The sequence below is a fragment of the Dendrobates tinctorius genome, unplaced genomic scaffold (genome assembly GCF_039654945.1).
Source record: "Dendrobates tinctorius isolate UK_male_01 unplaced genomic scaffold, ASM3965494v1 ptg000120l, whole genome shotgun sequence".
NCBI classification, from domain to species: Eukaryota; Metazoa; Chordata; class Amphibia; order Anura; family Dendrobatidae; genus Dendrobates; species Dendrobates tinctorius.
In genome coordinates this window covers 46,140,701-46,262,596 of record NW_027361788.1, presented here as the reverse complement: position 1 = coordinate 46,262,596, position 121,896 = coordinate 46,140,701, and the positions used below count along the sequence as shown (strand labels likewise).

Genomic DNA, 121,896 nt, shown 5'->3' with positions numbered 1-121,896 from the left:
TCGTGATGTGAGGTGGAATGATAATTGGTGGGCCACACACTGATGGGGTAAACAGCAGCACAGGGTATTTCAGGAGAGGAGTGTGCTCATCCTGAGGTTAGTATTCTCAGCGTTTGTTAGTGAGGAGCAGGTAAGTATCCAGATGTGAGGAGAGGAATGGGAGGTCACGCATTGATGAGCTGTGTCTCTGCAGCACAGAGTATTTCAGGAGGAGCGTGCTGACCTTGAGGCAGGCAGTGATCTAATGTCTTAATTCTGAGTGCGGGTAGGGTGGCACATGAAAAGGCGTATATCATCGTATAAAGGCCAGGGGTATGACGCTGCTTGTTACTGGAAACAGTCAGCAGCACAGAGTATTTCAGTGACCCGTCCACTCGTGATGATCTTTTGTCTGCGAAGAAACAGCTGCATATGACCAAGAGAACGTCATGATGGAGACAAGAATGAGGCCATACGTTAATGGTGGAAGCAGTGGCCTCCCCAGCAGCACAGAGTATTTCAGTGCATTAGCGTGCTGATACCAGGTAGGGGCGGTCACTTGTCCACTCGTGATGATAGCAATGAGGACAGGGCTGCGATTTTGGGGGAGAATGGAGATTGACCGATAGTTGTAGGAGCTGGGTCCTCTTGCAGAACAGAGTGTTTTAGAGGAGGAGATTATCTGAAGACAGAAACCGGAGCAGCACAGAGTATTTCAGGCTCATTGCTGTGACGGTGGTCTCGGCTGATGGACGCCGCTCCCCCACACATCCGACACCAGACACACATTTGTTTTGCTCTCAGAGAATAGTTTAATTTGGACACATCACATTTTCTTGCCCCTTTTCTGGGTTTTTTTGCACATCTGCACACAAACGCTGACACACGTTACACACACGTCATTGGCGGCCGCTCTGCGAGGGGCCGTATAGAATAAGTTCTGGGGGGAAGGGGGGATATAGTCATGATATAAGAGATTACTCTGAATAATTACAACAATCATATCACGATAGTAACCACACGGCAAGAAGCTGCAGAGCACACACATCACAACAGTGTTACCGGAGGGTGACGGGGAGACCAAATCAGGAAGGCTACCATGGAGGGAGGAGGACAGGGGCAACAGAAGATTCAGGATGGGGAGGAGAAAAAACACCGCAACACACCACGATTCAAAAGAAGTGACGGATCCGGGAGGGATAGATACTGAGAGGGGCTGGAAGAAAAGACGAACATACAACATATACACGGGCTCCGAGAGGGAGCGGGACCCCCATGGGTGTGCGTATGTATACACATATATGTACATGGAGGACGAGCACACCTACGGCCCCGCCAGGACACAGGCGCGTGCACGCTCGTATCATGCATGTTCTATCAAGTCCCTATGGGTTCTACCATTGCCGGAGCACTCGGTTCTGCTATTCCGGTATTTCTAGGTGTTGGGGTGTCGCCTCTTCCTCCCGTTTTCCGACTCCTCTCCATATCTACCTCTTCGTCAGCACATTTTTAGTTTTTTTTAAATTTGTATTTTTTCCAAGGAGCAAAGCCGTGCACACAGGTGAAGGGAGCGGGAGAACACACAGAGCCGCGATGGGGAGAGATGTGACGGGTGGGGGGAGAGAAATGGATCCCCTCAGTCTGAGAAGAGACTGGCGAAGGATTTCCTCAGGTTGCGGATGGTTTCGGCTTTCACCTCGTCGTGACTAAGACTGGAGCGTGGAGCTGGTGAGTCTGCAAGGGTGAAGGAGTTGGTGAGGGACTGGGACTTACTGGAGGACGATGTGAGGCGATGGCCGATGATGGGGGGAGATGGCGGTGGAAAGGGGTTGGGGTGGGGAGTAGGTAGGTGGAGCAGAAGTTTGTTTTTAAAGGGAATGTTCATAATGGCATCAGGGGAGGACACAAGAGACGGAGGAGGGATGTTATATATAATGGAGGTAGGAGAAGGAGGAAAGAAAAATAATGATCAGTTAACGTCATGCAATATTAGTCGCTCACACTAAGCTAGCCACCACCTTCTACACTGGGCACTGCCAGGGGGCTGACCAACCCACCAAACCCAAAAACAAAAAGCCAGGGTGACTCCAGTCTCTGCCAAAGCTGTGCCTACCTTACCTAAGCGGCATGCAAAAAAGGGATGCAATAGGTAGTATAGGAAGCTGAAACCTGTGTGGCCCACCCAGAACCTCGGAGGCTCTTACTTCAGCTGCGGCTGGGGTGGGGGCAGCTCTTGGCCCGGCTTCTGAGCCAACTGAGGCTTTTGGGGACCGCCAGGACGTGAACCCTGCCCAGGTCCTTGAGGGTTAGGCCTGGGCTGCTGGGTCATGGGTCGCTGTTGTGGCGGCTGTTGTGGTTGGGGTGGCTGCTGGGGTGGCTGTTGCTGCGGTCCACCTGGAGCTGATTGCCGTTGTTGTGGTGGAGGCTGCTGTCCCGGTTGACGGATGCCATGTTGTTGTTGATGGACGGGAGGTGGAGGCTTCTGCTGGGGTCCTGCAGGAACTGGCTGCCTTGGAGGTCCAGGTTGCCGAGCCTGAGGGGGCTGGACACCCATTGGCTTTGGGCCGGCTGGCATAGGGGGAGCTTGCTGCTGCCGTTGGGGAGACTGTGGGCTTGGCTGCCTTTGAGGTGACTGAGATTGGCGGGGTGATGGCTGTTGTTGGGGCCTCATCTGCTGGGGCGACCCTTGTGGCTGTGGATGTTGCGGCGGGATCATTTGCCGCTGCTGTGCCCCGGGGCTGGGGAGATTGGGTGGATGTGACGATGGCTGAGGACCTAAACCTTGAAGCTGTTGTCCTTGTGGTGGAGGCCTCTGCTGAGAAGGAGGTCCCTGTCGCTGAGGAGCCTGTGCTGCAGGAGGACCCCCTGTAAGAGTCGAGAGATATTGGGGACCATTAATTGTACCTAACGTCATTACCTCTGCTGCAATTAATATTTACTGTAATACGCCTTCATCTACTTAAACATATGGAGGGGATCTACCTTGTGGAGAAGGTCTCTGCTGCTGCTGGACAGGGGTGCCAGACCGGGAGTGAACAGGTTGGACCTGCAATTAAAAGCAAAGCACCAATGAGGGGTTCTCTGCTACCAATCAGTTCTGCATTGAAACATGTGATACCACAGATTGTGCACATGTCCTGTGAAATTTTTGCAGGCACAAAATCATCGTTATTGCTCATCATCCCAGTTCAAAGGTGAGAAACCCCATAAAATCCCTTTAATTGCTGACTGTTTCCAAGGGAAATCAACAGTATCTGTATTGTCATGCGTACAGCCATCTTACCTGGGGCTGCTGCACATGCAGGGAGCGGCTTGGGGAGGAGCTGCACTGGAGAGACTGCGCCATCTTACTGACGACCAGATCGGCTATCAGGTGCCGGTCCTCTTCCTGCTGGTCCCCAATCAAAGGCATAGAGGAGCCGACAACCTGGTGGAAAAAGGAGGACACTTAAGTGACATTCTAGCCTCCAGGTGGTGCTGCATCGTGTCCCATGTGTGGCGGAGAGGGCGTTCGCTTTCTCCTGCTCTGTGGCAGAACCCTCACCTCTATGATGTGGTCCTTGCCGTCTTTCCCGTGCAGGGCTTCCACAGCACAGATTTCCAGACCCCCAAATATTTCCGAGCAGGAATCCACCCAGAGCCTGTACCTGCAGAGAAACGATTGGCCGCGTGTCAACCTTTAATCCTTTCTAGATTCATTTTCTGGAGTAGCGGACATTCTGCAGAGCCAGACCGCAGGGGTTTTAATCGTCAATATGCCATGTGCCCTTTCTGTGCCAGTTCTGCCTTGAGCTGAAGACCTGACACATAAAGGGATTAGTTGCCTGAAAACTCTAATAAAAGGAATGTGGTTGTCAGGCAGTGTCTCGATATCAACTGCACTGTCAGACATTACTCAATGTTCAGTGCTGGGGAGGAGCGGCCGTACTAGTCAGATTCTTCTAAAAGTGAATATAGGTGATACATTTATAAGCGATGTTCCATTACGGGGGTCTGACTGCTGTGACCCAGCTCTTGACATCAAACACGTACACATGTATGCAGTACCTGTCCGACACGGCGATCTGCTCCAGCATGGCCGACCCCGTATTGGTTTTCCAGTTGCCAGAAATGGATGTTCTCCTGAAATACAGAACACAATCTGGTAAGACTCTTCCCATTGCTCTGCCATAGACAGTCGGTGGGTACAGTGCAGTCACACTTTGTAATAACCTATAGATTGGACAGGCTGCAGTACCACTTTCCATCATCGCTTATGCAGCAAACGTTCCATAGACTCCAATGCAACAGCGCCCCGATCAGAGACTCTGACATTACACTTGGACCTGTAGTCACTCGTGCAGTGTGTGATCAGAGACTCATCACGTGTCTATACTGGAAGCCGTCCTGTATATTGCATCAGTCTGCGCTCCCTAATGCACCGCCATCTAGTTGCCATGGTCAGTAAGACAGGATCTGAATACACACAATATATATACATACATATATATATATGTGTATATATATATATATATATATATATATATATATATATATATAGACTATAAACTTAACAACCTTGTTGTTCACGGCCCCCTGACTGATGTCTCCCACCTGGCCGCCTGCCATGTCTTGTCATGACTGAGTCAGGGCTGAGTAGTTGGAAGTTGATGGCAAAACTTAACGACCCCTTGTTGCAGTGCAAAGTCTGTAGCTGGACCCCATATTGGGGCCCTTGTGGGTTAGCACTGACCTGGCCCTCAGCATCAGTACCCGTGCATCAGAGTACAGTCAGCTCATCATCTGATCACTGCTCATCTCTGTGATGAAATGACCTCATGACGTGACATCAGTATTTCTCTCCTCTCCTTCTTATGTCAGAACTCTCTAGGGAAAATAACGAGTTGATATTTATCTCGTCATTAACCCCTTATTACCTGAGCTATATCAGGCCATTCACTTGTATGGGGCGGGCTGCAGATCACTGCACAGCTGGTTGGTCGGGGTAAGAGGACTCGGTGATAATTCTGAACTGCGGCCCCTTCATTCTCAGAACCGGTAAAGGGAACAGAGGGCGGACCCCCTAGCGGTCCCTTTAATGAACAGTTAGGCCAGTAAGTGCTGGGTCTACATAGATCTGTGATCATTACAAGGTCAAATGGGCAACCAAAATCCTGAGGTCATAACAGCACAAGAGCCATGTGTCTGTGTCTCTTCTCCACTTGGAAAAGCGATGGGGGGGCAAGCAAGCAACAAGTTCTGCAGTCCAGCACGATTAATCTCCATCAGAAGAGGTTGCTACTTTAGTTTTGCAATAGCACCCCCTCATCTGACCAGGCTGATAACAGAAAGCAAGATTGTATCCATCTAAAGAAATGAAGATAAGGCAGATTGCAGGTGTACCGTCCCTTTAAGAAATAGAGAACAATTCCACCCACACTCCATACTGCCTCAGTTCTCTTGGCCCTCATACAACACGAGCAGAAGGCAGCCACCCACTCTGCTCATATTGTACCGGAAACAATGGGAAAGTCAGGCCTGGCCCAGGGCGATAAGCCCATCTCAGGAACTTCATGTGCAAGCTGCCGACAGGTTCATGTCTTGGACTGATCCTAGCACTCACTTATCCTGTAAGCGACATATACAGGGTAGCGCAATGAGTGTATGATTACTGGGGGTCCAGCTGCTTAGACCCCATTAATCCTGAGAACAGACTGAGCATGTGAGACCGCAGCTCCATTCACTGTCCATAGAAGCAATGGTTGCACATGCTCAGTACCGCTCCAGTCACAGAGGACTTTGGTACCCCTGAGGCAAACCCCTGAGCAATTGCATATTTATCATCTATCCTGTGGGTAGCGGTTCTCCAGTAAGTCCTGGTGACTGCTCTTCGGGCTGGTTCCTTCACGACCCCTTGTCTTTGCAGGCTCCCGGACATGCACATAAGGCATCAGACCACATATAGAGCAAGAAAGCTGCCTAAAAGCTAGGTGCCTGAACAACAGTTTCAAGGGTGCTTAGTCCAGATGGTCCTGAGCCAACCAACGGTGCTATATACTGGAACTGAGTCACACAGCAAATGTCCAGTCACATCTGCTATGTACAGTCATGTATGAAAATGAAGTATTTCTCCCATAAAATTATTGCAATTACGAGTTTTGTTATACACATGTTTATTTCCTTTGTGTGTATTGGAACAACACAAAAAAAAGTGAGAAAAAAACGCAAATTGAACATAATTTCACACAAAACCCAAAAAATGGTCTGGACAAAATTGTTGGCACCCTCAACTTAATATGTGGTTGCACACCCTTTGGAATAAATAAACTGTCGCTTCCTAAAACCATCAACAAGTCTTTTACACCTCTCATCTGGAGTTTTGCACCCCTCTTCTTTTGCAAACTGCTCCAGGTCTCTCATATGTGAAGGTGCCTTTTCCCAACAGCAATTTTAAGATCTCTCTATGGGTGCTCAATGGGATTTAGATCTGGACTCACTTCTGACCACTTCAGAACTCTCTAGCACTTAGTTTCCATCCATTTATGGGTGCTTCTTGAAGTATGTTTGGGGCGTTTGTCCTGCTGGAAGACCCATGACCTAGGACAGATACCCAGCTTTCTGACACTGATGAAGCCCTGCTTGCCAGGGCGATACGCGTGGGGCCACGGTCTCTTTCTACTCAGAGCCCGTATTCGGGGGGGTCGGCCCTTTCATATATGCTGCATATCTGGTAAACTAAACCATCCATCTCTCTCAGGCTCTTATGGGGAATTTACTTCTGTTATCCCTCTAGAATTTCCAGCTGTTGTACTGGTATGTTTTCTTTTTGTGGGGGGGGGGGTTCCCATCATGAGGGGTGTCCCTCTCGATCATGTGGGTTAACTCATGCTTCCATTTATCCCCTTTTTTAGGGTATACTATATGCCTCATGAGCCAATAGGTTTAGGATTGACTTCATTGAGTATATGCTATACATCTTGTGTGTATTGGGCCCTGTGGCTACTATTCTGAGTAGATATGGTCTTTTGGTTTTAATTATGTTTTAATTTATACTGTTTGTGCCAATATTATTATATGTTTATACCAAAATATCCTTGTGGTGTGCATTAATTACAGTGGTGCCTTTTCTTCAGTGCTACTATGTTTCACTACTGATATTGCACCCCTATATTTATTTATACAGTTGTGCACTTGGTGTTCTTATTGTACAAGCTTTCTGACACTGGGCACTACATTGCGACCCAAATCCTTTGGTAATCATCAGATTTCATCATGCCTTGCACACAGTCAAGGCACCCAGTGCCAGAGTTAGCAAAACAACCTCAAAACGTCTTTGAACCTCCACCATATTTGACTGTAGGTACTGTGTTCTTTTCTTTGTAGGCCTCATTCCGTTTTCACTAAACAGTAGAATGATATGCTTTACCAAAATGCTCTATATTGGTCTCATCTGTCCACGAGAAGGATTTTGGCTTACACACATTTTGGCAAATGGCAGTCTAGCTTTTTTATGTACCTGTGTCAGCAGTGGGGTCTGCCTGGAGCTCCTGCCATAGTGTTTCATTTCATTCCAATGTTGACAGATAGTTCGCTCTAACACCTGAGGATTCAGGACAGCAGGAATTTCTTTGGAACTTGATTGGGGCTGCTTATCCACCATCCAGACTACCCTGCATTGCAATTTTTCATTAGTTTTTCTCTGCCGTCTACGTCCATGGAGATTAGTTACGGTGCCATGGGTTGTAAACTTCTTGATTATGTTGCGCACCAAAGAAAAAAGAAGAACAAGATCTTTGGAGATGGACTTGTAATCTTAGATGTAAATACTTATGTCCCCCCAAAAAATTGAGAAAAGTATTCAAGGTGTGATACCTTTATTGGCTAACCAGAGAAATTATATTTGTAATCAAGCTTTCACGGCTCAGAAGGCCCCTTCATCAGGTTGGATTACAAGTCTTACGACTTGTAATCTTGAAATGATTGATATTTTTCAACAATTTTGGTTCTCAAGTCCTCAGACAGTTCTCTTCTCTTTCTGTTTAGTGTGGCACATACAGACATACAATGTAAAGATTGAGTCAATGTCTCACCTTTTCATCAGGTGTGATTTTCATACAGGCGTGTTTGAATGAGCATCACATGCTTGAAACAAAGTTGTTTACCCACATTTTTGGAAAATTGCCAACAATTCTGTCTTGCCCATTTTTGTTTTTTGTGAAATAATGTCCAATTTGCCTTTATTTCTCTGATTTTTTTCTATTGCTTCAGTACGCACTAAGGAAATAAACGTGTATAACAAAACATGTGTAAGTGCAATAATTTTCTAGGAAAAATACTTCATTTTCTAGAACAATTTCAAGGGTGCTAACATTTTCAGCCATGACCGCACCTCTCCGAGGACTTATGTTCTGGTCCATGATTGGCATACAGAACACTTATGGCTGCCCATACACCTGAGATAACGGTGGGTCAAATGCTCACCTACTGAAGGCTATCTCTTCGGATCCTCCTATGCACATTTACGCTCAACCTCTGATAACACATTAGCTCTTATGAAGTCTGCATTGGGCATGTTGAAATGCAACTTCCCAGTGTTTCCTCTTCTATGACATCAGAAAGCTCCAGAGATGATGGTCACATGCACAGAACAACCATTGTTCTGTACGCTACATGCACGAATGATGGGGAGATGTGTGAACACACAGGATTTCAGCAGAGACACCTCTGGCGCAGGTGAGGTCAGCATTGTGAATTAAGAAAGCGGAGGCAGAGATGGACAGCCTCACTGGAGAGAGGACCTCATCAGCCATATTTACACCCTACATATACCCTGCTTCTTATAGAATTCTTCATGTCCATGATTGGTCCAACTCTAGGACTCATGATCCTGCTGACTAAGGAGATAACACGGGAGCAAAAGAGACAGAACAGATATTTATTTTCTGCTGTCTATCATCTATATTTTTCTTGTTCTAGGCGACAACTTCTGCACCTGTTCTGGAAGCTAGTTTTTGTCTGTGACTGGTCTACCATCTGCTTGTGGCATCAGCTCCTTCTAGAATAGACCTCTCTCTTGGTGAAGACCCTTTGGTCCTGTTCCTGACTACACTACCAGCTTAGTCTTGGGCCTGGTGAATCCTGACTGCTCCCCTGATAACGACCCTTGCCTCCGTCCTGGCTATAATACCACCTCATTCACAAGGTCTGTTGTGTTGGATCCTGACCGCTCTCCTAGTGAACATCCTTTTTCTTATATCATCCTCAAGCCTGGATGTTCTTTTGCTGAAGACCTTTGGTTCTCTTCCTAACTACACTACCTGCTCATTCTTGGGTCTGTTGGATCCTGACTGCTTTCCTGGTGAAAACCCTTGTTCTCGTCTCATCCTCAGTCTTGGTGGATAGTGACCCCCCTTCTGGTGAAAACCATTGGCTCTGTTCCTGACTTCACTACCACCACGTTCTCGGGTCTGTTTGATCTCCCGACTGTTCTCGGCGTGAATGCACTTAGCTCCGTTCCTGACAAAACCACCACCTCTCTCCAGTTGGTTGGATCCTCACCTCTCTGTTGGTGAAAACCTTTGATTCTACTTCTGACTAAACCACCACCTCGTTGTCAAGTCGGTTGCATCCTGACTGCTCTCCTAGTGAAAATCCTTGTTCCCATCTCATCCATGAGTCTGTTGGATTTTGACTGCCCTCCTGATGAAGACCCATGGCTCAGTTCCTGACTACACTACTGCATAATGTGCGTTACTGTTACCAATCCATTACTATTCTCGGGATCACAACCTGGAGATGTCATCCATAAAGTCAACACCACATTGCAGGGACTAAGGAAGAAGAAGGAGGAGAGTTCTCAGACTTTGAAGCCAGTCTACCGTGTGTCAAACCTTAGAAAACTCACATCTCCGATAAATGTCATTACATTGGGTCTCTACCTTACCAAGTTTTCAGACTCACAATGTACAGGTACAGCAGATAATTGACTCCAGATGATTTTACATTCTTGTGGATGTGGTATTTTTTAAGGAATTTCAGCAGAGATCTAACTTTCTGGGAATTTTCCTTTTTCTCAGACATCTGATGGTGATAAAATCCTTCCTGCTGCACGGCAGCTCCTTCAAAGGATATCATCGTTATGGGCAGCTGCCCACAGTCGTGACCACTAACAACCCCTTAATGTCTGCTGGTAGGGCATAATGAGATTACCCACACATTACATTCCCAGACTAGAGCTTGGATCTGAATGTCTTTGTAGATGAGCTGATCAGGCTCTAGGTGTATCAAAGCCTCGTGCCAGCTCATGTCAGAGAGGAAAGGGAGAGGCCGATATTATGTACGGAACCAGAAAAACCCGCATGGCAGACAGGGTGGGAGAGAGACCCGGGACAAGTATGACGGAGCCTGAGACACAGGGATATTTATATCTTAAGGTAAACTGGGAAATCTGACTAAAGCAAAGGAGGAAAAAAAAACCTGGAGCAAACATAAAATAACCTGCGTATCCCGCATGATTATCCTGCACTCTGAGTAGCAGTGCCGTCATAGTGTACCCCGAGTGTCAGCAGCATTATCCTTTATCCCGAGTGTCAGTGTCATTATCCTGTACCCCGAGTGTCAGCATCATTATCCTTTACCCAGAGTGTCAGTGTCATTATCCTGTACCCCGAGTGTCAGTATCATTATACTGTACCCTGAGTGTCAGCGTTATTATCCTGCACCCCAAGTGTCAGCGTCATTATCCTGTACCCCGAGTGTCAGCGTCATTATCCTGTACCCCGAGTGTCAGTGTCATTATCCTGTACCCCGAGTGTCAGTGTCATTTTTTTTTTTCTTTTTAACATATTTATTAATGACCTTGTAGGGGGCATAGAGAGTAGAATTTCAATATTTGCAGATGACACTAAACTCTGCAGGGTAATTAATACAGAGGAGGACAATTTTATATTACAGGAGGATTTATGTAAACTAGAAGCTTGGGCTGATAAATGGCAAATGAGCTTTAATGGGGATAAATGTAAGGTCATGCACTTGGGTAGAACGAACAAGTTGTATAATTATGTGCTTAATTGTAAAACACTGGGCAAAACAGTCACTGAAAAAGACCTGGGTGTATGGGTGGACGACAAACTCACATTTAGTGGCCAGAGTCAAGCAGCTGCCGCAAAGGCAAATAAAATAATGGGATGCATTAAAAGAGGCATAGATGCTCATGAGGAGAACATAATTTTACCTCTATATAAGTCACTAGTGCGACCACACTTAGAATACTGTGTACAGTTCTGGTCTCCGGTGTATAAGAAAGACATAGCTGAACTGGAGCGGGTGCAGAGAAGAGCGACCAAGGTTATTAGGGAACTAGGGGGTCTGCAATACCAAGACAGGTTATTACACTTGGGGTTATTTAGTTTGGAGAATCGAAGGCTTAGGGGTGATCTTATTACAATGTATAAATATATGTGGGGACAATACAAAGACCTTTCTAATGATCTTTTTACTCTTAGACCTGTGACGGGGACAAGGGGGCATCCTCTACGTCTGGAGGAAAGAAGGTTTAAGCATACTCACAGACGCGGATTCTTTACTGTAAGAGCAGTGAGACTATGGAACTCTCTGCCATATGATGTTGTAATGAGTGATTCACTACTAAAATTTAAGAAGGGACTGGATGCCTTTCTTGAAAAGTATAATATTACAGGGTATATACACTAGTCTCCTTAATATTGCGTTGATCCAGGGAGCTAGTCTGATTGCCGTATGTGGAGTCGGGAAGGAATTTTTTTCCCCAATGTGAAGCTTACTGTTGCCACATGGGTTTTTTTTGCCTTCCTCTGGATCAACATGTTAGGGCAAGTTAGGATAGGATATGGGTTGAACTAGATGGACTTAAAGTCTCCCTTCAACCTTAATAACTATGTTACTATGTTACTATGTATTATACTGTACCCCGAGTGTCAGCATCATTATCCTGTACCCTGAGTGTCAGTGTCATTATCCTGTAGCCCGAGTGTCAGTGTCATTATACTGTACCCTGAGTGTCAGCGTTATTATCCTGCACCTCAAGTGTCAGCGTCATTAGCCTATACCCCAAGTGTCAGCGTCATTAGCCTGTACCCCAAGTGTCAGCGTCATTATCCTGTACCCCAAGTGTCAGTGTAATTACCCTGATGTGGGGTCCATATTGATATTTTGTATACTTACATATACGCTTTGTAGTTGTTCCCGATTTTCTGGATGCGCACATCATATTTGGCATCGATAAATGGCTCAGAAGTAGCATAGGTTTTGGTTAGGGCAACCACGCTGGCGATGTCCTGGAAGTCGTACTGATTATCCACCTTCACCTGGATTAAGAAATGAGAAATCACAGACAGCGCAGTGACCGTCCGGCTGCTGGCATCAGCGTCCTTCATCCATTATGGTGTTCGAGACGTCTTTTGGATGGAACATTGTACCGCTCTACTATGTAAATGTCGTCCCTTTGCATCTTTCTGTGACCTACACTCATCCCCATGAGCTGGATGCCACTACATACTATACAGACAGTGAATGACGTGTATAACTACTCATTGCTCCCCATCTACATCACTCACAACAAGGTGCAAATGAAAATTAAGCAGCCGGATTCGTTACCCCGAGCTTTCTTTAGCAACTTACAGGAAACAGGAGAGGAGAACAAAGGTGAAAAGCACAGAGAGGAAGCAAGCCACGGTGGATGGTGTCACCTCCGGGGTCCACGAGAACGCGTTACATTGTGCAATGTAGGACCGGGCGGTGACCCGTGCTTCCCTCCTGCCCTGGGCCTGAACTGCTGACCTGTACTCACCTTCCCCATCCCGGAGTGAGCGTGGCCCATCTTTATCACCACCGGGAACTTGGAGGCGGTCAGCTGTAAGAGAAAAGAGAGAGCGGTCATTGCCCCTGATCACTGTACCCATCTTTCTATATACTCTATTTCAATGCACTCTATTGCTCCCTGTTATCTGTTGCTGCAAACTGGTGTTATATTACAGCAGGTACAATGAGGTATATCAGGCTGAGTGCCCACAGTCTACACTCAGGCTGGACTCCTATTACTCTCCATCTCGGGGCCCCACTGTAGGATATCATATCTGTGGGTGTGCCTGGTGGACAAGGGCATAAACGGAGGCCGTTAAATATTATAAAGATTATTTACCACCTGCGCCAATAAGGTATAATTTAATATGATGCCATGAGACAACGAAAGGGAGAAAACTGCATTATAAGTCATGCCCTAATCTCCTAGCAGGACGCCAACATGGCTGCCAAGATAGAGGTCACCGATAATACAGCCAGAGCCATACATGACGTCCAACTCTGCCCACGAGGCCACAGCCAGGGGTCTTACTCTGGAAGTTTGTGCTTGCGCCAGAAGACAAAGGAGTGAGATGACCCAGACAGAACAATGAACCGTGTGACGTCCGGCTCGGGTCTTCCCCTCCCTCACTTCCCCTAATTTGTGCCCATAAAGAGGGGTGAAGAAGTTCAATGTAAGCTGGCATAAGCGAGTGTGGAAACACAGGAAGGCAGAGGAGGGAGCGTGCGTGGTCCTGGCAGCGCCCCCTCCTCCCCGTGCGTCTCTCTGGCTCCTGCGGTTTTACACTCTCTCTTCTCTTGTGGTCACGGGGAGGGCAGTAACACCATGTGCCTCAAACCCGGGATGTTTAACCCAAAACTGAAGGGTCCGGTGACAAAGGTGAAAAGCACATAGCTCACGGGATCTCATTTGCTGTGCATTTGGTATCTATTGTTTTCTGTTATCAGCCATGTCAGGCTAAATGTAGGGTTCTCTATATGAGGACTAGTCCAGAAGCAGAAACATACATTTGTGATCAAATACCCCTGTAGAATTTTTGCTTTCTTGGCCTTTTATCAGAGAATATGAATGATAACACCAAAATTTTTTCTCCACTCATGGTTAGTGGTTGGGTGAAGCCATTTATTGTCAAACTACTGCATTTTCTCTTTTTAAATCATAATGACAACCCAAAACATCCAAATGACCCTGATCAAAAGTTTACATACCCTGGTGATTTTGGCCTGATATCATGCACAGAAGTTGACACAAATGGGTTTGAATGGCTACTAAAGGTGACATCCTCACCCGTGACCTGTGACAAATGCCAGGAAAATTATTTGGGATGCAAAAAAACCCCCCACAAATAACATCAGCTGAACTACTGTACTCTCTGAAAACTAGCGGTGTGGCTGTTTCAAGATGCAAAATAAGGACGTACTTGAAGAAAAATGGGCTGCATGGTCACCAGTAGAAAGCCAAATGACCCTGATCAAAAGTTCACGTACCCCATTTCTTAATACCGTGTATTGCCCCCTCTAACATTAATGACAGCTTGAAGTCTTTTGTGGTAGTTGTGGATGAGGTTCTTTATTTTCTCAGATGGTAAAGCTGCCCACTCTTCTTGGCAAAAAGCCTCCAGTTCCTGTAAATTCCTGGGCTGTCTAGCATGAATTGTATGCTTGAGATCTGAGTGGCTCAATGATATTGAGTTCAGGAGACTGAGATGGCCACTCCAGAACCTTCACTTTGTTCTGCTGTAGCCAACGACAGGTCGACTTGGCCTTGTGTTTTTTGGATCGTTGTCATTTTGGAACGTCCAAGTACATCCCATGTGCAGCTTGCGGGCTGATGATTGCAAATTTGCCTCCAGTATTTGCTGATAACATGTTTCATTTATCTTTCCTTCAACTTTGATCAAGTTTCCTGTGCCTTTGTAGCTCACACATCCCCAAAACATCAGCAATCCACCTCCGTGCTTTACAGTAGGAATGGTGTTCCTTTCATTATAGGCCTTGTTGACCTCTCTCCAAATGTAACGTTTATGTTTGCGGCCAAGAAGTTCAATTTTGGTCTCATCACTCCAAATTACCTTATTCCAGAATTTTTGAGGCTTGTCTCTGTGCTCTTTTGCATATTGTAGGCGAGATACTTTGTGGCATTTGGCAGTAATGGCTTTCTTCTGGCGACTCTACCATGCAGCCCATTTTTCTTCAAGTGCCTCCTTATTGTGCATCTTGAAACAGCCACACCACTAGTTTTCAGACAGTCCAGTACTTCAGCTGAAGTATGTAAGAAAGCCAAAATTCTGCCGGGGTATGTAAACTTTTGAGCGCAACTGTACATGCAGGTGACAGTTATCAGCTGCAAGTCTTAAGGAGGCAATACAGCTATTCTTTCAGACAACCACATGGATACTCAGCTCGGCTGATTGTGCGTAAGTGCTTTTTAGATGAAGGGTTGTAGGTGGCTGCTGGACATCTCTGGTGGCAGCTTATCTCCCTTGAGAACAAAAGGATCGAACATACTGAAATCTGACATGCCCATCTCCACCAACTGACCCATTAGATGGTCAGCTGCATTTATCTAAGGCTAGTGTCCTCCTTTATCACGCTGTTGCTGTGCTGGTACACAATGTCCTGGTCGCTGAAATGCCGTGCCAATTTCGGACGACACAAGGTCATGCTCACAATAACATCTGCTTTCACAATTCATCTGGCTGCTCTTGGAAACAGTCAGCAACTTATCCCCTTCCAGCTGAGTGTAGCTCTGATTCTGTATCTGCCATCCCAGGTCTGGGCATTTCATGGCACGCTTAAACAGGCAGGTCCACTTTAAGTAAATGCTTGAATTCTTCATGAAATAATGAGTCTACAGTGTCCTTTATTGCAACTCTGCGTTGTGCCACTCCTCCTGAAAAAAACGTGTACCTACACTCTGTGTAGTTATCCAGTCAGAGCTGATAGTGACAGTGTGTAGGGAATCGCACCCAGCTGCCAATTTATTCAAATATTTACAAGAGGAATAACAAAATAATAGAGTATTGGTAAAAAAAAGCTTCAGAATTGGTATTTTGTGGGGAATACAAACATTTAATAAATTTAGCACAAAAAAGCGGACACTTTAACATGGCCACACATATTATAGGACTGTTGGCCGTACCCATGGCAGGACAGGTCGACTCTCTTGATGGGATTTTGTTGACTCTTCCCAAACATGAGATGTTGGGGAAAAAGAAGAATTGGGCATGTTGGATTTCAACAGGAGACATGAGCCACCACTAGAGGAGTAGTAGTGGCCTACTTCCATCTCCCTATTGGAAACATAGAAATGCTCGGCCAAAACAAGCATGTGTGTGCCTGAAATGGGGTTGGAAAGAATTGTAATTGACCACGTACTTGACAGACAACTAAACTATTTGCATTTTTTTGCCATGATGACAAGGCTGATCAAGTGATCACAGGTGATCCTCCATGGACAGCACATATAGACCAATGAAGTCATCAGTTGTCAGTATTTTCTTGGTGTAGTATGTCTTGCTTCTCAAGACAAATGAGTCACGAGATATACATTTCAAAGCCAGATTTCCCGTCTCCCTGAGCTACCACCTATAGATTTCTCCGGTGACGCCGCGTCCGTAGCTTCTCCTTTCCCTCGTCAGTCCGTGACTTTCACCTAAATTCCTCAAACCTGACCTAATCCTTGGGATAATGGATTTCCTCCTGCTCTAATGTCCTGACGGAGATTAACCGATTCGGTGATGCAACGCCAACATTGACGTGTGCACTCAGTGTCAGGCTGCAGCCGAAAGCTTCCAGCCTTACGCTAAGTAAACACTTTCCCCCCTCGCCCCAGAGAGTGGTCCCAGATATTGCGGTCGGGCTGCAGTCACCTCACTTTTGTTTGAATCGGATTACAGAAGCCCTGAGGGTCTGCGGTCAGAAATGGGGGGGTTACAACCCACGCACAGCCTCTTCCTGCCCAACAACTATAATTATTTCATTACCTGGTATTTTATTTTTAGCAGACGTGGTCTCAAGGGGGTGGGGTGGAGATTGGGGGATCTTAGTCCTGCGGTCTACACAATGGAAAAATGGAAAGTATAGGTCCTGGGAAGGTTTGTATGGAAAAGTCGCGCCCAATTGTTTGGTCGGCGAGTTGTGGTTTACGTCCCCCGTCCTGTCTCTTCTGGGAAAGCTGGGTGATAGCCTGGCTGCCATACTGGGTGAATACAAGCACTTGTGTATTATGTGCCTCGGCGGGCGGTAGGAAAACATGTGAAGTCCAGACAGAGAGCGTCTGTGCTAGCGCTGGGTGCGTGCCAGCAGCACGGAGGCGTTTATCAGCAGTGAACGGCAGATACACACGGGACAGAGACAGCAGATAGTGAGGGGAAACCCCAGGAAATGACGGCAGGCTCTTCACTGCTGGTAAGAATGCCATGGACGTCACCGGGCCGTGCACTTGTCGTGAACATTTCACTTTCTCCTTCCACATATGACCTCAGCCTGCAAAAAATAAACCAGCACTCTTACTGTAAACTGGATTTGACTGGTTGTATATGACACAAGCCGGTGGCGGGGATAACATGGAAATTTGCAAATCGAAATGAGCAGATCTCAGCGGGTTCAGCCGACCATGCGATGTCCAGGACGTTATCAGTGATCTCGCCTTCAGATCAGTGGGGGTCCGGTACCTGTCACAGAACAAATCAGTTTACTACTGCTGCTCAGCTCACATTTATGTCAATGCACCCGAAAATGGCAGTACGCGGAGTACAGAGTTGTGCCACCGCCGGACCTGCCTACAAGTGATCGTGGGGGTGCCAGGTGTCGGACCCTGACTCATCCTAGGTCACCATTAGTCCTGGACAACCTCTTTATTAGATATGGCAGTCTCCCGACTGCAAGTGTAGAGAAGGATCGGGCATGTCCAATCACTCCAATCCTTTCTTTTCTCCTTATCATATGGACGCTTAGCCAAGATGAGCATGCATGTGACTGGAGGACACTTCTTCAGTGTATCGCCCTTTCATCTTGATTCAGAGTACGATCTGATTTCTATACCAGTCCCCATTGGCCGAGGTCCCACTTCTTCCCATTTTTGAAATGGTCTTCCCTGTATGCAGATCCTCTTTCCGGACCCCAATGTGCACACACCTAGGGCAATGAAGGGACTGTCTCCTTATCACTATACTCAGACCCGCTATGTTACAGACAAATTTTCTGGCTCAGACAAGGGAGGAGAGCAGCACTGCTCTGTCACAAGTTGGAGTGGAGCCAGGGGTCCGCGCACCGACAGGTATCGTACATTAAGACCATAAGGCTTTCATACAATAGGGGTTTTTCAATTCAAATATTAAGTCTAATGGCTTCGGCTCTAAGAGGGCCGCTGAAACTGCCATTTATAGTACTGGTGTCATTGGGGCCAAGGCACCAGCCTCCAAGTGCAACCGACACCTCAGCACACCCCCTATAAGTACAGCTACTTGTGGGTAATAGTGACTCTTCATACTAATTGTCAACAGCTGGCGTGGACCTCGTGTGGTGTCTCTCTCAGACGTCCCATCTTTTGCTGAGTTTTCAATATTCTTATAGGCGTATTCCCATCTTGTACGTCTCTAATAGATGTGGGTCCCCTACTGCTGGGAACGTTAAAGCAGCTGCGCTTGTGCGGCCCTCTCCTTTCAATTGTTTTGGAGTTATGAAAGTTGCCCGAACTCTCATACAAGGTAACAGAGATCCACGCATGCTCCGCCAGAGCACAATATTCTCCAGATATGCAAGGAATCAGCTGCCGGGAAATGGAGAGACCTCTGTGCATGCGCGGCTTTCTCATCTGACTTGTATTTGATTTCCGAAGATTACATCCTGTGATGCAGTGACCCCTGTGACAGCTAGGAGGCGCTATATGGGACATGCAAGCAGGCGTTCCTTCATTGTAATAAGGAAAATGGTGAGATGGGTGGGACCAGTCACCTACAAACCCACCCAGGGGTTTGTGTCTGAACACCCAGGATAAAGCCTGTGTGTGTGTGTGTGTGTGTGTGGCTGTGTGAAGTAGGACCATTAGTGAGGTCATAACCATGTGATCCATACCTCACCTGTGAGTGTGGTTATGGACCAAATAATGTGCCTAAGGTCTGGTCACAGGGGGAGAGTGTATGGACCTGATTAGTTCATGTGGAAGGTCCTGGAAGGCCTATGTCTTGGAAGGTGTACTACCTCCCTGAAGAGCACATGGAGGCTTTGGACCTGGTGGCCTGTGTGTTGGACAGTTCCAAGTGGGGACAGAAGTCCTGAACAGCACACAGAGAGGCCGTGTTTCCAGAGTCAGTGACGGCTCTGCATTGGGAAGCTACCGCCCGGCTGAGGATCTGAAACTGTTAGGCGGCCTAGTGAGCAAGGCGTTGTCTGGGATGGTGATCCCAGTTCGGCAGCTTCCCTGACAAATGTGAGTGATACTGACCGAGGTAAAAAAGAGACTGGGTACAGACTATGGAGCCGGCATCTGGAGCAGGAGCTCCTAAGAGGTAACCCCGGACAGGGGGAAATAACTATGTTGAGGCTATAGAGCCTGTTTACTGGACATGGCACAGCCTGTGTGGCCACAGGTCTGAGACAGCGGAGCCCTAATATGAACACTGACCTGTCTAATGTAAGACTGTTGCGTTTTATGGTTTATGCTGTAAAATAAACCACATAGACTGTTTAAATGGAAAGTGTTCCTGTGTGCCGTGAATCCGCTGCAAGTGAGCGTTCCCCAACACTAACAATAAGAGCTACCTTACAATCCATACAAAACTGAATAGCGAGATCAGCGGATGCCCTGCCACCTCGTTATTCCTGGTGTTGTGCAAAAGGGCCCCGATCTCGGCAGATTCACCGCTGCTACAAATGGAGACTTAGCTGTGCATCAGTATCTCCCTCCATTCACTTATGCATCTGAGTTCCGATAATTTCTAGAACTCCCCTACAAGTGATTGCAGAGCATTGTGCCTCCGTGACCACATCTCCATCCCCGGGACAAGACCGCTTCTCATGACAGTAGCGGGTCTGAGTGGTGGAATTTCATGGCATATCCTATGGTTATCTGCCACAGATGTATGAGATGACACATCCATTTTAATGTCAGCTTCATGACCACTGTGACCATCCATCTTGTAGCTGCTTATCCTCATCTACTCCTTTGACCAGAACGGTCTTCTCCATGGAGCTTCTCTTACCATGTCCAGGATGAGAGGCTATGTCTGTCTACGTGTTGTCCTTCATGCGTTAGTTTGGACGTAGACATTAGACTTCTGCAGACCCAGCAGATTTCAGTGGGATCCGCAACAGTCTACGACGTGACACGTCCATGGGGGCCTCCATCCGGCAAGACAAGATCGATTTTTCTTGCTCCAAACCCAAAGAAGTTTTGTCGGGCGGCCGCATGTCTTGGCTGATTATCGGGCCTACCAACCCATAGTGGAAAGGCTCCCAGCTTAAAAAGTTTAAAGCCCATATCCAAGACGGCCGTGGGCCATTATCAAGCTATACACGAGTCTCATGGCGCCACCGAAGCCTAGATCTCCATCTCTGAACATGCATCAGAGAATCGGGAGTTTTTCCCAGCACATTCCCCCCATATACAGGACCCCTTAACCATTCCCACTGCTGTCAATAACCGAGCTTGATGTGATCACTGGGCAGAGCAGAACTACATATTACCGAGGTAGCCTGATGTGGCTCTCCATGTGTGCACGACTGAACGCCCCACTGTGCCCGAGACTAAAGTGTACCCCAAAACTACTGCACAAGAGCCGATCTGGTCACCCTAATCCCGGAGTGCCAGGCCCAGGTCACCAGAATAATAATTTCCCAGCTCTCCGAATGATCTTTTCCTGTTTTGAAATCTCTGACTAATGGGGAAGGCGTCTGGTGCTGGGCTCTTGGCCAATCGTATTGCGGGAGGGAGGGGGACGGCAACGCTTTAAATTCCAGAGGTGGAATGGAGAGAGATGCAGAGCTGAGCTTCAGACCCCGCTGACAACTCTGAGACCCGGTAAGTGGCCGCTTTCAGCACTCTGCCTGTCATCGCACCCATCTTCGGCTGATTCCTGTTTGCTGAACCCTTTCCACCCTGGGACTCTGAACAGCCAGGACTAACCCTTTATCTTCCCACCTTGACAACTTGCAGTTGTAGCAGCAAAGTGCCAATTTACCCCTCATTTCCCCTAACCCTGCATTGTCGCATCAGCCATTACTACCCAGCCCCCTGTGCAGTGACTTAGCCCACCATCTGCTCCCCCTTAGTCCGCAGCTTTGCACAGCCCAGGAGCAAGGTTTCCTGTAGTCCAAGAAGTTTGCATCTCCATCATCTACCACCTCCAGGCACATCATCAACTACAGCCCTGTGCCCATAATGATGCCAACAGCCTGCAAGACAACTAAACCCATTATCCCACTGGACCCTGCAAAACTCCTTAACTCATTGTCTGCCAGAACTCTGCGCAGCCCCTCATTCCTCCGATCCCCTATTTTTATCTCAAAACAAACCCTCTGCTGCCAGAACCGAAAATAGCACAACATGCAGCTCCACCACGTCAAGGCGCTAACCCATTTCCTGCCCAAACTGCACAGACTATAATTTATCTTATCTCCTGCAAGATCCTCACCACATCTCCAGTCTTCACCGTGCAGCCCTCTGCCCATCCCCTGCCAGCTGTGTACATGTGTTAATGCATTGCTTCCTATTTCTACAGATATCTACAGTCTCCAGATTGCACAATGTTATCCCTGGTGGCGCTGGTGATTTTGGGGTGTCTGAGCAAAGATGCCTGGTCCTGTTCATGTGGCCCCCGCCACCCCCAGACGGTCTACTGTGACTCACATGTGGGTAAGGACATGATACATTCTGCACAAAGGGGTCTCTGAGAAGGAGAAGTATTCTGTGTACTGACACTGGGTGTGGACAGGGGGGAACAGGGCCGCTCATTCACATCTCCAAAAGAAATCTGGAGACCCAGTGATACCACATCACAGGGTCCTGGCAATGGTTTAGTCTGCCCACACACAGTGCCCCCAACATGAACATAATGTATGTACACAGTGACTCCACCAGCAAAATAGTGAGTGCAGCTCTGGAGTAAAATACAGGATGTAACTCAGGATCAGTACAGGATTAGTAATGTAATGTATGTACACAGTGACTGCACCAGCAGAATAGTGAGTGCAGCTCTGGGGTATAATACAGGATATAACTCAGGATCAGTAATGTATGTACACAGTGACTGCACCAGCAGAATAGTGAGTGCAGCTCTGGGGTATAATACAGGATGTAACTCAGGATCAGTAATGTAATGTAAGTACACAGTGACTGCACCTGCAGAATAGTGAGTGCAGCTCTGCAGTATAATACAGGATGTAACTCAGGATCAGTACAGGGTCAGTAATGTAATGTATGTACACAGTGACTGCTCCAGCAGAATAGTGAGTGCAGCTCTGGAGTATAATACAGGATGTAACTCAGGATCAGTACAGGATCAGTAATGTAATGTATGTACACAGTGACTGCACCTGCAGAATAGTGAGTGCAGCTCTGGAGTATAATACAGGATGTAACTCAGGATCAGTAATGTAATGTATGTACACAGTGACTGCACCAGCAGAATAGTGAGTGCAGATCTGGAGTATAATACAGGATGTAACTCAGGAGCAGTACAGGATGAGTAATGTAATGTATGTACACAGTGACTGCACCAGCAGAATAGTGAGTGCAGATCTGGGGTATAATACAGGATGTAACTCAGGATCAGTAATGTAATGTATGTACACAGTGACTGCACCAGCAGAATAGTGAGTGCAGCTCTGGAGTATAATGCAGGATGTGACTCAGGATCAGTACAGGATCAGTAATGTAATGTATGTACACAGTGACTGCACCAGCAGAATAGTGAGTGCAGCTCTGAAGTATAATACAGGATGTAACTCAGGATCAGTAATGTAGTGTATGTACACAGTGACCGCACCAGCAGAATAGTGAGTGCAGCTCTGGAGTATAATGCAGGATGTGACTCAGGATCAGTACAGGATCAGTAATGTAATGTATGTACACAGTGACTGCACCAGCAGAATAGTGAGTGCAGCTCTGGAGTATAATACAGGATGTAACTCAGGATCAGTAATGTAGTGTATGTACACAGGGACCGCACCAGCAGAATAGTGGGTGCAGCTCTGGAGTATAATGCAGGATGTAACTCAGGATCAGTAATGTAATGTATGTACACAGTGACTGCACCAGCAGAATAGTGAGTGCAGCTCTGGAGTATAATACAGGATGTAACTCAGGATCAGTAATGTAATGTATGTACACAGTGACCGCACCAGCAGAATAGTGGGTGCAGCTCTGGAGTATAATGCAGGATGTAACTCAGGATCAGTAATGTAATGTATGTACACAGTGACTGCACCAGCAGAATAGTGAGTGCAGCTCTGGAGTATAATACAGTATGTAACTCAGGAGCAGTAGAGAATCAGTAATGTAAGTGTAAGTACACAGGGACTGCACCAGTAGAATAGAGAGTGCAGCTCTGGGACATGGTAAATCCGCACCCTCACGCTTCACGGTATAGAAGACCAGCCCACAATGCTGATGAAAGGCAGTATTATCTGCCTAGGACATGAGCAGTCTCTCGTGGTACTAGTGTGACACTTCTACAGGTGAACATTATATGATCAATGACCTGTTATGAAACTACAAATCCCAGCAGGCTCTGCCAGCTTGGGCAATATGCTGGGAGTTATGGTACCATAATGGATTTAACTTTATCTCACATTACAGCATTATCTAACCTGCCATTATATATCCGCAGTTTTCCGGGCAAAATTCATTGCGCAGAAAGACAGTGTGGAGAGGGAACAATGGACGGAGTACAAGGTGAAAGCCATTAAGGTAAGACCCTCTCACTCCCGATCTCCAATTAACCAGTGATGTGCTGCACTGAGGTCTTCTCCGTGAGACAAAACAGGGTTAGAGAAGAAGGTCCAAGACTGCGGCAAATATATCAGACATGGCACACCTGCGCTATGCGCTGTACTGAGAACTTATATATATTCTTTATCATCAGATTTTAAAGGCTCCTAAAGAAGTCGACGACATCCAGTTTGTGTACAGCCCCAAGATAGAGAGCATGTGTGGCTACCAACACCCCTCTGGTAACAAGAGCGAGGAGTTCCTGGTCGCCGGTCAGTATCATTGCCACGCTGTCTCCTACTGTCCATAATAGTCCAATATCCTGCTATAAAAGCCACCTGCACCCATCATTCATATATAATAACCCCCATTATCTACAAACCTACTAAGTAGGACAACAACCCCCATCATCCCTCCCCAGCTATTCTCAGTCTCCTCATCGTTAACCTTCAGTTGCTTCTCTCGGCAGGGACCTTGGTGGACAATAAGGTGTACATCACCTTCTGTAGCTTTGTGGTACCATGGGCTGCACTGACCATGGGCCAGAAGAGGGGATTCCTGCAGGTGTATGCCAAGCACTGTGACTGTCAGGTGAGTGCTACCATCTACACACTGGGAGGTAAATTACATGTCAACTCACTATACTGCCAGGCTAAAACTTCTGCTTTACCTTCCCCCATACTTTACACTGCAGCAGTGCTCCATTACTAAATAGTCATCTATCATCAGTGACTGTAGCTCAACTCCAGTGTCTATTGGAGTCTGAGATAGCACAGGAGGTGGATTTCTGACTATCAGATGCTCAGGTCGCAGCTTCATGCTTTCCCCATAGTTTACACTGCAGCTACGCTCTATTTGGGCAAAGCTATCAATGTCAGAAATCCAACTCCTAACTAATCCGATCCACAGATTTCACATTTATCCTTTCTCCATACTTTAAACTGCAGTAGCTCCAGCTTAACAGCACTGTCTATCGGAGTCTGAGGTAGTCCTACCTTAAACGCCACGTATGCCCCCTTTGGGGACAGCGATGAATGGAGTTTGAAGTAAAATTCCCTTCTTGCCCCATTAAAGGAAGAGTTTGCTCCTCTGTCCCCATGCTTTACACTTCATTTTTGCTTGCTCAGATTGCTGCTGTGAATAGGCACTAGCCCACCAAAACCACAAAATACTTTCCTGACTGCAATCCTATCTACCACTGTGTTACATTCCAGATTAAGCAGTGCTTCACCATGCCCTGTGAGGTGGACAGCGGCCTGCAGTGTCTCTGGACCGACCCCCTGATGAGCAGAAAGTCTCCATACGCCAATCACCAGGCTGTGAACCTGGCCTGCATCATCCAGAGCAAGGACCTGTGCACCTGGAGCAGCCTAAAGTCTCGTATCTACGCCACCACCACTGCCAGCACCAGCAGCAAAGCGCAATGATCTGTGGGGCGCTGGGCACCATGTACCACTGCTGACCCCAGAAATGACACCTGACATCTCTGCAGCTCACCGATCACAGCCCAGGCCCAGGGTACAGAACCCAGAAGTGCTGTGTCCTCCGCTATCAGTGAGCTTCATTCTGTACCCACCAATGCTGACGTCACAGAATCTGTATTGCTATATACATATATCGGACTCTGATTAATAAATGTTTATAGGATTTTTTTGTACAAAAATCTGGTATTATTCCATCATATATCCGAAACCATGATGAACTGGGAAATACAACTTCCTGTACTAAAAAGAGCAGCATTATAGCAGTTATATTCCTGTACATAGGCGGCAGTATTATAGTAATTCTATTCTTGTACATAGGAGGGAGTATTATAATAGTCATATTCCTGTACATAGGGGCAGTATTATAGTAGTTATATTCTTGTACATAGGGGCAGTATTATAATAGTCATATTCCTTGTACATAGGGGCAGTATTATATAGCAGTTATATTCTTGTACATAGGGAGCAGTATTATAGTAGTTATATTCTTGTACATAGGAGCAGTATTATAGTAGGTATATTCTTGTACATAGCGGGCAGTATTATAGTAGTTATATTCTTGTACATAGGGGCAGTATTGTAGTAGTTATATTCCTGTACATAGGCGGCAGTATTATAGTAATTCTATTCTTGTACATAGGGGCAGTATTATAGTAGTTATATTCTTGTACATAGGAGCAGTATTATAGTAGTTATATTCTTGTACATAGGAGCAGTATTATAGCAGTTATATTATTGTACATAGGGAGCAGTATTATAGTAGTTATATTCTTGTACATAGCGGGCAGTATTATAGTAGTTATATTCTTGTACATAGGGGCAGTATTATAGCAGTTATATTCCTGTACATAGGCGGCAGTATTATAGTAATTCTATTCTTGTACATAGGGGCAGTATTATAGTAGTTATATTCTTGTACATAGGGGCAGTATTATAGTAGTCATATTCTTGTACATAGGGTCAGTATTATAACAGTTATATTCTTGTACATAGAAGGCAGTATTATAGTAGTTACGGTATATTCTTGTACATAGGAGCAGTATTATAGCAGTTATATTCCTGTACATAGGGGCAGTATTATAGTAGTTATATTCTTGTACATAGGAGGCAGTATTAAAGTAGTTATATTCTTGAACATAGGGAGCAGTATTATAGCAGATATATTCCTGTTCATAGGGGACAGTATTATAGTAGTTATATTTTTGTACATAGGAAGCAGTATTATAGTAGTTATTTTCTTGTACATAGTGACAGTATTATAGTAGTTATATTCTTGTACATAGGAGCAGTATTATAGTAGTTATATTCTTGTACATAGGAGCAGTATTATAGTAGTTATATTCTTGTACATAGGGGGCAGTATTATAGTAGTTATATTCTTGTACATAGGAGGCAGTATTATAGTAGTTATATTCTTGTACATAGTGACAGTATTATAGTAGTTATATTCTTGTATATAGGAGCAGTATTATAGTAGTTATATTCTTGTGCATAGAGGGCAGTATTAGAGTAGTTATATTCTTGTACATAGGAGCAGTATTATAGTAGTTATATTCTTGTACAAAGGGGGCAGTATTATAGTAGTTATATTCTTGTGCATAGAGGGCAGTATTAGAGTAGTTATATTCTTGTACATAGGAGCAGTATTATAGTAGTTATATTCTTGTACATAGAAGGCAGTATTATAGTAGTTATATTCTTGTACACAGGAGGCAGTATTATAGTAGTTATTTTATTGCACATAGGTGCAATATTATAGCAGTTATATTCTTGTACATAGGCGGCAGTATTATAGTAAGTCTATTCTTGTACATAGGAGGCAGTACTATAGTAGTTATATTCTTGAACATAGGGAGCAGTATTATAGCAGTTACAGTCATGGCCAAAAGTATTGACACCCCTGCAATTCTATCAGATAATATTCAGTTTCTTCCTGAAAATGATTGCAAACACAAATTCTTTGGTATTATTATCTTCATTTAATTTGTCTTAAATGAAAAAACACAAAAGAGAACGAAGCAAAAAGCAAAACATTGATCATTTCACACAAAACTCCAAAAATGGGCCGGACAAAAGTATTGGCACCCTCAGCCTAATACTTGGTTGCACAACCTTTAGCCAAAATAACTGCGACCAACCGCTTCCGGTAACCATCAATAAGTTTCTTACAATGCTCTGCTGGAATTTTAGACCATTCTTCTTTGGCAAACTACTCCAGGTCCCTGATATTTGAAGGGTGCCTTCTCCAAACTGCCATTTTTACATCTCTCCACAGGGGTTCTATGGGATTCAGGTCTGGACTCATTGCTGGCCACCTTAGAAGTCTCCAGTGCTTTCTCTCAAACCATTTTCTAGTGCTTTTTGAAGTGTGTTTTGGGTTATTGTCCTGCTGGAAGACCCATGACCTCTGAGGTAGACCCAGCTTTCTCACACTGGGCCCTAAATTATGCTGCAAAATTTGTTGGTAGTCTTCTGACTTCATAATGCCATGCACACGGTCAAGCAGTCCAGTGCCAGAGGCAGCAAAGCAACCCCAAAACATCAGGGAACCTCCGCCATGTTTGACTGTAGGGACCGTGTACTTTTCTTTGAATGCCTCTTTTTTCTCCTGTAAACTCTATGTTGATGCTTTTGCCCTAAAAGCTCTACTTTTGTCTCATCTGACCAAAGAACATTCTTCCAAAATGTTTTAGGCTTTTTCAGGTAAGTTTTGGCAAACTCCAGCCTGGCTTTTTTATGTCTCGGGGTAAGAAGTGGAGTCTTCCTGGGTCTCCTACCATACAGTCCCTTTTCATTCAGATGCCGACGGATAGTACGGGTTGACACCGTTGTACCCTCGGACTGCAGGGCAGCTTGAACTTGTTTGGATGTTAGTGGAGGTTCTTCATCCAACATCTGCACAATCTTGCGTTGAAATCTCTTGTCAATTTTTCTTTTCTGGCCACATCTAGGGAGGTTAGCCACAGTGCCGTGGGCTTTAAACTTCTTGATGACACTGCGCACGGTAGACACAGGGACATTCAGGTCTTTAGAGATGGACTTGTAGCCTTGAGAATGCTCATGCTTCCTCACAATTTGGTTTCTCAAGTCCTCAGACAGTTCTTTGGTCTTCTTTCTTTTCTCCATGCTCAATGTGGTACACACAAGGACACAGGACAGAGGTTGAGTCAACTTTAATCCATGTCAACTGGCTGCAAGTGTGATTTAGTTATTGCCAACACCTGTTAGGTGCCACAGGTAAGTTACAGGTGCTGATAATTACACAAATTAGAGAAGCATCACATGATTTTTCGCACAGTGCTAATACTTTTGTCCACCCTCTTTTTTATGTTTGGTGTGGAATTATATTCAGTTTGGCTTTAGGACAATTCTTTTTGTGTTTTTTCATTTAAGACAAATTAAATGAAGATAATAATACCAAAGAATTTGTGTTTGCAATCATTTTCAGGAAGAAACTGAGTATTATCTGACAGAATTGCAGGGGTGTCAATACTTTTGGCCATGACTGTATATTCCTGTACATAGGAGCAGTATTATAGTAGTTATATTCTTGTACATAGAGGGCAGTTTTATAGTAGTTATAATCTTGTACATAGGCGGCAGTATTATAGTAATTCTATTCTTGTACATAGGAGGCAGTATTATAGTAATTCTATTCTTGTACATAGGGAGCAGTATTATAGCAGTTATATTCTTGCACATAGGAGCAGTATTATAGTAGTTATATTCTTGTACATAGAGGGCAGTTTTATAGTAGTTATATTCTTGTACATAGGAGCAGTATTATAGTAGTTACAAGCTTTTACAAAGGAGGCAGTATTATAGTAGCTATATTCTTGTACATAGGAGTAGTATTATAGTATTTATATTCCTGTTCATAGGCAGTATTATTGTAGCTATATTCTTGTACATAGAGGCAGTATTATAGTAGTTATATTCTTGTACATACTGTAGAGGGCAATATTACAATAGTTATATTCTTGTACATAGGGGGCAGTGTTATAGTAGTTATATTCCTGTACATAGGTGCAGTATTGTAGTTATATTCCTGTATATAGGAGCAGCATTATAGCAGTTATATTCCTGTACATAGGAGCAGTATTATAGTAGTTATATTCTTGTACATCGGCGCCAGTATTATAGTAATTCTATTCTTGTACATAGGAGGCAGTATTATAGTAGTTATATTCTTGAACATAGGGAGCAGTATTATAGCAGTTATATTCCTGTACATGGGGGCAGTATTATAGCAGTTATATTTTTGTACATAGAAGCAGTATTATAGTAGTTATATTCTTGTACATAGTGGGCAGTATTATAGTAGTTATATTCTTGTACATAGAGGGCAGTATTATGGTAGTTATATCCTTGTACATAGGAGCAGTATTATAGTAGTTATATTCTTGTACATAGTGACAGGATTATAGTAGTTATATTCTTGTATATAGGAGCAGTATTATAGTAGTTATATTCTTGTGCATAGAGGGCAGTATTATAGTAGTTATATTCTTGTACATAGGAGCAGTATTATAGTAGTTATATTCTTGTACATAGGGTCAGTATTATAACAGTTATATTCTTGTACATAGAAGGCAGTATTATAGTAGTTATATTCTTGTACATAGGAGTAGTATTATAGTATTTATATTCCTGTTAATAGGCAGTATTATTGTAGCTATATTCTTGTACATAGAGGCAGTATTATAGTAGTTATATTCTTGTACATACTGTAGAGGGCAATATTACAGTAGTTATATTCTTGCACATAGGGGGCAGTGTTATAGTAGTTATATTCCTGTACATAGGTGCAGTATTATAGTAATTATATTCCTGTATATAGGAGCAGCATTATAGTAGTTATATTCCTGAACATAGGCGCCAGTATTATAGTAATTCTATTCTTGTACATAGGAGGCAGTATTATAGTAGTTATATTCTTGTACATAGGAGGCAGCATTATAGTAGTTATATTCTTGAACATAGGGAGCAGTATTATAGCAGTTATATTCCTGATCATGGGGGCAGTATTATAGCAGTTATATTTTTGTACATAGAAGCAGTATTATAGTAGTTATATTCTTGTACATAGGGGGCAGTATTATAGTAGTTATATTCTTGTACATAGAGGGCAGTATTATGGTAGTTATATCCTTGTACATAGGAGCAGTATTATAGTAGTTACATGCTTTTACAAAGGAGGCAGTATTATAGTAGTTATATTCTTGTACATAGGGGCAGTATTATAGTAGCTATATTCTTGTACATAGAGGGCAGTGTTATAGTAGTTATATCCTTGTACATAGGAGCAGTATTATAGTAGTTACATGCTTTTACAAAGGAGGCAGTATTATAGTAGCAATATTCTTGTACATAGGAGTAGTATTATAGTATTTATATTCCTGTTCATAGGCAGTATTATTGTAGCTACACGGTGGGAACCAGGCATGTAGAGCCCATCCGTTCACCTTTTCTGCGTTGCACAAAGACACGGTGGTTGGAACCAAAGATCTCAAATTTGAACTCATCAGACCAAAGCACAGATTTCCACTGGTCTAATGTCCATTTCTTGTGTTCTTTAACCCAAACAAGTCTCTTCTGCTTATTGCCTGTCCTTAGCAGCTATTAGAAGCTATTTTACCATGAAGGTGATGAAGGAGTTGTACAAAACCCTGCAAATCACACAACTCCAGACCTTAGTCTACCATTCACAGACGGATGTCTTGGTAGAAATGTTCAATAAAACCTTGAAGGTCATGTTGAAGAAGGTCGTAGAGAAAGACGGAATTGACTGAGACTGTTTACTACAGTACCTTCTATTCTCCATCCAAGAAGTACCGCCTCTACTGGGTTCTCCCCTTTTGAACTGCTGTATGGCCAACACTCTCGTGGACTCCTCGACGTAGCAAAAGAGATGTAGGAGGCGGAGCCTACACCCTACTGGAGTGTAATCGAGCATGTCGCTCAGAAGCAAGAGAGGATTGCCAAGGTGGTGCCCTTCATGAGAGAACACCTCCTCAACACACAGGAGGCGCAGTCAAGGGTCTACAATAGGTCGTCAAGGGTGAGACACTTCAACCCTGGCAATTGAGTACTGGTGCTGGTACCCACGGTAGAGACCAAATTCCTGACCATGTGGCAGGGTCCCTATGAGGTAGTGGAGACAGTTGGGGAGGTCAACAATAAAATCCACCAACCGGGGAGGCGGAAGCCCTACCTGGTGTACCACGTGAACCTAATCATACAGTGGCAGAACAGAGTACCTGAGGAAGCCACTTGCCTGCTGGCCAAGTCCAATGTCAGTGCAGAGGATGTCAAGGTGGCAGACACCTTTTCCCCCTCGCAGAAACAGCAGTGCCGGGAGTTGTTGCAAAGGAACAGAGACCTGTTCTCAGAACCTCTGGGGTGCATATCGGATTCCAGAAGCTCGTCGAGAGGTAATCTCGAAGGAAGTAAGGCGGAGTCCAAGAGTGGCTGGTCCAGTCCAATAGTCTTGGCGCCGAAGACCGATGGGGAAAGGCGGTTTTGTGACTATAGGAAGCTGAACAAAGTCTCCAAGTGCGATGCTTACCCAATGCCCCGGGTCGATGAACTGAGAGGCTAGGGCCGGCTCGGTACGTTACTACCCTTGATCTCACAAAAGGGTACTAGCAAATTTCTGTGTCCCAAGATGCCAAGGAGAAGACTGCCTTTTCAACGCCAAATGGGTAAGCATTTGGCGTTCCATTACACAAGGATGCCATTTGGGTTACAAGGCGCTCCAGCTACATTCCAGTGAGCCATGTACCGGATCCTGGCCCCCCACAAATACCTGGACAACATTGTAATCTTCAGCCAGGATTGGGGGAGCCATCTGAGCAAAGTCCAGGCCATATTTGATGCTCTACGGTGGGCAGGGTTTTAAATAAACCTGAAAAAATGTGCCTTAGGAATGGGGGAAGCAAGATACTTGGGCTATGTTGTAGGCAGGAGTGAAATAAATCTCCAGATAAACAAAGTTGAGGCGATCCAGGGATGGCCACAACCCCTCTCAAAAAAACAGGCGAGGGTATTTCTGGGCATTGTGGGCTATTACTTCTGGTTTATTCCAAACTTCAGCATGGTCGCTGCCTCTCTGACAGATCGCCTTAAAGGGACAAAGTCGGCTATGGCAAAGTGGTCTCCAGAAGCTGAGGCAGCCTTCAAGGAACTGAAGTTGGCCCTGTGCAAACAGCCGGTGCTGGTAGTACCCGATTTCTCCAAGGAGTTTGTGGTCCAGACGGATGTGTCAGATGTAGGCCTGGGAGCTGTCTTGTCCCAAGAGGTGAACGGGGAACAGCACCCGATAATGTATCTCAGCCGAAAGTTGTCATCCAGTGAAAATAAATCCATTGTTGGCAGAAGGTGCAAAGCCCCCTCGGCTTTGGGCAGAGGGAGAAGGGAAGGTATGTAAGATGGCCGCCGGACAAGTCCTTGAGGGGAGATGTGTCATCGCTGCTATTAGCTGCCGTGATGTGAGCTCGGAAGTATGCTCCAGCACATACAGTGCTGAGAGAATTGTTTGGGCCGCTCCAGGGCCAGGTTTTACGAGCGGTCATAAGAGAAGGGTGGGAATGACAGCTCACATATCCCCACCCCAGGGGAGTGGTTTGGTGAATAAAATGGAGGCCAATTGCCTCATTCAGTGTCTGTGGCTGGAGGTGTGGAGACCTCCATTGAGTGTGTGCTAAAGACACTGACCTGTGCGGGTGGACCCGCTGTACTTTATGAACTGTATATTTTTCTTTTTAATACTTTGTGCCGGAAAAGGTTGTTCATTTGTTTTTGCAACCTGAGCAGCTTATGCCGTTTGAATAAACTTGCTTGGACATTCCAGTGATACTGCTTCCTGTGCCTACCTCAACTGCAGCCGAGGGAGTACAGATCCCTACAGTAGCTATAATCTTGAAGATAGGAGCAGTATTACAGTCATTATATTCTTGTATATAGGAGCAGTATTATAGTAGTTATATTCTTGTACATAGGAGCAGTATTATAGTAGTTATATTCTTGTACATAGGAGCAGTATTATAGTAGTTATTTTCTTATAAATAGGAGCAGTATTATAGTAGTTACATTCTTGTACATAGGGACAGTATTATAGTAGCTATATTCTTATACATAGGATCATTATTATAGTAGTTATATTCTTGTACATAGGAGCAGTATTATAGTAGTTATATTTTTGTACATAGGAACAGTACTATAGTAGTTATATGCTTTTACAAAGGAGGCAGTATTATAGTAGTTATATTCTTGTACATAGGGGGCAGTATTACAGTAGTTATGTTATTGTACATAGGGACAGTGTTATAGTAGTTATATTTTTGTACATAGGAGCAGTATTATAGTTACATTCTTGTACATAGAGGCAGTATTATATTAGTTATATTCTTGTACATAGGGGCAGTATTATAGTAGTTATGTTATTGTACATAGGGGCAGTATTATAGTAGTTATATGCTTGTACATAGGAGCAGTATTATAGTAGTTACATTCTTGTACATAGGGGCAGTATTATAGTAGTTATATTCTTGTACATAGGGGGCAGTATTATAGTAGTTATATTCTTGTATATAGGAGCAGTATTATAGTAGTTATATTCTTGTACATAGGAGGCAGTATTATAGTAGTTATATGCTTGTACATAGGAGCAGTATTATAGTAGTTACATTCTTGTACATAGGGGCAGTATTATAGTAGTTATATTCTTGTACATAGGGGGCAGTATTATAGTAGTTATATTCTTGTACATAGGAGCAGTATTATAGTAGTTATATTCTTGTACATAGGAGGCAGTATTATAGTAGTTATATTATTGTACATAGGGGGCAGTATTATAGTAGTTATATTCTTGTACATAGGGGGCAGTATTATAGTAGTTATATTCTTGTACATAGGAGCCAGTATTATAGTAATTCTATTCTTGTACATAGGGGCAGTATTATAGTAGTTATATTCTTGTACATAGGGGCAGTATTATAGTAGTCATATTCTTGTACATAGGGTCAGTATTATAACAGTTATATTCTTGTACATAGAAGGCAGTATTATAGTAGTTACCGTATATTTTCCAGTGGAAAAACTAGCGTTTTGCAAGCGTGATTAGCTTGCAGAATGCTAGCGTTTTCCAAGCGATCTGTAGCATCGCTTGGAGAACTGATTGACAGGTTGGTCACACTCGTCAAACATAGTGTTTGACGAGTGTGACCAACTTTTTACTATTGAGGCTGCCTATGCAGCATCAGTAGTAAAAAGATCTAATGTTAAAAATAATTTAAAAAAAATTAAAAATCGTGTTTTTCTCACCTTCTGACGTCCCGCGCAGCGTCCCCAGGCTTCCGCGATGCTCCAAAAGGTCCCATTCCCAGTGATGCATTACGGCAATGACCTTTGATGACGTCGCTATCTCGTGAGACCGCTACAGCATTGCGAGACCTGACGTCAGCATAGGTCATTATCGCAATGCATCACTGATAAAGGGAGCTGCCGCGTGTATCGCTGAAGCCTGAGGACGCTGCGCGGGACATCGGAAGGTGAATATAACCCGATTTTTTTATTTTAATTCTATTTTTTAAAGGGATATGGTACCCAGAGCCCGGAGGACGGTCTCCTCTCCTCCGGACAGTGGGTACCATTCGCAAATGTTCTGCCTACTTTTCGCATGGTGGGAACAGCCACATGCAGAAAGTAACCAGAACAATGCATTCCTATGTGGGCGGAATCGGCGCACGTTGCGGTTTTTGCTGCAGATCCGCAGTGGATTTGGTCCTGCGGATCCGCAGCAGTTTCCATGCAGTTTACAGTACCATGTAAACCTTGGAAAACCAAATCCGCCGTGCACATGCTGCGGAAAATTCCGCGCAGATTTGCCTCGGTTTAATTTCCGCAGCATGTTACTTCTTTTTTGTGTAACCGCAGCTGCAGTGTACGTTCCGGAACATACAAATCAATCTCTCTCATCCGCACTGCCAAACCGCACTAGAACCTGCATCAAATCCGCTGTACATATGCTAGGAATCCGCAGGAAAAATGCATGTGTTTTACCCTGCGGTTTCTGCCAAGAGATATGGATTCTCTGCAGAAAAAGCCGCAGACTAATCCGCAATGTGTGCACACATCCTAACAGATCACCATACAGTATCATGTTATCAGCAGCACATCTACAGTTTACACCCCATAGTCCTCCATATAATATAATCTGCCCCATAGTCCTCCATATAGTATAATACACTCCTCATAGCCCTCCATATATTAAAATACACTGCTCAGTCCTCAATATAGTATAATACACTCCTCATAGTTCTCCATATAGTATAATGCACCGGCATAGTCACCCATGTAGTACAATTCACTTCCCATAGCATAATGCACCCCGTAGTTCTTCATATAATGTATTCCCCATAGTCCTCGATACAGTATAATGCAGCCCACATATAGCATAATGCAGCCACTCCATAGAGCATAATGCAGCCACCCACAGAGTATAATGCAGCCCCGCCGTACAATATAATGTAACCCCCATAGAATATAATGCAGCCCCCCTCTTATAGTATAATGCAGCCACCCCTTAGAGAATAATGCAGCTACCCCAGAGTATAATGCAGCCACTCCACAAAATATAATGTAACCCCCACATAGAATATAATGCAGCCCCACCCCCCATATTGTATAATGCAGCCCCTCCATAGAATATATGGCAACCCCCTCATAGGATATAATGCAGCCCCTTATATAGTAAAATGTAGCCCCTCCATAGAATACAATGTAGCCCTCCTCATATAGTATAATGCAGCCCCCATCGAATATAAGAAATATGATACGGCCCCCATAAAATATAACGTAGCCCCAAATAGAATTTAATACAGCCCACCTCCCCATAGAATATAATGTAGCCCCCCATATTATATAACACAGCCTCGCCCTATAGAATATAATGTAAAATGTACCCCCATGGTATATAACACAGCCACATAGTATATAGCCCAGCACCACATGGTATATAGCTCAGCACCACATGGTATATACCCCAGCACCACATGGTATACAGCCCAGCCCACCATAGTATACAGCACAGCATGGTATATAGCCCACCATGGTATAATAGAGCCCACCATGGTATACAGGCTGTATACCATGCTGGTCTGTATACCATGGTGGGCTGTATAATACAGCCCAGCATGGTATAATACAGCCCAGCATGGTATACAGCCCACCATGGTATACAACAGCCCAGCATAGTATAATACAGCCCAGCATGGTATACAGCCCACCATGGTATAATACAGCCCAGCATGGTATAATACAGCTCAGCATGGTATATAGCCCCCCAGAATGGTATAATACAGCCCAGCATAGTCTAATACAGCCCAGCATGGTATATAGTCCCCCCAGAATGGTATAATACAGCCCAGCATGGTATATAGCCCCCCAGAATGGTATAATACAGCCCAGCATGGTATATAGCCCCCCCAGCATGGTATAATACAGCACAGCATGGTATATAGCCCCCCCAGAATGGTATAATACAGCCCAGAATGGAATAATACAGCCCAGAGTGGAATAATACAGCCCAGTATGGTATCATACAGCCCAGCATGGTATAATACAGCCCAGCATGGTATATAGCCCCCCAGCATGGTATAATACAGCCCAGCATGGTATATACCCCCCAGAATGGTATAATACAGCCCAGAATTGTATAATAAAGCCCAGCATGGTATATAGCCCCCCACAGAATGGTATATTACAGCCCAGCATAGTATATAGCCCCCCCCAGCATGGTATAATACAGCACAGCATGGTATATAGCCCCCCCAGAATGGTATAATACAGCCCAGAATGGAATAATACAGCCCAGCATGGTATAATACAGCCCAGCATGGTATAATACAGCCCAGCATGGTATATAGCCCCCCAGAATGGTATAATACAGCCCAGCACGGTATAATACAGCCCAGCATGGTATACAGCCCCCCAGCATGGTATAATACAGCCCAGCACGGTATAATACAGTCTAGCATGGTATATAGCCCCCCAAAATGGTGTAATACAGCCCAGCATGGTATATAGCCCCCCGAGCATTGTATGATACAGCTGAGCATGGTATATAGTCCCCCCAGCATGATATATAGCCCCCCAGCATGGTATAATACAGCCCAGCACGGTATAATACAGCCCAGCATGCTATATAGCCCCCCCAGAATGGTATGATACAGCCGAGCATGGTATATAGCCCCCAGCATGGTATATAGTCCACCCAGAGTGGCCCCACAGTCCAGTTCTCACACTGATTTAAAAAAAAAAAAAAAAAAAACATTCCTCACCTTCTCCTCGTGCCTGCGCTGCTGGCTGCTCCTGTCTCCTCCTGCTCTGTCTGGCACACAGTGAGAGCGCGATGACATCATCACGCCCCTGCTGTGTCAGAGGCAGAGTGGGGAATGATGGGAGAGGGAGCATGAGCTGATGCTCTCTCCTCCATCACTGCCTCCTTAAATGTGGCGGCGGCAGGAGTCGACGCTGGGGGCAGGCGGGCCCCCCTGCCTTACAGAGGCCCCATAGCGGCTGTGTGATGTGCCGCTGGATGGAGGCCCCTGGAGGAGCAGGGGCCCTAGGCAGCTGCCTGGTCTGCCTGCCCCTAACGCCGGCCCTGGTACATAGGAGGCAGAATTAGAGTAGTTATATTCTTGTACATAGGAGCAGTAATATAGTAGTTATATTCTTGTACATAAGAGCAGTATTATAGTAGTTATATTCTTGTACATAGGGGACAGTATTATAGTAGTTATATTCTTGTACATAGGGGGCAGTATTATAGTAGTTATATTTTTGTACATAGGAGCAGTATTATAGTAGTTATATTCTTGTACATAGGATCAGTATTATAGTAGTTATATTCTTGTACATAGGAGCAGTATTATAGTAGTTATATTCTTGTACATAGGGGCAGTATTATAGTAGTTATATTCTTGTACATAGGAGCAGTATTATAGTAGTTATATTCTTGTACATAGGGGACAGTATTATAGTAGTTATATTATTGTACATAGGAGCAGTATTATAGTAGTTATATTCTTGTACATAGGGGCAGTATTATAGTAGTTATATTCTTGTACATAGGAGCAGTATTATAGTAGTTATATTCTTGTACATAGGGGCAGTATTATAGTAGTTCTATTCTTGTACATAGGAGCAGTATTATAGTAGTTATATTCTTGTACATCGGGGCAGTATTATAGTAGTTATATTCTTGTACATAGGAGCAGTATTATAGTAGTTATATTCTTGTACATAGGGGACAGTATTATAGTAGTTATATTCTTGTACATAGGGGCAGTGTTATAGTAGTTATATTCTTGTACATAGGGGCAGTATTATAGTAGTTATATTCTTGTACAGAGCGGTATTATAGTAGTTATATTCTTGTACATAGGGGGCAGTATTATAGTAGTTATATTCTTGTACATAGGAGCAGTATTATAGTAGTTATATTCTTGTACATAGGGGGCAGTATTATAGTAGTTATATTCTTGTACATAGGGGCAGTATTATAGTAGTTATATTCTTGTACATAGGGGCAGTACTATAGTAGTTATAGTCTTGTACATAGGAGGCAGTATTATAGTAGTTATATTCTTGTACATAGTGGCAGTATTATAGTAGTTATATTCTTGTACATAGGGGCAGTATTATAGTAGTTATAGTCTTGTACATAAGTGGCAGTATTATAGATTGACTATTAATGTAAACCTTAATGTGACATTGAAAGTGAATGCAGTAAATTGAGGTCTGCGGATACATATGGCCTTCTATAGATAGACATCTGTTTCACATCTGTGGTTTTAGCAGCGCTGATTTCAAAAACTATTCCATGACACGTAGCCTCCTTCCAGACAGGGGGGTCGGAGGAAGCGTAACCTGACGAGTACAGTATGACCACTGCTGCTGCTGTTTTGGGGTCAGCACAGGACACAGAAACCCAAACAAGGTGCTGTTATTCATGACATAAGGCCAGGAAGTGCAGATCTGTGATGGACTTCACACAGATATTATAGGTCTCTGACTCACCATCTCTTTGTGGTTGGGGTAGTACGTTTGCTCGATCAGAGGGAATTCCTCGTGTCCTAACTGCCTCTGCAGGCGAACCAGCTGAGAAAACTGAAATATAAATGACAAAAAAGGTTGAGGCTCCTGCCAAAAGTTACACAGGCTGCAGAACGAAAGGTTAAGACAATGATTACGTAAGCTGAATGGAGGTCGTTGGGAGGGAAGTCGTAAATTATCATATAATATGATCCTAGGCGGGAATTGCGCAGACACATGTATCATAGCAGTACATAGCAGCAATGATGATGACTACTCCATCCAAAAATAATGTATGTTATTATTATAAATTAATGCAATTTACATATTGTCCATTAGATGTCAGCAAAGCAAACTACTTCATCAATCATCCTGCTTTACAGCATGCTGTGAAACTGAACACTATATTGTATTTATCACATTTTCGATAATTATCCCCTTTCAGACATCAACCTTACATGTATGGTGCTTGCTTGCTTGTGTGGATGGAGTGAGTTCATACCCGGGAGATGAAAAAAAATAACATTAAAAAATTAATCACTGCTGTTTCCCCACTTTAAAGGGAACCTGACAGGTGATAGCTGCCCAAACTGACCAGTTACAGTGACTGACAAGCCTCTGCATAAATGCACGTATAGGCAGAGACTTGTCAGTCACAGTCAGCAGGCGGGGAGAAGCCGCCAGGGACCTGCCTGTATGACTATTCTGTGCATATAAAGTTTATTTTTCTGAGACGCCACAGTGTTTCAGAGTCAGACAGTCCGTGGCTGATTCACGGGTTGGGCAGCATGTATCACCTGTCAGGTCCCCTTTAAATTTTTGTAAAAAATGAAAGCAAATAAATATACATATTAGGTACCATAAAAGACCAATCTCTCTAAATATAAAATTATTTAACTTGTATAGTCAACTTTGCAAAAGCGAAAAAATAAAAATAAAACCCAGAATTGCGCTTTTTTTTTTCTTGTTTTGTTATCTCCCCTAAACAATGCAATAAAAAGTGATTTAAACATCTTATGTACCCCCCAAAAAAGTACCAATAAAAAAACATTTTAAGCTCTTCTACACAGAACACAAGTCTCACTCAGCTCCATCGATGGAAAAGGTTACTGGTAAAATCAGTACAAATTAATTTTATTTCTTTTTTTACATTTCTGATTTTTTTACATCTAAAAATAAAAAAAATAAAAAAAAAACACTACAAGTTCGTTAACGTTGCATTCATTCTGACCTGGAAATCACATTTCCAGGTAATTTTTACAGGAAAATGAACATCTGAAAAATACAGGAAAGATGTATATCTTTGTACCGGGCAGCACGGTGGCTCAGTGGATAGCATTGCAGCGCTGAAGTCCTGGGTTCGAATCCCACCAAGGACAACATCTGCAAGGAGTTTGTATGTTCTCCCCGTGTTTGCATGGGTTTCCTCCAGGTACTCTGGTTTCCTTCCACATTCCAAAGACATAGGGAATTTAGATTGTGAGCCCCATCGGGGACAGTGATGATAATGTATGCAAAACTGTAAAGCGCTGCGGAATATGTTAGCGCTATATAAAAATAAAGATTATTATTATTAGCCAGTAGATAGAAAAATATTCAGAACTGAGAGTCCTCAGTGGTTGGTACCTTTTAATGGCTAACTGAAAAGATGGTAACACATTGCAATCTTTTGAGACTACTCAGGTCTCTTCATCAGGCATTGACTAATACAAAATCTGAAGAATCGCATATTTATACACAACACAGCACATAAAAAATGCAATAGATAAGACAAGTGACGCGAAGCAGAACTATTATTGTGGGAGAGGGAGAAACATAAATGTTGGAGCAGTTCATAGATAAGGAGTCTGGATGTTTTATTGTCCTCTGATTGGGGTCTCCTAATGTGTTGTGATGCCCCCACAAGGTCTTAGGAGCAAATTCCTTAATTGATGTAAAAAGACATAAATCCATGTGACACATTTATTCCAGCATTGAAAGTGTCAATGGTCATCATGAGCTTGTACTCCCAGACTCTTTTCTCTCTCTGGAATGTGAAGTTACTTTTCAATACCAGTAACTTCATATCCATGGTGTTATGATCAGGCATACAAAAATGTTTTGACACAGGTAGATCCATTCTTTTTTCTCTTATTGTGTGACGATGAAAATTCGTCCTTGTACTAAGCTTTTGCCCTGTCTCCCCCACATACAGACCCCCAGTTGGACATTTAGTACAAATAATCATCTAATGTGGTGTACTTGATTATTTGTACTAAATGTCCAACTGGGGGTCTGTATGTGAGGGAGACAGGGCAATAGCTTAGAACAAGGATGAATTTTCATCGTCACACAATAAGAGAAAAAAGAATGGATCTTCCAGGGGCAAAACATTTTTGTAGCCTGATCATAACACCATGGATATGAAGTTACTGGTATTGAAAAGTAACTTCACATCCCAGAGAGAGAGAGAAGAGTCTGGGAGTACAAGCTCATGATGACCTTTGACACTTTCAATGCTGGAATGAATGTGTCGCATGCATTTATGTCTTTTTACATCAATTAAGGAATTTGCTCCTAAGACCTTGTGGGGACATCACAACACATTAGGAGACCCCAATCAGAGGACAATAAAACATCCAGACTCCTTATCTATGAACTGGTCGAATATTTATGTTTCTCCCTCTCCCACAATGATAGTTCTGCTTCGCGTCACTTGTCTTATCTATTGCACGTTTTCTGTGCTGTGTTGTGTATAAATATGATTCTTCAGATTTTGTATTAGTCAATGCCTGAGGAAGAGACCTGAGTAGTCTCAAAGGCTTGCAATGTGTTACCATGTTTTCAGTTAGCCATTAAAAGGTATCAACCACTGAGGACTCTCAATTCTGAATATTTTTCCATCTGAAAAATAAAAATCCAATAAATCATGGTAGAATTGATTTGGACTTTTTCCCTTGTTTTTCAGAAGATTATATGGAAAAGTGAATGGTGTTGTTAAAAACAGAAATGGGAAGGGAAAAGTAAAAAAGTTGGAAGTAGGGGAGGAAAAAACAAAAAATCAAAAAAGAAAATTGTGCTAAAGGCGTAGAACTCCCGGATGCTGTTCCTTTCATACTCACCACCCAGGGCTTGTCGCAGAAGTTATACACAGAGTGTAAAGAGTTAAGGCTGGGCACACCGGCGTACTGCAGGCCGATCACCAGGCTGCGGAAATCTCCGTTGCGCGCCATGCTGAAAGCGTGCTGACGAATGAGGACGAAGTCCGGCTTCAGAGACCTGGAAGAACCGACATGGAGAATAAGTAATGATATCGGTCAGGTTGTCTGTTACTGGAATGGCATGGAAGCAACTATGGCCACCATGCAAATCCCGCTGGAGTGGCCCCCAGCTCTCCTAGACTGATGAATGGTGAACATGCGCAGTACTGGGCCATGTGGCTATATACCTGGCACAGCTGCACTCTAGTGATGCCATATCCGCTGCTCTGTCTGATTTTCAATGGGAAAATGCCCAGATATGATACCTACCTCCAGTGGGCAATTAGCAATGTGCCAGGGCCGTTTCTCTGCCTGTTAGGGCTCAAGAGGGATTGTGTACAGCTGCAAAGTACGCTGTGCCTATCACCCTGTATCCAAGAACCAGTACTGCAGCCGAGGAATGTCGCGCTCTGTAGCTGCGAACACAATATGGGTGATGTAACGTGACACTTATGTTTGGACTGGTGATTTACAGGGGTAAATCCGCTGACTAACATCCATGTGCTAGGGGCAGCTCCATACAATGCCAACAGCCTGAAATCAGAGTGCGACTCAGACTAACAATGCCGAATACACAGGACTGAATCCAAAGACAACATCAACCTAATCGGGAGATGAGCATGTTGGCCAGGTGGGTTCACTCATCCACAATCACTGTGCCCATGATGCCGACTCATCCACAATCACTGTGCCCATGATGTCTCCTCATCCACAATCACTTTCCATGATGTCTCCTCATCCACAATCACTGTGTCCATAATGTCTCCTCATCCACAATCACTGTGCCCATGATGCCTCCTCATCCACACTCACTGTGTCCATGATGCCTCCTCATCCACACTCCCTATGCCCATGATGCCTCCTCATCCACACTCACTGTGTCCATGATGCCTCCTCATCCACACTCACTATGCCCATGATGCTTCCTCATCCACAATCACTGTGCCCATGATGTCTCCTCATCCACAATCACTGTGCCCATGATATCTCCTCATTCACAATCACTGTGCCCATGATGTCTCCTCATCCACAATCACAGTGCCCATGATGCCGACTCATCCACAATCACAGTGGCCATGATGTCTCCTCATCCACAATCACTGTGCCCATGATGTCTCCTCATCCACAATCACTGTGTCCATGATGTCTCCTCATCCACAATCACTGTGCCCATGATGTCTCCTCATCCACAATCACTGTGTCCATGATGTCTCCTCATCCACAATCACTGTGCCCATGATGTCTCCTCATCCACAATCACTGTGCCCATGATGTCTCCTCATCCACAATCACTGTGCCCATGATGTCTCCTCATCCACAATCACTGTGTCCACAATGTCTCCTCATCCACAATCACTGTGTCCATAATGTCTCCTCATCCACACTCACTGTGTCCATGATGTCTCCTCATCCACAGTCACTGTGCCCATGATGCCTCCTCATCCACAATCACTATGCCCATGATGCTTCCTCATCCACAATCACTATGCCCATGATGCTTCCTCATCCACAATCACTGTGCCCATGGTGTCTCCTCATCCACAATCACTTTGCCCATGATGCTGACTCATCCACAATCACTGTGCCCATGATGTCTCCTCATCCACAATCACTGTGCCCATGATGTCTCCTCATCCACAATCACTGTGCCCATGATGTCTCCTCATCCACAATCACTGTGTCCACGATGTCTCCTCATCCACAATCACTGTGTCCATAATTTCTCCTCATCCACACTCACTGTGTCCATGATGTCTCCTCATCCACAATCACTGTGCCCATGATGCCTCCTCATCCACAATCACTATGCCCATGATGCTTCCTCATCCACAATCACTGTGCCCATGATGTCTCCTCATCCACAATCACTTTGCCCATGATGCTGTCTCATCCACAATCACTGTGCCCATAATGCCGACTCATCCACAATCACAGTGCCCATGATGTCTCCTCATCCACAATCACTGTCCCCATGATGTCTCCTCATCCACAATCACTGTCCCCATGATGTCTCCTCATCCACAATCACTGTGTCCATGATGTCTCCTCATCCACAATCACTGTGCTCATGATGCCGACTCATCCACAATCACTTTGCCCATGATGCTGTCTCATCCACAATCACTGTGCCCATAATGCCGACTCATCCACAATCACTGTCCCCATGATGTCTCCTCATCCACAATCACTGTCCCCATGATGTCTCCTCATTCACAATCACTGTCCCCATGATGTCTCCTCATCCACAATCACTGTCCCCATGATGTCTCCTCATCCACAATCACTGTCCCCATGATGTCTCCTCATCCACAATCACTGTGTCCATGATGTCTCCTCATCCACAATAACTGTGCTCATGATGCCGACTCATCCACAATCACAGTGCCCATGATGTCTCCTCATCCACAATCACTGTCCCCATGATGTCTCCTCATCCACAATCACTGTCCCCATGATGTCTCCTCATCCACAATCACTGTCCCCATGATGTCTCCTCATCCACAATCACTGTGCTCATGATGCCTCCTTATCCACAATCACTGTTCACTTGATGACTCCTCATCCACAATCACTGTGCCCATGATGCCTCCTCATCCACAATCAGTCACCATGATGCCTCCTTATCCACAATCACTGTGCCCATGATGTCGCCTCATCCACAATCACTGTGCCCATGATGCTTCCTCATCCACAATCAGTGTCCATGATGCCTCCTCATTCAACATCACTGTTCCCATGATGCCTCCTCATCCACAATCACAGTGCCCATGATGCCTCCTCATCCATAATCACTGTGCCCATGATGCTTCCTCATCCAACATCACTGTTCCCATGATGCCTCCTCATCCACAATCACAGTGCCCATGATGCCTCCTCATCCATAATCACAGTGCCCATGATGCCTCCTCATCCATAATCACTGTGCCCATGATGCGTCCTCATCCACAATCACTGTGCCCCAGAAAAGTAGTGAAAGGGCTACAGCACAGCCGAGGGTCTAAGAAAAGTAGTGAAGGGCTATAGCACAGTGGGGGCGAGGAAAAGTAGAGAAGGGACTACAGTACAGTCGGGAACAAGGAAAAGTAGTGAAGCAGCTACAGCACTGTGCGCGAGGAAAAGTAGTGAAGGGGCTACAGCATAGCTGGGGGTTGAGGAAAAGTAGTGAAGGGGCTACAGCACAGTCAGGGAGCAAAGAAAAGTTAAGGGGTTACAACACAGCCCGGGGGCAAGAAAAAGTAGAGAAAGTATTACAGCACATCCACAGGGGCAAGGAAGAATAGAAAAGAGGATAAAGCACTGCCTGGGGGCAAGGAAAAATAGAGAAATGTCTACAGAACAGTTGTGGGGGGGGGGCAAGGAAAAGTAGAGAAGGGTCTACAGAACAGCTGGGGGCCGAGGAAAAGTAGAGACAATTCTACAGCACAGCCGGGGGCAAGGAAAAGTAGAGACAATTCTACAGCACAGCCGGGGGCAAGGAAAACTAGAAACGGGGCTACAGCACAGTGGGGGCAAGGAAAAGTAGAGACGGGGCTACAGCATATCTGGGTGGCAAGGAAAAATAGAGAAGAGACTACAGCACAGCTGTGGGTAAGGAAAAGTAGTGAAGGGGCTACAGCACAGCCGGCTGTCAAGGGAAATTAATGAAGGGGTTACAGCACAGCCGGGGGGAGGGGGGACAGGGGCAAGGAAAGGTAGTGAAGGGGCTACAGCACAGTCGGGGAGGAAAGAAAAGTAGAGACGGGGCTACAGCACAGCCAAAGGAGCAAGGAAAAGTAACAAAGGGGCTACAGCACAGCCGGGGGGGGGGCAAAGAAAAGTAAAGAAGGGGTTACAGAACAGCAGGGAGACGAGGTAGGCAAAAGTTGAGAAAGGGCTACAGCACAGCCAGAGGGCAAAGGAAAGTAGAGAAGGGGCTACAGCACAGCCGGGGAGCAAGTAAAAGTAGTGCAAGGGCTACAGCACAACTACAGGGGCAAGGGAAAGTATAGAAGGGGCTACAGCACAGCTGGATGGCAAGGAAAAGTAGTGAAGGGGCTACAGCACAGTCAGAGAGCAAGGAAACGTAATGACGGGGCTGAGCAGGTGAAGGGGATTTAGGACTATATCACAGCTGCTGCCCCTCATTCTCAGGTTCGGTGGTAGTTGTACAGCTCAGGTATCTTACAGAATGGCCTAGACTGATGACAGGCACTACGACCCTCGACTTGTGGACCATCAGATGCTGGACTACAGGGCTTACCCTACAGATGGTAATACAAGCAGATGGGTGTGTGACTCACCGGACGACCTTCACGCCATTCCTAATGACCTCCAAGTCCACGGAGAAGGTTCCATTAGAATGGGCCACCAGGTTCAGATCGGAGAACTCAGCCTGCAGGAGACAGGAGGGACAATATGTTGAGCCGTGTACATGGATGATCAGATTAATGACACTAAACGTTCTGTGTAAATTCTACAATTTTCCACTTCCTGCAGAGGATTCAGTGTCTGCGGCTGCAGAAGCGACATTTAATCTCCAGCTGTGTGCAGTATTTTATAGATCTTTTATAAAGCAGCTATTTCTACCCATAAAGCGCCATCCCGCTGGAGCTGGTAATGGCTGACGGCAAGGATGAATTAAAGGAAGGACTGGAGGATTTCCAATGCAGGCGATTGACTGAGAAGTGGCGGTAAATAAATAGTGCCGTTCTATGGTAAGAGGTGGAGGAGGGCACAGAGCACGTGTAGAAGCTGCAGATTTTAAAAGTTCCAGACATTTGGAGAAAAAGGGGAACTCTCCCAAGATCCCAACAAACTGAACTCTCACCGTACCTGCACGTCAACAGCTCAAAGGTGGCAAGAAAGACATCCTGACACTGCCTGTGCCCAGGAGAGGAGAGGAGTGCAGGACAAGGTCTGGTCTGCAAATCAGAGGGGTCTGGTCTGGGGCTGTATGCAGGAGGTTGTTGTATAGGGACTGTGTACATGAAGATTCTGGACTGAAGTCTACAGTGGGCACGGAAAGTATTCAGACCCCTTTAAATTTTTCACTCTTTGTTTCATTGCAGCCATTTGGTAAATTCAAAAAAGTTCATTTTTTTCTCATTAATGTACATTTTGTGTACGTTTAAGAAGTTAAATCATGACGATGATTTAACATGTAAGATTTTTCTACATTAAGGTCTGTTCTGGTGTCTCTATACAGGAAGGTTCTGATCTGGGTCTATATATAGTAAAATTCTAGCTTGTTTGGGGTCTGTATACAGGGGGGGTACCAACTTAGGGTTTGTGTACAGCAAGGTTCTGGTCTGGGATATGTATACAGAAGAGTTTTCATATGTTGACAGTATACAGTGGGATTCTGATCTGGGGTCTGTATAAAGGGGGGTTCTGGTTGGGGGTATGTATACAGGAGGGTTTTGGTTCAGGGTCTGTATACGGGGGTTCTAGTCTGGGGTTTTGTATACAGGAGGATTGTGGTCTGGGGTATGTATACAGGAGGGCTTTGGTTCAGGGTCTGTATACAGGAAGGTTCTGGTCTGGAGTTTGTATACTGGGGGATTCTGGTCTGGGGTCTGTATACGGGGGGGTTCAAGTCGGGGTCTGTACACAGGAAGGTTCTGGTATGAGATCTATATAAATGGGGGTTCTGGCCTGGGGCCTGTATACAGAGGAGTTCTGATCTGTAGTCTTTATACTGGAGAGTTCTCACCTGGGGTCTGTATACAGGAAGGTTCTAGTCTGCAGTCTGTATATTGTGGAGTTCTGGTCTGGGGTCTGTATACATGAAGGTTCAGGTCTGGTGTCTATACAGGAAGGTTCTGGTCTGGGGTCTGTATACTGGGGAGTTCTGGTCTGAGGTCTGTATACAGGAGGTTCAGGTTTGGGATCTGTATACAATGGGGTACTGGTCTGAGGTCTGTATACAGGAAGGTTCAGGTCTGGGGTCTGTATATAGGGGGGGTCTTGTCTGGGGTCTGTATAATGGAAGGTTCTAGTCTGCAGTCTGTATATAGCGGGGTTCTGGTCTGGGGTCTGTATACAGGAAGTTTCAGGTCTGGGGTCTATATATAGGGGGGTTTGGTCTGTGGTCTGTATACTGGAGAGTTCTGGTCTGGAGTCTGTATATAGGAAGGTTCAGGTCTGGGATCTGTATACAATGGGGTACTGGTCTGAGGTCTGTATACAGGAAGGTTCAGGTCTGGGGCTGTTTATGGGGGATCTGGTCTGAGGTCTGTATACAGGAAGGTTCAGGTCTGGGATCTGTATACAATGGGGTACTGGTCCGAGGTCTGTATAAAGGAAGGTCCAGTTCTGGGGTATGTATATAGGGTGGTCTGGTCTGGAGTCTGTATACAAGAAGGTTCTAGTCTGCAGTCTGTATATTGTGGGGTTCTGGTCTGGGGTCTGTATACATGAAGGTTCAGGTCTGGTGTCTATACGGGGGGTCTGGTCTGGGGTCTGTATACTGGAGAGTTCTGGTCTAGAGTCTGTATACAGGAAGGTTCATGTCTGGGATCTGTATACAGTGGGGTACTGGTCTGAGGTCTGTATACAGGAAGGTTCAGGTCTGGGGTCTGTATATAGGAGGGTTTTGATCTGGGGTCTGTATACAGGAAGGTTCTAGTCTGCAGTCTGTATATAGTGGGGTTTTGGTCTGAGGACTATTTGCTAATAGAGGAGGTGTATTACTTTAAAGGGAACCTGTCATTAACACAAAACAGAAAATAAAGATTAAGAAACAGCCACAAAATGGATTTCATCACTCAAGGTATCATTTTATTCAGTATAATAGCGCCAACCTGACACCGTCTGTAGGTTACTGTGCACAATCCTGCTCACAGGTTCCCTTTAGGCTATATCCCGACGTATGCAGAAAAAAACGGACTCCTTCTCAGGAAAAACGCGCGTTTTTTTTTTGCACTTTTTTGCGCGATTTTTTATGCGTTTTTTACAGGAGCATCCTCCTGCTCATAGAATATAATAATAATAATAAATTTTATTTGTATAGCGCCGACATATTCCGCATTACTTTACATTTCAGAGGGGATTTGTACAGACAATAGACATTACAGCATAACAATAACACAGATCAAAACAGATACCAAGAGGAATGAGGACCCTGCTCGCAAGCTTACAATCTATAAGGAAAAAAGGGGAGACACGAAAGGTGGGTGGTAACAATTGCCCTGATTATTTGCACCAGCCATAATGTTAAGCGTGTAATATAGTTAGAAATGCGGATTTTTCCGTGAAATTAATGAGCATGCTGCTTTTTTTACCACAATGCGGTTTTTTTTTTGCGGAAAAAGAAGCATCAATATGCACAAAAAGTGCGGAATTCATTAAAATGAATGGGATGCTTATTGTAAGCGTTTTTCAAGCGTTTTTGCTGGGTACACAGCCTTAATGTTGGGATGTACGACATTTTACATTTGCTGTCACTTACTTGTTCAATCTTGATGTCAAACTCTCCACTGATTTTCTTCCCTTTAAAAATCTTCACCCTGAAACATAAAATCAATATTTAACAGAAATCGCATGGTTAGAGACCATAAAGTGTGTCTATGGCTCCAGTCACTACCAGAGCAGCATTCAAAATTACTCTTCTTTCTCATAACATCTTAATGTTGTGCCCTGTTGGCTACTGGCGTAAGGCGGATCTAAGGCCGGCTTCACATAAGCGTTCCTCAGAGCTGCGGACTTCCTTCATGAAGCTCCGCCCACTGCCGCACCTCCTCCGGTCAGCTCCGCCTACGTCTGCATGCGGCCTGTGTACCTATCTTTAACATTGGGTACGCAGGCCGTGCGAATGTATGCGGATGCGTCCACTTGGGTCGTTTTGAACGCAACGTGTTGCAATTTGTTGCGGTCGCAGCAACGTCAAAGAGACGCATCCGTGGGCGGAGCTTCACGGAGGAACTCAGTAGCCCTCCGCATCTCTGCCGAACGCTAGTGTGAAACTAGCCTGATATAACGCTGCAGGCCTGTGGCGGGTCTGACATCATGCTGCATGCCTGTGGTGGGTCTGACATAACGCTGTCGGCCTGTGGCAGGTCTGACATAACGCTGTCGGCCTGTGGCGGGTCTGACATAACGCTACTGTTGCAAGGCGAAACTGATGTAATGCTGCAGGCCTGTGGCGGACCTGACATAATGCTGCAGGACTGTGGCGGATCTGACATAACGCTGTCGGTCTGTGGCGAGTCTGACATAACGCTGCAGGCCTGTGGCGGATGTGACATAATGCTGTCAGCCTGTGGCGGGTCTGACATAACCCTACTGGCACAAGGTGGTTCTGATATAATGCTGCAGGCCTGTGGCGGATCTGATATAACACTGCAGGCCTGTGGCGGGTCTGACATAATGCTGCAGACCTGTGGCGGATCTGATATAACACTGCAGGCCTGTGGCGGGTCTGACATAATGCTGCAGGCCTGTGGCGGATCTGATATAACACTGCAGGCCTGTGGCGGGTCTGACATAATGCTGCAGGCCTGTGGCGGGTCTGACATAACGCTACTGGCACAAGGTGAATCTGATATAACGCTGCAGGTCTGTGGCGGGTCTGACATAACGATACAGGCCTGTGGCGAGTCTGACATAGTGCTGCAGGCCTGTGGCGGGTTTGACATAATGCTGCAGGCCTGTGGCGGGTCTGACATAACGCTAATATCCTGCGGCGGGTCTGACATAACGCTGATGCCATTTGGCAGGTCTGACATAATGCTGATGCTCTGTGGCGGGTCTGATATAACGCTGCGGGCCTGTGGCGGGTCTGAACTGATGTTGCAGGCCTGCGGGAGGTCTGGCATACCTCTGATGCCCTGTGGCAGATCTGACATAACGCTACTGGCACAAGATGAATCTGATATAACGCTGCAGGTCTGTGGCCGGTCTGACATAAAGATGCAGGCCTGTGGCGGGTGTGACATAATGCTGCAGGCCTGTGGCGCGTCTGACATAATGCTGATACCCTGTGGAGGGTCTGACATAACGCTGATGCCCTTTGGCAGGTCTCACATAACGCTGCAGGCCTGGGGCGGGCCTGACATAACGCTGCAGGCCTGTGGCGGGTCTGAAATAATGCGGCAGGCCTGCGGGGGTCTGACATAATGCTGCAGGCCTGCAGCGGGTCTGAAATAACGCTGCAGGCCTATGGCAAGTCTCACATAACGCTGATGCCCTGTGGCGAGTCTGACATATTGCTGATGCCCTGTGGCGGGTCTGACATAACGCTGATGCCAATTTGCGGGTCTGACATAACGCTGATGCCCTGTGGCGTGTCTGAAATAATGCTGCAGACCTGCGGGGGGTCTGACATACCACTGATGCCCTGTGGCGGATCTGACATAATCCTGATGCCCTTTGGCGGATCTGACATAATGCTGATGCCCTGTTGCGGGTCTGACGTAACACTGCAGGCCTGTGTAAGGTCTGACATAACACTGATGCTCGTGGCGGGTTTGACATAACACTGATGCCCTGTGGCGGGTCTGACATATCGCTGATAACCTGTGGTGGCTCTGACATAACGCTGCAGGCCTGTGGCGGGTCTGACACAATGCTGCCGGCCTGCGGTGGGTCTGAAATAATGCTGCAGGCCTGTGGCAAGTTTGACATAACGCTGATGCCCTGTGGCAGTTCTGACATATTGCTGATGCCCTGTGGCAGGTCTGACATAACGCTGATGCCCTTCGGCGGGTCTGACATAACACTGATGCCCTGTGGTGGGTTTGACATAATGCTGCAGGACTGTGACGGGTCTGACATAATGCTGCAGGCCTGTGGAGGGTCTGACATAACGCTCAGGCCTGTGGCGGGTCTGACATAACGCTGCAGGCTTGTGGCGGGTCTGAAATAACGCTGCAGGTCTGCGGGGGGTCTGACATATCGCTTATACCCTGTGGTGGATCTGACATAATGCTGATGCCCTGTTGCGGGTCTGACGTAACGCTGCAGTCGTGGCGGATCTGACATAACGCTGCTGGCCTGTGGCAGGTCTGAAATAATGCTGCAGGCCTCTGGAGGGTCTGACATAACGCTGCAGGCCTGTGGTGGGTCTGACATAACATTGATGCTCGAGGTGGGTCTGACATAATGCTGATGCCCTGTGGCAGGTCTGACATATCGCTGATAACCTGTGGTGGGACTGACATAATGCTGCAGGCCTGCGGCGGGTCTGAAATAATGAGGCAGGCCTGTGGCAAATCTGACATAATGCTGCAGGTCTGTGGCGGGTCTGAAATAATGCTGCAGGCCTCTGGCGGGTCTGACATAACGCTGCAGGACTGTGGTGGGTCTAACATGTCGCTCATGCCCTGTGGCGGGTCTGACATAATGCTGATGCCCTGTGGCGGGTCTGACATAATGCTGATGCCCTGTGGTGGGTCTGACTTAACGCTGATGACCTACGGCAGGTCTGACATAACGCTGATGCCCTGTGGCGGGTCTGACATAACGCTGATGCCCTGTGGCGGGTCTGACATAATGCTGATGCACTGTGGTGGGTCTGACATAACGCTGATGACCTACGGCGGGTCTGACATAACACTGATGCCCTGTGGCGGGTCTGACATAACGCTGATGCCCTATGGCGGGTCTGACATAACGCTGATGCCCTGTGGTGGGTCTGACATAACGCTGCAGGCCTGTGGCGGGTCTGACATAATGCTGCAGTCGTGGCGGATCTGACATAACGCTGCTGGCCTGTGACGGGTCTGAAATAATGCTGCAGGCCTCTGGAGAGTCTGACATAACGCTGCAGGCCTGTGGTGGGTCTGACATAACATTGATGCTCGAGGTGGGTCTGACATAATGCTGATGCCCTGTGTCAGGTCTGACATATCGCTGATAACCTGTGGTGGGACTGACATAATGCTGCAGGCCTGCGGCGGGTCTGAAATAATGAGGCAGGCCTGTGGCAAATATGACATAATGCTGCAGGTCTGTGGCGGGTCTGACATAACGCTGCAGGACTGTGGTGGGTCTAACATGTCGCTCATGCCCTGTGGCGGGTCTGACATAATGCTGATACCCTGTGGCGGGTCTGACATAATGCTGATGCCCTGTGGTGGGTCTGACATAACGCTGATGACCTACAGCGGGTCTGACATAACGCTGATGCCCTGTGGCGGGTCTGACATAATGCTGATGCACTGTGGTGGGTCTGACATAACGCTGATGACCTACGGCGGGTCTGACATAACGCTGATGCCCTGTGGCGGGTCTGACATAACGCTGATGCCCTATGGCGGGTCTGACATAACGCTGATGCCCTGTGGCGGGTCTGACATAATGCTGCAGGCCTGTGGCGGGTCTGACATAATGCTGCAGGCCTGTGGCAGGTCTGACATAATGCTGCAGGCCTGTGGCGGGTCTGACATAATGCTGCAGGCCTGTGGCGGGTCTGACATAATGCTGCAGGCCTGTGGTGGGTCTAACATAATGCTGCAGGCCTGTGGCAAGTCTGACTTAATGATGCAGGTCTGTGTCTGGTCTGACATAACACTGCTGCCTTGATGGCGGGTCCAGCAATTTCAGAACACAGCTTTGGATGTGACTGGCGCATAAGATGATGCAACACCCCCCAACCTACTGTCTCCTTCCCCACCATCCTGTAGAATGTAAGCCCGAAAGGGCAGGGTCCTCTCTCCCCTCTGTATCAGTCTGTGATTGTTAGTTTGTTTACTGTAAGTGATATCTGTAATTTGTATGTAACCCCTTCTCATGTACAGCACCATGGAATCAATGATGCTATATAAATAAATAATAATAGACACAAAGTCAAGGTAATAAAAGTAAAGGGATCAGTTTTGCAAGATTTAAAAATACTAAATTATTTTTCTATATACTTCTATACAACATTCACACAGAGCCCCCACAGGGAAAACAAAGCACTAGATAATGTATGGACATGCTGGGTCCACCACATAGCTCTCCAGACACCAGGGATAAGCTAACTCTATTAAATAAGCTGGTAACACATGGATGCGCCACATATGGGACATCACAGACCATCCCCCCACCATCTATGGGTTTACAGTAGACATATATCCTTTGCAACCCGATGAACAGAGTCATGATCATTATCATGCCGCTGTGTGACTCCGCGCTCAGGCATATTCTCCACTTCACTGATCCTTCTGCCGAGCGATCAATAAGATGTAACAGATGATTCGTCCTGCAGAACTGTCTCCTGGTTTACCTGATAATAAAGGAAATAACGTTTATCCTGACTGCACCAGTTCTACACTAAGGGTGTCCACCCACGTTTACCGGTACTTAGGGAGTTTAGGTCCTTAGTTGAAAAATCTTTATTAAAACTTATCTAAAAAAGGCAAAGACACTCTTCATGTTTTAAATGCCCATGCTGGAGATGCGCAAACACCTCTCCACTGACAGCTTATGGCTTCACAATCCCTAAGTAGAAAGGGGACCGCATTCATATGCGGCCTGTTTTGGACCTTCTTAGGCCTCCTGAGCACCATGTTTGCTTTAGGCCGGGGTCACACTTGCGAGTGTGATGCCTGAAACTTGCGCGAGTCTCTCGCATTAATACCCAGCACTGCTGCCGGCACTCAGACCGGAGTGTGCGGCTGTATGGATTTCTATGCAGCTGAACGCAACGGTCCGGACCGCCGGCAGCAGTGCCGGGTATTGATGTGAGAGACTTGCGCGAGTTTCTCACATTGAACTCGCAAGTCTGACCCCGCCCTTAGAGAAAGTTCCTACTCAGCTAAAGACTTTCAAGCTTCTCCTCAAAATGTCTGTGTAGAATTTTGAAGTTTTCTCCCAGATATACATCCCAATAGTTGTAGACTTGCCTTATGTATGACCATCTCTAGAGGCTAAATTTTAAGGGTAAATGTAGAGGAACCAAACCCATCAAGGTGGAATTCTGTAGTATCTTTCGTTCACTCAGTGACAGACCACAGTGACTTCCACCCTAAGGAGTTGATTTGAGGGAGGCATGATTGAGGGAACCCTCTCCCTAATCTTAGAGGTAGTCCAAAGTTCTAATATTGGCAGTCCAATTTGGTTTGTTTCTGACCACTTTTCCTGACCAGTCGCTATTGGACTGCAGACCTAAGAAGCTCATGAATGTCCTAACCATCCAGTCTGATCTATTTAGTCGTCTCTCTCCCCATCCCTTAGTTGATTAATCAATATCATTAGTTACGGCTGTGTAATGTGCATTGCCTGGTTTATATTTGGTAGCCCATGACTCCAAATGAAGACTAGGATTCCTTTCTGCACCTCACTTGTGACCAAATGTTAAGAAATGTTTTCTTTATAGTGAGGATCCAGTAGCTATCCTGTCAATTTCAACAAGACTGGACTACAATCTACAGCAGATGTCAGGGGATAGATGGTCAGACTGGTTGGAAGGACACACATCAACAGCCGCTAGGCGTGTCCAGCAGAGACTTATTCTTCTCTTCACCTGGAGAACACATGTACACTTAACAACGCTAAGCGTACATATGCAGAGAACCGCTAGCTATGGCATGTAGTCACCTTAAAGAGCCCCTATCACCAGTCTGGGACGAAACGGGACGATCCTTTAGAAAAATCACCAGTCTTGGGCTTCCCATTCATTTCATAGCTACTCTTTAAGCTTAACGATATAGGATAACTCTAGCTATAACTATGAATATACAAAGCATTTATGGGGTCTCCTGCCATCATGAGAACTATTATGTCCTGATTTGCTGAATTTCATGGACGGCAGTAACCGGCTGCAGTAGCTACATAATCCAGCAGATGTTACTGCACCAGACAATTCTTACAGTTTTGCTAGCGTCAAGTAGAAGCGGCATGCAGTGAGAATTTCCAGCTACATGACCTTGGGCCAGCGTCTCAGCTATTATTACTGTTATGAATTTAGGTTACCCGGCCATTGTTGAATCCTTCCACCAATCTATACAAGGGAGCAATAAGCCGCCTTGTGTACGTGCTCAAAAATCATGTCGAAAAGCGATATTCTCCTTGATTTCCTAGCCTGGGCTTCTACAGAAGTCCCATCTTCACGTCACTATTGAGTGGGGGGTAGGGAAGTGACAACCATGCTCCTCCCTGCCTGAGCATAATACATGGCATCAGTGGGTTTATGATAATGGTTTTAGAGGGGCGCAGGGTGGAGATTGCTATAAAGCCCCCACTGCCCAAAGACAATAATTAGGTCAAGAGATTGGGGGGCTACACATTACATTAACCAGATGTACGGATGAAGCCTCGAGTCATTAGTCGACAACTGGCCCCCTGTGAACGGCATACAATCCCTGACTGCAGGGATGCCCTGATTGGCAGCCGCTCTCCTTCCCCGGGGCTTCTCAGTCCCTCCGCACAGGAGAATTGCAGCCTTTAAGCCTATTTATTTTCTTAATATCCCTTCACTCCTTGCACAACGTGAATCACTGCCCGTAATTCTGGAGAGGATGGCACCACCGTCTTTTATCTGTGAGCAGCATATTTCAGGAATGAGGGGGCGAGACTGTGAAATTACTTAGCACTTTTCATTTTAAAATGATCTGAATGCCATGTGACGGATGCAGCACTGGGGCGTGGAGGGCAGAGCTGGAGATGCCAGCGTGATACCATGCGCTGGGCAAGTGCAGGTGGCCTGATCTGTTAGCAAACTGCACACCTTCAAAGCAATAATCTGGAATTGCTATGTGAGCGATAACCTAAGCGGCAGGATGTAGACTTGACAAAATAATGAGAGCACTGGCGCTGTGATAGGATTACCCTATAGAAGGTGGGTTATAGCCATGCCACTGCCAGATTTTGTGGCGCTTACAATTGGAGGCAAACATACATGAAAAGGATGTCCCCTTTCCTAACAGTTTGGCCGCCATGACCTCACTAGCCACAATCAGGTCTCTGGAAGCCTCTGCAGGCAGTGCCGAGATCTGCATGCAATCTGAACATGTCTCATCCTGCAGGTCTTCCGTGGAACTGTGAGATAGAAGCAAAATCACGCTAGCGGCCCCCTCCTCTCCCGCAGCTCAGCTCTGTAATAGGGTGCAATTACCAAAGGAAGACGCGAACGGGGCGTCATATTCCTGCAGTCTATACGCTCTGCGTGAATGAGAAACATGACGACATGTAATAAAGGTGTGCTCGGGGGTCCCGCTGCTGTAGTTCTTACTGATTCTCCTGCCTGTGAGGACGGATGGGCACTGGCCACAGCTTTATCGCTCGCCTCCTATAGTGGTCACTGAGGTCATAATCTGCAATGCTCCTGGGTTGGGAAGGGGAGGACAGGACAGCAGCGGACCGGAAAAAAACAGCCATATAAATAAATCAGAGCCTTATATAACCGAGATACACAGAGAACCATTAGGTAGTTCTTCTCTTCCCCCCTCGCCATGTGATCAGGCTGTGGAAGGAAACCAGTCTGTACTGACCTTCACCTAATGATGAAGGCCTGTGCAGAACAACCTCAGCCCCTCAGGATTGGCCGGGGGCCTAGAGACCTGCCGACCATATCATCCATATCAAAGATCGGAATACACCTCGAAGTTCAATGTGATCTGCTTAATGCCTCATTAACCCTGTGCTGGTGCTGCAAGGAAACAGCCCCCATAGATTATATCAATAGCAAAAAGGAATATGAATCGTCTACTCATTCTCCATGCAAAAATGGATGACACGACATAGCGACCACCGAAACTAATAGAGGTCTCTGGGATATATTTTTTTAATGAGAGTCCTGCGGCCCACCCCAATCTGGCTGATTGGTCTTCACTGACACCAAAATTGATGCAGGAGAGATAGCAGGAACCTGAACCAAGGTACCGCCATGAAACATCTCAGGGTTAAAGGGCTCATTACATTGGATTGCTTACATCAATCTAGTCAAAATCAAAAGACAGCCCTCCATGGCAACAAGTGTAAGTACAAAAATAAAAACAATTAAGCAAATCAGTGACGACTGCCCCTACGATTCCCGGACCCTACATCCTGGATGACCATGTATACACAATATATACTCCTCAGCCATAAGGTTCAGCTTGAGGAAGAAGCCACTGTCACCCAGATCAGCACATGTTCAAGCACCAAGCTCCAATCTGTGGCATGTGGAGGGGCATAAAAGCCAGATTGAAAGCAATTTTTTTTAGCTACAAGGAACCTCAAAAATCAGACCAGGTCTTTTGTGATGATTGCACTCTGCATTCTGTTCATCGACATATCCAGTGGTGGGATTCAAATTTTTAACAACAGGTTCTGTGTTTGTGTGTAGGAAAACCACCCCCATTTTAAGCCACACCCATTTTAAGCCACACCCATTGTTAAGCCACACCCATTTACACACACCTTTTCCTCAAACATATACAAGTAGGGGCGCAGTCAAACAGTTGAAAAAAAAAAAAAATTGGAATGAGATCAGAACAGTGCACATTCTGGCCAGCGGCTCTCCTGACCCGAGTGTGACAGCTGCATATATTTCTATGCAGCTGTCTCACTTGACTGTCCGGCTGGCCAGGCTGTGCACTACATGTCTGCGTCCTAATGGAAATTAAAAGTAAAAATCACCATACCCTTCCTGCAAACTGGTGTTACTCAAGTCCCATCTATGTCAAACAATGATGGGTTAAATTGGCATATTTCCACAACTAGAACACCACAAAAAAGAATGGTTCATGAAAATATCACAACCACAAGTATAATCGACAGAGTAATAATAATTTATTAATGTATAGTAATTATAAAATCACATCAGAACTACAAAGTGCCAAATCCCCAATAGGCAGGCACAGGTCCCCAATAGGCAGCATTGTTCCCTAATAGGCAGCACAGGTTCCCAATAAGCAGCATTGCTCCCTAATAGGCAGGCACAGGTCCCCAATAGGCAGTATTGTTCCCTATAGGCAGCACACATCCCCAATAGGCAGCACAGGTCCCCTAAAGGCAGCACAGGTCCCCAATAGGCAGCATTGTTCCCTAATAGGCAGCACAGGTCCCCAATAGGCAGCATTGTTCCCTAATAGGCAGCACAGGTCCCCAATAGGCAGCATTGTTCCCTATAGGCAGCGCACGTCCCCAATAGGCAGCACAGGTCCCCAAAAGGCAGGCACAGGTCCCCAATAGGCAGCATTGTTCCCTAATAGGCAGCACAAGTCCCCAATAGGCAGCATTGTTCCCTATAGGCAGCACACGTCCCCAATAGGCAGCACAGGTCCCCAAAAGGCAGGCACAGGTCCCCAATAGGCAGCACAGTGCTGCACAGGTCCCCAATAGCCAGGCACAGGTCCCTAATAGGCAGTACAGGTCCCCAATTGGCAGCAAAGGTCCCCATTAGCCAGGCACAGGTCCCTAGTAGGCAGCACAGCACAGGCCCCCAATAGGCAGGCACACAGGTCCCTAATAGGCAGCACTGCACAGCACAGGTCCCCAATAAGCAGCAGCACTGCACATATACAACTGACCTGGTGTTGGCCTGTGTGTACCACAGGCTGAAGTTGAACTGAAGACTGAAGTAAATAATCCCGCGGTGAGGCAGGCGGCCACGGTCACCACACACAGACTAGTGTCCTCCTGTCCAGGCTCAGGCGCTCAGCTCATTGTGCAGCCGCTGCGGCGGGTAACTCCTGAGTCCAGTCCAGCGAGCTCCAGAGTCTAGTTACCCGCCAATTATAGGCGCACTGTGCCGCAGGAATCAGTGCACGGGCAGCGGGGGCCGCCGGGGTGTGCTGTGCTGCTCTGTCCAGTAGTCAGCAGACAGCGAGCAGCACGTCAAGTATCAATGCGCGCGGTATCCGGCAGGAAGCAGAGCAAGAGTCCTCCTCTGCTCCTTGCCTGCAGGCAGCGCCGCCAGCAACATCAGAGGACTGGATCGCGGCTCTGGATCTCCCCAGTTCGGGGAACCGGCTGCTTTTTTAACAACCGGTTTCACCGAACCGGGGAGAACCCGCTGAATCCCACCCCTGGACATATCTGTTATTATCACTGAGAGGGAGAGAATCCTGAAGCTGAGAAGCAAATCACAACATGCAGAGGCCAACATGTCAGTGTGGCACCCCAGGAGTCCGGTTGCTACAGTGGCGTTGCTTCCTTCACAGGGGGTGATGCCATGCCTGGAAACAAAGAGGAGACCCCTTGTCACTCAGGTAACACACAGCATACAACACTTTTCCTATTCCAGACCAGAAGGGGGAGCTCTAATACCTGATTTCAGGGGAGTTTCCTTGGAACATTCTGGCTTGAGGAAGAGTTAGAGAGTCTGTCTGTAGACAGGGACGAGATAGGGTGTGTGGAGAGAAGCTCGTGGGAGAAGAGCTGTATGCTATAGCTCACCCAGAGCAGAGCTCTGATACATGAGGATGCCAGAGTCCTGGACCAGTTGGGGACTCCAAGCCCGACAGTCACTTCTGGAGAACAGAGAATTGCAAGTTCTCTGTTCACACTGACACCTGCCAGCACAGCAGTAACACAAGAGCTAGAGCTGCCAGTGAGAAGGGACAGCGCCCTTGATAGGCTCACTCTGCCTGCTATACAGGTTGGAAAAACAACACAGAGAAGAGGTCCGCAGCTTAGCTATAAGCAGCAGAGGCCAGAAACACAGAGCGCAGCAGGAAGGCCTCTAAATCCTCCTGGCAAGGTGGAATCCAAATTGTTTCCAGGCAATCGTATCTCCAGCACCATCTGTAGCCAGTGCCTTGGAAACATTACCTGCAGAACTGTGAGTAAAACGTTGGAAACTGCACCTGTGTCCTTTCAAGTTCTTCCTGCAACACCCACTCAGCACTGCTACATCCCTTTCCAAATGCTACATCATTACTATCTTGAATATACTACATCTGCCCTGGGACTCAGCTCCACCTGTGGGGAGCTATACCAACTCTGTTGCATCACCACCTGTCCCAGCGGATCTGCACTGCAGCGCTGGTCACCTCTGACCAGAAACCACAGGTGGCGTCACGAACACTTTATAAACTTTACTACAAACTCTTATCTCTTGTAAATATCCCCTTTAATTAGATGCCCAGGGCCACGGACTGTGTCACTGCCGCTGTGACACATCCCCTTTAAGAAGCGGCCCGGAACCAAGCATCCCCACTGACCTGGCGGGTGATCCATCACCATTGCTCAACCTTGTGTGTCCCAGTGTTTGGGAGAACGACAATGACCTGGAATCAGAGCAGGAGGTGCACAGAGGCGAACCTTCGCACGGAGGGATCTTCAGATTAAGAAATGGTGAGGAGTGATCCATTGTTTATGCCACACACTGAGCCTTAGGAGTCAGCGACCACACAAACCATCAGAAGACGTTTGCACGATATTGGGCTACAAGCCGGACGTCCAGCTACAAGTGTCAACTGACCCCACGACGCTCTCAAAGGCCGTCATGGTGCAGAGCGAGATAGCAATGGGTGCTGGAGTGGAGGTTTGTCCTCTACAGCGATGAGTCCAGCCTTTGCTTTGGACACATTTATTTATAGAGATTTGCATGGAGACCATGTGGGCAATGCCATGAAGAGGCATTCACAAGGGAACGGCACACTAGTCCAAGCCCTCTAGTCTTCATTCCAGGTGCACTAAGGCTGGTTTTACATTAGTGTTTGTGTTTTCAGCGTTTGCTCCGCATCGATCTGCATGCGTCATGTGTACATATCTTTAACATGGTGTACGCAGGGACACGCATTTGCATGCGTACGCATGTGTTGTTTCGCGGCGTGTGGCGGCGTCCGGCAAACGCAACATGTTGCATTTTTGAGGTGTAAAAAATGGCCAGACATGCGCATGTGGATGTGCGCATCAAAAAAACGCATTACTCTCTATGGGAACGCATTAGTATGCAAGGACATTCGTACGCTTGCGTTCGTTACGCATATGTGGCGCCCCTGAGGGTTCAGTCGCCACAGAGGTACTGCACCTCCTCCTGAGGTGTGGTTCCCCACCATTCAGGTAAGGTGGAGACTCCTGACCACACTCCAACATCTGCAACCCACACAACATAGTAGTGTAGCAAAGCACCTTTGGTGGCTCCCTGTTTGGAACACGAAGCGTGCTGGGAGGCGGGTGGAGTTAGTTGGCACCAAAAGAGCGGGAAGAGTTTGGGATTTAGTGAGTCTGACAGAGTCAGTGGAAGAGTGAAGATCCCCTGAGTGGGATGGACGAAGGAAGTGCTGCAGCCGACCTCAGTGACCTGGGTCCGCTGGCACAGGAAAGAGACATTGATGGAAAGCCTGACTCTCTCCATAAGAAGGAAGGATTAGTACGGAATGTGAGGAGAGGGGGACTAAGCATTAGGGTTAGAGCAGAACCCTTCCCAAGTTCACAGCGCAAGGCCGGGGTCCGGTCCCCGAGGTTGTATGGATACTAATGGTCCTGCAGCAGACACCGGAGGAATATAAGTTATCACCACTTTATTCCCACACAAGACTTGGGGGCACAACAGCAACGAGAGTGAGCCTGGACTTGGTAGCAAGGAGTCCGCAAAGCAGGCTACACCTGTCTGCCGTACAAGTAGAGTTCATAGGAACATCTGACAGGAGGAACTCCAGTGTAACTCAGTACTGAGAATACTTCACTATAGGTGCAAAAGGGAGACGTTCAGAAAAGCCACATATGTTGGCGGAGTATTGAAAGGGAGTACTTCATCTTGCCTGGAAGTTGACTGAGCCCCTGACCTGGAGGACACGGTACCGAGGCGGGCACCTGTATGCTCAACAGACTGTGATTAAAGCTTTGGAACTACATGCCCTGGTGTCCTCCGCTTATTACTGCGCCAACCCACTCAGCCCTGCTACATCTCGGTGCCAGACACTACACTCTCTCCCTTAACACCTATCTTCTTCATCTACTCTGCCCTGGGACAACAGCCCTACCTATGGAGGGCTACACCATCATTGCTGCACCACACCATCTGTCCCAGAGGATCTGTCTGCAGCGTCGGCTTAACATCTTCATTGCCAAAAACCACAGGTGGTGACACAAATCATTCACTTATAAACTTTATTCCATCACTTAATTCCCTTTTACATGGGCGCTCAGGGCCACGGACCGGGTCACCGCTGCTGTGACATTCCCCTCTGAGAGACCGGCCCGGTACCGAGTACCCCACAGCCTGGGAGGGCGACCCATTTTGGCGTCACGAACAGGATGATGGACCCCGGTGCCACCGGGTTCTGTGTGCCTGAGATTATTGGACTTAAACATTGCTGAAAATGTGCAGAATAACCAAATTAATAGACTGTAAAATGGACTCTCAAAATGGCCGCTGGCACGGTGAAGAAGGGCGTGACAGCATGGGTGGAACTAAGAAAAGACCACAAACTGTCCTGGCCTCCCCTGCCTGAACTTCTATGCAACTGCAACATGGCCCACCCCCCGAGGGGTTCGGATACTGGCCTGGTATGGAGGAGTAGGAAGAAGACGCCGCCCCCAGGAGGAGCGAGAGCCGGTGGCGGGAAAAGAGCCCAAGAAGGAGGAAGAACGCCAGAACGCCATGATGGAAGAAGGAGGGAGGCCCGAATAGCGCAAGGAGGTTGAGCTGAACCTCCCCGGCGCATCGGCTGAAGGCTCTGATCCGACTTCCACCATGAACCGCCAGCAGCTGGAGGATGAGATTGCTCACCTGACCCACCGTCTGCGGTTGAGACAGGAGGCGCTCTGGATTATGAACTGGCAGCACGCCCGGGAGGGGCCTAAACCATCGGTACCTCCATCACCGGTACCCGCCGCCGCTGCTATCTCGCCGGTACCTTCACCCGCGGTACCCGTCGCTGATGCACAAGATTTCCCCCAGGCAGCACCTGTGGAACCCACGGCCGCTGCCCTATTACCGGCGGCGCCTGTCTCCATCTCCGCGCTGCAATCACCGCAGAGCGCGGCCTGTCATGAGGAATTCCCTGGGGGCCTGGAGGCTGAAGCGGAGGAAGTTAAACTCCTGCCTGGACCTGACGCGGCTGCGCAGGTCCCACCGGAGACCCCTGCGGACCCGGAGCTGCCATCTGCCCCGCCATCATCTCCGATCTTGGGACGGGCAACTCTAGTGAACATCGTGCACGGCTGGGAAGCTCCAGGTATGACCGCCACCCCTGCCAACGGGTTACCCCCTGAGTTTTCGTGCACTGCGGCCAGCAGGCTCGAATTCCACATGGGACAAATGGAAGAGCTATGCTCCCAATTTAGAGGCACTAAGCTGACTGCGATGGGGAAGTGGAAGAAATCCTTGCTGAGAAGAGTGAGACTGGAGCAGGCATGTCCCATTCGGCATCTTGTGGGTCTGGTGGAAGAGTCTGAACAGCCGACGGGTATTAATATGCATCACGGGTTCCCATTGCCGCAGATTTCTGAACCCTCGCCTTTCACCTTACAAGCGGCCACAGTTATTGGTGCCACGAGACGTTAGGCCAAAAACCAAGGCAGCAACACTGCTAACTGTGGTACCACCTGAAACTGAGGAACAACATCCACTGGCACCAGCTGCAACTCCGGCAGAATCACTGGCAGCAGAGATATCATCAGCCGCAGCTGAAATGCTACCCTCACAGGCAGCAGTTACTCCAGTTGCCATTCCATCTACACAGGCAGATACCAACTTCACTTCCTGGAAGAGGGAATACATGCAATTTGTGGACAATCAGCAAGAAGAGGATGTCCTGCTGTTCTCCCCTGGAAGCAGCCCAAGCGACCCACTTCCACCACCCCAGGAGGGGACCAGCATTAATAACTAACTAACTGTTACCCAGGAGGGTATAGGCTCTGTTATGCCTTTTTCATTTTTTCTATTTTTGGTTTTGGTTCATCATGTTGTTCTAGTTTGCCTAGTTTCCTTGGCAGCATTTTATACTTGAACTGTGAGATCATGGACAATGAATGATCCAGAACTGCCGTGTACATAGTTGCACCTCTTTAGGTGCCCTTTCTTGGTTTTACGTAAGTCTTTAATGGATAAGGACTACCTCACCTGGAGCATGGCTCCACCTAAAGGACACTGCAAGAAATCCCGGCTGGGAGCGGTGTCCAGCACTTACAAGAATTATTGAAGTTTTAATGTGAAGTATTTTATAATGTGCCTTATGAAAGTATTAATAGTTATAGAATAGCTTTTATATAGAATTTAATTGATAGCAATAACAATTAGGAATGTTTTAATAAAGAGATGAAGGATTTGAATAAAGATAAAAATTTGAATGAAGATTGAAATTGCAGGTGACAAAAGAGGCATCAGTGGTTGTCACCTAGGGTTCAGAAGTCTAGAAGTAATAAAAAATGTGTTAATGATGATACTTGAACTGGTAGTGAGTTTACTGCCAATAGCACTTTAATTAGGTACTATATTTCGACATAGTTAAATTGTTTGCAACGTTTAAGAGTGAGGGCCTCCCACATTGGGAAGTTTAGATAAGAATTGTTTATCAGCAAACTTTTGTATGTTCCTTTGTTTGTCTAACTTTGTTTCACTTGCAGCCCGCGGACGTGCTGTGTTTAACGGGGGGGTATGTGGCACCCCTGAGGGTTCAGTCGCCACAGAGGTACTGCACATCCTCCTGAAGTGTGGTGCCCCACCATTCAGGTAAGGTGGAGACTCCTGACCACACTCCAACACCTGCATCCCACACAACATAGTAGTGTAGCAAAGCACCCTTTGGTGGCTCCATGCTTGGAACACGAAGCATGCTGGGAGGCGGGTGGAGTTAGTTGGCACCAAAAGAGCGGGAAGAGTTTGGTATTTAGTGAGTCTGACAGAGTCAGTGGAAGAGTGAAAATCCCCTGAGGGAGATGGATGAAGGAAGTGCTGCAGCCGACCTCAGTGACCTGGGTCCACTGGCAAAGGAAAGAGACATTGATGGAAAGCCTGACTCTCTCCATAAAAAGGAAGGATTAGTACGGAACGTGAGGAGAGGAGGACTAATGATTAGAGTTAGAGCAGAACCCTTCCCAAGTTCACAGCGCAAGGCCGGGGTCCGGTCCCCGAGGTTTTATGGATACTAATGGTCCTGCAGCAGACACCGGAGGAATAGAAATTGTCACCACTTTATTCCCACACAAGACTTGGGGGCACAACAGCAACGAGAGTGAGCCGGGACTTGGTAGCAAGGAGTCCCCGAAGCAGGCTACAGCTGTCTGCCGTACAAGTAGAGTTCATAGGAACATCTGACAGGAGGAACTCCAGTGTAACTCAGTACTGTGAGTACTTCACTATAGCGCAAAAGGGAGACGTTCAGAAAAGGCACATATGTTGGCGGAGTATTGGAAGGGAGTACTTCATCTTGCCTGGAAGTTGACTGAGCCCTTGACCTGGAGGACACGGTACCGAGGCGGGCACCTGTATGCTCAACAGACTGTGAGTAAAGCTTTGGAACTACATGCCCTGGTGTCCTCCGCTTATTACTGCGCCAACCCACTCAGCCCTGCTACATAGAATCATAGAATCGTAGAGTTGGAAGGGACCTCCTGGGCCATCTGGTCCAACCCCCTGCTCAAAGCAGGATTCGCTAAATCATCCCAGTCAGATGTCTGTCCAGCCTCTGTTTGAAGACATCTCGGTGCCAGACACTACACTCTCTCCCTTAACACCTATCTTCTTCATCTACTCTGCCCTGGGACAACAGCCCTACCTATGGAGGGCTACACCATCAATGCTGCACCACACCATCTGTCCCAGAGGATCTGTCTGCAGCGTCGGCTTAACATCTTCATTGCCGAACACCACAGGTGGCGTCACGAATCATTCACTTATAAACTTTATTCCATCACTTTATTCCCTTTCACATGGGCGCTCAGGGCCACGGACCGGGTCACCGCTGCTGTGACATTCCCCTCTGTGAGACCGGCGCGGTACCGAGTACCCCACAGCCTGGGAGGGCAACCCACATGTGTTATTCGATATGACACCAGACAAAAATGGGCATGTCTCATGGGATTTCTATTTACATTTTGAAGAACCCATACGCATAAACAACACAAACACATGCGCATAAACAACACAAACGCAGTGTTTTTTTTCCCAGCATGCGCAAGAAGATGCGAATAAAAAAAGCTGTGTAAACATACGTTTTGCATGCGTTTGCGCATGCAGATGATACACTGCGGACTCAAACGCTAATGTGAACATAGCCTAACAGCACTTAGCAGCACAGTAATGTATCTATCCTGTGATTTTCAGAATTCAAAGGCTTTTCCTTCTCAGTGTTGTAATTTCAATGTTGAGGGGCGTACAGTGGCATGTAAAAGTTTGGGCACCTCTGATGGTTAAAATTACTGGTATTGTGAACAGTTAAGGCTAGTTTCACACTAGCGTTTATGAGCGCAGCGACGGCCTGCGCACGGCCGCCGCTAAGCCCCGCCTCCGCCGGTAGCTCCGCCCACCGGCGCATGACGCTGCATGCGCCCTGCGTCCCCTATCTTTATCACTGGGGGCGCAGGCCGTGCGCAGTATGGTTGCGTCGGCGCACCGTCAAAAAGGCGCATGCGCCGCCAAACGCATACTGCGCACGGCCTGCGTCCCCTGTGATAAAGATAGGGGATGCAGGGCGCATGCAGCGTCATGCGCCGGTGGGCGGAGCTACTGGCGGAGGCGCGGCAGGGGGTGGGGCTTAGCGGCGGCCGTGCGCAGGCCGTCGCTGCGCTCATAAACGCTAGTGTGAAACTAGCCTAAGCAAGTTGTAGAAGATGAAATGATCTCTACAAGGGCTAAAGTTAAGGATCACACATTTCCTTTGTATTTTAGGCAAAAAAATGTATATATTTATATATCTATATATATATACTGTATATTGTAACAAAATCACTGCTAAAGTGCTGGAGAAGAGATATTTTTCACTATCCCTAATGGCGTCAGTGATATAAACCCAGAGTTTGTCCTCCAGCACACTAAGTGTTGTGAGGAGTTAAGTTAATTTGCATAATGGGCTGCCTTTTATATGAACATCCATAGAGAGTGTGAGGATGTCCACCTTATCTCCACCCTACTGTGTGGTCTGGGGCTAAAGTAGCTGGCCTCTAAAGGCAGCAGTGTTCAGTGTCTGGAGAGGAACACTCCAGAGAAGTGTTTCGTACTTTTGTTTATGCCTACCATTGAGTCTTGCAAACCCTGAGCAGGCTGATCCCTGCTAATGCAAGGACTGTACCTAGTTCTTCTGTTTTGTTTTGCCCAGATAGTCATGTTTATTTTGTGTTTAAACTTGTTTTTTGCCATATCTAATAAACCAAGTGTATCCTTAAAGGGAACCTGTCACCCCCCAGGCGTTTTTAAGTAAAAGAGCCACCTTGTGCAGCACTAATGCTGCATTCTGTCAAGGTGGCTCTTTTATTTAGCGTCCCTTCCACCGCAGAAATAAGCGTTTTTAAAATTGGTCAGACATATCTGAAGTTTGACCGGGGGGCAGGTCTTTCCCCCTTGGACACAGACGCCTCACATCCATCAGTCATGTCCTCCTTCAGCCTTTGCTCCGCCTCCTCAGCGTTTATTTCAAATTCTGGCGCCTGCGCTGTAATATATTTTCTTGGGCATGCGCGGTTAGCGCTGTCCGTGCTCTGATATCACATCATGTCCTTCCTATCGTGCCTGCGTGGACGTGCGGCCAGAGATCCCGCCCCGCAGTGTGAATAAATCAGAAATGTTGCCCGGACATGTGGGTCTGAATAAGTTCGCTACTTTTTTCAACATATGGAGTATGGAGGGCTGCCTTCATCTTTTATTTACTATTGGACTTCTTGCCTGGGGGCCTTGAACCCAAAGTACTGTGCTGTTTCCTTTTCTTCTATATATATACTGTATATATATATATATATATATATATATATATATAAATTGTGAGGTAGCACTGTCATTCAAGTAGGGGATCACTCGCTTGCAGCCACAGAAAACCAGATCCGGCACGGGTTTTCCACAAAACAATCATAGTCCCTTCGGTTTAGTCAGCATCATAAACCATCACAGCAACAGAAAACTGCATATAATCAGCATAGCTTCCATTACAAAGTTTCCCTCGGTTATCCTGTAGTCATATAAGCTATGCACTGTTCAACGCGCAGGCTTCCTAGCCCCAAGTTATCTCACCCTGTCAGGGTTTCCTCCTGCTGCTTCACCATGCTGCACACGTTCATTCCCTCCAGGGAACTAACAGGCACACGTCGCCATTACTCAAAGCCACTTCACAGGCTATTAGCCAGGAAGCCCCTTCTCAGCGGGACCTTCCACACTGTACCAACCGGGTCCCAGCATTCACATGTGACCTACCCTGGCTGGTCCGTAGCCACGCCCACCGAGTCACATGGCTATGACCTCATCATAGGTCCTTGAACCATTCACAGACACTTTGGAAAAGCGTTCTTAAACACACCCCATGGGTGGGTTTGTAGGTAACTGGGTCCGCTCGTCTCCCCAGTTACCTGGAGACTTCTCCCTGCCACATTGAAACACCTCAGCAATATCATTGCTGATCAACACACACACATAAGTCTCCATCTCAAGGCCACCCACCTTGAGATACATAACGGTCCTACAGGATTCTGCCACTTATCCTCTCTCTTGGGACATCCACACAGCGCCGCCTAGCGGACACAGTGGTCATTACACCACATACCTCCCCCCTTTGTTCAAACCTGTGGGGTTGAACACACATTACACCAGGATCTCGAGACCGGGCCCTCATTACACCTTGACCCACAGGTCGAGAGAACCGTCTCCATCTGTCATCCGGCCTCATCTCTATGTTAGGCCTCCCCCGCCCCCAGTAGTCAGAATATCGGCCCTGATCTTTGGCCCTCCAGTTACAGTCTTTCTGCGTCATCAGACACTGTTTAGTCATCCCATTCCTTTCTCTGTCTGTTCCGTTCCCCGACCAGCTCCCTCGGTTGGTACGGTCATAAGTCTTAGTTATGCCTACTGTCTGGCCTAAGTCTGACTCAATCAGCGTTTCACAGGAACTACGGTCTCTCAACGTCATCCTGCCAGTCGAACTACCACCTGCTGACATTCTTCGACCATCTGCCATGTCACTTCTTGGAGGAACCGTTCGGGTCCTTACATCTTGGGTTGAAGGCGGCCGCCTCCTAGTGTTCCGCACTTCTTTATTTATTCGCTGACGGTCCAGCCTCAACTGCTCAATTTCTTGCAGATACCCCACTCGATACTCCACGAGCATCCGAAAGTCTCTCAGGCTCTCCGCGGAGCCAACCACCATGATGGGAATTCTACCCACTTCACTGGATACCTGGTCTTCATCATCAGGAGGGATCCTCACCCTCACCACACCGGAGATATTCACAAGGTCTTGCATTACCTTCCCGGACCTTCCAATGATTCTTCCAATCAGAGCTTTGGGTACCGGAACCACATCTTTCTGCAATCCCAGCCGATCCATAGCCTCCTTCGCTAACTCTAGGCGTCGAGCAGCCTTCATATTACTCCGCCTGACCAGCTGTTTGGCGTGGAGACATTGTAAATGCATCTCTTTCAGGACAGCTACCCGGTTTGCAGTATCTTCTCTGGCTGATATTATCACCTCACCAACTGCCGAGTCTCAGGTGCCCAGTGCACCTTACACGCCTTGACCGCCTCCTTGAAAGCCTCATGTACACCTTCTTCCGCACAGGCTTCTTGCATGTCTTCGGGTACCTCGATCACAGATTTGAAGGTTGTGGTCTTGCTCTCTTCCTGGACAGAAGACTCTGACTTTACCACGGACACTTCCCTCACTACAGTTGACCCGACCGGGTGATTGTCTTCTTCCGTTCGTTGCTCACCAACTTCACAAGATTTTATCTCTTCACGACCCTTTGCCAAGATGGATACTGGCAGTTCTGTCTTGTTATCACTTGAGCTCACCCGCGGTAAGTCTTCGTCCAACTTCCTCTCCTGCCGAAGACCTTTTACTACTCCTCTGAGTTCTTCCATCTCTTCCCTAAGGGTCTTGTTCATGTTTTGCCACGTTGACAGGTGACCTCTGAGCTCCAAGACTTCTTTCTCGAGCCCCTCCACCCTGTGCTCGGCCATTTGTCTCAGGACCCTTTCTCGTTCGAGATGTTCTTCCTCTGTCTCTTTTATCAACTGTATCTTATGGTCTTGTTCTTTTTCGGCCATCACGTGTCGCACCACTTCTCTAATTATATCTTCAACGGGTACCGCTGGGTCAGCCCTATCAGTCGAGTGAACCCTCCAGTCACCCTCTGACCGTGTGTCTAGTCTAGTCGTCTCATCTCCCAGCCCACCATCCATCATGTCACGAGAAGTCAGGTCCATACGTTGGGCAGATGTACCTCTTCTTCCCGTCAGTTCTACTTCTGACCTGTCCACTTTAGGAGGCGTCACCGTCTCAGCGTCCGCTGGCCCCACAGTTGAAACGTTTCCATCGTCTGACTCTACGTCATCAAACGAAACAAAGTCCCGGCCCCTCTCTAAGGCATAGACCAAATTCCGTGGTTTCCCGCTCCCTTGGCACTCAACGCTATGGGACGGGTCAAACATTACTCTGTCTACCCCATAGTTCACCATGACCCCATGTTTACAGCGAACCTGGACCATTTTCTCAGTCAACCAGAAAGTGAGCGAAGTTCCTGTCAGAGTCACCTGACTCTGAATCCAGCCGACCAGAGACTCTTTTCCGGCGCAACATCACAGTACTGTAGGGGGGCTGGTCTGGAGCTGGAATCTCCAGGAGTGGACCCTCTGGGCCGTGGCACCGAGGGGCCCCGGGCGAGCTGCCAGGTGGAACCGACCCCTATACAGGGACCGTTAGGAGCAGGCTCAGGGGTTCAACTACCACGGTAGCCGATACCGAGAGGGGCGGCTCAGGATGGACTGGAGTAGGATTGTGGGACTGAAGAGTAGATGACAGAATGGAGCTGGAACACAGGGGACAGGAGTGGAGTAAGGCTGTAGACTGGAACGTGGAGGGATGGCTGGAGCAGGAACACAGGAGACAGGATTAGAGGAGGACGGAAGGGCTGGAGCAGGATGGAACTGGAACACCGGAGGCAGGACTGGAGTAGGACTGGAGCAGAATAGAACAGGAACACTGGAGGCAGGACTGGAGTGGGACGGCAGGACTGGAGCAGGATGGAACAGGAACACCGGAGGCAGGACTGGAGCAGGACAGCAGGACTGGGGCAGGATGGAACAGGAACACCGCAGGCAGGACTGGAGAAAGACAGAGGGAGCGCCAGAGGCAGGACTGCGGAATACAGCAGGGAACTCGGATAACAGGACTGAGAGGCTGCTGCAGGGAGCAGACGAGAACGGGACTGCAGAGAGCACATGATGAAGCGAGGCCCAGTGTGCTAGGAAACACAATGATCAGGCGCCTCCCTCAGGGGGAAGCGGCCTATGCCCCTGTCTGGTCTGCCATTGGTCAGGGAGTGCTTCCGGGTCAGGGCATAGCCGGAGCACAAGAAGCAGAAGGGAGGCACGGGTGCGGCCTATGGCACATGCGCATTGCATGCATAGACGCTATCGGCCACGCGCCTGTCAGAGGTGACTGCCATGGCTGGCGGGCGGCGAGGGGCTGCGGCGTGGGAGCGATGGCCGGGTGAGTATGCAGAGACGGCGTGACAAGTACACACCTGCGGCCCATCGTTACTATCCGGAAAGACTATCCCACATTCTTAGCAAGTCATACACACACACTGCTGTTCCCCAGACATACCCACTGAGGTACCCAGTGCTGTTATTTCTTCAAACTCGGCCCCTTTCTGGACCACCACCCCACTTTGCGTCACCGACCCCTCCTGGGACTCCACCCGTTTTTGGGTTACCACCCCAATATGGGACTCCACCCCCCTTTGGGTCACTGCCCCCCTCTGGGACTCCACCTCTTTTTGGGTTACCACCCCAATTTGGGACTCCACCCCCTTTTTCTGCTACCACCCCGATTTGGGTCACTGCCCCTTCTGGGACTCCACCCCCTATCGGGATCTCCCCATGTCCGTTATACCGGTCTTCTCAGACCACAGTTCACACCACACAGTTTGTGTCTCTTACGATACCACACAAGTCCTTGCTGGCACCACCACAGCTCCTGCTGTCACCGATCACCGACACCACCGGCTGCTGTTCACACACAGCTGCTGCTGTCCTCTTCGTAACCCCACCGAGTTACAGGAAGCCGCTTGTCCCCTTCGTAACCCCGCCGAGTTACCGGAAGCCACTTGTCCCCTTCGTAACCCCGCTGAGTTACAGCAAGCCGCTTGTCACCTTCTTGACTCCCACTGAGCCACCCCAGGCTGAGTCGAGAAAAGAAGAAAAAAAAAAACACCACACAAAACTCACATGTCCTGTCTGTGTGCTATTCAGGACGTTCCGTCTCCTCCTGAGACCGTCCAACACACAGGGCGCACCGGGTGCTATTCAGGGAGCTGACCCTCCTCCCAGGGTTTCCCAACACACTGGCCTCACTAGGTCCAGGGCTCAGCGGGTGCTCTTCAGGACATCCGTCTCCGCCTGCCCAACACTCACGCCTCACCAGGTCCAAGGTCATACCACGTGCTCCAGGGATCCGATTCTTCTCACAGAACCTCCCAACACTGACCCTCCTGGACCTTGCTCACTGACCCAGGTCAGTACAACAACGAACACCTGTCCGTTACCTGTGTCGGCCACACAGGTCCTCGGGTACTTCATCCGCAGAGGCACCCTAGCAATCACCAGTCTCTCTCTGACTCCTGTCAGCACTTCACACGGCTTTCCAGACCGTCAGCCCACCTGGCTCAGCGTTGCCAGCACTGCAACATATGCTGTTGGAAGCTGTTGCCCTTAGCAACCAAACTTTGCAGTCCTCTTCCGTTGCTCCAGCAACAAGGCTACAACACTGCCCATAGCAATCTCCACCATTTGTGAGGTAGCGATGTCATTCAAGTAGAGGATCACTCGCTTGCAGCCACAAAAAAACAGATCCGGAACGGGTTTTCCACAAAACAATCATAGTCCCAGAAAACAGCATATAATCAGCATAGCGTCCATTACAGAGTTTCCCTCGGTTATCCTGTAGTCATATAAGCTATGCACTGTTCAACGCGCAGGCTTCCTAGCCCCAAGTTATCTCACCCTGTCAGGGTTTCCTCCTGCTGCTTCACCATGCTGCACATGTTCATTCCCTCCAGGGAACTAACAGGCACACGTCGCCATTACACTTCACAGGCTGTTAGCCAGGAAGCCGCATCTCAGCGGGACCTTCCACACTGGACCAACCGGGTCCCAGCATCCACCACATGTGACCTACCCTGGCCACCTTACAGTTGTGGCCAAAAGTATTGACACCCCTGCAATTTTGTCAGATAATACTCAGTTTCTTCCTGAAAATGATTGCAAACACAAATTCTTTGGTATTATTATCTTCATTTAATTTGTCTTAAATGAAAAAACACAAAAGAGAATGAAGCAAAAAGCAAAACATTGATCATTTCACACAAAACTCCAAAAATGGGCCAGACAAAAGTATTGGCACCCTCAGCCTAATACTTGGTTGCACAACCTTTAGCCAAAATAACTGCGACCAACCGCTTCTGGTAACCATCAATGAGTTTCTTACAATGCTCTGTTGGAATTTTAGACCATTCTTCTTTGGCAAACTGCTCCAGGTCCCTGATATTTGAAGGGTGCCTTCTCCAAACTGCCGTTTTTAGATCTCTCCACAGGTGTTCTATGGGATTCAGGTCTGGAGTCATTGCTGGCCACCTTAGAAGTCTCCAGTGCTTTCTCTCAAACCATTTTGTAGTGCTTTTTGAAGTGTGTTATGGGTCATTGTCCTGCTGGAAGACCCATGACCTCTGAGGGAGACCCAGCTTTCTCACACTGGGCCCTACATTATGCTGCAAAATTTGTTGGTAGTCTTCAGACTTCATAATGCCATGCACACGGTCAAGCAGTCCAGTGCCACAGGCAGCAAAGCAACACCAAAAATCAGGGAACCTCCGCCATGTTTGACTGTAGGGACCGTGTTCTTTTCTTTGAATGCCTCTTTTTTTTCTCCTGTAAACTCTATGTTGATGCCTTTGCCCAAAAAGCTCTACTTTTGTCTCATCTGACCAGAGAACATTCTTCCAAAACGTTTTAGGCTTTTTCAGGTAAGTTTAGGCAAACTCCAGCCTGGCTTTTTTATGTCTCGGGGTAAGAAGTGGGGTCTTCCTGGGTCTCCTACCATACAGTCCCTTTTCATTCAGATGCCGACGGATAGTACGGGTTGACACTGTTGTACCCTCGGACTGCAGGGCAGCTTGAACTTGTTTGGATGTTAGTCGAGGTTCCTTATCCAACATCCGCACAATCATGCATTGAAATCTCTTGTCAATTTTTCTTTTTCGTCCACATCTAGGGAGGTTAGCCACAGTGCCATGGGCTTTAAACTTCTTGATGACACTGCACACGGTAGACAAAGGAACATTCAGGTCTTTGGAGATGGACTTGTAGCCTTGAGATTGCTCATGCTTCCTCACAATTTGGTTTCTCAAGTCCTCAGACAGTTCTTTGGTCTTCTTTCTTTTCTCCATGCTCAATGTGGTACACACAAGGACACAGGACAGAGGTTGAGTCAACTTTAATCCATGTCAACTGGCTGCAAGTGTGTTTTAGTTATTGCCAACACCTGTTAGGTGCCACAGGTAAGTTACAGGTGCTGTTAATTACACAAATTAGAGAAGCATCACATGATTTTTCGAACAGTGCCAATACTTTTGTCCACCCTCTTTTTTATGTTTGTTGTGGAATTATATCCAATTTGGCTTTAGGACAATTCTTTTTGTGTTTTTTCATTTAAGACAAATTAAATGAAGATATTAATACCAAAATATTTGTGTTTGCAATCTTTTTCAGGAAGAAACTGAGCATTATCTGACAAAATTGCAGGGGTGTCAATACTTTTGGCCACAACTGTATATGGTCCGTAGCCACGCCCACCAGGTCACATGGCTATGACCTCATCATAGGTCCTTGAACCATTCACAGGCACTTTGGAATAGTGTTCTTAAACACACCCCCTGGGTGGGTTTGTAGGTAACTGGGTCCGCCCATCTCCCCAGTTACCTGGAGACTTCTCCCTGCCACATTGAAACAACACCTCAGCAATATCATTGCTGATCAACACACACACATAAGTCTCCATCTCAAGGCCACCCACCTTGAGATACATAACGGTCCTTCAGGATTCTGCCGCTCATCCTCTCTCTTGGGACATCCACACAGCGCCGCCTAGCGGATACAGTGGTCATTACACCACAATATACATATTATATATATATATATATATCAAAAAAAGGGCAGCACTACCAAAATTATACAACTGGTGCAAAACCTATGCAGCAGTGTCCAAACAACCGAATTAATAAATCAAGAAAAATAGGCAGCACTCCAAATTAAATGTGAAAAAAGTGGATACTTTACTGATCCTCAGGTGGCGACGTTTCCTATCCCCATGTCCATTACACACCTAGTGTTTGTATGCCCTCCCAACAACAAATCTCATATTCTACAAGTCATATTCATTTTTAGCATTCCAGTAATATTCTTATACATGGGAGCTGTATTATAGTAGTTATATTCTTGTACATAGGAGCAGTATTATAGTAGTTATATTCTTGTATATAGGAGACAGTATTATAGTAGTTATATTCTTGTACATAGGAGCAGTATTATAGTAGTTATATTCTTGTACATAGCGGGCAGTATTATAGTAGTTATATTCTTGTACATAGGAGCAGTATTATAGTAGTTATATTCTTATACATGGGAGCAGTATTATAGTAGTTATAATCTTGTACATAGGAGGCAGTATTATAGTAGTTATATTCTTATACATGGGAGCAGTATTATAGTAGCTATATTCAGGGGTGCACCTATAATAAGGCGAGTTGAGCCAGCCGCCTCAGGCGGCAGGCAGATGCTGTGCACAGGGGGCGGCACTACGCGCTCTGCTACCCGCAGCACCTACAATTTAACCTCTGCACGCTCGTGCTGCGGTAGCGTGCAGAAGCTTGCAATTGATGAGGTCACATGAGGGAAGGAGTCAGGGCCCCCTGACCATGTGACCCCTGACTCCTCCCCTCCCGTGACCTCATAACAGGTCCTGTGGCACAGCTCTCAGTGTGTGCAGGACTCTGCTATGCTGGTTGCCATGGTGCTGGATGAGTAAGTTTATGTGTGTGGTCAGGAGGGGGGGTTTACAGGGTGGCTGTAGCAGAGCCGCACGTGTGCGAGGTGTACGGAGCAGAGTCATGTGTGTACGAGGTGTAAAAAGCGGAGCCGTCAATTTGCGAGGTGTACGGAGCAGAGACACGCATGTGCGAAGTGTACGGAGCAGAGCCATTTGTGTACAAGGTGTACAGAGTGGAGCCGCTTGTGTGTGAGGTGTACGTAGAGGAGCCATGTGTGTACAGGGTGTACGGAACGGAGCCGTGCGTGTACGGAACGGAGCCGTGCGTGTACGAGGTGTACGGAGTGGAGCCGCATGTGCGAGGTGTACGGAGCAGAGCCATGTGTGTACAAGGTGTACGGAGCGGAGCCGCGCGTGTACGAGGTGTACAGAGCGGAGCCGCGCATGTACGAGGTGTACGGATCAGAGCCATGGGTGTACGGAGCGGAGCCGCGCGTGTGCGAGGTGTACGGAGCGGAGCCGCGCATGTACGAGGTGTAAGGATCAGAGCTATGTGTGTACAGGGTGTACGGAGCGGAGCCGCGCGTGTGCGAGGTGTACGGAGCGGAGCCACGCGTGTGCGAGGTGTACGGAGCGGAGCCGCGTGTGTACGAGGTGTACGGAGCAAAGTCATATGTGTATGAGGTGTACGGAGTGGTGCCGTGCATGTGCGAGGTGTACGGAGCGGTGCCGGGCATGTGCGAGGTGTACAGAACAGAGCAATGTGTGTACAAGGTGCACGGAGCGGAGCCGTGTGTGTACAGGGTGTACAGAGCGGTGTCGTGCGTGTGCGAGGTGTATGGAGCAGAGCCATGTGTATACAAGGTGTATGGAGCCGCGTGTGTACGAGGTGTACAGAGCGGAGCCTCGTGTGTACGAGGTGTACGGAGCAGAGTCATATGTGTATGAGGTGTACGGAGCGTTGCCGTGCATGTGCGAAGTGTATGGAGCGGTGCCGGGCATGTGCGAGGTGTACAGAACAGAGCAATGTGTGTACAAGGTGCACGGAGCGGAGCCGTGTGTGTACAGGGTGTACAGAGCGGTGTCATGCGTGTGCGAGGTGTATGGAGCAGAGCCATGTGTATACAAGGTGTATGGAGCCACGTGTGTGCGAAGTGTACGGAGCGGAGCCAAGCGTGTGCGAGGTGTACGGAGCGGAGCCGTGTGTGTGCAAGGTGTACGGAGCGGAGATGTGTACGATCCGCATGTGTAAAAGGTGTACGAAGCGGAGCCATATGTGTACGAGGTGAACGGAGCCGAGCTGTGTGTGTACGAGGTGTATGGAGCAGAGCCACGGGTGTACGGAGCGGAGCCGCGTGTGTATGGGGCGTACAAAACGGAGCCCTGTGTGTACGAAGTGTACGGAACTGAGCTGTGTGTGTACAGAGCGGAGCTGCATGTGTACGAGGTGAATTGAGCAAAGCCGCATGTGTACAAGGTTTGCGGAGTGGAGCCATGTGTGTACAAGGTGTACAGAGCGTGGCCACGTGTGTAAAAGGTGTACGGATCAGAGCCGCATGTGTACGAGGTTTACGGAGTGGAGCCATGTGTGTACTGAGTGGAGCCGAGTGTGTGCGAGGTGTACAGAGCGGAGCCATGTGTGATATGATTGGGTCACCGAGGAGGAAAGAAAGACCAAGCTAAGCCACAGAAAAACCAGAGAGGTTGATAACTAAGCAGATTGCAGACCCCTGATCCTATCCACACAACTAGCAGTAGCCGTGGAGCGTACCTACGATGATTCTAGATGCCTCGACACAGCCGGAGAATTAAATAAGCCTAAAGCAAGAAAGGGGAAATCTAAACTGCCCTAGAGCAGACCCCAAAGGAATAGATAGCCCCCAAACATATATTGTCGGTGAGACAACATGAAAACACAAGGGCAGGTAGGAAAATAGGCTGAGCAAACGATGGGGCCCAAACTAACTAGACAGGACAGGAAAGGAAAGACACTGTCTGCAATCACGCAAAAAACCCTGCAAAAAATGCCCAACACGTCTGATAGAAAAAATACTGAAGTCACTAGACTTCGCCCACTATATCAGCACTCTGGTATATTCTGAAAGCAGAGCAAGGAGAGGCCAATCTAATAAGGCACAAAAACAAACTGGCACAAACAGTAACATAAGGATGGAAATTCAGCACAGCCCCAGCCGGGGCTGGCTGACCACACAAAACTGAAATAGACAAAACCAAATCAAATGTGAACAATAGCACAAGAACACTTAGCTTGAGCATGCAGGGACTGAGCTGGAAACTAAGACCTCAGGAGGCAGGAAAAAATCACCAGCAGGGATAGAGGGAGTCGGCTGTCTTAAATCCAGTCAGAAACTCCCAATGTCCAATCGTCCTCCTCATTATCAGGTGGCAGGCCTCTGTTAATTAGATCAGCTCCATTACCTCCTGTAACCACCAGAGGGAGCCCGTAAAGAGAACTCACGACATTCATCCACTCAATGCCGACTTTTATTCCCCATTGACTTGCATTGGGGTCGGGTTTCGGATAAAACTCCGACTTTTTTTGCCCGAGTCACACCAGTTTCATCTGAAACAAATTTTGTTTCATGAAACCCGATCCGACCAAAGTCGCTCAACTCTACTCGCGACCCCTTTCTCAATACAACCATCTCCACCACCTTCACCAGAGGTAGGCCAGAAAGTGAATTCATAACATGTGTGTACGAGGCATAAAAAGCGGAACCATGTGTGTATGAGGTGTGCGGAGCCATGGAACCATGTGTGTATGAGGTGTGCGGAGCCATACGTGTACAAGGTGTATGGTGGGGAGCATTTATACCTCCCAGAGCGACAGTCCCGATTATGAGAAAGAGTCTGCCCCACTGCCCCAGCCGGGAGCTTAATTTTCCGACGGACACAGGAGTACACGGCGGAGCCCCGAGGAGCACTTTAAAATTTGCACGTGACGTTCCACCGGAAGTGACGTGCTAGAAGCTGACCAGAAATGAGGTAATTTCGGGAGGAGATTGTGAGAGAACCATGGAGGCACTTCAGGGAATGCTTCAGATCCATCACCGTGTCCTCCTCCAACAGCGCGGACAGCGGGATCGCCTTGGACTCGGGGATGCTAGCCATGTGAGCGGATCATGATATGTCCTGCATCGGGAGTCTCAGGTGGGCATTACAATGGGAGCTGGGCTGCTATAGTATCTTTATAGAGTCTGTCTTTCTTTCTTTCTCTCTGTTCTTTCTTTCTCTTATCTTTCTTTTTTTCTTTCTCTCTCTCTCTGTTCTTTCTTTCCTCTTTCTCTCTCCATTCTTTTTCTCCTTTCTTTCCCCTCTTTCTTTCTCTCTTCTTTCTTTCCCCTCTTTCTTTCTCTCTGTTTTTTCTCTCTCTGTTCTTTCTTTTCCTCAGTACCAGTGTGCCCACAGTACCAGTAGAATAAGAGGGGTAGGAAACTAGGTGGCACTGGTCACATTGAGCCTCTCATACTTTTTACTGGTGTATAATCATATGCCCTGAGCACCCCCATAAAGTGGGCCAGCCCCAGACAACAAGAAACAAACAAATCAATATTACTATCAGTCCAAGTGGACAATTATATACATAAAGTTAATGATGTCCCTGTGGCAAGCAGTGCGGAGGATCAGAATACACTGAAACCAGAGCAGCTGGGTATGGGGAGAAGAATTATATGGGGCCCATTAATGCTGTATGAAGTAATATATGGGGCCCATTATACTGTATGAAGTAATATATGGGGCCTATTATACTGTATAAAGTAATATATAGGGCCTATTATGCTGTATGAAGTAATATATGGGGCCCATTATACTGTATGAAGTAATATATGGGAACCATTATACTGTATGAAGTAATATATGGGGCCCATTATACTGTATGAAGTAATATATGGTGCCAATTATGCTGTATGAAGTAATATATGGGGCCCATTATGCTGTATGAAGTAATATATGGGGCCCATTCTACTGTATGGAGCATTATATGGGGCCTATAATACTGTATGCAGTAATATAAGGGGGCCCATAATACTGTATGGAGCATTATGTAGGGATAGGGGATGACTTTCTGTTTGTTGTGGATCTGACCACTGGGACCTCCATGATCCTGGGAAACGTACCTTTGAAGAGCACCATGTAAATGGAGCTGTGGTCAATCAAACGCACTGTGGTGCCATTCACATGTGGCTCTTCAAATAACTCCTTTAAGAGAGTGATGAGGAGACAACAAAGTATAGCAAAAAAAATCACTGATCGGGGTGAGGAGTGTTATAGTTTGTGGGCTGGTGGGATTTGTGTGACAGGGCTGCATTTTTGTCCCAGTCCGGCCCTGTGCCAGGCCTTTTATTGCCATTAATGACTCTTGTTCTGGATACTTCTGTGTTGTTCTTGTATGTGGTTGTGATGGCGCTGACATCCTTGTGTTTGGACACCTTTTTTTTCTATTTATCTAAATCAAAATGTCCACTATTGTACTCAGTTAAACAGGATAGATATAAAAATCTACTTTGTGTGCGGGGGGGGGGGGGCGTTATTTTGCTGTTTGCCTCAGACAGCAGAGAGGCTAGGTTCACCCCTGGTTATATTCTAGTAGATAGGAGGCAGTATTATAGTAGTTATATTCTTGTGCACAGGAGGCAGTATTATAGTAGTTATATTCTTGTACACAGGGGGCAGTATTATAGTAGCTATATTCTTGTACATAGGAGCAGTATTATAGTAGTTATATTCTTGTACATAGGAGCAGTAATATAGTAGTTATATTCTTGTACATATGGGCAGTATTATAGTAGTTATATTCTTGTACATAGGGGCAGTATTATAGTAGTTATATTCTTGTACATAGGAGCAGTAATATGGTAGTTATATTCTTGTACATAGGGGCAGTATTATAGTAGTTATATTCTTGTACATAGGGGCAGTATTATAGTACTTATATTCTTGTACATAGGGGGCAGTATTATAGTAGTTACAGTGCCTACAAGTAGTATTCAACCCCCTGCAGATTTAGCAGGTTTGATAAGATGCAAATAAGTTAGAGCCTTCAAACTTCACACAAGAGCAGGATTTATTAACAGATGCATAAATCTTACAAACCAAAAAGTTATGTTGCTCAGTTAAATTTTAAACATACAAGTGTGGGTCAATTATTATTCAACCCCTAGGTTTAATATTTTGTGGAATAACCCTTGTTTGCAATTACAGCTAATAATCGTCTTTTATAAGACCTGATCAGGCCGGCACAGGTCTCTGGAGTTATCTTGGCCCACTCCTCCATGCAGATCTTCTCCAAGTTATCTAGGTTCTTTGGGTGTCTCATGTGGACTTTAATCTTGTGCTCCTTCCACAAGTTTTCAATTGGGTTAAGGTCAGGAGACTGACTAGGCCACTCCAACACCTTGATTTTTTGCCTCTTGAACCAGGCTTTGGTTTTCTTGGCTGTGTGCTTTGGGTCGTTGTCTTGTTGGAAGATGAAATGACGACCCATCTTAAGATCCATTGCGGTGGAGTACGTTACTTATGGTATTGACTGAAACCAATGTCCCCACTTCCATGAGATCTTCCCGGAGCTCCTTCCTTGTTGTCCTTGGGTTAGCCTTGACTCTTCAGACAAGCCTGGCCTCGGCACGGGAGGAAACTTTCAAAGGCTGTCCAGGCCGTGGAAGGCTAACAGTAGTTCCATAAGCCTTCCACTTCCGGATGATGCTCCCAACAGTGGAGACAGGTAGGCCCAACTCCTTGGAAAGGGTTTTGTACTCCTTGCCAGCCTTGTGACCCTCCACGATCTTGTCTCTGATGGCCTTGGAATGCTCCTTTGTCTTTCCCATGTTGACCATGTATGAGTGCTGTTCACAAGTTTGGGGAGGGTCTTAAATAGTCAGAAAAGGCTGGAAAAAGAGATAATTAATCCAAACATGTGAAGCTCATTGTTCTTTGTGCCTGAAATACTTCTTAATACTTTAGGGGAACCAAACAGAATTCTGGTGGTTTGAGGGGTTGAATAATAAATGACCCTCTGAATAAACTTTTCACAATTTCAAAAAAAATTAAACAAAGAAATAACATTCTTTTTTGCTGCAGTGCATTTCACACTTCCAGGCTGATCTACAGTCCAAATGTCACAATGCCAAGTTAATTCCGAATGTGTAAACCTGCTAAATCTGCAGGGGGTTGAATACTACTTGTAGGCACTGTATATTCTTGTACATATGGGCAGTATTATAGTAGTTATATTCTTGTACATAGGAGCAGTAATATAGTAGTTATATTCTTGTACATAGGGGCAGTATTATAGTAGTTATATTCTTGTACATAGGAGATTATAGTAGTTATATTTTTGTACACACAAGTCAGTATTATAGTAGTTATATTCTTGTACATAGGAGCAGTAATATAGTAGTTATATTCTTGCACACAGGAGCAGTGTTATAACAGTTATATTCTTGTACATAGGGGACAGTATTATAGTAGTTATATTCTTGTATATAGGAGCAGTATTATAGTAGTTATATTCTTGTACATAGGGGACAGTATTATAGTAGTTATATTCATGTACATAGGGGACAGTATTATAGTAGTTATATTCTTGTACATAGCAGTAATATAGTAGTTCTATTCTTGTACATAGGGGCAGTAATATAGTAGTTATATTATTGTACATAGGGGGCAGTATTAGTTATATTCTTGTACATAGGAGCAGTAATATAGTAGTTATATTCTTGTACATAGGGGCAGTATTATAGTTGTTATACTCTTGTACATAGGGGCAGCATTAGAGTTATATTATTGCACATAGGAGCAGTATTATAGTAGTTATATTCTTGTATATACTGTAGGGGACAGTATTATAGTAGTTATATTCTTGTACATAGGAGCAGTATTATAGTAGTTATATTCTTGTACATACTGTAGAGGCAGTATTATAGTAGTTATATTCTTGTACATATGAGCAGTAATATAGTAGTTATATTCTTGTACATAGAGGCAGTATTATATTAGTTATATTCTTGTACATAGAGGCAGTATTATAGTAGTTATATTCTTGTACATAGGGGACAGTATTATAGTAGTTATATTCTTGTACATATGGGCAGTATTATAGTAGTTATATTCTTGTACATAGGAGCAGTAATATAGTAGTTATAGTCTTGTACAAAGGAGATTATAGTAGTTATATTCTTGTACATAGGAGCAGTAATATAGTTATTATATTCTTGTACATATGGGCAGTAATATAGTAGTTATATTCTTGTACATAGGAGCAGTAATATAGTAGTTACAGTATATTCTTGTACATAGGGGCAGTATTATAGTAGTTATATTCTTGTACATAGGAACCGTAATATAGTAGTTATATTCTTGTACATAGAGGCAGCATTATAGTAGTTATACTCTTGAACATAGGGGCAGCATTATAGTAGTTATATTCTTGCACATAGGAGCAGTATTATAGCAGTTATATTCTTGTACATAGGGGACAGTATTATAGTAGTTATATTCTTGTACATAGGAGCAGTATTATAGTAGTTATATTCTTGTACTTAGGGGACAGTATTATAGTAGTTATATTCTTGTACATAGGGGACAGTATTATAGTAGTTATATTCTTGTACATATGGGCAGTATTATAGTAGTTATATTCTTGTACATAGGAGCAGTAATATAGTAGTTATATTCTTGTACATAGAGGGCAGTATTAGTTATATTCTTGTACATAGGAGCAGTAATATAGTAGTTATATTCTTGTACATAGGGGCAGTATTATAGTAGTTATACTCTTGTACATAGGGGCAGCATTATAGTTATATTCTTGCACATAGGAGCAGTATTATAGTAGTTATATTCTTGTACATACTGTAGGGGACAGTATTATAGTAGTTATATTCTTGTATATAGGAGCAGTATTATAGTAGTTATATTCTTGTACATAGGGGACAGTATTATAGTAGTTATATTCTTGTACATAGGGGACAGTATTATAGTAGTTATATTCTTATACATAGGGGCAGTATTATAGTAGTTATATTCTTGTACATAGGGGACAGTATTATAGTAGTTATATTCTTGTACATACTGTAGAGGCAGTATTATAGTAGTTATATTCTTGTACATATGAGCAGTAATATAGTAGTTATATTCTTGTACATAGAGGCAGTATTATATTTGTTATATTCTTGTACATAGAGGCAGTATTATAGTAGTTATATTCTTGTACATAGGGGAAGTATTATAGTAGTTGTATTCTTGTACATAAGGGCAGTATTATAGTAGTTATATTCTTGTACATAGGGGTACTATTATAGTAGTTGTATTCTTGTACATAGGGGCAGCATTATAGTAGTTTTATTATTGTACATAGGGGCAGTATTATAGTAGATGCAAGATACAAGTCATCTCCACGTCCCTTGCATCTCTGACCTTCCTTAGGCCCTCAATCTTCCGTTCTCCATACTCTTTTGCTTTGAGTGCATAAATTCTCTGTACTACCGTATGGCCATAATATACAAGGAATGCCGTTTGTGTTTACATCTGCCCATAGACATTAGATGACTGCTGCCCAGAATTGGCATGATAGTGGCTCATGGAGCTGCCGATCAGCTGTTTCCCCAGGACAGAAGCTTTTAAAGAGGATGTCTTGGTGAAACAACCTTGGGAAAACACTGACAACTTCTACAGTCACACATCACGAATTTCCCCCTAATCCTTCCCATTTCCTCCTCCTGTCTCCCACATAGCACCACACACCGGCTGCTGGGGCCACTAGACCCTCAGATTGAGTACCAGGTTGCTGCAATTAGTTTATGCACATCGTTGACCAAATGAGACAAGGCCATCTGCTCTTTCTCAATGGTTATTAGCTAAAAGGCTTCCAGTTCTAGTTCATGCCTCTGGCTGCAAAGTGACTGCACGCTGGGAGTGAGGCGGGTAATATTCCCAATTATGTGATACACCACGCATGCTCAAGGGGTTCAGTATAGTCTGTGATATCCGAGCACATGTCACATGTCTGCTGCCTTACCAGTAAGCTGCCCGGACGGACCCAACAGCCCCATCCGAGGACACAAAGTCTCCATTTCTCTTGGCCCTCATGTCCCGTGCCCTCTTTCCCTGTTTCTGACCAGTACATGTGTGGCTCGCAGCACTTTGGCACTTCTGGATTCTACCCTCTGTTCCTCCCTCCTCGATCCTTGCTCTTGTCCCTTGCCCTCTGTCCCTCTTTCCCTGGTCCTCACTCTTTCTCTCCACTGTGATGACTAGTTCATGTGTGGCTCATCCAAAACCATCAGCACTTTGGCCCCTCTTGTTCCCTGCCCTATGAAACTCTCTTAGCGGTCCTCCCTCTTGGTGCCCATTCCTCACCAGTCTGTGTGCAACTCGTCCACCACCAGCGGCACTTTGGCTTCTCTTTCCCCTTCCTCGTTCTTGTCCCTTGCCTATTCTTCCTTTCTCCCTGGTCCTCCAACCCAGTCTCCGGTCCTTCGTCCCTCTACACGGCCCCCCAACTGCCCGATCCTCCCTTTCTATCGGTCATCCCTCTTGTCCTCTGCCCTCTGTTCCTCCTGGTCCTGCCTTCTCTCTCACCAGTCCTCCCTCCTTCTCCCCGATCCTCTCTTTCATTCCCTGCACTCTGATCCTCTCTCCTTGGTCCTCTCTCCTGTCACCTGCCCTCCCTGTCAACCCTCTCAACAGTCTACCCTCCTGGTCCATGGTGCTCGCCAGTCCATGTCCGGCTCATCGACTACCAGCAGCACTTTGACTCCTCTGACCCCAGTCGTCCCTCTTGTCAATTTCCCTCTGTCCCTCTCTACCCAGCCTTCCCTCCTGGTCTACACTCTCCCAGGTCCTCCCCTCTTCTGTCCCCGAATCACCCTCTTGCCCTCTCCTTCCCGGACCTCCCTTTCTCTCCCCGATCCCGGCGCTCACCAGTCCGTGTGTGGCTCGATCACCACCAACAGCACTTTGGTCCCTCTGTCCACATCCGCCTTCTTATCCTTTTCTGTTCCTCTCTCCTTGGTCCTCCCACTGTCATGATACAAGTTGGATTATGACAGATTTTGCACAAGTAACCTTTATTTTTCCCTTTAAGCTGTTTGCTTAAAGTTAGTTTTGCCCCTGGTGGCCGTTAGGGTCATTACACTGTGGTTGTTTTAGTTCTAGTTTTGCCCCCGGGGGCCGTTAGGGTCATTGCACTCTGGTTACTTTGGTTCAGTTGCCCCCGGTGGCCGCTAGTGTTATTGCACGTGATAATGAAGCAGGTGTGACTCCCTGGCTGCTGCCTATAAAGGAGTAGCAGGTGGTCTCACTCACTGTTGGTGATATTGCCCATTTCCAACCAAGTCTGGTGAAGGAAGGAACTACAGAGAGGAGTTCCTGGCAGCTCAGGGGAGCTCTGGTGTAATAGCTTCAGGCGGAAGCTGAATTCAGGTGTCGAGCTTCAGAGGTGAAGCTGAACTTTGGTGTTGTACTCTGTTGCTGGGAGCAATAGCAACAGAGCAAAGCTAAGGCTGGTTTCACACTTGCGTTTTTTTGCACTGTTTTTTCGCGCAAAAAAAGCATGCGTTTTTTTCCTATTCTTAACATGGCTGCGCATACACATGCGTCAGCGCAAAAAAAGCATGCGGTTTTTTTTAAAAAACCCGAGCGCAAAACCGCAAAAAAACGCACAAAAACGCATGATGCGTTTTTTATGTGCTTTTGCACTGCGCACGGTGTGCAGCGCAAAAAAACGCAAGTGTGAAAGTAGCCTAAGTGGTGTTTTTCCTTGTGTGTGTATTAGTGCAGTGGTGGGATTAGTTTCTGCACCGTCCAATTCACTAGAAAGGGATAGGTGCAGGGCGAGCTAGAGATTTGAGGTATCCAGCTCGTCGCCCGGTGTGGAACCTGCCTAGGGATTGTCAGGAGTGTAGGGACACTGACTCAGGGGAGTGCAGGAGGTCTCCACGTCCCCGTTCCCTATTGCAGGGCCCTCCATTGTAACGGTTTCCCCGGTGTTTCCCTTAACTCTGTTTAAATTCGCCCTGCTGGATGCGGTGTATCCAGGTTCACGGGTGTTATAGAAATTCGCCCTGCTGGAGGCGGTGTATCCAGTCACACGTGACATTACATTTCCCAGTCGCCGTTACTCCCAGTCTGTATGAGGCCCATCCACAACCAAGAGCACTTTGTTCCCTACGTGTCCTGTCCTACCTCTTGTCGCCTGACCTCAGTCCTTCTCTTCACTGTCCTCCCTCACTCCTAGTCCCCAGTGCTCATCAGTTCATGCACAGCTCTTTGTCACCTCTGACCTCGGTTTTCCCTCCTGTCCCCTGCCCTCTCTCCCGGGGTCCTCCTTCTCCCCAGTCCTCACCTACTCTTCCCTACCGATCCCTGGTCCTCCCTGATGCTCACCAGTCCGTGTGAGGCTCGTCCACCACCAGCAGCACTTTTGCCCCTCTTCCCTTCCTCCCTCTTGTACCCTGCCCTCTGTCCCTCCCCCCAGTACCCCCCATCTCTCTTGTCCTCCCCGGTCCTCCTCTCTCCCCAATGCTCACCAGTCCGTGTGCGTCTCATTCACCAGCAGTACTTGGGCCCTTCTCTACCCTTCCTCCCTCTTGTCCCCTTACCTTCCCACCTCTCCCTGGTCCTCCTCTCTCCCCGATCCTCACCACCTCTCCCCAGTCCTCCTCTCTACTCGGTCCTCCCCACGTCTCCCCGGTGCTCATCAACCACCAGCATCACTTTGGTCCCTCTCTCCCCTTCCTCCCTCTTGTCCCCTGTCCTCCCCACCTCTCCCCTGTCCTCCTTTCTCCTCTGTTCTCCCCACTTCTCCTCGGTCATCCTCTCTCCCCTTCCTCCCCACCTCTCCCCTATACTCCTCCTCTCTTCCTTGTCCTCCCCACCTCTCCCCGGTCCTCCTCTCTTCCTTGTCCTCCTCTCTTCCCCGTCCTCCCCACCTCTCCCCGGTCCTCCTCTCTCCCCGATCCTCCTCTCTTCCTTGTCCTCCCCACCTCTCCCCGGTCCTCCTTTCTTCCCTGTCCTCCTCTCTTCCTTGTCCTCCCCACCTCTCCCCGGTCCTCCTCTCTTCCCTGTCCACCCCACCTCTCCCCAGTCCTCCTCTCTTCCCTGTCCTCCCCACCTCTCCCCGGTCCTGCTCTCTTCCCTGTCCTCCCCACCTCTCCCCGGTCCTCCTCTCTTCCTCGTCCTCCCCACCTCTCCCAGGTCCTCATCTCTTCCCTGTCCTCTTCTCTTCCCAGTCCTCCCCACCTCTCCCCGGTCTTCCTCTTTTCCCTGTCCGCCCCACCTCTCCCCAGTCCTCCTTTCTTCCCTGTCCTCCCCACCTCTCCCCGGTCCTCCTCTCTTTCCTGTCCGCCCCACCTCTCCCCGGTCCTCCTCTTTTCCCCGTCCTCCCCACCTCTCCTCGGTCTTCCTCTCTTCCCTGTCCTCCCCACCTCTCCCAGGTCCTCATCTCTTCCCTGTCCTCCTCTCTTCCCAGTCCTCCCCACCTCTCCCCGGTCTTCCTCTCTTCCCTGTCCTCCCCACCTCTCCCAGGTCCTCATCTCTTCCCTGTTCTCCTCTCTTCCCAGTCCTCCCCACCTCTCCCCGGTCTTCCTCTCATCCCTGTCCTCCCCACCTCTCCCAGGTCCTCATCTCTTCCCTGTCCTCCTCTTTTCCCCGTCCTCCCCACCTCTCCCCGGTCTTCCACTCTTCCTTGTCCTCCCCACCTCTCCCAGGTCCTCATCTCTTCCCTGTCCTCCTCTCTTCCCAGTCCTCCCCACCTCTCCCCAGTCCTCCTCTCTTCCCTGTCCTCCCCTCCTCTCTTTCCTGTCCGCCCCACCTCTCCCCGGTCCTCCTCTTTTCCCCGTCCTCCCCACCTCTCCCCGGTCTTCCTCTCTTCCCCGTCCTCCCCACCTCTCCCCGGTGCTCACCAGTCCGTGTGCGGCTCGTCCACCACCAGCAGCACTTTGGCCCCTCTGGACGCCGCCCCAGACACGCCACCGGCCGCGGTGGACACCTGCTCGCTGAGGGCGGCCGTCGTCTGCTTCACCGCATTGGAGAGTGATGAGAAGAAGCCGCCGCCGCCGCCGCTGCTCGGCTCCGGGGACACAGCCTGCGGCACTGGGGACACGGCGGGCGGCGGGGCGGGTGGCTCCGGTCGCTGCAGGTCGCTCATGTAGCCGTTGGGCAGATTCGCCATGAAGTTACTGTCCGAAAGGCGGCGCCGTAGGTAATTCATCATGTGCCCTGTACTCGCTCCGCTCCTGGTATCAGTAAGGGCCGCTCAGTCACCGGAGACCGCGGGGTGTGCTGTGCCGGCAGAACCGAGGTCACGGCTCCGTTTCCAGGCAGCGGTCCACTCTGCTCCAGTCAGAGCAATCTGGTTAAAGATGAGACCTGGTCACTACTGCGCCCTAACAGTCCCTGTGCACCGGTCCAGGCAGGGAGGGACGGAGCCGTGAGACCGGGGAACCGCCAGCTGCTCCGGCCGCTCCGCTCGCTGCTCTTCAGTCTGTCTCCTCGGCGACCGAGCGAGATCAGCATCTTCATCCCTGCCCCCCGTCACTTGGTCTCTTCTGTCGGACTCTTTCCCCCCCTGTGTGTAGTCATGGAATAGTCACTAACTGCAAGAAACTACAGAGCTAGAATGTACCAAGAGGGAAAATAGGGGCGACGAGGCGGGGATGGTGATTCACCTGCATCCCTCCCTCTATGCTGCTGGGAAATGGTGCAGTCCGGTACCCAAAGGAAGAAACAGATAAGCAATGATGGAGAGGAGAGCGGAGCGGAGTGGGGAGACCGGGGCTGAAGAGAGGAACAGAGTTATCGGGGCTGGAGGAGGAGAAGACAGACGGGCTGAAGAGAGGAGCGGAGAGTCCGAGCTGGGGAGAGAGAAGAGGACAGGATAGACCAAGCCTGGGGAGAGAGAGAAGAGGAAAGGAGAGACCGGGCTGAAGAGGAAAGGAGAGACCGGGGCTTGAGAGAGGAGAGGAAAGGAGAGACTGGAGCTGGAGAGAGGAGAGGAGAGTCCTTGGCTGGAGAGTGGAGAGGAAAGGAGAGACTGGAGCTGGAGAGAGGAGAGGAGAGTCCTTGGCTGGAGAGTGGAGAGGAAAGATGAGACGGGTCTGGAGAGAGGAGAGGAGAGTCCTTGGCTGGAGAGTGGAGAGGAAAGATGAGACCGGATGGGGAGAGAGGAGAGAACGGGGTTGGAGAGGAGAGAAAACAAGAGACTGGGGCTGGAGAGAGGAGCTGAGATATCGGGGATGGGGGAGGAGAAGACAGACAGGATAAAGAGAGGAGCGGAGAGACAGGAGCTGGAGAGAGGAGAGGAAAGAAGAGACCAGGGCTAGAGAAAGGAGAGGAAAGGAGAGACCAGGTCTGGAAAGAGGAAAGGAAAGGAGAGACCGGGGCTGGAGAGAGGAGCTGAGATATGGGGTCTGGGGGAGGAGAAGACAGACTGAAGAGAGAATCAGAGAGACCGGAGCTGGGAAAAGACGAGAGGACAGGGGAGACCAAGGCTGGAGAGAGAGAAAGGAAAAGGAGAGATCGGGGCGGGAGACAGGAGAGGAAAGGAGAGACCGAGGCTGGAGAAAGGAGAGACTGGGGCTGGAGAGACAAGCTGAGATATTGGGACTGAAGGATTAGTAGAGAGGAGCAGGGAGACAGGAGCTGAGGAGGAGAGACTGAGGCTGGAGAGAGAAGAGGACCGGAAAGCCCGGGGCTGGAAAGAGAGAAGAGGAAAGGAGAGACCGGGGTTGGAGAGAGGAGAGGAAAGGAGAGAACGGGGCTGGGGAGAGAGAAAAGGGCATTAGAGACTGGGGCTGGAGAAAGGAGAGACTGGGGCTGGATAGTGGAGAGGAAAGGAGAGACCGGGACTGGGGAGAGGAGAGGAAAGGAGAGAACAGGGCTGGAAAGAAGAGGAGAGACCGGGGCTAGAGAGAGGAGCTGAGATATCGGTGCTGGGGGAGGAGAAGACAGACGGTCTGAAGAGAGGAGCGAAGAGACCGGGGCTGGAGAAAGGAGAGACTGGGGCTGGAGAGACAAGCTGAGATATTGGGACTGAAGGATTAGTAGAGAGGAGCAGGGAGACAGGAGCTGAGGAGGAGAGACTGAGGCTGGAGAGAGAAGAGGACCGGAAAGCCCGGGGCTGGAAAGAGAGAAGAGGAAAGGAGAAACCGGGGTTGGAGAGAGGAGAGGAAAGGAGAGAACGGGGCTGGGGAGAGAGAAAAGGGCATTAGAGACTGGGGCTGGAGAAAGGAGAGACTGGGGCTGGATAGTGGAGAGGAAAGGAGAGACCGGGACTGGGGAGAGGAGAGGAAAGGAGAGAACAGGGCTGGAAAGAAGAGGAGAGACCGGGGCTAGAGAGAGGAGCTGAGATATCGGTGCTGGGGGAGGAGAAGACAGACGGTCTGAAGAGAGGAGCGAAGAGACCGGGGCTGGAGAAAGGAGAGACTGGGGCTGGAGAGACAAGCTGAGATATTGGGACTGAAGGATTAGTAGAGAGGAGCAGGGAGACAGGAGCTGAGGAGGAGAGACTGAGGCTGGAGAGAGAAGAGGACCGGAAAGCCCGGGGCTGGAAAGAGAGAAGAGGAAAGGAGAGACCGGGGTTGGAGAGAGGAGAGGAAAGGAGAGAACGGGGCTGGGGAGAGAGAAAAGGGCATTAGAGACTGGGGCTGGAGAAAGGAGAGACGGGCTGGATAGTGGAGAGGAAAGGAGAGACCGGGACTGGGGAGAGGAGAGGAAAGGAGAGAACAGGGCTGGAAAGAAGAGGAGAGACCGGGGCTAGAGAGAGGAGCTGAGATATCGGTGCTGGGGGAGGAGAAGACAGACGGGCTGAAGAGAGGAGCGAAGAGACCGGGGCTGGGGAGAGAGAAAAGGGCATTAGAGACTGGGGCTGGAGAAAGGAGAGACTGGGGCTGGATAGTGGAGAGGAAAGGAGAGACCGGGACTGGGGAGAGAGGTAGACATGTAAGGAAGGGACAGGACTGTAGTCGTGACCTGTATTACTGTAGCAGCTGTGTCCAGTCCTTCCCCTACATGAAACAATACTCTTCTCCTTGGCATACCTGCATCTCCAGACTCAGCTTCACCCGGGCATTTCCCAGGCCATAACGGTCCCTCTTCTAGGCGACCCCCATCAATGGAGGCACAGTCCGAGACAACTTTAACACTTTATTTAGGATTTTGCACGTTACCTCCACATTTGGTACATCATAACGTTTGCTTGCTTCCTCATCTTTCCCTTGCTCATTGTCACTTCTGTGCTGTGCACACCCGGACCAGACTGTCTTAAGGGGTCTTTACACATAGCGATATCGCTGGCAATATCGCTAAAGCGTCACCGATTTTGTGACGCAGCAGCGATATTGCTAGAGATATCGCTACATGTGATACTCACCTCCGACCGGCTCCCCGCTGACTATCTCTGATTGCGCGAGATCGGCCTGGGCCATTTCTCGACGTCGGCTTCCTGCTGGCGCCGACGAGCGAGCCATGGACGCAGGCGGAAGATGTCACCCTCGCCGCATCTGAAAGGTAAGAGCGACCGCCGACCGCTGCTGCATCGCTAGTGAGATCTGTCTGTTTGGCAGTGCACTAGCGACCAATTAGCGATGCACCAGCGATCCTGACCGGGTTGTATCGTGGTCGGGATCGCTGGTGCATCGCTAAATGTAAAGGGGCCTTTAGACTGCTTCCCAGTGCCTTCTTGGCCTGACCTCGCTATAATGACATTTGGTCCCAGACACAAATTAATCAGTCACTATGTTTGGTGGCCCCTGGTGAAGCATCCGGCCCATCTGTACTGACAGGCTCGGACTGGCGAAGAGGGGAATCCCCCGGTGGGCCCCTGTGCTGATCAGGACCCCCAACCTTACTGTATGGGCAGCACTTGTCATAATTCATTTGATTCACTCTGTACAGAAAAAAATCAGCATCTCATCATTCATTGACCAAACTATCCAGTTTATTACTATATAGTGATATAGGTAAATTTGTGAACCAGGGACCTGTAATATTTGCAGGTGAAAAGTGGGCCCCCAATGTCAATGTTACTGGTGGGCCCTTGGCACCCCAGTCTGACACTGTGTACCGATCTCGTCGAAGCTCCAACTCCCTTCATTTTCTTAGTCCAGCCAACTTCTACCCAAAAAGCATTGGCCCAGGTGATGAGACGCCACATCTTTCCTTTCCTGTTCTGGCCCACTGCTAAGACCCGCAGTGGCCATGGGTTGCGTGGGTTATAACGACTTAACGTTACATGGCTGCCGAGCTGTCCAGGCCTATAGCCCATGTGGACACTTGGGCACCCTGGCCCCGTCTGACTAAACTGCTCTTCAGCACTAACCTTAACTCCCAGCAGGCCCTCCTACAATTAACCCTCTATGAACATCCTATCAGGCCTCACTAGTATGCCCCCATCTAGTCGCCCGCAAAATAATTACATCTACCCGGTCTATGGGGGAACTATGTACTAAGAGTGCCCTCCTCTAATGTCCCAAGAAGGATGCACTAGCTTACCCTAACTATGCATAGACAACAGACACATAATATTATACAATACATAATGGTAACACGTATATTTCTATGTAGCAGTACCGCAGACGTTAATTAGAAACATTATAACACAGCAATATATACATATTAACATAGGAGGGATAACTCTGGGGAAGGGAACAAGAAAATATCACATCTCACTTCCTTACACCCTCTTTTCCTTGAACTTCGTCATCCTCGACCAAGGCACGATACAAAAACCAATAATAAAAACCGCAAGAAAACCGCAAGTCATTTGGCTCAATATAAGCCGCATCCAGCATGCACCGCAGTCCATGGTGCACAGGCAACACTCCAAGTTCCTAGTCTTTCAGGATTGTAACAATAGGCAGTCCTAAGAGAGATGCTCTCCTTTCCCTTGAGGGGAGTACAGACTTTCCAGAGGTCTCTGGTTAAAGAGACAGTCTCTTCTCTTTCCAGCAGAATGAGCACAACAAGCGCAACAAAAACAAGAAAGCAAAGAGTCCACAGGCTCCTTATGTTCTGCCTAGCTCACAGTCCTCTAGGCCAGGATTATAGACAACGCTTTACCTTCAGTGTCGCCACCGTGAACATGGAAAAACTTTTTTCAGGGGGCTACTATGCCCACCGGGATGTGGAACAGTCCCGTCAGTTTCAAACATGATGCAACAAGCATAACACACGATTTCCGTCCAATTTCAACGGCACGCATCGCGTGTCGCTATTTCTTGTGTCATCCCTGCAGCCGCCTAGGAGGTTTCAGCCGATAATGGGGCCTGTACCGACTGCGGGAAGAGACCCACATCGTCCTTGTCATAGTGGTTAACCGCTACCGCGTAATACCCACGTGGACAGTCTTCCTTAAAGAAGGAGACCCCGTCTCCTGTGTTCAACAATCTCCCAAATTTGACGGATCACGTTAACATAGACTTTGTCGTCCGTCCCTTCCTCCCGAATAAAGCTGTAGCCCCGGTCTGTGTCAGTATACACCAGCCAGCCGCTGGTGCGTCGTCCTGCCTGAGCGCTCCCACCCGGGTGCCGCAGCTCTCTCTAGATCTCCCACTCTCATTGCTTCTTACTGAGGATCACCCCTTCCACCCAGGCGGCCAGCCTGGGCGTGGGAAAGGGGCCCTCTGTGGCTGGTTGGGAATTGGTAGCTCCCAGAGCTGTGGCCGAATAGGAGACCAATTGAACCTCCGACAGTTGAGGTGAAGAAGTTGGTTCTTCCATAGGATCACGGGGGCGGACAACGGCCTCTGGGTCAGAACTGTGCAGGGAGGACCTCCCCTTCAGGGTTGGAGACAAGGGCGCACTCAACTGTTCCGCTGCTTTAGAAGCAGTCGTGGCTCTCAGGACACTAGTTCCTCCCGCAGGAACGCCCGCACGTGTGACAATCGACTGGCATACTGGTTCAGATGCAACTTCCGGTCGAGGTTCCTTCTGAGCAGCTTTCAGCTCCGGTCCTCGCTGAGGTAACGGCGATTCCGGTTCGCCCGATCCTCGCACCCAAGGCTGCTCCTCTGGTTCTGCGCCACCAGTGTCTGCTGCAGGACCATTAGTATCCGTACAACCTCGGGGACCGGGCCCCTGCCTTGCGCTTAGAACTTCTAGGAAGGGTTCTCTTCTCACCCACGTCCTCTGTTCTCTTTTACTCCTCACGTTCCGTACTAATCCTTTCCTTCTATGGAGAATCAGGCTTTCAGTCTATGTTGCTCTCTCGTTCTCTCTTTCCCGTGCCAGCAGACCCAGATCACTGGGATCTGCTGCAGCACTTCCATCCATCTATCCCTCTCTCTAGGGATCTTCTCCTCTCTCTCTCCAACCAACTACTGACCTCTAATCCTAAACTCTTCCCGCTCCTTGTAATGAATGTAATCTAACTCCACCCACCTCCCAGCACGTTTCGTGTTCCAAGCAGGGAGTCACCAATGGGTACTTTGCTATACTCCAAGCAGGGAGCCGCCGAAGGTGCTTTGCTACACTACTTTGTGGTGTGGGGTGCAGGTGTTGGAGCATGGTCAGGAGCTTCCACCCTACCTGGATGGTGGGGCACCACACCTCAGGAGGAGGTGCAGTACCTCTGTGGCGACTGAGCCTCAGGGGCACCACATATATGTGGCAATAACATTAAATCTTGGCGATAATACATATTTCTATGTAGCAGTACCGCAGATATTAATCAGAAACATTATAATACAGCAATATATACATAGTAACATAGGAGGGATAACTCTGGGGAAGGGAACAAGAAAACATAACATGTCACTTCCTTACAGACAGGGGAAACCAGGGCTGGAGAGAGGAAAGGAAAGGAGAGACCTGGGCTGGAGAGAGGAGAGGAAAACAAGGACTGGGACTGGAAAGAGGAGAGAAAGGGAGAGACTAGGGCTGGAGAGAGAAGAGGAGAAACCGGGGCTAGAGAGAAGAGCTGAGATATCGAGGCTGTGGGAGACAGGCAGGCTGAAGAGAGGAGCGGAGGGACCGTGGCAGGGGAGACAGAAGAGGGCAGGAGAGCTGGAGAGAGGAGAGGAAAGGAAAGTAAAGACTGGGATTGGGGAGAAAGAAAAGGACAGGAGAGATCGGGGCTGGAGAGAGGAGAGGAAAGACCTTGGCTGGAGAGAGGAGAGACCAGGGCTGGAGAGTGGAGAGGAAAGGAGAGACCAGGGCTTGAGAGAGGAAAGGAGAGACTGGGGCTGAAGAAAGGAGAGGAAAGGAGAGACTGGAACTGGGGAGAGAGAAGTGGAGATACCAGGGCTGGAGAGGAGAGACAGGGGCTGGAGAAAGGAGAGGAAAGGAGACACCGGGGCTGGAGGAGAGGAAATTAGACAATGGGGCTGGAGAGAGGAGATAAAAGGAGAGACCGGGACTGGAGAGAGTAAAGGAAAGGAGAGACCGAGACTGAGGAGAGGAAAGGAGCCAGTTTGCCTGGAGAGAGGAGAGGAAAGGAGAGACCGGAGCTGGAGAGAAAAGAGAGACGGCTGCGCAGAGAGTGTGGGTAGGCAATGTTTCCTGGGATTGGCATCCAGTGTGGGGATCTGTCATGCAGCCCCTTATATCTCCGCTTCCTGGCTCCAGTGACTGTGACATGGGAGGTTACTGTTACATGGGTGGGTTACTGGGACATGGGCATGGAGGGGTTACTGTGACATGGGTGTTACTGTGACATGGGTGTTAATGTGACATGGGGGGTTACTGTGACATGGGGGGTTACTGTGACATGGGGGGTTACAGTGACATGAGCGGTACTGTGACATGGGAGTTACTGTGACATGGAGGGTTACTGTGACATGTGGGGGGTACTGTCACATGGGGGTTTACTGTTACATGGGGGGGTTACTGTGACGTGGGGGTTACTGTCACATGGGGGGTTTACCGTCACATGTAGGGGTTACTGTGACATGGGGGGGTTACTGTGACATGTGGGAGGTACTGTGACATGGGGGTTTACTGTGACATGGGGGGGTGTTACTGACATGGAGGGTTACTGTGACATCTGGGGGGTACTGTGACATGGGGGTATACTGTGACATGGGGTTACTGTGACATGGGTGTTACTGTCACATGGGAGTATTGTGACATGTAGGGGTTACTGTGACATTGGGGGGTTTACCTTCACATGGAGGGGTTACTGTGACATGGAGGGGTTACTGTGGCATGTAGGGTGGGGGGTACTGTGACATGGAGGGGTTACTGTGACATGGGGGGTTACTGTGATATGGGAGTTGGTGTGACATGGGGGGGTACTGTGATGTGGCGCCCCTGGGGCTCAGTCGCCACAGAGGTACTGCACCTTCTCCTAAGGTGTGGTGCCTCACCATCCAGGTAAGTTGGGGGCTCCTGACCACGCTCCAACACTCGCACCCCACACAATAGAGTAGTTCAGCACAACCACATTGCGGCTCCTTGCTTAGAGAGAAGCAGAGCACCTTTGGTGGTTCCCTGCTTGGAGCGCTAGACGTGCTGGGAGGTGGGTGGAGTTCAGGATATATATATATTGAGAGGGATGGTTTAGGATGAGAGGTTGAGTCAGTCTGACAGGAGGTCAGTGAGGAAGGAAGCCACTCGGGAGGAGTGGGGATCCCTGGAAGAAGGGATGGAGGAAGGAGTGCTGCAGCTGCCTCAGTGACCTGAGCCAGCTGGCACGGGAAAGGAAAGGAAAGAAGGAGAAAGACGTAGACCTGAAGCCTGAGCTTCACCACACCATCATGGCCAAAAGTTTAGAGAATGACACAAATATTATATTTTCACATGATCTGCTGCCCTCTGGTTTTTATGTGTGTTTGTCAGATGTTTTTATCACATACAGAAATATAATTGTAATCATATTATGAGTAACAAAAGGTTATATTGACAGTTAGAATGAGTTAATGCAGCAAGTCAATATTTGCAGTGTTGACCCTTCTTCAGGACCTCAGCAATTCTCCCTGGCATGCTCTCAATCAACTTCTGGATCAAATCCTGACTGATAGCAGTCCATTCTTGCAAAATCAATGCTTTTATTTTGTCTGAATTTGAAGGTTTTTGTTTGTCCACCCGTCTCTTGAAGATTGACCACAAGTTCTCAATGGGATTAAGATCTGGGGAGTTTCCAGGCCATGGTCCCAAAATCTCTATGTTTTGTTCCCTGAGCCATTTAGTTATCACCTTTGCTTTATGGCAAGGTACTCCATCATGTTGACAAAGGCATTGTTGATCGCCAAACTGCTCTTGGACGGTTGGGAGAAGTTGCTCTTGGAGGACATTCTGGTACCATTCTTTATTCATGGCTGTGTTTTTAGGCAAGACTGAGAGAGAGCCCATTCCCTTGGCTGAGAAGCCACCCCACACCAGAATGGTTTCAGGATGCTTGACAGTTGGCAAGAGACAAGACTGGTGGTAGCGCTCACCTGGTCTTCTCCGAATAAGCCGTTTTCCAGATGTCCCAAACAATCGAAAAGGGGATTCATCAGAGAAAATGACTTTACCCCGTCCTCAGCAGTCCACTCCCTGTACCTCTTGCAGAATATCAGTCTGTCCATGATGTTTTTTTCTGGAGAGAAGTGGCTTCTTTGCTGCCCTCCTTGAGACCAGGCCTTGCTCCAAGAGTCTCCGCCTCACAGTGCGTGCAGATGCACTCACACCTGCCTGCTGCCATTCCTGAGCAAGCTCTGCACTGCTGGTAGCCCAATCCCGCAGCTGAAACACTTTTAAGAGACGGTCCTGGCGCTTGCTGGTCTTTCTTGGGCACCCTGGAGCCTTTTTGGCAACAAGGGAACCTCTCTCCTTGAAGTTCTTGATGATGCGATAGATTGTTGACTGAGGTGCAATCTTTCTAGCTGCCATACTCTTCCCTGTTAGGCCATTTTTGTGCAGTGCAATGATGACTGCACGTGTTTCTTTAGAGATAACCATGGTTAACAGAAGAGAAACAATGATGCCAAGCACCAGCCTCCTTTTAAAGTGTCCAGTGGTGTCATTCTTACTTAATCATGACAGATTGATCTCCAGCCCTGTCCTCATCAACACCCACACCTGTGTTAATGGAGCAATCACTGAAACGATGTTAGCTGGTCCTTTTAAGGCAGGGCTGCAATGATGTTGAAATGTGTTTTGGGGATAGAGTTAATTTTCTAGGCAAATATTGACTTTGCAAGTAATTGCTGTTAAGCTGATCACTCTTTATAACATTCTGGAGTATATGCAAATTGCCATTAGAAAAAATGAAGCAGTAGACTTTGTAAAAATTAATATCTGTGTCACTCTCTAAACTTTTGGTCATGACTGTACATCCAAACCATTACATTCCCCCATTACTTGGGCGCCCAGGGCCACGGTCCGGGTCACCGCTGCTGTGACTCATCCCACTGATATCGACCCGGTACCGAGTACCCCGCGGCCCGGGAGGGGCGACCCAGTGATATGCGGGGTTACTGTGATATGGGGGTTACAGTGACATGGGTGGTTACTGTGACATGGGGGTTAGTGTGACATGGGGGATACTGTGACATGGGGGGTTACTGTGATATGGGGGTTACTGTGACATGGGGGGTTACTGTGACATGGGGGGATTACTGTGACATGGGGGGTTACTGCTTTGCCCCGGGAATATTCCGGGCTTTTTGCTTTAGCTGGTATTGGTTTTACCTGTTTCCTCACAAGCAGACATGACTAACAGTTGTCAGTCAGCAGCCCCCCCTCCATTCTAGCCTCTTACAATTGCAGCCTATGACTTTTGGTACATGTACACAGACAGGAATATAGAGATGTGATCAATCCTGATGGTATATACTATATCTCCTCGGGAGACACGGCTGGTGAAACACAAGCAATGTGTGAGGCGGAGGACCAGCAGCCTGAGAGTCATAGAGACTTCTAAAAATAATCATCCACAGGGAGACGAGACCTTCTGTGGTGTAATGAAGAGCAGTCTGTGTCCATTGTGACACCCATTATATCAATAAAGCTTGCATTCATTGTGAGAATGAGGAGAGTTTCCACCATCTTTGTATAATAGGAGAGGGCGACCACTGCTCCCAGCACAGGGAGAGGTGAAAGAAAAATTTTGCCCATATAGCAACCAATCACAGCACATGTTTCATTTTATCAGAGCAACCAATCCCTGAGCAGCTTTCATTTTATCACTGAACAGATTTGATTTTACCAGAGCAGTTGAAATAAAGAAATCTGCGCTCTGATTGGTTGTTATGGATTACAACAGTTTTTGATATTAGCCATTTTCAGAAACGAGGCCCAAAATCATCTCATGTTTGCTGGAGAAATGTAAACATTAGGTTGTTGGTGGTGGGACCCATCAATGTGTATAGAGGTGTAATAGCACGGTAGCAGGGGGGTAGCCCCATCAGCCGCTCCAGTACTCACTGTGCTGGAGGCTGCTTCATTCTTGGTACGTAGCTTGCTCCTCCCGGTGTTCAAAGGACTGGAGTCAGAGGCCGGAATAAACTTAAACAGTTCAACTTTATTTTCCTCAGGACACAGCACATCCACTCTGCCTTTTGGGCTATCAACACGGTACCAGCAATACATCTTCTACAGCAGCACCTATCTTTTTCAGTTACACTTGAGTGGACCACACAATGACAGCGGAACGAGGAGCCCGGTGAAAACGGCACTTCGACCTCTCTTCCTGCGACCGACTTAAGCCCACAAAGGTACCCGTCTACTAGGTCGTCCACCTCTTTTTGGTAATCCTGTCTGTGCACTCTGCTGGTGGCCCACTCGACTACTTGGTCAGCTCCCACACACTGGCTATCATCTCCACAGGGACTCCTCTACTATACACCCTGTCTCAACAGCTCCCAGATTCAGGCTGACTTCTTCCACAGTGACTCATCCACTGGCTTCACTATCTCATCAGCTTCCTGTCTCAGGCTGACGTCTCTCCAGTGGCTCTCCCACTGGCTGCTGCTGTAGGCACCTTGCACTTCTCTGCTCTGTCCTCTTTGTCTGTCAGCTAGTCCTCACAGGAACACTGCCTTCTGAACTGTACCAAGGGCTGCCCCTGACTGAACTGACTAAACCAGGAAATCTATCTCCACTCAGTTCCGGGCTAACCACTCCTCTAATGTCCCACTAGTTAACCCTCTAGACAGAGACGTAAAACAGATCAAGCCGGGTCAAAAAGCGAGATAGCAGGACAGTACCAAAGGGTTAGACAGAACGAATAGTCAGGACGTAGCAATAGATCAGAAAACCAGAATGGGCAATGGACGGTACAATAGGGACAAACTGTAATGGAGTAACAATAGCCAAGCCAGGAGGTCAGAACCAGAGAAGACAATAATACCAAAACGAGAGACAGAGAACTGAGTGAGGGGACAGACCGGGTCATACACGGGAATCAAACAAGCAATGCAGTATCCACGCACACCAGGGGGGTCAGACACACAGCCATAATAACAGTATAGCTGACAGGGAATCCTAGTCTGGAGTGAGTATAAATACCCCTCGCAGATCCAAAGAGAGGCCGGCAAAAGTTAACCCTGTGAGAACAGGACCTTAACCATGTCCTAACCATGACAACAAACAGTGGTAACAATATCTACAGGGCTAGGCCCTGGCACCTCCTTACAGAGGGGCAGCCATATCACTGAGTGACTGCTACCTGGCTGTGAAGGTAGATGTTTTTAGCCTTATACCCACCCATTTCTAACAGATACACCCTAAATACTGCATACAAACCCAAAAATAGATTAGACCCCCAAGACCAATATAAATATTCTAAATACAGACTCTTCTAAAGAAGTACGGCCCTCCTAATACACACCCCTAAGATAACCAATAATTCAGACCCAAATAATAAAGACCCCAAAACAGAACCACCTTAATACAGATGCCACATAAATGCAGACCTCAGAACAGTCCTGTATACAGACGCCAGACCAGAACCCCCTATGTACAGACCCAAAATTAGAACCCTCCTGAGTACAGACCCCAGACTAGAACCCTCCTGAATATAGACCCCAGACTAGAACCCTCCTGAGTACAGACCCCAGACTAGAACCCTCCTGAGTACAGACCCCAGACCAGACTAGAACCCTCCTGAGTACAGACCCCAGAATAGAACCCTCCTGAGTACAGACCGCAGATTAGAACCCTCCTGAGTTCAGGCCCCAGACTAGAACCCTCCTGAGTACAGACCCCAGACTAGAACCCTCCTGAGTACAGACCCCAGACTAGAACCCTCCTGAGTATAGACCCCAGACTGCGTTTGCAGTCCCCTTGTATATAGACTCTAGACCAGAACCCTTCTGTATATAGTATCCAGATCAGTTCCTCCGTCTGCACAGCCCCAGGCCAATCCCCTTGTATATAGACTCCAGACCAGAACCCTTCCGTATATACAATCCAGACCAGTCCCTCTCTCTACACAGCCCCAAGCCAATCCCCTTGTATATAGACCCCAGACCAGAACTCTTTGTACATAGATCCCACATCAGACCTACAGTCACTTACCATACCATTTACCCTTCTTCCTCTTCACTCCAGGCTCTGGGGCAGGATGTTATTTGTGGTAGAGCACTGGAGTGACTGTAACGGTGGGAAGAGGTACGTGTCAATTAAAGATGTGACGACTAGGAGCTTTGTGATTCCTCTGAGAGATTTACTTTCTTTCAGGAGTCTCTTCATGAGTCCTCATTAGGATTTATTCATTTTACTCACTTCTATAGCACCATTAATTCTGCAGCAGGGCTTTACAGTGGGGATCATCATCATCTACTGTCCCTTTTTTTGCTCATAAACTAAATTCCCTACCAGTCTGTCTTTGGAGTGTGGGAGAAAACCTCCTACCAATCCCAAGAATGGTCCAGTCTGCAATAACATGAATGGATGGTAGTTCGGGAAGTCTAGGAATGCGCCACATAATGGGGGGTGATAGCCAAGTAACCTTCTGACCAACAATTACTTATCTTTATATGTTGAGAGTCAATAAGAAGCAAATGAGGGAGAGTGAAGAATAAGCCAGCATTGATTGTCTGGATGGCAGTTGACCACCTTACAGTACCTGAACCCTCTCCATTGATGACCAGAATCATTAATAATCAGACTGAAGAGACAGACAAACAAAAAACATGACCCATATGAAGAGACAGGTGTATGGCGGTGTGCGGTGAGTGACAGCGGCAATTTGCTGGAGATATCTGGAAGGATATGAGCGTTTCCTACGGTGCTGTGCTGCCAAATTTTTGCATCCAGACAAGCGAGGATAAAGGTGATATTACTCAGGGATAGGCAACTGAGCTACATGGGTTTCAGCAAACTAGGGGAATCCAGATGAAGATCTAGTTACCAACCGTTCCCATTGTAACAGTAAAGATTAGAGTTGAGCGACTTTTGTTTTTTTAGGGTCGCGTTTCGTTTCGGGTGCCAGTGTGCGGGAAGGGGCACCTGAGTCTCATCAGGGTCAGAATCTGGCTCTGTACACTGCGAGGACAATGTAGTGCTCTGAGTGAATGTACCAGCAGAATCATCCATCAGCGGCTGTGCATCAGTGCACTCCATGCCAGATTCATCTTGGCCTGGGCAGGGGCGTATCAAGGGGAGGGCAGCCGGGGCAGTTGCCCCGGGTGTAGCTGGCAGGGGGCGCAGTCGGGCCGCCTAATGCAGCGGTCCGCAGTGTCCTCCCTGGCGGCTGCGTTCTGCCGCCTCCCCCCCCCCCAGCCTGAGAGTCGGTGGCTCTCTTTGTCAGCTGTCAAGCTGACAGCGGGCGCAGAGAAGGTGCGCGTGCCAGCTCCCAGGGAACAATTGCACTGGCGTCTATATAGACGCCAGTACAATTGAAGCTCTAACCTCCGGGCCAGAGTGACGTCAGCAGTGTGATCAGGTCGTGTGATCACGCTGCTGACGTCACTCCCCAGCGCTCAGAGCGAACGCTGGTGGAAAGTGCTCCACTGTGGAGCTGAAGACACCGGGGTGGGGGGTTAATGAGTGAGGATGGGGGTTAATGTGTGTAGGGGGTTAATGAGTGGGTGGGTTAATGAGTTGGGAAGGGGGTTAATGTGTGTGGGGGGGGGTTAATGTGTGGAGGGTTAATGAGTGGGGATGGGGGTTAATGAGTGGGGATGGGGGTTAATGTGTGTGTGTGTGGGGGGGGGGCGCCACCAAACCAAATTATTGCCCCGGGTGCCAGAAAGCCTAGATACGCCTCTGGGCCTGGGTAATTCACCATTTGACTTGATAATCCAGGCATGGTATGTGAAAACAGCTCCATGGAGTAATCAGTAGTATGGCCTGCGTCATCCTTCAATCTTGGTTGGGGTGAAGGACACAAGGAAAGGTGTGGTTCATGAACATGAGCCTCCAATGACGACTCGGTGCTTTTACTTTTTACAACTGAAGAAGAGGAGGCGATAGAGCTGGAGGCTGAGTCAGCAATGTAAGACAAAACTTTTTCCTGATGCTCTGGCTTTAAAAGCGGTTTGCCAGCTCCTAGAAAACTAAGCGTTCGAGGCCTTATGTAGCCAGACGATGACGCAGGCTCAACACCTCCTGCATTCGGTCCTATTTTGCTCTTGCCACTACCATCAGATCCACCACCAACACCATCATTACCAGCTGCCAACCCCCGCCCAATTCCACGGCCTCTTCCACCAGCTTTCCTCATTTTTGGTAGAAATGTAGACAAAATCCAACAAACTATATAGTAATGTAAAACAAGGTACAAGGTGTCTATAGGACAGGGGAGATTTTGAATTTCTGCAGACACTTGTGGACACTGGACACTTTTGGATTGTGTGAGGCCCACTGATATCTGAGCGCTATGTGACAGGCTCGATGGCACAGCTGTGACAAAAGTGACGAGAGGATAAGGGAGATTTTGAATTTCTGCAGACACTTGTGGACACTGGACACTTTTGGATTGTGTGAGGCCCACTGATATCTGAGCGCTATGTGACAGGCTCGATGGCACAGCTGTGACCAAAGTGACTAGAGGATAAAGGAGATTTTGAATTTCTGCACACACTTGTGGACACTGGACACTTTTGGATTGTGTGAGGCCCACTGATATCTGAGCGCTATGTCACAGGCTCGATGGCACAGCTGTGACCAAAGTGACTAGAGGATAAAGGAGATTTTGAATTTCTGCACACACTTGTGGACACTGGACACTTTTGGATTGTGTGAGGCCCAATGAATATCTGAGCGCTATGTGACAGGCTCGATGGCACAGCTGTGACCAAAGTGACTAGAGGATAAAGGAGATTTTGAATTTCTGCACACACTTGTGGACACTGGACACTTTTGGATTGTGTGAGGCCCAATGAATATCTGAGCGCTATGTGACAGGCTCGATGGCACAGCTGTGACAAAAGTGATGAGAGGATAAGGGAGATTTTGAATTTCTGCAGACACTTGTGGACACTGGACACTTTTGGATTGTGTGAGGCCCACTGATATCTGAGCGCTATGTGACAGGCTCGATGGCACAGCTGTGACCAAAGTGACTAGAGGATAAGGGAGATTTTGAATTTCTGCACACACTTGTGGACACTGGACACTTTTGGATTGTGTGAGGCCCACTGATATCTGAGCGCTATGTCACAGGCTCGATGGCACAGCTGTGACAAAAGTGACGAGAGGATAAGGGAGATTTTGAATTTCTGCACACACTTGTGGACACTGGACACTTTTGGATTGTGTGAGGCCCACTGATATCTGAGCGCTATGTCACAGGCTCGATGGCACAGCTGTGACAAAAGTGACGGGAGGATAAGGGAGATTTTTAATTTCTGCACACACTTGTGGACACTGGACACTTTTGGATTGTGTGAGGCCCACTGATATCTGAGCGCTATGTGACAGGCTCGATGGCACAGCTGTGACAAAAGTGACGAGAGGATAAGGGAGATTTTGAATTTCTGCACACACTGAATTTTCTGCACACCGCCATCTTACTTCTGCCGATATCAGTATAGGGAGAGGTTGCTGCTGATTCTGTAGGGAGAGCATTAGGCAGGGAAGAAGACAAAAAAACTGCTTCTGCTGCTAGCGATTTGGCCTGCACAACACACCAGTCACTGTGTGTGCAGTGCAAGGGGAGGCTATATAGTGGTGTATCAGTGGTGTTGGTTGTTGGGCTGCCTTCTAAGGCTTCCTGACATTCCTGCATTGCTGTTTACCCACTGCTCCGCAAACTGCTTTTTTAAAAGCAATCCCAATTTTTTTTTTTGTCCTGCTGAGAAGAAAAAAAAACTGCTTCTGCTGCTAGCGATTTGGCCTGTACAACACACCAGTCACTGTGTGTGCAGTGCAAGGGGAGGCTATATAGTGGTGTATCAGTGGTGTTGGTTGTTGGGCTGCCTTCTAAGGCTTCCTGACATTCCTGCATTGCTGTTTACCCACTGCTCCGCAAACTGCTTTTTTAAAAGCAATCCCAATTTTTTTTTTGTCCTGCTGAGAAGAAAAAAAAACTGCTTCTGCTGCTAGCGATTTGGCCTGTACAACACACCAGTCACTGTGTGTGCAGTGCAAGGGGAGGCTATATAGTGGTGTATCAGTGGTGTTGGTTGTTGGGCTGCCTTCTAAGGTTTCCTGACATTCCTGCATTGCTGTTTACCCACTGCTCCGCAAACTGCTTTTTTAAAAGCAATCCCATTTTTTTTTTTTGTCCTGCTGAGAAGAAAAAAAAACTGCTTCTGCTGCTAGCGATTTGGCCTGCACAACACACCAGTCACTGTGTGTGCTGTGCAAGGGGAGGCTATATTGTGGTGTATCAGTGGTGTTGATTGTTGGGCTGCCTTTTAAGGCTTCCTGACAGGCTGGCATTGCTGTTTACCCACTGCTCTGCAAACTGCTTTTTTAAAAGCAATCCAATCTCCCTTATCCTCTAGTCACTTTTGTCACAGCTGTGCCATCGAGCCTGTGACATAGCGCTCAGATATCAGTGGGCCTCACACAATCCAAAAGTGTCCAGTGTCCACAAGTGTGTGCAGAAATTCAAAATCTCCTTTATCCTCTAGTCACTTTGGTCACAGCTGTGCCATCGAGCCTGTCACATAGCGCTCAGATATTCATTGGGCCTCACACAATCCAAAAGTGTCCAGTGTCCACAAGTGTGTGCAGAAATTCAAAATCTCCCTTATCCTCTCGTCACTTTTGTCACAGCTGTGCCATCGAGCCTGTGACATAGCGCTCAGATATCAGTGGGCCTCACACAATCCAAAAGTGTCCAGTGTCCACAAGTGCGTGTAGAAATTCAAAATCTCCCTTATCCTCTAGTCACTTTGGTCACAGCTGTGCCATCGAGCCTGTCACATAGCGCTCAGATATTCATTGGGCCTCACACAATCCAAAAGTGTCCAGTGTCCACAAGTGTGTGCAGAAATTCAAAATCTCCCTTATCCTCTCGTCACTTTTGTCACAGCTGTGCCATCGAGCCTGTCACATAGCGCTCAGATATCAGTGGGCCTCACACAATCCAAAAGTGTCCAGTGTCCACAAGTGTGTGCAGAAATTCAAAATCTCCCTTATCCTCTAGTCACTTTTGTCACAGCTGTGCCATTGAGCCTGTGACATAGCGCTCAGATATCAGTGGGCCTCACACAATCCAAAAGTGTCCAGTGTCCACAAGTGTGTGCAGAAATTCAAAATCTCCTTTATCCTCTAGTCACTTTGGTCACAGATGTGCCGTCGAGCCTGTCACATAGCGCTCAGATATCAGTGGGCCTCACACAATCCAAAAGTGTCCAGTGTCCACAAGTGTGTGCAGAAATTCAAAATCTCCCCTGTCCTATAGACACCTTGTACCTTGTTTTACATTACTATATAGTTTGTTGGATTTTGTCTACATTTCTACCAAAAATGAGGAAAGCTGGTGGAAGAGGCCATGGAATTGGGCGGGGGTTGGCAGCTGGTAATGATGGTGTTGGTGGTGGATCTGATGGTAGTGGCAAGAGCAAAATAGGACCGAATGCAGGAGGTGTTGAGCCTGCGTCATCATCTGGCTACATAAGGCCTCGAACGCTTAGTTTTCTAGGAGTTGGCAAACCGCTTTTAAAGCCAGAGCATCAGGAAAAAGTTTTGTCTTACATTGCTGACTCAGCCTCCAGCTCTATCGCCTCCTCTTCTTCAGTTGTAAAAAGTAAAAGCACTGAGTCGTCATTGGAGGCTCATGTTCATGAACCACACCTTTCCTTGTGTCCTTCACCCCAACCAAGATTGAAGGATGACGCAGGCCATACTACTGATTACTCCATGGAGCTGTTTTCACATACCATGCCTGGATTATCAAGTCAAATGGTGAATTACCCAGGCCAAGATGAATCTGACATGGAGTGCACTGATGCACAGCCGCTGATGGATGATTCTGCTGGTACATTCACTCAGAGCCCTACATTGTCCTCGCAGTGTACAGAGCCAGATTCTGACCCTGATGAGACTCAGGTGCCCCTTCCCGCACACTATACCACCATACACGGTGACACAGAGGAAGGTGCACATGATATAGAAGAGGAGGTGATGGATGACCCAGTTGTTGACCCAGATTGGCATCCATTGGGGGAAGAGGGTGCTGCTTCCAATAGCTCAGATGAGGAGCATCCACAGCAGACATCGACATCGCAGCAGCTGTTATCTGGCAGGCCCGGAGCACTCCAAAGACAGGTTCCAAACATCAAAAGAGTTGCTGGACAGCTTGTCCAGAGGGTCAAAAGATCACAGCGTGCTAGGCCGCAAAATGTCTGCCAAAGTAGGAAGAGTGCAGTGTGGCACTTTTTTGACCAAAATCCTCATGATCAGGCCAAGGTTATCTGTAAGAAGTGCGCAAAGACCTTTAGCCGAGGGAAAAATCTGAAAAATTTGAATACCAGTTGCATGCTTAGACATTTAACCAGCATGCACTTGCAAGCGTGGACACAACACCAAACCTCAAGTGCCACATGTGCAACTGATCACAACGAAGGTAGTCAGCAACGCTACATTGTTTCCCCCACTGTAAGCCCACCGGTTAGCACAGCAGCAAATGTTGAGGTGTCGTTGCAAGGCCACAGCAGTCAGGGGATCCCACTGTTATATCAACGAAAGACTGATTCTAGGCCATCAGAAAGAACACCAAATCCATCACCATCATCAACCCTCTCTCAGTCCGCCCTGTCCACCGCTACTTCCACCATATGCAGCTCTCAAGTCCAGCTCACCCTCCCAGACACTATGAGTAGGTCAAGAAAGTACTCAGTCTCTCATCCGCGTACACTGGGTTTGAACGCCCACATTGCCCATTGCCAAACTAATCTCGTTTGAGATGATGCCCTTTCGGTTGGTGGAAAGCACAGCTTTCCGCGAACTCATGGCCTATGCAGTACCACGCTATGACCTACCCAGTCGCCACTTCTTCTCTCGCAAAGCCATCCCAGCCCTCCACCATCATGTGAAATACCGCATTGTCCATGCACTCAAGCAGTCAGTGAGCGGAAAGGTGCACCTCACAACTGATGCATGGTCCAGTCGGCATGGCCAGGGCCGTTACGTGTCCATCACTGCGCACTGGGTTAATGTGGTGGATGCAGGGTCCACAGGGGACAGCGGTGGTGGGACAGTGCTGCCTAGCCCACGGTATAGGAAACAGTTGGTTGTAGGCGTTCGACCCTCCTCCTCCTCCTCCTCCAGAAGCGAAAGCTCGTCCACAGAGCGCAGTCGTACGAGCACTCCATCTGCAGCTGCCACTGTTGCACACGATGTGTCCCCCTATCGAGCAGCTAGTGGAAAGCGTCAGCAGGCTGTGTTGCAGATGATGTGTTTGGGCAACAGACACACCGCCGAGGTGCTGGCCGAGTACTTGAAGCGACAAATTGAGTCATGGCTGGGCAGTGTACATCTTGAGGCAGGCAAGGTAGTTAGTGATAACGGCCGTAATTTTGTGGCAGCCATAGCCCTTTCAAAACTCAGCCATATACCTTGCTTGGCTCACACCTTGAACCTGGTGGTGCAGTGCTTCCTCAAAAATTATCCGGAGTTAACAGCCCTGCTCCAGAAGGTGCGAAGACTGTGCGCGCACATCCGCCGGTCGCCTGTACACTCCGTTCGTATGCAGAAGCTGCAGCGATTGCTCCACCTTCCCAACCACCGCCTCATTATCGACATTGCAACAAGGTGGAACTCCACCCTGCACATGGTGGAGCGGCTGTGCGAGCAGAGGCAGGCCATAATGCATTTGTGGGAGGATACACGGCCAGGCACTTTGAGAGCAGACATGGAGTTGACAGGTGTACAGTGGTCGAAGCTGAAAGACCTCTGTAAAGTCCTTCAGTGTTTTGAGGAATGCACACGGCTGGTAAGCGCAGACGACGCCATCCTAAGCATGAGCATCCCACTTATGCGTCTGCTCATGCAAACTTTGACGCACCTTAAGGAGCAGGCGTCTGCAGCCAATGTTGATGAGGAGGAAGAGGAGGAGGGAATCCTTGATGACATTCAGCCATTGTCTGCTCAGGGACCTCTCCTGGACGAGGTGGAGGAAGAAGAGGAGGAGGATGATGGGGATGATTACTTAGGGGAGGAGGATGCATCTCGTGGGGCAAGTGAAAATGTTGGCGTGGCAAGGTCTGGTACAGGGTTTGTGCGTGACTGGAGGGATGTGGATTTTCCAGAAAGTGCTCCTCCACCCAGCACTCGCTGTGCATCATTGACATCGGGAACATTGGCCCACATGTCAGATTATGCCTTGCAGATCCTAAAAAGGGACCCACGCATTGCCAAAATGATGAACGATGACGACTACTGGTTGGCCAGCATCCTGGATCCACGCTATAAAGGCAAATTACAAAACATCATGCCGCAGGAGAACCTTGACCTAATATTGGCTAATAAACAAGCAACTCTGGTAAATCGGTTGCTTGAGGCATTCCCAGCACACAGCAGCGGTGATGGTTCTCACACGAGCCGTACGGGCCGGGGGCAGCTTGGCAGAGGTGTTCGTGGTGCACACAGCAGAAGTGGCGTTGGAGACAGGGGTTTCATGACAATGTTGTGGACTGATTTTTCAAATACCGCTCACACAACTGGTAATACTGCATCGATGGAAAGTGACAGGAGACAGCAGTTGTCAACTATGGTTACAAACTACTTTTCCTCCCATATCGATGTTCTCCCACACAGGTCATTCCCCTTTGACTATTGGGCCGCTAAACTGGACACCTGGCCTGAATTGGCCCAATATGCCTTACAGGAGCTTGCTTGCCCAGCTGCAAGTGTGCTATCGGAAAGAGTCTTCAGTGCAGCTGGATCAATCCTGACAGAAAAAAGGACCCGTCTGTCAACCCAAAATGTGGATGATCTAACCTTCATTAAAATGAACCATGCATGGGTTTCCAAGGATTTTGTCCCACCTTCCCCTGATGACACATAGGGTGACAGAAAAATGGCTTGCTTTGGTCCACCTCTTCCTGGGACTTCACCTATTTCGCCTTTTGCATCAGCTGAATGTCCAACATCAACATATGCCACTTTCTAAAACTCCCTAACTGTGCTGCCTCCCCCCCCCATGGCCGGGGTCACCACCTAGCGCACGACACCGTGCGAGTGCCGTTGCCCTGGACAGGTGGGTAGGCCGACTCTTGGGTGCGGGCACTGGCACAGGGTCCCTCATAGTGCAATCAAGTGTCTCTGACGGTGGTGGTGCACACCCGCCGTCAGACACACCGCCGTACTATGAGGGGCCCAGTGCCAGTACCGATGCCCACGAGTGGGCCCCCCTTGCTTGGGCAGGGCCCCAGCATTTGCAATCTTTACCTCTCCCTGCTCCTCCGCTGTGTAATCTGGGCCGTCAAATCCATACTGTGCCTGACACCGTCTGAGCCTGCCTCCTGATGTACAGACATATATTTTGAATGTGTACGCTATCCATACATGTTATCCGGGGATACGGTACCCTTTCTACCCTTTGTGCAATCACATGCAATCCATACTGGGCCTAACACCGTCTGAGCCTGCCTCCTGATGTACAGACATATATTTTGAATGTGTACGCTATCCATACATGTTATCCAGGGATACGGTACCCTTTCTAACCTTTGGGCAATCACGTGCAATCCATACTGGGCCTAACACCGTCTGAGCCTGCCTCCTGATGTACAGACATATATTTTGAATGTGTACGCTATCCATACATGTTATCCGGGGATACGGTACCCTTTCTAACCTTTGTGCAATCACGTGCAATCCATACTGGGCCTAACACCGTCTGAGCCTGCCTCCTGATGTATAGACATATATTTTGAATGTGTACGCTGTCCATACATGTTATCCAGGGATACGGTACCCTTTCTAACCTTTGTGCAATCACGTGCAATCCATACTGGGCCTAACACCGTCTGAGCCTGCCTCCTGATGTACAGACATATATTTTGAATGTGTACGCTATCCATACATGTTATCCGGGGATACGGTACCCTTTCTAACCTTTGTGCAATCACGTGCAATCCATACTGGGCCTAACACCGTCTGAGCCTGCCTCCTGATGTATAGACATATATTTTGAATGTGTACGCTATCCATACATGTTATCCGGGGATACGGTACCCTTTCTAACCTTTGTGCAATCACGTGCAATCCATACTGGGCCTAACACCGTCTGAGCCTGCCTCCTGATGTACAGACATATATTTTGAATGTGTACGCTATCCATACATGTTATCCGGGGATACGGTACCCTTTCTAACCTTTGTGCAATCACATGCAATCCATACTGGGCCTAACACCGTCTGAGCCTGCCTCCTGATGTACAGACATATATTTTGAATGTGTACGCTATCCATACATGTTATCCAGGGATACGGTACCCTTTCTAACCTTTGGGCAATCACGTGCAATCCATACTGGGCCTAACACCGTCTGAGCCTGCCTCCTGATGTACAGACATATATTTTGAATGTGTACGCTATCCATACATGTTATCCGGGGATACGGTACCCTTTCTAACCTTTATGCAATCACGTGCAATCCATACTGGGCCTAACACCGTCTGAGCCTGCCTCCTGATGTATAGACATATATTTTGAATGTGTACGCTATCCATACATGTTATCCAGGGATACGGTACCCTTTCTAACCTTTGTGCAATCACGTGCAATCCATACTGGGCCTAACACCGTCTGAGCCTGCCTCCTGATGTACAGACATATATTTTGAATGTGTACGCTATCCATACATGTTATCCGGGGATACGGTACCCTTTCTAACCTTTGTGCAATCACGTGCAATCCATACTGGGCCTAACACCGTCTGAGCCTGCCTCCTGATGTACAGACATATATTTTGAATGTGTACGCTATCCATACATGTTATCCGGGGATACGGTACCCTTTCTAACCTTTGTGCAATCACGTGCAATCCATACTGGGCCTAACACCGTCTGAGTCTGCCTCCTGAGACATATATTTTGAATGTGTACGCTATCCATACATGTTATCCGGGGATACGGTACCCTTTCTAACCTTTGTGCAATCACGTGCAATCCATACTGGGCCTAACACCGTCTGAGCCTGCCTCCTGATGTATAGACATATATTTTGAATGTGTACGCTATCCATACATGTTATCCGGGGATACGGTACCCTTTCTAACCTTTGTGCAATCACGTGCAATCCATACTGGGCCTAACACCGTCTGAGCCTGCCTCCTGATGTATAGACATATATTTTGAATGTGTACGCTATCCATACATGTTATCCGGGGATACGGTACCCTTTCTATCCTTTGTGCAATCACGTGCAATCCATACTGGGCGTGAGAACGGCTGGCGAGCTGTTAAGCAAGCTACAGCACCTGTGGTTTGCACACTTAAGTTTTTCATTTTTTCAGGAATGACGGTTAGGCCTAATTCCGGAACTGCGGTTTACCTGCACTTACTGGGAAATCATTGTTCGCGGGTAATAATTGTCATCAGTGATCCCCATCACTAACGTTGTTCAGCGGGTTATCTGCACCTGTAAGCGACAAACGCTGGCCTTTTCAGTGTAGCGCACATGCAGCCACGGACATGTAATGGCATGACACACCAGTTATTGGCCAATCTCATGTGCCAGAGCCTCACGTGTCCCTCTAGTAAGCCGGACTCGGACCGCGGGGCATGACGGAGTCTCGTTCGTTAACGGAATTAAGCTTGCAATGTGTGCATCTGTTCTGTAGCTGGCATGGTTGAGGTTTCCCAGGTGGAGTCGAATTTAACCGTAGGCTCCACTCCTGGTGGTGCCCTTCTGGACATTCCTTTAAGGTTCAGCTTTGCAACCATACTGCCCACGTAAAACAAACACTTTGCCTTCATGAACGCTGTTTGGAGGGTCATGACTCGTGGGAATAACGCCGCCCAATCAGTTAACCTGCTAGAGAGATCGTTCGTTGCTCCCAAGCATGACATCACACTCCCTAGGAAGAAGGTAATGCCACTGTGGCGACCGTACTCCTGGGGGCGACACAAGTGCACTGATGCCCAGCCACTGCTCGATGAATCTGCTGGTACATTGACCCAGACCACTACATTCCCCTCGCACGCTACTCGGCCTGAATCTGACCCTGATGAAACTCAGGTTACCCTTCCCATATACAGTTCCATCTTACACGGTGACAAAGAGGAAGCTGCAGATGAAAGTGCAGGTTCGGCCCACCCGCCATCAGACACACCACCGTACTATCAGGGGCCCTGTGCCAGTGCCGTCGCCAACGAGTGGGCCCCCCCCTGCTTGCTCAGGATCACAGCACTTGCAAAGTTGAAATACTGTGCAGTGAGATGGAAGATGGGGACGACGAGGAGTCCAGACAAGTACAGGGATTCCCTAGCGAGGAGACTTATTTGATTGTTTTCAATGTTGGGACAGCAATTTTTGGGGAGCACTATACTCTGGAGAATGATAGATGGTGCCCACCATACACTGGAACATTCCAAAGGTGGACATCAGACACTGGAGCAGCATTTACAGGGCCCATTATACACTAGAGCAGTAGAAATGGGGCCCATTATGTTTGGAGCATTATTTGGGCCCATAAGACAGTGGAGCTTCATCCATGGGGACCAACATATACTGTAGCATTATGTGGAGCTCATCATATACTGTTTCAAACATTATATGGGACCAATGATTCTGTATGGAGAAATACTGTAGATGGGCCTCATCATGAGATGTAAAAAGTGAAGTATTTTTCATTGTACTATACCGCTATTTCTCTGCCGTATCGGAGCATGATGAGTTGTGGTATGTGTTAAAGGGGCGCTCTTTCGCCCAGGGCACATGAAAACCTGGAGCCAGCCCTCCCCCCCCACAACTTTAGCCAAATAACCCCCATTTTTCAGTGCGTAACTTGTATTATGAAGTTAATTAAGGTTGACAAGCTTAAGTAAGAAGTATTGATGCTTTTGGCATTCAAATGGGCACTGTAGGTGTGTTTCCTGTCCTCCTCTCACTGCCGACTTTTATTCCCCATTGACTTACATTGGGTTTCGTGTTTCGGGACGACCCCGACTTTTCCCTATAATCGGACGATCTTGCTCGACCCGACTTTTGGAAAAGTCGGGTTTCACGAAACTAAACGCGACCCTAAAAAACCAAAAGTGGCTCAACTCTACTACACCTGTACTCTTCAGATCACTACACCTGTATCATGCAGATCACTACACATGCACCCCACTGATCACTACACCTGTATCATGCAGATCACTACACCTGCACCCCACTGATTACTACACCTGTATCCTGCAGATAACACCTGCATCCCGCTGATACTACACCTGTATCCCGCAGATCACACCAGCACCCCACTAATCACTACATCTGTATCCTGCAGATCACACCTGCACCCCACTGACCACTACACCTGTATCCTGCACCACACTGATCACTACACCTGTATCCTGCAGATCACACCTGCACCCCACTGATCACTACACCTGTATCCTGCAGATAACACCTGCACCCCGCTGATACTACACCTGTGTCCTGCAGATTACACCTGCACCCCGCTGATACTACACCTGTATCTTGCAGATAATACCTGCACCCCGCTGATCACTACAACTGTATCCTGCAGATCACACCTGCACCCGCTGATACTACACCTGTATCCTAAGTATTAGTATGCCCGTATCCTGCTGATCACTACACTGTACCCTGCAGATCACTACACCTGTATCATGCAAATCACTACACCTGCACCCCGCTGATCACTACACCTGTATCCTGCGGATCACACCTTCACCCCGCTGATCACTACACCTGTATCCTGCAGATCACACCTGCACCCCGCTGATCACTACACCTGTATCCTGCAGATCACACCTGCACCCTGCTGATTACATCTGTATCCTAAAGATTAGAACATCCACATCCTGCAGATCACTACACTGTATCCTGCAGATTACACCTGTACCCCACTGATACACCCGTATCCTAAAGATTAGTACACCCGTATCTTGCTGATCACTACACTGTACCCTGCAGATCACTACACCTGTATCATGCAGATCACTACACCTCCACCCCGCTGATCACTACACCTGTATCCTGCAGATCACACCTGCACCCTGCTGATCACTACACCTGTATCCTGCAGATCACACCTGCACTCCACTGATACTACACCTGTATCCTAAAGATTAGTGCACCCGTATCTTGCTGATCACTACACTGTACCCTGCAGATCACTACACCTGTATCATGCAGATCACTACACCTGCACCCCACTGATCACTACACCTGTATCCTGCAGATCACACCTGCACCCTGCTGATTACTACACCTGTATCCTGCAGATCACACCTGCACCCCGCTGATTACACCTGTATCCTAAAGATTAGAACACCCATATCCTGCAGATCACTACACTGTATCCTGTAGATTACACCTGCACCACACAGATCACTATATCTGTACCCTGCAAATCACTCCACCTGTACCCTGCAGATCACATCTGACCCATGCAGATCATACTTGTAGGTAGGGTTCATTGTGCATATGTTATTGCATTGCAGACCCTGCTAATGGCGGCTACAAGTGCTATAAATATAAAATCAGTATTAATGACACCGCTTATCTATATAATCTGCACTACTTAAACAATATGCAATGTATTATTACTAGATCCTATAGAAGCAACCCACACAAGACCATAGGCATTCATCACATAAATCACTGGAACTAATTTCTGAGATCAGACTCCTCCAGCCTTAATATCAGTCTACATCTGTTTCTAATGATTATATTATGTTTTCTCCCTGGCAGCCGTGCTTGTTATGAATAAATGATTACATGAAGCAGAGCTGGCCAGTGGGTAACCATTCATGGGCTAAGTGCAGCGCTGCAGGAATGGAGGCTTGCAGTTGCTATAGTCACCAGCGGATGGCAGCCCATCATTTCCTATAACCTAACCAGCCATCATATACTCTAGAGAAGTTGAATACAGTTGGTGCTGTAAGTGCATATATATTTCTATCTGTGTGTGTGTATATATATATATATATATATATATATATATACACACAGCTCTGGCAAAAATTCAGAGACCACTGCACAGTTTTATAAAAAAAATCAGCTTCTCTACATGTCTGACAGCCATTCCATTCCAGTGTCAGTTGAATTCCAACCAGAGTACACCTCATTCTACTTAATGTGCTTCTCACTAGGTGATCACCTGAACCAAATTATTAGCGCTGCTGCCGGCTCCACGGCCGGCTCCTTGCTCACCGCCTCTGGCCCGGGGTCCGCCGCTACCTACTCCCTGGTCTCCGCCTCCAGTCCGGGCTCCACCGCTGCACCCGCTCTGCTGTGCGTCTCCTGTCTCTCCGTGCTCCAGCATGCTGCATCTTGGCACGTTCCCCCACTTCCCTCTGCCGCATGCGCACTGTGCCTGCACGCATGCGCCTTAGGGCCAGGGCGCGCGCTCCCTCACTGATTTTACCTCCTGTAGTGACCTGACCCGGCAGTTCCTGTGGACCAATGGGAGACAGCCACTGGGTATTTCAGGCCGCCCTCCCTTAGTGGAGGCGCCTGACTATTTAGTTCTTAACTTTATACCTAGGCCCCGCTTGCCTCCGCTAGTCTCAGTCTGCCATCGCTTGCTTTTGCTTGCCGCTTGCCGTTGCTAGCCACCGCCAGCTACCATTAGCCATTTTGCCTCCTAACCCCCGTGTGTCTCCCTCTATCTTTTCCAGAAGCCTGCTCCAGTCCTGCGCTCTCCTGGTGTCCTGCTCCGTCCCTTCCACCGCACTCCTCCATACCCGCTCCTCTTGGTCACCCGCCTCCTCCAGAATTCCTCCCAGTCATCTCGCCTCACCTCAGTACCTGCACGTCTACCTGAGCCGACCCCTGGTCCTGGCAGTCGTGGTGCTTGAGGTCCCTGAGCCTGCCCCTAACAGTCCCTGTATAGGGGTTGGTTCCACCCGGCGTGCTCGCTTGGTGGAAAGTTTGGTACCATGGCCCAGAAGGGTCCACTCTTGAAGCCCGTCACCTTCGGCGTAACACAAATGTTATTTAACGAAGGAAAGTATAAAAAAACCCTGCTGTGGTGTTCACAATACTCTTGCAATAGGACATGCTGGATGGCAAAACAAGTGTTAGTAATGTCCCAAAAGTAATAGAAATGACCATGCCAAAGGAGTTGAAAAGAAAAGTCTTGAGTGAGGAAAAGGGCTCAATTCTGGGTTTACTAGCAGAGGGATACAGTGAGCTTTATGTTGCCTCCATCCTTAAAATTTCTAAGACGGCAGTCAATTACAACAAGGTCAAGCAGCAGACATTGGGGACAACAAAGCTACAGACCGGCAGAGGACAAAAACGACTCTCCACTGACCGAGATGACCATCATCTTATTCGAATGTCACTCAGCAACCGCAGGATGACATCAAGTGACCTACAAAAGGAATGGCAAATGGCAGCTGGGGTGAAGTGCACGGCAAGAACAGTTTGTAACAGGCTCCTAGAGGCAGGGCTCAAGTCATGTAAAGTTAGAAAAAAGCCTTTCATCAATGAGAAGCAAAGGAGAGCCAGGCTGAAGTTTGCCAAAGACCATAAGAATTGGGCCATAGAGGACTGGAGTAAGGTAATCTCTGATGAGTCTAATTTTCAGCTTTGTCCAACACCTGGTCATCTAATGTTTAGACGGAGACCTGGAGAGGCGTACAAGCCACAGTGTCTTGCACCCACTGTGAAATTTGGTGGAGGATCGGTGATGATCTGGGGATGCTTCAGCAAGGCTGGAATTGGGCAGGTTAATCTTTGCGAAGGACGTGTGAATCAAGCCGCATACAAGGTTATCCTGGAAAAAGAATTGATTCCTTCTGCTCAGGCAATGTTCCCCAACTCTGAGGACTGTTTTTTCCAGCAGGACAATGCGCCATGCCACACAGCTAGGTCAATCAATGTGTGGATGAAGGACCACCACATCCAATCCCTGTCATGTCCAGCCCAATATCCAGACCTGAACCCCATTGAAAACCTCTGGAATGTAATCAAGAGGAAGATGGATAGTCACAAGCCATCAAACAAAGAAGAACTGCTTAAATTTTTGTACCATGAGTGTCATAAGGTCACCCAAAAGCAGTGTGAAAGACTGGTGGAAAGCATGCCAAGACGCATGAAAGTTGTGATTAAAAATCATGGTTATTCCAAGAAATATTGATTTCTAAACTCTTCCTGAGTTAAAACATTAGTATTGTTGTTTCTAAATGATTATGAACTTGTTTTCTTAGCATTATTTGGGGTCTGCAAGCACTGCATTTTTTTGTTATTTTGACCATGTCTCATTTTCTGAAAATAAACACAAAATTTAGTGCTTGGAAATTCGAAGACATGTTGTCAGTAGTTTATAGAATAAAAAAGCAATTTACATTTTACTCAAAAATATACCTATAAAGAGAAAAATCAGACAAACTGGAAATTTTGCAGTGGTCTCTTATTTTTTTGCCAGAGCTGTATGTATATATATATATATATATATATATATATATATATACATACACTCACTGGCCACTTTATTAGGTACACCTGTCCAACTGTGTGTTAAGACTTAATTTCTAATCAGCCAATCACGTGGCGGCAACTCAGTGCATTTAGGCATGTAGACATGGTCAAGACAATCTCCTGCAGTTCAAACCGAGCATCAGTATGGGGAAGAAAGGTGATTTGAGTGCCTTTGAACGTGGCATGATTGTTGGTGCCAGAAGGGCTGGTCTGAGAATTTCAGAAACTGCTGATCTACTGGGATTTTCACGCACAACCATCTCTAGGGTTTACAGAGAATGGTCCGAAAAAGAAAAAAAAATCCAGTGAGCGGCAGTTCTGTGGCCGGAAATGCCATGTTGATGCCAGAGGTCAGAGGAGAATGGGCAGACTGGTTCGAGC

General features: G+C 47.6%; 2 protein-coding genes across 5 annotated transcripts; one reads left to right on the top strand and one right to left on the bottom strand.

Moving 5' to 3' along the window:
- Positions 1-767: 767 nt before the first annotated feature.
- On the bottom strand, positions 768-91,137 carry SYN1 (synapsin I). Of its 4 annotated transcripts, none has more exons than XM_073541366.1 (13): positions 90,493-91,137; positions 49,978-50,035; positions 46,829-46,920; positions 42,411-42,567; positions 39,295-39,384; positions 12,785-12,847; positions 12,160-12,302; positions 4,027-4,101; positions 3,524-3,626; positions 3,263-3,406; positions 2,962-3,025; positions 2,149-2,844; positions 768-1,713 (listed from the first exon to the last, which is right to left on the bottom strand). In XM_073541366.1, the coding sequence occupies exons 1-12, from the start codon at positions 90,801-90,803 to the stop codon at positions 2,180-2,182; spliced, it is 1,965 nt and encodes a 654-aa protein (XP_073397467.1). In that variant the 5' UTR covers positions 90,804-91,137; the 3' UTR covers positions 768-1,713; positions 2,149-2,179. The 4 variants fall into 4 exon arrangements, with proteins under 4 accessions (XP_073397467.1, XP_073397465.1, XP_073397464.1 ...); XM_073541364.1 differs by having other exon boundaries at positions 2,184-2,844; XM_073541363.1 differs by having other exon boundaries at positions 768-1,751; positions 2,184-2,844; positions 90,493-91,136.
- Positions 20,669-25,391, top strand: TIMP1 (TIMP metallopeptidase inhibitor 1). Its single transcript, XM_073541368.1, has 6 exons — positions 20,669-20,818; positions 21,519-21,652; positions 23,628-23,707; positions 23,883-24,000; positions 24,198-24,319; positions 24,943-25,391. Exons 2-6 carry the CDS (start codon positions 21,544-21,546, stop codon positions 25,153-25,155), a joined length of 642 nt encoding a protein of 213 aa, XP_073397469.1. The 5' UTR covers positions 20,669-20,818; positions 21,519-21,543; the 3' UTR covers positions 25,156-25,391.
- Positions 91,138-121,896: the final 30,759 nt, after the last annotated feature.

Excerpts from the sequence above, each read along its gene's own strand:
- TIMP1 (XM_073541368.1), top strand. The coding sequence starts at position 21,544 with ATGTTATCCCTGGTGGCGCTGGTGATTTTGGGGTGTCTGAGCAAAGAT. Across the intron at positions 23,708-23,882 it reads ACAAGGTGAAAGCCATTAAG|ATTTTAAAGGCTCCTAAAGA; the intron begins GTAAGACCCTCT and ends CTTTATCATCAG. Across the intron at positions 24,320-24,942 it reads CCAAGCACTGTGACTGTCAG|ATTAAGCAGTGCTTCACCAT; the intron begins GTGAGTGCTACC and ends GTTACATTCCAG.
- SYN1 (XM_073541363.1), bottom strand. The coding sequence starts at position 90,803 with ATGATGAATTACCTACGGCGCCGCCTTTCGGACAGTAACTTCATGGCG. Across the intron at positions 39,385-42,410 it reads TCTGCGACAAGCCCTGGGTG|TTTTCTCAGCTGGTTCGCCT; the intron begins GTGAGTATGAAA and ends TTTATATTTCAG. Across the intron at positions 4,102-12,159 it reads AACAACTACAAAGCGTATAT|GAGAACATCCATTTCTGGCA; the intron begins GTAAGTATACAA and ends TCTGTATTTCAG.